The 117500-nt window shown below is 43.3% G+C and overlaps 1 protein-coding gene and 3 long non-coding RNA genes across 4 annotated transcripts in view; 2 read left to right on the top strand and 2 right to left on the bottom strand.

The window, feature by feature from the left end:
- Positions 1-11308: 11308 nt before the first annotated feature.
- LOC119817400 (cytidine monophosphate-N-acetylneuraminic acid hydroxylase) lies at positions 11309-76266 on the bottom strand. The gene is made up of 17 exons (XM_038334622.1): positions 76100-76266; positions 75593-75725; positions 66662-66741; positions 66262-66462; positions 60547-60638; positions 57276-57385; positions 55764-55954; positions 51170-51317; positions 50753-50834; positions 49699-49836; positions 45949-46084; positions 28852-28992; positions 25308-25482; positions 23653-23769; positions 18222-18337; positions 14654-14750; positions 11309-12097 (listed from the first exon to the last, which is right to left on the bottom strand). Exons 2-16 carry the CDS (start codon positions 75677-75679, stop codon positions 14675-14677), a joined length of 1890 nt encoding a protein of 629 aa, XP_038190550.1. The 5' UTR covers positions 75680-75725; positions 76100-76266; the 3' UTR covers positions 11309-12097; positions 14654-14674.
- LOC119817402 lies at positions 21132-34699 on the top strand. Its single transcript, XR_005285896.1, has 3 exons — positions 21132-22226; positions 27308-27498; positions 34611-34699. It is a non-coding gene; the product is annotated as an uncharacterized LOC119817402 (long non-coding RNA).
- Positions 76267-91206: 14940 nt separating the features above from the next.
- LOC119817401 overlaps positions 91207-117500 on the top strand; it is a 37224-nt gene continuing 10930 nt past the window's right edge. The window contains exon 1 of the long non-coding RNA XR_005285895.1: positions 91207-91497. This is a non-coding gene — a long non-coding RNA (uncharacterized LOC119817401). The remainder of the gene's footprint in view (positions 91498-117500) is intronic.
- On the bottom strand, positions 91843-92246 carry LOC119817403. The gene is made up of 2 exons (XR_005285897.1): positions 92039-92246; positions 91843-91961 (listed from the first exon to the last, which is right to left on the bottom strand). It is a non-coding gene; the product is annotated as an uncharacterized LOC119817403 (long non-coding RNA).

The raw sequence follows: 117500 nt of genomic DNA, 5'->3' as shown, positions 1-117500 counted from the left end.
CGTGTTGTGTGCAATGCAGAATACCTGGTACGCAATAGGACTCTGTCCATCTTAGCTGTTGCTAATAAGTAGCTCTGGGAAGTGTGGCTGGATCAGGCAGTGTGACAACAGGATACAACACGCTGTCCCTGACCTCCGGAGCCAACGGTCAAGACCAACTCACTTTCCTTGGGTTATTGAGCAGGTTCTCGGGGGCCTGGTGCCCTGGGTTCAGAAGAGGAGAGATGGGTGTAGAAGGTACAGGGTTGAGAGGTCGGGGAAGCTTGGGGTACAAAGGAAGAAAGGAGCACTGGGTACTAGGTGGGGCTGGAGGGGGAGCAGTTGGGAAGAAGGTGCACAGCAAACAGAGGGACAAGAGGTCTCCCTTTCGTTTAACCCACAAAGACAGAGCCATGCCTCTGCTGAGGCAGGTCCCTGAAGAGTCGGAGTCACCTGTTTTCTTCCACCACAGGTGCTTCAGGTCCCAATGCTGTGAAAACCGTGTCTGGAAAGAGACTCAGGAGCTGACCTGGCTTCATGAACACTTTGTGTACTGTATGCAAGGCTAACATAATGATAGCAATTCCTGCCAGTCACATCAGACTCCACCATAAGTGCCAGGGAGACGTGCCAGGGACCTGATGTGTTACAGAGCCATGAATACACTGGCAGTTAGGAATTCATTTCTAAGGACATGAAACAAACCCAAGTTGAGTGTGGCACTTTGTGGCTGTTAGCTTAGTAGTCAAGGCAGAGAGCCAGGAGGATCACTGCAAGTTCAAGGCCAACCTGGGCCTACCTGATGATATCTGGGCCAATCAGGGGTACAGAGTAAGACCTTGTATCAAAACAAACAGAATAGAATTAACTAGTGGGATGTTAGAGCTTAGCCTGTCTCCCTAATGACTGCATTAGCCTGTAGCTGAGCAGACCGCTAGCACGAACCCCAACTTACACAGTGTTGACAATCGAAAAGTGTTACGAGAGGGACAGATAGAGTATGAGCATACCTTGCATCATGAAGCTCAAAAATTGCAAATCAAGTTGTTTAAAGTTGGGCTGTCTGTGTACTGCAAGCTCCAAATGTCGTCGTGCATGTGCGCCTACGGGAACTGCCCGTTTGTTCCAGTGTAAGCCAATGAGAACCTGCAGCGGAGAATGCGACCCATATGGACACCTGTGCTGAGATTAGGGTGTTTGCTTTTCTCTGGCGATCCAGTCCCATCCTCCTCTCTATAAAGTCATTCCTCTCCGGGGATTGAGGGGGAAATTTGTTTCCGCGCAGCGCTGTGATTTGGGTGTTTGCAGTTTGATTCCTACACAGTTTTTGCTTTGTCTAACAACCTCTGCAAAGCTACAGTCTAGTCTGAATTTTTGCCCTGGGAGAAATTTCTCCTTTTATTTTTTTCAGTTTTCCAGTGCAGCCTTTTTTTTCTTACTCTGAGCACTGTTTCTCTTAACTGCCTCTTTCCTGTCCTAAGTCACTCTTGAGAGTCATGACTGAAGTTTGGAACTCTGTTCTTTTGATGGGGAAAGGAAATTCTAAGTTCAGAATGGGTCTCTTCTGGAACAGGCTCACAGAAGCCACACTCTCTGAGTAACGGTATTGGAGCCGACCTGGCTTCATGAACACTTTGTGTACTGTATGCAAGGCTAACATAATGATAGCAATTCCTGCCAGACACGTCAGACTCCACTGTAAGTGCCATGGAGACGTGCCAGGCCTAGAGGGACTTGAATTGGTTGGGGAGGGCAGCTGGGACTTGCTGTTCTAATTGTGCCAAAGTCTTGGTCACTGTGGCTCGGAAGTCTAGTTGAACCTAATACTTAATAGCATCTGCTCACCCAGAGGGCAATGGGATGCTTGCTCTTGGCTTGTGAAATCACCAATACTTGAATTAATTTTTCCAGGAAAACACTGGCCTGTGGTCCCTAGAAACATTGCTTCACTGACTGGCCTTGCAAGAATGTGACCTATTTTAGGAAGGCAGCTCAGTGTGGCCCTAGGGTTCTTTCTTGCAAGAGAAATGAAGCTCTTCCCTTGTTGCCCGGGGCCTGGATACCCAAGTCAATTACAGCTCCCGAAATGAAGGCTCCATAGATGCTCTTTCTGTGAACCCAAAGTCTCCACAGATCCGTGCTGAGGAGGGCCTTCCTGAAATGAAAATATTCACTCCAGTAGGCTGCTGGGCAGGGGCCCTCCTTCTAAGTATCAGATGACCACCTATGGGCTGGGGCTGAGCACAAAGTAAGAATCCACCCTTACATCTAAACCTTTCAAGTAAGGCACAGTGGCTGTAAACCCAGGATTTGGTCACCTCAGTACCCAGGGAACTGAGCCAGAAGTCCTGGGGGTTCCAAGTCAGCCTGAGCTACCTAGTAAGATTTTTGTCTCCATGAGATCTTTTCTCAAAGGAAAGACAAAGAGAAAAGAAACAAGAGTTTCACCATTAGAGGAATGTTGCAAGAGGAGAGGGCCGGCTTGTTCTTCACCAGAGGAATGCCAAAGAGTTTCTATCCCCTTGAGAAAACACTCTGAAAAGTAACTTGGGGAGGAAAGGGTTTATTTCATTGCACACTCGCAGGCCACACTCTGCCATCGTCATCGGGGCAGAAACTCAAGGCAGGAACCTGGAAGCTCGATGTAGCATGGAAGAACATCGCTTACTGGTCTCCCCACCGTGGCTTGTTCAGTCTGCTTCCTTGTCCCTTCCAGGACCATTGTCCCCCTTCCCCCTGGGGGGGGCGAATCCTCTCACACCAATCATTAAGGGAGAAAATGCCCTAAAGATTAGGCTACAGTCAGTCTGACTGAGGCATTTTCTCTGTTGAGGTTACTCTTCCCAAATCATGTCTAGGTTGTGTCAAATTGTCAAAAACCAACTTGACAGGGAGGCTAGATTTCTTGTCTATTTCCTGGACAGAATGTCCACGGAGAGACATCTTAGTGGGACGTGGTTTGATCCCTAGTTTCTCAGATGCACAATTAGAAAAGCAGTTTCTCACAGTTTGCAGGGGAAATAAACACCTCCCAGCAAGGGGGGAGCTGAGAGCCTTAGGCTATCCTGGGCTACATAACAGCACCTTGATTCAGAAAACAAATATACAATCTGGTTTATTGTTTTGTTATTTTTAATTCTCCTGACAGTGAAATCCTCAATTTGGAAGGAGGAAGGAACAAAGATGTATGCTCTCACTGATGCCCCGCTGTGCAAAATGTAACAAGAATGCCTTAGGTGGCTTCCCACAAAAACAAGTGATCCCAGGATCTTGCTGGAAGTCTCCCTCTCCCGCCCCCACCCCAGGTGTACCTGGAGAGAAGGGCTTGCTTCTCTGTGAGTTGTAGCGAACCAACAGCCTAACAGCTTCAAAGAGCGCAAGCCTTGCCGTGTGGTGCTCTTCCGCCACCTACCGGCAACATCGGCTCTTTGCGGTTTCCCAAAGCCCTTAGCCCGCTCAAATTAAGGTGGGTCATTGAGCCCAAAGGAATTATCCCTAGAAGTCTGGACAGCTATTTTATTTTGCCATTTGTCTTTGCTCTTTTATTGCTAAAATGGTATATGGTGCTGGCGAGACGGCTCGTCAGGGACGGTACCTGCCACACGGCCTGTTCTGAATGGCAAGCTTGGTCACTGTCCCCAGTACACAAATCAGCCTGGAGAGATGGCTCAGTGGTTAGCTCTTGCTGCCCTTGCCGCCAGCCCGGGTTTGAGTCCCAGCACCCTTATCCAGTGGCTCACAAATGCCTTTAACTCCAGCTCTATGGAATCTGTTGCCATTTTCTGGCCTCTGCAGGCACAGTATCATGTGGTACACACAAGCACACAAACACATGCACATAAATAAAATACTATTTAAAATAAATTCATTTGATGAACAACTAAATAGCATATGGTCAAACAGGTAGAGTTTCTTATGTTTCACAACTTAATGCTTTATGATATTTAAAAGTACTGTATATATTTTAGGGCACTTATTTTTCATAAACACCTTAAAGGTATTTAGAAAATTGTGTGTGTGTGTGTGTGTGTGTGTGTGTGTGTGTGTGTGTGTGCGTGCTTGCTTGCTTGCACACTTACAGTGGTGGTGTTTCTGGGGATGGCCTGGGGCCTGAATGTGTTAGACCCTCAACCTCTGAAGAAATTTTAAGAGAAATAGTCTGGGGTGGTTGGTTCTAATTATCAACTTGACACACTCCAGAATCATTTGGAAAGACAGTAAGAGATTTGGTAAGTCTTGGTAAGAGACTGTCTAGATGGGATTGGCCTATGGGCATGTCTATGGGGATCATATAGATGGGGTGGGCCTATGGGCATGTCTGTAGGGTATCATATAGATTGGATTGGCCTATGGGCATGTCTGTAGGGGATCATATAGATGGGATAGGCCTATGGGCATGTCTGTGGGGATCATCCTGATTATGTTGACTGAGATGGGGAGATCTACCCTTTGTGTGTGTGCCACTGTTCCTAGGGTTTGGGGCCTGGAGTGCATTAATGTAGAGCTCAACCTTGGGAGCTGCTCCCCCAGGAGCTACCTTCATTGCTCTTTGAGATGGGGGTCTCATTGACCTGGGACTTGACATGTAGGCAAGGCTGACTGGGTCATAAGTTCCAGGATCCGGCTGTCTCCACCTTGCTCCTCTGGTAACCAGTGCATGCCATTCAGCCTGGCTTTTCTACATGGGTCCTGTTGCTGGTACACACAGATTCTCATGCTTGTTCAACAAGCACTTTACCAAATGAGCTATCTTCCCAGCCACCACCCAAGTTATTTTTTAATTAAATTTTAAAAACGTTATGTGCATGAGTAGTTTACCACATGCATTCCTGGTACCTGCAGAGGTCAGAAGAAGGCATCACATCCCATGGAACTGGAGGTACAGATGTTTTTAGCCACTGTGTGAGTTCTGGGAATTGAGCCCAGGTCCTCTGCAATAACAACAAGTACTCTTAAATACTAAGCCATGTCTGGCTTTCCCAGAATTATTTTAGCATGTAGTTAGTCACAAAAAAATGTGACTATGAAGAAATGCCTAAGCAGGTACAAATGAAATACCTTCGCCTAAGCAGGCAAAAATAGAAATGGAAAGAAGGTAATAGATATATTTCAGGTAAGTTAGTGGTGGCCTTGAGTCCACACTGGATGCACTAATGTTTTCGCTTCACCAGTTACAGAACTGACACAGGCATTCTGAGGCATTTGAGTAATGCAGATGGAATTATAATATATAACATCCATAATATAATGTAAGGTGGAGAGGAGCTCATTGCTTGTTTACAGACCACTGCACCATGAAACGTCTTCCACTGAGACACCACACATGCTTGTGTTCACAGAGACATGGACATGTGCACACACAAATACACACACAGAGAGAAGCATGTAAGCACACTTATGCACATAAACACAGAAACATGTGCGCATACACATAAACATATACACAGTAATAAATAGTCTCTTATTTTAACTTAAAAATTAGATCGTGGTCCCTGGCTGGCCTAAAACTCACAGACTTCCCTGCCTCTGCCTCCAGAGTGTTGAGATTAAGGGTGTGCGCCACCACATCCAGCCTAAAACTTAGATTTCTTATTGCATAATTTTTCAAAAGTAAGCATTATGCCTTTCTGTATCAGTAAATAAAGAACCACATTGCTTTTAATGGTAGAATTTATCATTTTATTTTCATCTTGTATATTTGCTATTACTTACATTGCATAATGCAGACGTTGCCAGTACTTATTTACACAACAGAAATAATTTTCAATTGAAATAATTACCAGTTGAAATCACGGCAGTTTTCAAAGCATAATATTTCAAAGATGATAAATACTAGCCTATTAGTTTGTCTGGAAGAAAAAATCAAAAGATTAGTTTAATTTTTTTCTAATATGTCAGAGCAGCATAGAAGGAAAAGAGGAGGAAGAAGAGAGAAGAAATGCCTCAGCTTGGGACAGGCATTATTTTCCTCTGGAGGGGGACTGTGGACTCACTAGTAGAAGCAGGGGCCAGAGAAGGTGTGAGACCTTAGAAAACCAGGTCATCAGTGGAATAACCTTTATTTACAACTCCTGTGTGTGTTGTGGTGTGTGTGTGTGTGTGTGTGTGGTGTGTGTGTGTGTGGTGTGTGTGTGTGTGTGGTGTGTAGTGTGTGTGTGGTGTGTGTATGTGTGTGTGTGTGTGGTGTGTGTGTGTGGTGTGTGTGTGTGGTGTGTGTGTGGTGTGTGTATGTGTGTACGTGTGGTGTGTGGTGTGTGGTGTGGTGTGTGTGTGTGTGTGTGGTGTGTGTGGTGTGTGTGGTGTGTGTGTGTGTGGTGTGTGGTGTGTGGTGTGTGTGTGTGGTGTGTGGTGTGTGTGGTGTGTGTGTGTGGTGTGTGGTGTGCGGTGTGTGTGTGGTGTGTGGTGTGTGTCGTGTGTGTGTGGTGTGTGTGTGTGTGGTGTGTGTGTGTGGTGTGTGTGGTGTGTGTGTGGTGTGTGTGGTGTGTGTGTGTGTGTTAGTGGTGTGTGTGTGTGTGTGTGTGTGGTGTGTGTGCCTGTGACTGTGTGTAGGAAGGTCAGAGTAACATTGGCCATCTTCCTTAATCACTTTCACCTTATCTTTTGAACCTGGTCCCTTACCCAATATGGAGCTCATCAGTACAGCTAGCTTGGCTTGCCAGTGAGCTCCAGGGCGCCCCCTGTCTCCGCAGTTGGGATTACAGGCACATATCATAACCCCAGGGTTTTATCTGGGTGGTTTACATAACATGCTCTTTAACAGCGAGCTGTCTCTTCACCACTAGAGGACATGAACTGTGTAGCCCCCACAAAGAGTTTATGGGAATGCCTCATATTATGGCTGGCTTTAGTGTTAACTTGCCACAAATTAGGAAAGAGCTCAGATTCAAAGGGGTATTTCAGAAGAAAGATCATGCCACCTTTTGTTTGCGTGACCCCTCTTGCTGCAGAGTAGCGTGTGTTATGTTGTTTCTGCTGTCTGTAGAACCAGCTGCCTGTAGAGCCAGTGTTCCCAAGCTTTCCTTGGGGAGTGGGCCAGTGCTCTCCCAGAGCCACTGGTTTCCAGAACCCAGATTGTGACCACTGAGATGCCCTGGCTGTAGACTGAGTGACTACTCCTTCAGGGAAAGACTTCTGTTCTGAGACTAACCCGACAGTTGAGGCCCAACCTAAAGGTTTGAGTCAAGGTTCTGAGCACCTCAGATGTGGTTTGGTCATATATATATATATATATATATGTGTGTGTGTGTGTGTGTGTGTGTGTGTGTGTGTGTGCATACATATATATGACACACATGTATGCATGTACAAATATATGTATGCATACATGAATATACGACACCCACATGTATGTGTGTGGTGTATATATGTATATATATGTATATGTATATGTATATATATATATATATATATTCATCCCTTGGTTCTGCTCCTCTAAAGAACCCTGACTAAAATACCATGTCCGTGGGTGCTCTTCTCCAGTGCCTTCTTTCCAGAAGTTCTTGCTTCCTCACTTCCTTTACTGTTACATCTGTCTTTTAAAATTTTTGACAAGGGGTGTGTGTGTATGTGTGTGTGTGCTTATGTGTGTGCTTATGCGTGTGTGTGTGTTATGCACTCTCGCATCAAGGTGCGCATGTGGAGGTCAGAGAACAATTTTCAGGAGTCGTTTCCTTCCCCCCACCATTTTGGTTCCAGGGATTAGAGTCAGGTAACCAGGGTTGGCAGCATGGCTTGGCTCACTTAGCCGTCCCACTGGCCCATGGTTTTCAAAGGTTAGTCATAGTAAGATAAACTCATCTTGAATTTCTAGAGAGATGTGCAATAACCTTGAAAAGGGGTGTGGCGGTCCATATGTGAATCCCTGTACATGAGGATGGGGCAGGAGGATCTGTAGCTAGAGGATAGCCTAGGCTACGTAGACAAACTCATAAATGAATGAACAAATGATAAACGACTGCCTGGGAAGTTTGGATAAAGGAGAACAACAAGGGAGACCATATTTTTTATTTTCAGACTGTATATTCACACTGTGATGCCAAGCGCACAGCAGACTTTTATGTGGGAACTGGTAGCTGTGCCAATAGGACGGAACGAGCCATTTCCCATCTCCATGGTGAGTGCTACTGTCTACAGCTTCTCTACTGGGAAGCCAGGACGTACTGTGCTACTGTACACCACACAATCACCAGGGGGGGCTTTCAGAGCTCAGATTTTTTCCTTTTGTAAAAATTACTACGTCCCAGAAATGCTCTCATTTTTTTTTTTCTGGAAGTGACACGTTCCATTCATATTCAAGAAAACACCTGCCGCTATCCAGGTTAGGAGGGAGTCCTAGCCACCCTTATCCTCCAAGTCACCCAGAGCTGTTTATTTAAACTGTGCTTTCTCCATGGCTCTGCAGCTCTCTGTCCTAAAGAAGGCACCTGTAGGTGACACATTGCTAGCAAAGGCTTATAATACAGCTCTGGGGAAGAGGCAAGAGGATAAAGAACTGCTTTGTCTCTCTCTCTATTTCTCATTTTGAACAATCCTTCCTATACATCATTATTTAAAAGGGGACTTTCCTTTGTTCTACAAATAGATAAAAAACTACTCACCAAATACCATTTGACTTTTACTGAGATAATCCTGCAACTTTTCTTATTTATTCCTAGGGCAGAACACACTCATTCATTTTCCTGTTGGACACATCTTGCATCCTGAGCACCTTGTAAAGAAAAGAGGTAAATTAAGCTCCTGGTTCTTGAGAAGCTTGCTTCTCAGCACCAGCATCTGCTTGGTACCTGGTAACGGCCTCCTGATTGGCCACGGCAAGGCAGAGCATCACCAGGGATACAGAGCACCAGCGAGAGCCGCAGCACGCCAAAGTCACTGCTGTGACAGCCCACCTACCCCAACCCCATTCACCCCCAAATGATCGTCTCTTAATTGTCCACCTCCTAGAACTTCCCAGGGAGGGTTAAAATGAACCGTGACTTTTGGTGGAGGCATTCACACCCTAAGAGCCTGAAATGTTCGCTTCCCCTAAGACATTTGTGCTCGCTGGTAACCTTTGCTTTCTGTTGGCTTCTTTTGCGCTGTTTTAAATTCATGTTGCTGTTCCTCTACTACCTTGATGATTCTCTTCCTATTCTTTTAGTCGTCACTTGAGCATAAAACATGCATTCTACTTATAAGCGAGGGCTCATCCTGATGGCCAGCTTTAGAGTTTGAATGCCTAGATCGGTGAAGTACGCCTTACACATAATTAGACTGAAGCGTCTGACCTAATAAGTGGTTTAATTCATCAATGGATTCAATGCAGCGCCTGCTGGCTTGAAACTCATTATGTAACCAAGCCTGGCCTCAAACTCATGACAATTCTCCTGCCTCAGCCCTCTGCATTCAACTTGGATTCAGATTTTGAATAGGCTGCTGGGAGGTGGTGGAACTCCCTGGTTGGTTGGATAGGACTTTGTCTTTGGCAGTTACGTCTTGTCCTGGCCTCTTCCTGTCTCGGCCCTCTTCAGATTTCTGGTGAGGTAGAAAGTTTCTCCAGGACCTGCTCCCACCATGATGCTCTGTCCGGTGCTTGGGGTTGTGGGACCATGGGCCAATGCCTCTGAAACCCTGAGCCAAAATAATTAACTCTTCCTGTTAGGCTGTTCAGGTGTTTTGTTGGCAGTGACACAGAAGAGACTGTCAAGTCCCTGTCAGTTATCACTGAGTGCTTCTCGGCCGCAGCCCACTCTGTGCTGGCTGCTGTGTGAAGAAATGAAATCAGTCCTCTGTCTGCTGGCACAAAGCTTAAGGTAAGCAGGGCAGAGTAGGCCACTGGGCTCTAGACAGAGGATTATCTCCTTGCATTCCAGAGGCACGGTTTCTTCAGAGCTAGGGTCTTACATGACCAGACGAACTGAGCACTTAGCAGCTGGCCTTCCTGAGCATAGCATGCCTTCACCCTAAGCTTGTGCAGCCCACGAGGTACCTCCCAGGAAGGCTGCCCAGCGGAGTGGCTTCCCATGAATTTCTCTGCATTTTGCTTCCTTCTCTAAAATGAGAACCAAGTCAGCACCATGAGGGCTGGATTTCCTTCCTCTCCAAATGTCTGTCAACAGCAGGGAAGGGCTCGGATCCAGATGTCCTTTAAAGGTGCAGATGACTGGGTCTTCCAGCAGAGTGGAGGTGAGGACAACAGGCAGAGGCAGCAGCTTCAGGGCATTCTCTGTAAAGCGGGGAAAGTGAGCTTTGAGATACTAGGCGAGGGGAGCGCAGGTGCTGCTGGGAATACACATGGATCGGTCAGGAAATGATGAGACAGGAGTAAGGGATGCTGGGTCAGTGAACCGGAGGGACTGGGCGGGCACTGTTCTCTAAGTCAAGCAGATAGCTGATGTTCCCTCCCAGGAGTGGGTGGGGCTGGACACTGGACTCTCACCTAGATTACAGCCACACAACCCAGATATTTGTATATAATTCTGCCCTAATTACATCCTGCCTTTGGATCTTGGAAGGTGCTAGCTATATAGAATTGGACAAAGGCTAGGGAAAGGGGAAGACACATGAGACCTTCACGCAACATCATCCGTGCTGGGTGGAGACTTTCTAGTGTGGCTGTTTTGGGGTCTCCTATGACCCTGTAAGAAGATTCTAACCTTGTTGATGTGGGATACCCCTTTGTATGCTGTGAATATATTTTATTACTATTGGTTAATAAAGAAGTTGCTTTGGTCTATGGCAGGGTACGTATAGTTAGGCAAGAAACCCAAGTAGAGGTAGAGGAAGACGATGGAGTTGAGGGAGACACAAGCAGCCACCAGAGAAGCAAGATGGGAAGTAACAAGCCACGAGCCTCATGGAAAAATATAGCATAATAGAAATAGGTTGCTTTAAGTTGTAAGAGCTGCTCAATAATAAGCCTGAGCTAATAGGCCAAACAGTTTGTAATTAATATAAAATTCTGTATAGTTACTCGGGACTAGGGCAGCCAGGAAACAAAAGTGCAGCCTCCAGTTACACCTTGATCCATAAGTAAAGTCAATTCCTTAGGTGAATATTAGTGGGATGCTACTTTGGGATTTGATTTGTCTTTGGGACGTTATGAAGGGATCACCATTGTTTGTCTCCAGAGGCCTTAGGAGTTATTCAGTCAGGATGTAAGGAAAAGAGCTAAAAGATGACTTTGAAAGTACCATTTCTAAGAGTTCAATAGAAAGTCAAGTTCTTTATTTATTCCAAGTTACAGGTCATAGTCTAGCGTGATGACTCCTGGGACCTCAGTCCTCAGCGGAAGACTGAAGCGGGATTGCTGCATTTGAGATCGGCCTGGGCTACAGAGTGAGAAGACAAATTTGTTTCAAAATAATCTTTTATTTGCCCACCATATACATTTGAACACCTGTTTTTGACAAACATTGCATTATTTTAGTAGTAACTGACAATTTGCTATACAGAATAAATCACAAAGTCCAATTTCTGACCTCCAAACATTTCTATCTTTCCTAGTGTGATATAAATAAGAATAATCTATCATTTGTGTTGTTGGTCCCTGTGAGAGGGAGACCGGCAGTCTTCCATTGATGAGTGTTAGGAAACAGTTTTGAGGTCACACTCAAGAGGTAGGTGATAGTCAGGAAGGGCACTTGATCATACCAATGCTAGGTGGAGGAATATTAGAAAATCAACATGCAAAGTAGAACCTTGGCTAATAATTACAGTTTCTTATAAACCAATTTATACATCTGAAATAATCATAAATTTTATAAAAATAGAAAAAACTACCAGGCAATTTAGTTGCCTATTTTAAACATTGAAATATTTTTAAGAGTCCTAAAAGGAGTTCTTTTGTGGGTCTTTGATGTTGTTATTTTGAAGACATAGATTCTTATTTTCTATTGATTTTTAAAGTACATTTTCTATAAGATTATTAACAAATGTTGTATCATCCCTCAGCCAAAGATCTATCTAACAATTAGAACTCCCAGGCTCCATTAATTGACAGATTTCATAACAGAATCAAAGTCATTCCAGTCCCGGTGAGATGAGTTTTAGGGCACCTCCCAGGCTTGTGTCTGGCAACCAGATGATGTCCACAACTCTCTCTGGCAACAGTCTTCACGCAGCTGTCTGTGGGATTAATCTATCAGAGAACAAATGGCTATTTTTCATATTCTTCTTAAATTCCAGCAGCCCTTCCTCCTGCCCATTTTCTTCTACTCTCCCATCCTTCCTCCAGGTCCTCCCAGCCCTCCCATCCCTTCTTTTGCTCCCTTCCTTTCTGCTGTTGGAGTCTTGTGGTTTTTCTCCTTCCTGCTCCTTCTGTGTTTGGATTCACATTTCCTTGTGTTTGGCTTTATTTTCCACACAGAACTCATTCTTACTGGTTTTTCCTGGTTCTTCTTGCACAGGAGTTGTAGATGGGATGAATTTGGGGTATACTGGGAACAGAACCCAGGGTCTCATGCACTCTAAGCACAAGCTGTACAACCAAACCCCATTTCCAGCCTCAATAAAATGGCTTTGAGTCAACCCATGCAGTGGTCCACAAAAGGCAGATTCGTGAACATCTCTCAAATGTAGTGTTCACTGTTAAGATAAACACGTCCTCTTTGGTGTAAACTGCTGTGCTCAAGAAGTAAGATCAACTCCTTAAATTTGGTGCATTGTTTGCCATTTCTGAATACATTCGTCTCTCTCTGCTTTCTGGCTGGGAAGGCAGTGTGACCAGCCAGCCACTGTCCCAACTGCCATGTCTTCCCTACCATGATTGCCTGGTCCCCCTGAAACCGTGAGCTAAACTCTTCCACCTTTCAGTTGCCTTTGTCAGTTGCTTTCTCCCAGCTATGAGAAAGGAAACTAACACAACATGCAGCGTGTGTCCCGTTCTAACAGCTTTCCATCTGCGCCTTGCATTGAGCTGCATTTTTAGTCTTCAGTTCAAGCTATGCAGCTGCTTTAAGGTAAGGTAGCTTCTAAGCCCGGACTGTGGACTGCAACGAAGCTGTTTCCAACTTCTTGTGACTTACCCCTGTGTTGTAAATGCTATTATTGTATCGCTTTGCAGATGAAACCCGGGGCCCAAGGAGAACCAGCAATTTGCCTCCGGTCATATGGCACACAGCAAGCATGAGGGGCCAACAACTATACTTTATTGCTTCCCTGATGCACTGGCTGTTTTTTTTTTTGTTTGTTTTGTTTTGTTTTTTTGTTTTTTGCCAACTTGACACAAACCTAGACATATCTTGGAAGAAGGAATCTCAATTGAGCAATTGCCTTCATCAAATTGTCCTGTGGACATGTCTGTAGGGCATTCTCTTGATCAGTGATTGGTGTGGAAGGTCTCGGCCCACTTTGGAAGGTGGCACACCTAGGTAGTGTTCCTGCGGTTTATGAAAGCAGGCTGAGCAAGCCATAGCCTGCCAGCCAGTAAGCAGTGTCTCTCCATGGCCTTCATTTCAATTCCTGCCTCCAGGTTCCTGCCACAACTTCCTTTCATGAAGGAGAGGACAGTAAGCTGTAAAATGATACAAACCCTTTCCTCCCAAGAGGCTTTTGGTGATGGAATTTATCACAGCAATGTAAAGCAAACTAGGATCCCTGATAAGTCAACCTTCAGTGCACTCAAAGGCTTGGCTCACACTGCCTGAGCCTTTGTTCCCAGGCATCCAGGCACTTACACGCCCACCCCTTGAACTTGTCTATCAAAACTGCTCCATCTCTCGGGCCTTGGTACTGTCTACTGGCCTTTCAAGCTGCCTGCTTTCACTGCTGTGGAGCTGTGTGCAGCCTTCGCTGAGCCTTCTTGGCCCTCATTGTCCCTTCCGCCACACAGAGGGGCCACACCATTGTTCACGCCCACTTTGTCTTCTTCCACTTTTTAACTTCACCCATCCTTTCTGACTAGAATATTCTTCCTGCCATCCTGCCCCTCTTTTAGGACCTATTCAAAACTTTGCTCAATATTCTAATTCCCCACAGTGCTGGAGATGAAACTCAGAGATCTGCCGTGACTGAGCTTCACCGCCAGCCCCTGGTTTTCTGACACAGTGTTACTTCTTACAGGCCCTCCTGCATTGGTCCTCCAAGTCTCCCAGCCTTTAGCCTGGTGCTCCCCAAGCCCATCTCAGAGCAATCTTTCTCTGCTCGGCATTCCCAGCGCTCATGGAGCTGTAGCGGTGGGATTTTCTGTGCCTCCCCGCTTAGACTCACAACTGAGAAGACCCAGCCGGTCGGTTGGTGCCCTGTGTGCAGCTGTCGGTTGGTGCCCTGTGTGCAGCTACGATATGAACCATAAAACACTTGACCCCTGAGGGGGATGTCAAAGATATTCTGATTTGATTCTTACTCTGCCTGGAGAAGATGCTGATACTTTTTTTTTTTTTTTAAGATTCATTACGTAGGCAGTGTTCCGCCTGCATGCCTGCCTGCACGCCAGAAGAGGGCATTGCGGACAGGATTTCTTTCTGAAACACTGTTTTCTGCAGCACTCTGAGTGGCACCTCCTACTTTCCAAAGAGTCTGTGGACTTGGAGGAGGGCTTCACTGGCTGCCCTACATACTTATTTTTACACCTCAGAGTTTTCATTTAATCTCTCTTTCGTGATGCCCTGGAAGCAGGTTTCCTGGGGTTTAGGTGAAAAAGCGAACACCATCGGATACATAGCTAGGATTTCTACCAGCCCCACAAGGTGCTTACCTGGGACATGCCAGGTCCTGCCTAATCACAGTGGATCAGGAATGACTTCCAGTTGGGTGGTGTCAGGGGGAGTTTTATCTGAAAATGATTCCAAAACCTGCAAGAAACAAAACAGGGAGACACAAGCTTCAAGCGTCGATACCTCTTGCTTGGCCAGGATTTCTTTGATGCCTGGTCTCAGCTCCTTCAAGAAAACAGTGTCATCCAGCTGCTTCCGTGGCTGCTGCATCTGAGAGTTCTCAGAGTCCCTTAAGACATGATGGCCATCTGTCTTTTTATAATAAGCTCCACTTTAACGAATTCTCCTTAGTGAAGGTTGCATTCACATAAGATACACAAAAGCTTCAGGGTAAGTGTAAGTGACCGTGTCCCCTTGGATGTAGGAGGTGACCCTGCCTCCTGAACAATGGCCTGGTTGACTGGGAAACTAGACTCACTGATGGCACACCCAAGAACTCACCCTAGGAAAGCGCAGAGACCATGCCAAGAAGCACACGCATGATCCATCTAACCACTACTTCAAATGGTGAAAAGTTAGAGAGGGTTCAATGGCTAAAGATTGTTAAATGAAGTCTGAACACTGGGGTATGGATTCAGGCAGGCAGCCATCAAAATGACCATGTGAGAAAATACATAGTGATGTGGGGAACGACAGACGACCACGTTGAGCAAGAATAAGGCCAGCATCGTCCACATTGGGAAAAAGTCACAGTGTGTTAGGAAATACAAAAAATAAAAAATAAAAAAATGATTAACTAGATACCAAACACAAATTGTTCCAAGCGAGTATTTCTCGTATTAATTCTTTTTATATTTTAAACTAATTTTTTCAAAACTTTGACCATAAATATGTATTATTTTTTATGAAAAACATATTTAACAGATCCACAGATCCTGTTTTAAGAGCAACTGTTAAATAGGCCTGTGGTTCCTTCTCAGAGCTCATCAGGGCATCCTTTTGTGCTTGTGACCTTTGTTCTCAAAACACAATATAAGCCAGATGTGGCAAAGGGTCACACTTGTAACCCTAGCCCTTGAAAGGTAGAAGCAGGAGAGTCACCAGTTCAAGCTCATTATCAGCCACACAGTGGATTGGAATCCAGCCTGGGCTATGTGAGATCCTGTATCAACTACAAAACAAAGCCAACAATGATAAAAACAGCTGAACGACACGTGAGAGCTTCAGCATCCGTATCTGAGATGACTTCAAGATGACATATTTTATACAGAAATGATATCTCCCAGAAACAGCCACATTCTCTCCTTTCCCCCCCAGAATAAGAAGTTGTTGAGGCTTAGGCACGGCAGGTGCACGGCAGCTGCTCTCTGCTCTCGCTATAAACCTCTTACTTGGGCCCACAAGGCGACTCAAGCAGGGGTGAGGCCGGCACCTCCTCCTTCACTCTGTGTTCATCTCCTTCACGGCATGGCTCCTGCTTGGCTCTGCACAGGCATGCTAATGACTAAGGGTGTCTGGCTATCTGACCTAGCTCACCCTGTTTCAGTGCTGGAGACCCAAAGATACTTCACTGTCTTAAACCATGGTCACCTTGGATTCCAGAAAGAACAAAGCCCCCCAGAACACACTTCTGTACCTCACCATGAGGACAACAGTCCATTTAGGGGGTGAGGCTGCACCTGAAACGGAAGTGACTATCTTGAAGGAACTGGCTCATTCCCTGAAGTGATGGCAGCAATAAGGACTTCTGCCCACTACCCCACAGTACAGAACCAGAGCTGAAGTAACGCCCAGCCAGACCACAGCGTGGCCAGGAGTACCTGACGATGCACAGGTTCACCCTACCAATTCTTCCCCTATTTAAACTCCTGACAGTATCCTGAAGATGATGTGAGCCACTGGTACCCTTCATTTGCTTTTCTTTATGCAGTCACACTGAGTGTTCTATGACCTCCACACGCATACCATGAGCGCATGTGCTCACAGAGGGACCATTGTGACTTTTTTTTCCCCATGTGTGTAATGAGACAGAGGTTTGGAGGTGGAAGAGGTGTGGGGTGTCCTGGGCTTTTGCTCTGTGGCACTAGTTACATGGGCTCTGTTGGAGAAAACTTAGATATCCCAACTCCAAGAGAAAGAAGACAGACAGAAAAACCACCTCGGGGTTGTAGCTGGGCTATTCTGGTGAAGCTGCGGAATGTCTAACTGCTGTGGCACTGAGATACTGTGGTAACACCCTCCCAACAGTCTGTGGCATGTTACTGAAGACAAAGATAGTCAACAGAAATGTGGGCATGCCCAGAGATAGGCCAGGAAGGTACAAGGCCTTTTATCAAGAGTCAACCAGAGAGTGTGGAGGGATGGGCAGGAAATGGGTTTCAGTAGGAGCTTGTGAAACCATAACGACTTTAACAGACATATACCTCTATATTCATTACATTTAAAAATATTTTTTTAAGACCTTAGTGGGGGATGGGCTGAATGAGGTGACTCAACATGTGGGAAGCTGAGCCAGGAGGATCATGGTAAGTCTGGGGACAGCTTAGGCTATGCAGTGAATATCAGGCTGATCTGGGCTATAGAGGGAGGGCCTGTCACAACCAACCAACTAAACAAAGAAAACCAAAGTTAAAATTTAAAAAAAAGTGACTATAATTGCAACCCACCAATTAAAAGATTTAACTTAGACGTTCTAATTTTTAAATTCTATTCTTATTTATCTTGTGTGTGCCTCCACCTGTGTGTGTGTGTGTGTGTGTGTGTGTGTGTGTGTGTGTGATGCATGCATGTGTGCATGGTGTGTGTATGGAGGTCAGAGAACAACTTCAGTCGTCTCTCCCCTTCCACCATACGGGTCTCCCTGGGAGTGAACTCAGGTCAGCAGGCTTAGTGACAGGAGCCTTTATCACTACTGAACCATCTCTGTGGCCCAGGCATTTTAAGGGATAGGAATTTTAAAAAGGAAATCTTTGCAGCTTTTCAGAGGCCCCGTGGTGATAACAGGACCACCTTCTCTTTGATCTTGTGCATGCAGAGGCAGGAAATTGTTCCTTCTGAGATTCTAAAGATGACCTTAAATAGATATGCCATTTATAAGTACAAGCACACACAATGAACACCATGGGCCATTCCTGTAAACCACCCAGTCCATAAAACACTGAGCTCAAGTTTCTTGTCAAAGTGCCAGGCATGATGGTACATTCCTGCAACCCCAGCCTGTAAGAGAGGGTGAAGTAGAGCTTGTCATGCGTTCAGCCCAGGCTACATCCTGTCTTAAAAACACAGAGAAAAAGGACTGGGCCTCTCCTATCTGCCCATCTGTGCTAGCGGGGACACAGCGGTTAACTCCACTTCTCTCTCTCTCCCTCCCTCTTCCTCACCCCGCCTGCCGCCATGCCCTCCCCTTACTCCCCACGCCCCTGTGCTTCCCCCACCACCACTGCCATGCCCCCGTGCTCCTCTACTGCTCACTATCATGCTCTCCATGCCTCTGTGCTCCCCCGCCGTGCCATGCCCCTGTGTTTCTCCCCTGCTCACTGTCATGCCCCCCATGTCCCTGTGCGCCCCCACCCCCATGGCCCCAGGGCATCAAAGCACTTGCAGGCTTACAGGTGATGGTATATATCAGGATCCCTCCGCAGCCGGGTCTGGAATCCAATGTACAGGTCATCCCACAGCAGGCCGTGCTTCACCACGTACCTGATGACATCCACACGGCTACGGATCTGAAATGACAGCACAGCAGCTGTCTGGGTGGCTCTGGTGGGTGAGAGTTCATTTCCACGTCCTTAGGGGCAGGAGCTGCCAGTGCTGGCAGAGAGGAGCGGAGGAAGGAGAGACACCTGGAGGACGATCACAGGCTGAAAACAGACAGAGCCAGCTGGGAGCATGGGAATGGAGTGGACGGAAGCAGAGCACATACAGATTAGAAGGTGGGCCAGCCGACCAGGTCAAAGGCTCAAATCCGGGTCCAGCTTTGCGGTTTAGAAACTATTGCCTCAGTTTCCTTATCTATAAAAGGAAGATTAAAGGTGACATTCCTCATAGGATTGTGGTGACAAACAAGAGAGCCTATAAACAGAAAACACTTAAAATGAGGCAGCGAGCGCTCAGAAAACGATACTACAACCATCACTCCCAAAGCAGCACACGCCAGCCTCTGCCTGAAACCCAGAGGCTGGCCAGAGCCTCACAGTTCATGGCAGCAAGTGTGTATCCAAGCGCCAGTGAGCAGAACTGCCTTCTATCAGGTGGTTAAAGTCCTTAAGGAATCCCTGCCGCAGATACTGGAGTTGGTGGGCAAAAGGACACGGGTTTAGGGACAAGCTGAAATGGCTTTGGTCTCAGTCCTGTGTTGACTGGCTCTGTGACCTGAAATCTGCTTGGCACCCTCACCCACTCTGCGTGTGTGTGTGTGTGTGTGCGTGTGTGCGTGTGTGTGTGCGCGTGTGTGTGTGTGCGTGTGTGTGTGCGTGTGTGTGTGTGTGTGTGTGTGTGTGTGTGTGTCCCTCCCTCACTTCCTTCCTCTCTTTTGTTGTTTGTTTACCAGGGCCTCATGCATAAGGATTTGAAGCCCAGGATTGCTTCAAATTCACCAGCCTCCTGCTTTAGTATGCCACCAGGTTTTTCCCTGTTACCCAGGATTAGTAATGGCGGCGGGGGACAGAAAAAGGGATTTATATAAACATGAAGTGCGTGAGATTGGGTACAGTTTCAAGCCATCTTCTTAAACTGTAACCGGAGATGGCAAAGCATAGCCCCCTCCACGTGCGGTTCTTGAGATGCAGGAAGCAACTCCCTCCAGGCAACCCAGTGGCAGCTCAATGAGGGTGTTACTTGAGGACCAAGGAGAGAACACCTACGTGGCCCTGAGAACCGCTTCAATGGCAGCTGCATACACCCTTGGCAATGTTACAGATGATTCTGGTTATAGCAATTCTACCAGTGTCCTCGTTTTTCATGTTCTTTTTCTCCTTCCACACCAGAGGCTTCTGAAACTATGGATGTGCTGTATGATAATAAGAGTCTGAGTCCTCCTGATCCGATAGAGCAGCAGGCATTAAAGCTGTAAAGCAGGTCATAGGAAAAAACCTGACTGATGAAAGACTTGGGGAAATCTAGGAAAAATGCAGAAATTGGGTTTTTTTTTTTTTGCCTGATTATAAAACTTGGCAAAAGAACTATACTAAAATAAAATAAACTTGACTATAATAAATAATGTTTCTAAAAAAACCTAGGGCTTTAGGGCTGACTGCCCATGTCCTTATAAAACAAAATTAAAATTGTAAAAAAAAAAGCAATAAAAAAGGTACGACAATGGAGTAAAACCCACTAAACTATGTTTCTATAAACAAGTAGTTAGCCTCTGAGGCAAAAGCCTCAAAAGTTGTTTTATGATTAACTAAGCTAAAAATTAAAAATGTAATGGCTATGGGACTTAAAAACTAAAAAATGTCATAATAAATAATATTCTAATTTCAAAAAAATCTTTATGCTTTTCATAAACTGCTTTGCCCAGTGTGTGTGATAATTAACCTGTGACAAAAATCATTTTCCTTATATAAAATTTACAATAATAGACTGAGATTTAAAACTCAGAACAAAAAAAAAAGACAGATTTAAAAAAAAGTCCTGCCCTGTGCTGATAGCCTGCCAGTTTGCACCAGAATCCTGCGTCCATGTACTTACTTCGCCTTCCAGACATCCCAGATTTGAGCCCCTCTTCTCTGCTGAGGTTGGTCCCGGACACTGTGAGCCATAGCACTCCTTCAGCAGGAGGGACTGTATAACTGGATGTAGGTGTTGTGGAAACACTTGGCAACGCTAAAATATTTCTGCGTGTGCAATGAACAAAACTTCCATAAAGCTCAAATGGAACGAATCTGAGGCACTTCTAGCTGCACTTGCCTGAGATCTGTTACAGACCCCACTGCAGCCTTAGTTCTGAACACATAGCATGTGAACCTTGCATGAAGCTTGCCACCACCACACAAAGCCCACAAGCGCTGCTGTTCAGATTGGATACTAAAGTGTATTTTGGCTTGGAAGCCTGGGCATTGCAACATAGAATGGGGCAAACAATGATGTCGACAATCTTTACGAAATGTTTGCCACAGTGCTCAGTACAAAACAGCTTACCGGACTCTGAAGCAGAGGACGGCTTGAGCTCAACATTTTAAGATAAGTATGGCTAAGTTGGGAATAAAGAAAGGGATGGTTACATGGGTGGTGTCACAAGTGAAAACTTCATTTTCTATATCCATAAATCAGATAGAGTAAGTTCTGCCGCAGTTATAACATAACATAAAATGAGACTCAGTGTATTAAAATATACCTCACTAAAAGCCAGGCATGTTAGCACATTAAAGATTTTAATCCCAGTACTGGGGAGGAAGAGGCAGGCAGATCTCTTTGAGTTGAGGTCATCCTGGTCTACACAGAGAGTTTCAGCCAAGCCAATAAGATATAGAGAGACCCTATGTCAAAAAGAAAGAGAGAGAGAGAGAGAGAGAGAGAGAGAGAGAGAGAGAGAGAGAGAGAGACATAGTTAGCTAGTTAGCTAGATAGACAGATAAAAACAGAGAGATAGGGCGAGAAAGACAGAGACAGAGACACAGAGATGGGGGACAGCACAGAGTGACATTGGTGTCACTAATGAGGCAGCCATCATGTCTAGGACATAGAAGTCTTGTTTCATCTCTCCAGTTAGGGACTTCCACATTTCAGTGACACCAGTAATAATCTCAGCGGCAGAAAGAAGGCCCTGGAACCACGGCGAACGCTGTGTAATCTGTGGAGAGATTGCTACAATGCGCACTTTTATGCATCCTCCCCCGTACCCAATCCAGCAGCGTGGTAGGATGGGAAGGAGAATCAAGGATCAGACAGGTCAAACAAGTTGCTTGAAGTTTCACGGTGAGCAGTTGTGTGTTCAACAGTGATGGACACCCGTTTCCATCTTGACCTGTCTCCAAGGCCAAGGATCCTTCCTGGACATCACATAGTCATGCCAAGGGATTCACTGGTAACTGGGGCCCAATAAAGCATGCCATGTCCACACTGACTCAACTCCCTTTCTGGAGACTCTCGCTGAGCGCCCTTAGAGACTGAGACCTCTGCTGTTGCAGACTACTGAAATTTCCTTGGGAATCTGACTCTGGGTGGAGGGAAAGACTGAAGCCCTGGTGTCCTGGAGGAATTTGCTTTGCACAAAAAGACTGTACAGTTTTGACAACTGGGGTGAACATGTGCACATTCCTGCTTGGTCTTTTGGTCTATATAAAACTGTAACACTGTGAAGAAAAGGCCAGGCTGGCCTAGTGGGAAACAAACCTCATTTTCCGTCAATTTGATTTCTAGTCCCTTTAAAGGTGCTAGGGGTTAAGTGAACCTAGGTCACTGGGCAACAACTTTGGAGAAGCCAACCAGGAGGCAAACTTGTAGCTCACTGACCCCTTGGCAAGAGGGAGGTAGATTCCCAGTGGGGAAGTTACCTCATTCTCTGGCCCTTGGGTGCCAGTTACCTGTGAATACATATTGATGAGCTGATAGAAGAAAAGGGGATTTGGATTCTGGCCTTGCTTGTGAAGAACACTCTATTTGTTGGATTTTATGGTATGTGGTGTTCCTGGAACATTCTCGGGGTTCTGAGGGCACTTTCAGGGTTCTGTCCTTGGTTTGTTTTATGTTCTTGTCATTGATTTATTTTTTAAAAAGGACATTTCAAAGAACTGTTATTTTGAAGGCTCCATTGAGCCATTTGCCTCGGTTCTATGCTTCTGGAGCAGGAAAGCTCCCGACTATTGGGCAGCGCTCACTCTGCTTTTCTGTGTAGCCTGGTTTGGCAGCTGCCTTTAGATTCTGACTGCTCCTTAGCTCCATACTTGAGGTATATAAACCATTTAGGCTCTTTGTTGCTTCGAACTCACAGAGATCCTCCTGCTTCTGCCTCCCGAGTGCTGGGATTAAAGACATGCGCCACCACGATGGGCCATTTAGGCTCATTTTGAGTCCCAGAGCTGTGCCACCCGCTGGGATAAATTATGTTCACCACCTAAGCCTCAAATAGCTGCTGGAGTACACCTTTGCTGTGGAATAAAGATCAAGAAAGGCAGCTGCTCTTGTTGGGACATAAGCACACTCTGCAGGGGATCTCTAGCGTAACCTGGGGAGGCCCGAGAAATGGCAATTCTTCGTTATTTTGGAGGCACCCTAGGGAGAATCCCTGCTGACAAGTCCTTTTGTGCTCTCACAGTGCACTGAGGATTAATAGAACTTTTAATGTATATATTAGCATGGTGGCATGCATGGTAGGGACACTGAAAATGGCATGGCTGTAGCAAAGGTCACATTATAGATGATCTATCTGAGGTTCTGCTGGACACAGAAGAGACCATGACGTACTCAGGAAAAAAAGCCACCCCAGTGTAAGAGTTGTGAGAGGCTAACTGGCTGATTAAAACTCCGTGATTATGGAGGGATGTAAGCCACAGTCAAAATGGTCTCAGGCTGTCTTCAGCTCCTTTAATAGCCACCCATTGCCTGCCTTTGTGCCTGAGACAACATTCTGTTGTCTATCAGACAACACTTTTGGAAGGCATTGACTTAGCAGAACATGAGTCTCCATCAATCCGAAAGCTAAGAACGTCATCAGATAGTCCCTGAAGTCTACAGCAGATCATTCTCCGCTTTGCGATGACTTGTCTGCCCTATGATCCCTTTGGGAAACTTCTTGAGTTAAGGCTTTACTTTACTCTGAAAGAAAAAGTGTCATAAGTCCTTTCCATATTGTAGTGTGTCATTTGGCACAATCTGTATTCATGTTCCCAGGCCACGGTCACTCATATTTGACTCTAGGATAAATCACGCCTTACTTGTTTTGAACTCTGTTTCTGAGTCAGCAGAAGAGGGGGTGGTGGGAGGGGAGAAGGGAAGAAGCAAGTGATAAAGACAGCAGAAGAAGGGAGGAAAAGGGGAAGGTGCTGAGAAAGAGGGAGAGGGAGAAGTAGGGGAAGGGATCCCCACCAGGGGAGCTGCTCACTTCTTCATAGGGATGCTCCCTGCTCGGTCTTTCTTTTGGAAAAGACAAATCTAGAAAGTCCACCAGATAGTCGTACCCTCCAGGCAAAGGGTTGAAGTCTTCATCTGTTTCGATCATCTGTGCAAACGACAAGGCGGCAAATGGAAGAACGTTCATCAGTGTGGCGGTCTTTAAGACATTCTAAGAGTGTGGAAAAGTTAAACACTCTAAAAGAATAGCAGTGATTTGAAATGCAACCCTCCCGTCTGCCTCCCTCCCTCTCTCCCTCCCTCCCTCCCTCCCTCCCTCCCTCCCTCCCTCCCTCCCTCCCTCTCTCCCTCCCTCCCTCCCTCTATACTCCCCCCTTCCTCCATTTCAATCTCTCTCTCTTGAACTGGCTGTGTTACACTCTTCACCTTCTACAGCTGCAAAACCACTGCCTCTCGCTGCTCTCACTTCAGTGGCGCACGGGAGGCTTTCAGATGCGGACCCTACAGTCAGATTACACCCCACACCACACAGCAGCTGAACAGAAGTACATTCACGGGGCCAGCAAGGCAGCACAGCAGGTGAAGGTGCTTGCCCCCACGGCTGACCACGTGAGTCCAATGCCTGGAACCCACATGGTGAAGGAGGGAACTGATCCCCACAAGCTGCCCCCTGACCTCCACACACTCGCTGTAGCACACTCATGCACACACACATAAATAAGCAAATGATAAATCAATGTCATTTTAAAATTTTAAATAATATATTCATTAAAAGTTTTAAAAAGCTTCCTTTTCAATCTTGATTTCCCAAGTGAAAACATCATTCAGTTTCCCATTGCTTTGGGTTTCAAAGGTGATTTCCTCAAAAAAAAAAAAAAAAAAAAAAAAAGCTGAGAGCTAGAGTGAGCACATTTTATAACAGTCAAATATGGTTTTAGACCTGTTATTCCTTTACATCATTAAAAGAGAATGCCTCAAATATAGAAATGACCTAATCTGGAAATAAGTCATCCTAAGAAGGGAGGGAGAGCCGCCGTCTTCCACCAACACACATGCTCATGCCATCTTTGGTGTTAAGCAAGAGACGTATTGCCATGGACGTGCACAGGAAAGCGGGTTCTGGAGAACCACAACTTTGGGGTACAGCAAGTGTGACTGGTACTTCAGGGGCTGGACAGTAAGCGGCGCGGGGCGGGGGTGTTCCTCTGCACAGTTGCCATTAGCTGCTTCTGTCTCTCACTGCTCCCTCTGAGCGGATTCCACCTTCCGGCCCCACAGTTAAGCATTCCTGATGCGCCAACAATGGAAACTACCGACAACCACGAGGGAAAGGGGCGGAGGGGGTAATAAAGCACACTCGAGGGGGAGCACCCGGGGCGGAAGGGTACAGAGGATGGGGTTCCAGGATTCCAGGAGAGGAAAGGCACCCAGCCAAATCAAAGTATAGATGAAAACGCTACAAGGACCCTTCTTATACGGTGATTTAAAAACTTTTAATGCATGGTGATAAGGGAGAAAAATACTGCAAAAGTCAAACTGAGCTGCGCCTAATGGCCCTGCAGCTTCAAAGGAGCGCTACAGCTCACGGAGTCCCACAAGCCTCTGCCCAGCCCTTTGGAGGGCTGATTAGAAATCAAGCCGGAAACCAGGGGCTTGCAAAGATCTCTGGAATACAAGAGCGCATACCCTGACCACCAGGTTGTAATTCTTGAATCCAGCCCAGGTGAAGTACTCTTTTATCCAGGACGAGTGAAGAAAGATTTCATCTTCTACAGCAGAATGCAAGGTCTCCAGGTACGGGTCGAAGTCCCAGGAATCCTTGTAAATTTTTGTCCCTTCTGGAGGCTCCACGATGCCCTTGCTTAAAAACGCAAAGAGGAGGAGGGTTAGAAAAGCAAGCAGCAAACAAGGAAGGCAAAACTAATGCTTTGAAGAAAACTCCACCCGAGGAGTTTCGAGATGTGGGCCTGCCTCCCGGGCCCACACCACATCCCATTCGCTAGTTAATGGGCAAGGTTCCCAAGTCAGGCTTCATTGACTAATCTTGTGCATGTCTGCAGATGCAAAGCTGCAAGGTCTCCGATTTGGACCCTTCTGCTCCAAATAGCTGAGTGATGGATGCGTTGAACATGATCAGCTTGTATGGACTTTGTGGATGTGGTACCCAGTTGCCCCTGCATCCCAATCACCACAGGCATTTGGTGAAAGCAGCACAAGGAATGGAAACATTTCTTGCTGGGAGTGGAGACTCCTAAGACTCAGAAAGCTAAGAAAACTCAAAGGCTAAACAGGACGCCTTCCCCAAGCTATACAAGCCATCCACAACAGTTGGGGAGAGGGCACACTCCTGCAGAGCTGCCTACAGGTTGGGCTAAGAGCTCCAGGGTTGAAGCTTCTATGAGTGGAACTGTAATGGGTTGGGATTTTATCTAATGAGCCAACGATGCTGGTATAAGAGACCCCAATGAATTCACTGGCTCACCAAGCTACACTTGGGTAGAACTGGCTTTCTCATCTATTAATGGCATCCTTCTGAGGTGAATAAGTGGTTGTTCATATCTTCAGGAAAAGGCTGGCTATGTGGTGCCCAGTAAATATTTGAGCATATAAATAAACTTTAGCCTATAGGATTTTGTGATATACTGTGCTCTGTCAATCAAACTCCTGTTTTCAGACAGATGTACAACTTTCTCTTTAAATCCAATTGTAGGATAGACAGTCTTAAAGTCCTATTCATCTGGGGGAGAAAGATGACTGTGTGGGACACAGACCCTTGAATCTTGAGAAAATAATAGGATGTAAACTGAATAAGGAGAACCTAAAGGGGCAAATGTATCTGTGTTTATCAATGTTTGGAGGCAATAGTAGATTCTTTTCAAAGAATCCCTTTGAGTCCCTCTTGTCTCTGAGGCTACAGAGGCACCAAAAGTGTATTAGCTCTGAAATACAGTCTTGTCTAGCTCCTTGCCCCAGGTCAGTCCGAAGTCTTACCCATCTTTTCCTGAGAAGTCATAGCTTTCCCCCTGGCCTCCTTGATTCCAGAGCTCTAGCTCTGGCTTCTGCACTAGAACATTCTCCTCTACACAGCTGAAGTAGGTTTCCGGAAGCACAATTCAACAGTGATCCTTCTTTGCTTTGTCGTTTGTATGGATGAAGGACATGTTCATCGCCCTAGTCTAGGAGGCCAAGCTGACCCTGGCCTCCACACGGCATCCCTGCGTCCTCCTTCCTTTGGGCTTTCACTTGCCAGTTCTGAACTCAGGGCTGTGGGGTCTCTATGAGGCCCAAGGTTTCTTCCTGGCCGTGTCCTCTGCACTTCCGGCTCCCAGTATTGGGACGTTTCAATGAATCCTGTGTGAATCGATGGCATACGTGCGCTCACTTTTCCTTCAGTCTCCAAATCCTTCTCCAGCTAGGCCTCTGCTTCTGACTAGAAAAGTTCAGTCGCTTTTTTCCTCTATTCCTTTTCCCTATCTTCTCTTTCACTTCCTTCTTTTTTCCTTCCTTTTCTGTATTTGTAACCATCTTCTCATCTGTAAGACGTGACAAAATGCTGGATATTTGGGACCGAGCTTTTGTGACTACAGTCACAGATTCCCTGTCCTTCCTTTCCAAGGCAATTTCAGCGTGGGGTCCTTACTATATGTTAGCACAGAGATGCAACCATTTTGACTCTTGTTTTCCAGAATGCTTTGGGGTGATCCTACCTCTCATCGACTGTATCTGAATATCCCTGAGGGGAGCCCTAGTCCGTGTTAATCAAGGGGGCTGGTGACTCTGACGTCTGTAAATGACAGCAAGCCACTTGTGCTAGGACACATTGAGAGGCCTGCACAAGGATGATTCTGGACACTTTAAGAAGATGCTGAAGAGGAAGGTAGGCTCTTGAAGAATAAGTGATAACTGAAATAATCAAGAAACATGTTCACTCTACAGCTGGACAGAAGCTCCTCTTTCATACCGGAGCACTAGGGAGCTCTCAGAGAATTTTTAAGTTTCACAATTTAGAAAGATTGGCTTGTCAGCAACAAAGAGGGATTTTCCACAGTTTCCCTGTAATTCCTGTAAGAACTGTTTTCTGTGGGGAGTGTGGTGGGGGAGCAAGGTCTCACTCTGTAACCCTGAAACAAACCAGGCTGGCCTTGAACTCTTGCCAATCCTCCTGCTTCCTCATGGGCTGGGATTACAGATGGGCACCAACACTCCCAGCAAAGAACTGTCTCCATCAGGCTGCAAAGTTAATCCATAAATAAAACCCTTACTACATGCAATATGCTTAGCTTTTATTCCTACTGATGAATTTTTTTTTTTTTTTTAGTGAAAATGTTGGTTATGGCCAATGACCTTGGTTGGATGTCCAACCAGTGCACTGTGACCTGCAAACTGAGAGGCACTAGCATGGAGGAAGGCTTGAGAGGGAGAGGCAAGGGACAGCCCCTGAGTGGGTGGTGGAGCTGAGGAAAGGGAAGCGAGACCGAGCTGTGTGAGGGACAATGGAAGTCTGTCAAGGAGAGCTGACCAGGCTCTAGTCGTATCTGGGAAGTCAGCAAAGGGCGGCACCAACTTGCTGCTCACTTCCTACAATATGAGCATTTCTACCTTTGGGTCAGAACTTTATGGCTATGCGGCTCAGGATGTGTACTTACAGAACTATAGGCCTCTGGAGTCCATGCTAATCTTTTGGAATTGGATTTTCCTGTCTGATATTTTGAAAGGTGCTGCTAATTTTATAGGTCAGACTTGCACTGGCATGGCAACGAGCTTTCCGAACCACCCTACACAGGTGCTGGCAGTTGAGCTCTGGGCCTCTGGGGTAGCAGCAAGTGCTCTTAATGACCGAGCCACCTCTCCAACCTCTTCCCTTTACTCTCTGGTAAGGCCCTGAGGTTGAAATGCTTGGGAAAATTGTCTGATTTGAAAGATATTTACCAGTCTATTTTATTAAACAGTGAGACGTATATTTACTTTTCTTGAGTCAGGGTCTCAACTAGGACAGTCTGGCCCACTCCTCCTGTGTTGACTTCCTAAGTGCAAAGACTGCAGGTGTGTGGCACCCTTCCTGGCTTTAGGATCCCCTGGCTCACTTTCTAAGGTGATATGGGGATCTTATCAGGTAAGCTTAGCACGTTAGTCAACAAAACTTAATGTCGCCACAGAATAGGGACCTGTTGAGAGTCGGGAGCCTTTTATCACATCAGAAACATTGTATAAGGTGTTTTATCCCCCAGACCTGTCTGTCGGGTCCTTCAGCATCCTGCCCAGGTCAAGGGTCGCTCCCGGCCGTGGCGTCCACGTCATCACATCACAGTTTTTCTTGATAAGATTGTTGAGTTGGTTCGGGTCATTTTTAGTGTTTGTTTTCTTAATGTACCTAGGAAACAGGAGCGTCGCCAGATAAGAGAGTTCATTCTCAGGGAGTGTGGAAGCAAGAGTGAACATTTGGTTTACCCGTTATTCTCACTTTCCAGTCCCCTTCCACACACAGCTAGGAAAAATAAAGACCATGTTTGGGCTAACGTCCCTAAACAGCCAAGGAACTTGTTCATATCTTTTGTTTTGTAAGTAGACTCCGGTGCTGGTTGGAATTAAGTTAGAGAGGCCATTAGTGACTATTACACATAGGCAGTAATTGCACATTTGTACTGAATACAGCCGAAATGAAGACGGATTGACAATTACTCGGCAGGCACTATACCAAGTGCTTGATATGAACTAGTTGACTTTGTCTTGCAAGGCCTCATGAGATTGCTGCTATCAGCACATTCATTTCCTAGAGAAGGAAGCAAAGGCTGCATATCGCATGACCTGCACAGGCTCAGACGGCAGACAGACCCCAGGGCCTCTCTCTAGCTTTCAGAACAAAATCTGGAAAGTCTCTGCACTCAAAACCATTAAAACCGTACCTCTTAGCCTCAGTGCTGGTTGAATAGCCCAGCAATGACAGATTCTGTTTCAAAAACACAGGCAGACAGCACCTGAAGAACGACACTCACGCTTGACCTCTGACACCCACAGTGATATGCAGCCACACACACCATCACACGTGTGTGTGTGCACCCACAACAAAAGAAGAGTGGGGTGTGGGGGGAGAAGGAGAGACAAGAACCTTTGAAAATTCACTCATTACAGAAGAGCACATATCCTTAATCATAATCCTTCCTGAGGCCTGGTTCCTCTTTTTTCTTCTCTTTTCTTGTGTAAGATAAGGACTTTACCACTGTACTAGAGCTATAGTTTAAGATCTAGAACTTAATTACACTATTAGTCAAAGCTTGGCCTCCCCCCAATCAAGCTCCACATCACCACCTTTCCCAAAAATACCTGTAACCTTGTCAATCTCCCCCATCACACTGACATTGGTGTTGGGACAGAAAATGGGAGATACAGAGAAAATGGATTTGTCATTGGATTCCCCTGACAGGGACTTACACAGACATTACTGCTAAAGAGACTTGGCCATCCTTTGCTTCAAGATGGTTCTCTAGATTTGACATTTAGTCAGATTGTTAACAAGAACATGAACCAACATCTGTGTTTCCTTCCTGAAAACACTGTCACTGCCCATGGCCTTGTCCTTGCTCCCAGCAGCTTTCTGATGCTTCAGTTCCTGTGTGGGTCTGTGCATATGTGCACTTGTGAATATGTGCATGTGTGTGCCTATGTCTGCATGTGTCCACCTGTAAGTGCATATGTGCACCTGTAAATATGTGCATAAGTGCATTTGTGAGCATGTACATCTGTGCACCTGTGAATATATGCACATGTGCACCTGTGAGTGTGTGCATATGTGCACCCGTGAGTATGTGCATGTGTGCACCCGTGAGTGTGTGCATGCATGCAATTGTGAGTGTGTGCATGTGTGCACCTGTGAGTATGTGCATATGTGAGTATGTGCATATGTGTACCTGTAAACATACGCATATGTGCACTTGTGAGCATATGCATGTGTGCACCTGTGAGTGTCTGCATGTGTACACTTATGAGAATGTGCATGTGTGTACCCATGAGTGTGTGTGCCTATGAGGATGTGCGTGTGTGCACCTGTGAGCATGTGCATGTGTGCTCCTGTGATGTATGTGTGTGTTTCTGTGAACATGTACATATATTCACCTGTGGAGATTGTGCATGTGTGCACCTGTAAGCATGTACGTGTATGCACCTGTGAGTGTGTGTGCCAATAAGCATATGTGTACATGCACCCATGAGCATGTGCATGTGTAAATGCATGAGTGTGTGTACTCATGAGTATGTTTATGTGTGCACCTATGAGTTCACAAACTTCCACAACTTCATAATATGTATTTGTCTCATGTACAATATTATTGGACAATATTGTAGATATTATTTATCTGTAATACTAATGAAATCCGTATCCCCACACCATCCTCTCACGTGTCATGGGCACTGAGGACACTTTCCGGCTGCTTACATATAGAACTGTGACTATTAGTTACTTTTACAGACAGCATTGTGTCGAGAGGTTGAGTACTCCCTAAGTAAACACACACTGTGGTGGGATCCTGTACACTGTGAACGTTGGTTGATAAATAAAGCTGCTTTGACCGGTGGCAAGGCAGGATAGATCCAGGAAGGAAATCCAAGCAGAGATATAGGTTTAGAAGGGTGGAGTCTGGGAGATGCCATCTAGCCGTCCAAGGAACAACATTCCAGACTACCACCAGTAAGCCACAGGCCATGTGGCAATACATAGATTAAAAAGAAGTGGGTTAATTTAAATGCAAGAGCTAGCCAGTAAGAAGCCTGAGCCATCAGCCAAACCTGTACAATTAATATTAAGCCTCAGTGGTTATTCGGAAACTGGCAGGCAGAAGAGAAAGTTCTGATTAAATCACACCACCTCCAGCTTTTCTGAGACCCCTGTTTTCAGCAACTTCATGTTCCATTCATCTGAATTCTCTTCTCTCTTTTCACTGCCGCTCACCATTCCTTCCTGGTTAACTGCAATCGTTTCAGATTTCTCTCCAAATCAATGTCCTTTCTGCCTTTCCCACCCTCTAGACACATGATCTGCCATCTAGTGATGTTCCTCTTCCTGGATAGACTCCTTCACTGGGTTCCCCAAACCCTCATAAGAGACCCCAAACCTTGAATTATGGCAGACACTGTGGGTCCAGTCTGGGTTCCCACCCTTTCCCCTACTTTCATTGTAATGCCCCCTGCTCCAAGCCTTGGACTGAGCTGCAGACTCTCTCCCTATAATTCTTCTTCCATAGCCTCTCCCAGTGCAGCGCAGGAGGGCCTGAAGCTTTCCACGTAGAACTGGCCCTGACCTTTCATCAATTTTCCTGCCTTTGCCTCCTAAGTGCTGGGGTTACAGGTGTGCGCTATCAAGTCCCATCATAAACTACAGTCCCGCAGCTCAGCACCTTCATATCTTTTCTGATAAGGTCCCAATTAATTTTTAAACAAAGCTTTCACTAGGCCAGAAGTCATCCTTTTATCACGGCCCTGATCTCCATTCCATGGTATTTGCTATCCTGTATTATAATGCTGTTTCTTCTTTCTACAAACTAGAACCGTAAGGATAGGCATTTTACTTCTTACTTCCCTTATCTCTAACACTGTGCTATTTTATAAATAATACATCACACACAAAAAAATGGAACCAGTACTGACCACAGGAATCTGTCTTTTAACTTTGAGTCATTCTTACTAAAAATATTTGAAAGAGTCAAGAAGCCTAGAGAGCATCAAGAAGGATATAGACAAGAAGAAAGTATCAGTCACAGGTTCCATTGGGTGGTTCCAAATGTAGGGCCACCTGGTGAAAGATAGGTATCAGCAAACTCTTAGCCATGAGACAAAGGAAATCGTAAGTGTGGGATAATTGGTTACAATAAATGGCAGTAGAACCAGAGCTTGAATCCCACACCACTGTCTCTTCTCCTGTGTGGCTGTCACCACTCAACAGAAAGTCAGGGGCCATCCTCACATGATTATTGTCATGAAAATTTATCTCAAAACTGCCTTCTTCATTACTTAGTGAAATCAGAAGAACACGGACACAACCAGGCCCATCTGAAGCTGACACAGCTTTGCTGTTTCAGGGTACGCAGTGTCTGTGTTCCCACCTACAAGCTCCAAAACGTTTGAGGCAACTGTGTCCTAAAATTGATCCTCATAGAGCAGAGGGCACTTGCTCATAAAGTCCTGGCTGGGGGTTTAGTCACGGTATGCGACAAACTGTCAACCACACTGTACATGCGGCAGAAACATTTTTGTAAGAGCAAAATTTCAACATCTGCAAAATTCTGTTTAGCCTTTAAAATGACAGGGTTAAGCCTGGCATGGTGGTAAATGGCTGCAATCTTGGCACTCAGGAGGTGGAAGCTGAGGGATCCCAGGTTTGAGGCCAAGGTGGCTTGCATAGCAAGATTCTATCACAAAAAAAGAGTAAATGAAAACTAAGTTAAAATGTAGCTACACATACTGTAAAATGGGTTTTTATTTCTTCAAGAGATTATGAGCTCTGTTAAGATGTGCATCGCAGCGCAATTTGCTTGTATCACAAATATGCTTTAAATACTCTATTTTGTCTTGGGAAACTTCTTCCGGATCATCGTGCTGTGAAATCGTAGATGCATGTGTGACACGGAAGTAGAAGTAGACTTGTCTAGGGCGACTAACAGGAGGGGAAGAAAGGGAAGGTCGGGGCATGGGAAGTATACGCAACGTGTGGTATATACTTATATGAAAACTGTTAAAAATAGATAAACCTTCAAAGAAAAAAGGTTGGTGAGACAGCCCAGCAGGTGAGAGCACTTGCCACCAAACCTGCCCACCTGAGTTTGACTCCTGGGACTTACATGGTAAAAGAGAACTGAGGGCCGCAGGTTGTCCTCAGACCCTCCCCCCACCCCCACACACTAAACAAGCAAATGTAACTTCACATAAAAGGATAATCATGTCTTCCTGAAGGCAGAAGGACGACTCTGAATGGCTGGCCATTGGAGGGCAATGGCGGCTGAATGTGAGCCAAACCAACAATCTGCACGAGTGAGAAGTCCGAAGGAAATCTACTGCTTCATGCACTAATTTAAAAAAAATTATCAAGTTCACCCTTTGTTCTTTAACGTTTCAAATATACTTAGACTCAGTTGCTTACATCTCTGTGGGATATAGTCCCATGGGCTTTAGCCATGTGCAGGTTTGTGTGAGTCCCAGTCAGAATAAAGCTCATCACTCCCAAGACTTCCTTGCCTTGCACTGTGCTTTCCCGTCTCCCAACCCCTCAGCTCTGACAAAAACTGGTCTGTGATTCATTCCCGTTGCTTTGTTTTTCTTTCCTCTAAATTGCCATATAAACTACTTAAGGCTTGTATACTTTTGAAGCTGCCGTCTGTCACCCCACAATGCCTTAGAGATTCATTCATGTCCTATGCAACAATAGCTCTTATTGTGGAACAGATGGCGTTACTCATACAGATATGCCTTCTGGAGGTTCAGTTATGACTGTGTGTGCTTTGGAGCACCTAAGCGGCACACTTAACTAACAGAGCTTTATAAAGGCAAGATTTAAACCTCTACAACATAGCAGTTAGCACTTAAAATGATAAAACTTTACTCGGCATGGTGACAGATGCCTGTGACTCCAACACTCATGAAGCTGAGAGTAGAGGATCACAAACTTCAAATTGTGGATTCACAGTTTGTTTATCCTTTTTCATGGCATGTGGGTTGACTTGGTATTCATGAACAAGGCTATTATTTATATTTGCATATAGTTTTGTGTAAATTAAGGCTTGAATTTTAACAGAACAAATGCCCAGGAGGGGAAATGCTAGACCACCTAGTAAGGTGAGCTTTAAAGCAGCCTCCAAACTTCCTCCAGAGTGGTTGAGCCATTTTACATCACTATCAGCCACATGGAAGGATGCTGCTCACCCTGAGGGCTATGCTGTTGTGCTGTGATCCTTCCTCTGCAGCTCCTGCAATTATCTATCTTATAATGACTTATTTGCTATCTAGATGCCTTCCTAGTACACCAAGAAAACAAATCGAAATGAAAAGAGGACTATGGAACCGAACAGAGAATTCTCAGAAGAAATATGAATAGGTAAGAAATATTTCTAAAAATTCTTAACCATCAGGGAAATGCAAATATTAAAACTACTTTGAGATTTCATCTAACTCCAGTCAGAATAGCTAAGAGTAAGATGATAGATGCTGGCAAAGACGTGGGGGAACACAGAACCCTCAACCACTGCTCGTGGGAGTGCAAATTGGTACAGCCACTATGGCAATCAATGTGGAGGTTCCTAAAAAAGCTAGAAAGAGATCTACCACATGATCCAGCTCCACTACGCTTTCATTATCCATTCGTCAGTTATGCCATGGGTTTCTAGGCTGTTCACACGTCCTAGCTATTATGCATAAAGAAACTGCAAAATGGATGAGGATCGGTGTCTATAGTAGAAAAAAGAGTCCTTTGGGAATGCACAATGTGAAGAGAGAAAGAGCTGATGTGGGATTCTGCTCTCTCTGCTGTGAATATGTTTTATTACCATTAGTTAAAAAAGAAGCTACTTTGGCCTATAGCAGGGCAGAATATAGCCAGACTGGAAGAGACATATAGAGAGAGTAGGTAAAGCCAGAGAGCTGCCATGTAGCTGCCAAAGGAGAAGGATACTAGAAACTTACAAGTAAGCCACAGCCTTGTGGCGATGCACAGATTAATAAAAGTTGGTTAATTTAAGAGAAAAGAGCTATCTAGAAATATGGTTGAGCTATTGGCCAAACAGTGTTTTCTAGGTGATTATTTGGGTCTTGGTAGCCAGGAAACTCTGTTTACAAATGGTGCCCAACATGGGGGCATAGATCCACATAAGACCTAAAAAAATATTTTAAAAAGCTTAAGAAAAAAAAAAGAGGGCTTCTAGACCCACAAAAACTGGAGCCAAGCACAACTTCTTGGTAGCCACATTTATTTTCAGATAGGCTGTGTTTGCTGGCAGTGAGCAGAGGCACAACTCCGTTAAGAGAAGGTTTCCTGACTCAGCATTAGCAACAAAAATTGCTTCTTTGAGAGATAGCTTTTTGGTTTATACTGGTTGGCAGGCACAGCTCTGGATCTTTTGAGAGGTTCTGATATGGAGCACTTAAATGGGATTTGTGAGCAGTATGGGGCAAATTGCTTTATGGTGACATAGACCCACTGTGTCCCTGGAGTTGGTGTGGTGAGCATGGCTCATAGAGGTGATAAACATACCACCACCATGTTAGACAGGGCAGAGCCAACAGGCAAAACTTCAGCATTAATCCTAGCTATGTTTGCTTAGCATTTCAAAAAAAATTGCTCCTGGTCAGAATAGGATTTTAGGATTCAGACATAAAAGACAGAAAAAGATTCAGACATAAAAGACTTCTAAATGAGACAGTGTTTAAAAATGTATGTAGGCTTGGGAGAGAGAGGAAAAAGAGTATAGACAGTTATAAGAAGTAAATAGTTTTTAAAAAATAAAGTCTTTAAAGAGACAGTAAAAATGATATAAAAAAGTCATGTAAAGATGGAAAATGCACAGAGAGTCTGGATTATGTATATCATTGTGTTTTCTTTGAATTTCTTGACAGCAGAGAGACATTTGATTCTGGGGGCTGCTAAGCTAAACCAACATATATATTTTAAAGGTATCTTGTCTTCAAATTTCAAGTCTAAGGATATATTACTTTGGAAAACAGTAATTTTATTTCCATAGAAGATGAGAACCTGTGAGTGGGTTCTTTTCAGGCTAATGTGGTTTGATGGAACAAGACCCTCTGAAAGGTCTCCATTAACCCTAAAAATACTTTGCCCAGTAAACAGCAGGAAAAAGTTTGGAGAAAACTATGGCCAAATTCCCAAAATAATTGTTTATAAATGTCTGTTTTTATTTAAAGGGCATTGATTATAAATAGTTAAATGCTCACAGTCAATCTCTCTCTAAATAAAAAGGAGGGGAGATATGATATAAAGATGAATACTTTGTATTGGTATAGATTTAAGTCTATTGATATAAATTTAAGGTCAATTTGTTACATTGTGTATATGTATCTGCTCTTGTTTAAGGTATTGTGTTTGTGCAGTTCATTTAAAAATATAATGTATAATTAAGAAATACAGATTAATATATAGTCATCTATAATAGTCAAACTATAATCATATTAGGTTTTCTAGATTACAAAAATATATTTCAGATGGACAGGTATTCTTTAAACCTTTCAAAGACTACAGAATATGGCATTTAAAAGGTTTAAAGAACTTAACTTTCGTCAACAGTGAGACATGTCTGCTCCTGGCAGCACCAATTGCTTCAGAGAAGTTGATGGGCATTGAATAAACTCATTATAGAATTTGCCTTTATTGTGACAAAGCTATCTATTTGAGCAAGAAACTGTTCTTGCCTGGACTACTTGATGATATACTGTATAAACTGGACATGCAAGAACCACAGAAAAATGACTGCTGAACTTGCCTTAAAAAGGTGAGATAGTTCTTTAGGGTTCCTGCTTCATGAAAGAGTCTGCCATTCTGCAGGACACAGAAGAAAGTGACTGACAAACTGCCAATGTAAATGAAATAGTCTTTCAAATTTCCTGTTTCATGGAAAAATCTACCAAATACTATAGGCCTACAGGCTGAAGATGGATGCCCCAATGTTACAGAAGAACTTTGGATGACTTTCCAGATAGTGAGATGTCTCTGTCAATTCTAGAGTTTTGAAAGTTGCTTACAATGTGCTTCCTGTTTACTTAGGTAATATTATATCCTTCTGGAGTCTTTTGTGGAGTTGAAGACAGGTATAGTTTTTCTTAGTTATGATAAAAGATCAATTAGATATGAAACTTTAGATTCATAAAGATAAAACAGATGATAGAATATTTTCTTTAATTTTGCCAGATAGAAATAGACTAAATATTGTAATTTTAATTCTTGCTTGGTAACTGTTTTGTTATATGTACTTTTACTATGTTAAAGCTAAAACCTTCCTTTTTATTTAGTCAGAAAAGGGGAGATGATGCGGGATTCCTCTCTGTATGCTATAAATATGTTTTATTACCATTGGTTAATAAAGGAACTGCTTTGGCCTTTAGCAGGGCAGAGTATAGCCAGTCTGGAAGAAACAGAGAGGGAAAGAGTAGTTGGAGTCAGAGAAACGCCATGTAGCTGCTGAAGGAGAAGGACGCTAGAAACTTACCGGTAAACCACAGCCTCATAGTGATACATAGATTAATAGAAATGGGTTAATTGAAGATAAAATTACTAGCTAGGAATATGCTTGGGCTATTGGCCAAACAGTATTGTAATTAATATAGTTTTGGTATGATTATTTGGGTCTGGGCAGCTGGAAAATGAACGAGCAGTCTCTGTTTACAAAGAGCATCAGGAAAGATGATGTTGGAGCCAAGTGCTAGGCTCAAGAGGATAAAAAGTTTAAAGAAAAGCCTGATGTTAAATGGAATGAAGGGAGTAGTAGTCACAGGGCAAGATCCTCCCCAGCTAAGCTTCTAACCTGTGTAAAGGAATTAATTAAATATAAAAAAATTAATTAAAGGAAAGCTTAAGCAGTGAAGAAAACTATCAAGAACAGAAAATCGATGCAAATGTAATTGAAGGAGGGGGCCAAATTCCAGTCAATCAAGGCATAGAACTTGGCAGCTTCAGCTATATAGTTCTGACTTTAGAGTCAAGGACACAATAAAAGAGTTATGAAGTCTCCCTTTGTGGCTAAGAAAAGCACCTGAGGCCAGGGTTGTATTAGGGTCTTTGCATCTCCAAAAAGTCCCAGAAAGGCTATTACATGAAGCTATAAAGATGAAGTCTGGATTGCCTTGGAGTCCCCAAGATGTTGGAGATGCCAGAGTTGTGGGGTACCTGCCAAGGAAAATGACAAACCAGTTGTGGAACCAGCCCAAGAGAGAGATGTACGCTGTAGTCAATACAACTGAAAAGAGTTGGAGATCTGGAAAGTGTTTTGGCATCAGACATGGAGATGCAGAGACTGGAGTTTGTCCTGCTGGTTTTAGGTCTTACTTTGATATGGCATTTTCTCACTTTGCTCCTTCCCTCCCTTTTTGAATGGTAATGTATATTCTGTGCCATTGTATGTTGGAAGTATGTGATTTGCTCTTTGATTTTCATTTTATAGTGGTTTATAGTTAAGCCATTGTCATGAGTCTCAGAAGAGACTTTGGACTTTTAAACAATGTTTGGACTATGAAAGAGTATGAGAATTTTTGAATTTGAACTAAATGAATTTTGTATTATGATATGGCTATAAACATGGGAGCCAGGGAGTGGAATGTGGAGGTTTGAATAAAAATGATGCTATAAACTCATATTTGCCAATGTTTAGTTACCAGGGAGTATCACTATTTGAGAACTGTACTCATGGCTTTGTTAGAGGAGGTGTGGCCTTGTTAGAGAAAGCATTTCACTGGGAAGTTTCAACCCATGCTAGTTACCCCTCTCTCTCTCTCTCTCTCTCTCTCTCTCTCTCTCTCTCTCTCTCTCTCTCTTTCTCTTTTTCCTGGAATGTAGTTCTCAGATGCCTCTCGCCTCTCTAGCATCATGAATGCCGCCATACTCCCTGTCATGATGATAATGGACTAACTTCTGAAACTGTAAGCAAACCCCAATTACAAGCTTTCTTTTATAAGAATTACCTTGGTCATGGTGTCTCTTCTCAGCAATAGAACAGTGACTAAAGCAGGTACCATCATGGAAGAGGGACAGAAAGGTTGTAATAACCAGAGGTTGGAGGGAACCAGAGCAAAAAGGTCTTTTAGAAAAGACAGGACCACTGCACCCATAAACATAGCTGCTGTAGATCCCTGCCTAAGCCAGCTGACATTTCAGCATGGAGTGGGAAGGGGCTCATGAGGAGTGGGGAGTTATTAACAGCTGGATGCTTTGAGGGGGAGGGAAAATCAGTTTCTTTAAAGGTGTGGCCCTTGATAGATCTACCATGACCCCATGCACGGTCCCACACTCATGAATATGTGGACAGCACAGATTGATATATTATTGAGCTATTAAACAAACCAAAAAAATATGAACTTGATTGGGGGTGATGGCGGGTGGTTCTTGGAGGAGTTTGTGGGAGAAACAGGAGTGAATATGATTAAAATATATTGTAGCACACACGAACTCCTCCGTGAATACTATTTTTAATATGATTTAAATGCATTGTTGCACACATGAGCTCTTCCATGAATACTATTTTTTAAATTAATCTTTTGCTTTGGCCAATGAGATGAGTCAATATCGTTATTTGCCATACAAACCTGGACTAAGTTTGATTCCTAAAGAATACATTTAAAAAAAAAGAAAGATGCAGTGATGCAGATTTGTGACCCTAACACTCCTATAGCCAGATGGAAAGCAGATACAAGAGAATCATCCGAACGCTGAAGGGCCAGGTAGCCTAGAATGCAGCATAGGAGAAAAGACCCTAACAATATGAAAGAGAGGACCAAGTCCCCAAAGTTTTTCTCTGACCTCTACTCCCAGGCCATGGCATGTATGTGTGTGTACACGCATGTGCACACATGCACACACACAATAATAATAGTTTTTTGATAATTTGTATTTTATTACTTTTTGATATTATTATCTCCCATAGCTGAGGATGACCTTATAAATACCCTGGGCCTGCCTCTTAAGTGCTAAGATTACATGCATGCACCTCCATGCTTGGCTAAGATGATTATTGAGAGGTTTTCCTGACTGCTGAGTTTCGAGAATTTATCACACACTGTGAACACTGACCGTTTCTCAAGTGTGTTTTTCAGTGTATGTTTCCAAACTGCATTTAATCTTTGCATTCTCTTACAACTTTCCTTGATAGAACAATATTTTATTTTTAAATTTTGGTAAAGTATAATTCTTTAATTAGTGACTTATGCAACTCAGGCTGGCTTTGAACTCATGGCTATCCTCTTCTCCGGGGAAGAAGTTTTAAATGTGAGCTCCTGGAGGATGCTTTCTTCTTCTGTTTTGCTGACACAGACCCTTTATCTCCATTCCTTCCTTCCCTTGTGAGCTTATTTCACCATCCCTTTAGAACTTTTTCAATTTTAGCCCTGGGGATTGAATACAGGCCTTGGGTGTGCTAGGTGTTCTAGCACTGAGTGACAGCCCCAGGCCCCGGAAGTTTCCTTTTACAGTAGATTACTTAGATGACTGAACCAAGACCCACATCCTTAGATTTTTTAAAAAGAAGTTTTGCATTGCTAGAGACTGAACCCAAGGCCTCATGTATACTATCTTCTTTCTTTTGTACTTTTCTCCCTTTTGAGACAACCTTACTATGTTGTCTGGGCGGGCCGTGGGTTCAAGTGCTTCTCCTGCCTCAGCCTCCCTGTTAGCTGAGGTGTGGGTACCTACCACTGTGCCCTGCTTTTTTCCACATACTGTGAAACTGCACTTGCCTTTGTTAGTCATTCAAAATGCTTACCAGCTTCCCTGAGACCTTCTCCTTGGCCCACAGAGCATTGAGAAGCCACTTAGTTTCCAGGCATTAGAGACAAACAGGGCAGTTCTTTTGACTTCCAGTGTAATTCTGTTAAGATCACAGAATGTGCTGAGTGTGACTTGTTTTAACTCAGTTAAGGTTTCTTGTGGGATCCAGGATATGGGCTTCTTTTATGGGTGCTTGATATGACGTTGAAAATCCTATGTTCGGCTACCCTGACCTGAGTTCTTCATAGATGTCAATCAGATCCACAGGGTTTACAGTGGTGCATCTTTCTAGGTCTTCCCTGATTCTCTGAATTCTTGTTCATCCAAAAACACAAGAAGGAAAATGCTGAAGTTTCCCGTCGCAACTATGTGTTTCGATTTCCCCCTTCGGTCCTAGCAGCGTGTTTAAATATCTGGTGTCTGGTGCATACATCTCTGACTATTCTGTCTCCTGAGTGAGCCGGCCTCAGGGAGCTGACTACGCTCAGTGTGAGCCCGCATACACGCTGTTCTGAAGCTTACATCCATCTGGCACCAGCCAGTCCAGCTTTCTTCTTCCGCACCAGCTTCTTGGAGCCATTTTATCTCATATTTGTGCTATTACATTTAAACCAGATTTTTGTTTTGTGGATAATCATAGTTTGATCTTTTTCTTTTATCTACTTTAATCTTTGTCATTAGTAGTTCAATTTTGTTATTTTTTTTTGAAAAACTGTGATTTTCTTCTATCTCCACTTTCTGTGGGCTATGAAATCATGGCAGCTTGTTAGGGGTGCTGACCAGGATTGTTCTGGGCAACTAAGTTTGTGGCAAGACTACTCCAGCAGATCCCAAGTGGTTTCATTTACATATCTATATCATTCATATTTAATATAATTATCCATATTTCTTTATTTACGTCTATCATTTTATTTGCATTTCTCTGTTCCCTCCCTTTTTGGTTTTTAGGTTATTTGCATGTCTTTTGGTATTCTATTTAGTCTGCCTGTTGATTTGTTTTTAACCACATCCTTTATAGACCTGCTCCTCGGGGGATGATAATAATATTCTATACTAGCTTCACACATCTACTTAGACTGCATCACTTCTGTTGAGTCTCTTTGACAGAACGGCTGTAATGAAGTACGACACTAATGATGCTTAAACAACAGAAGCTAAACAGAAAACTTTTTTTTTTCTTATCACTGGACATTCAAAAGTCACAGTGCAGAAGGGCCGGGTTCCTTGTGTGGGCTGAGCACAGACTGTGTCCCGTGGCCTCTCTAAGGCTAGCTTATGTTTTCTCACCATATTATCTTCCTTTCATGTGTCTCTAGGTCCACGCTGTGCCTTGTTATAAGGACACCCATCACTTGGATTAAGGTCTGACCTCATGAATTCATTTTAACTGGATTACCTTTGCACAGACCCTCTCTTCAAGCAAATTCTATTTTGAGGTCTTCAGGGCTCAGTCCTTTAACATGGGGATTTTGAAGAGACACCATTTAACCTGTAACATATCTATATACTGAAAATTATGTCAGTGTTATATTTTGGCTTTCAAATTAAAGAACCTAATGAAAGAAAGCAGTCCATTAAATATGTCAAGATATTTAGATTTTCGTTCTCCCCTCAGAATCACTTCTCTTTAATCTGAAGGAGTTCCCTTAGGCTTTTGTGAGGTAGATCTGCTGGCAGTGGCTGCCATAGCGGGTCTCTTCTACTCGCGGCCCTGTGATCTCTTCCCCAGATCTGGGTCCAATTCTTCAATTTTTTTTTTGTAAACACATTTTTAAAATTCACTGTCTTTCTGATTAAAAGTCCAACTGTTTGAATTGTTTTCTGCGATTGAAAAAACAAGGTAATTTAATATTGCTACATCTTTCTTTCTTGGTAGTTTGGTTTTGAAGTGTCCAGGCTTCTTTCAATGCAAGTTCCTACTGTTGGGGTACTTTACTGTGCTTCTGGCATCTAAGTTTGTGCCATTTATCAGATTTGGCTCTAGCCACTCACTTTTCATCTTGTTTGTATGCCCTTGTCCCATGGGTCTCCTGAGCTATTCTTGTTTGTCACAATCTCTTCTTTCTTCTTCTTAGGTTTGATGACTTCTCTTGCTCTATATTCAAGTTTGCTTCCTTTTGCCTTTCTCAGTCCCATCAGGCACTTGAAGTCCTCCCATGTGTTTGCTGCTATGGACTGTAGAGTTTACATGTAAATTTCCCATTTGACTCCTCTCTCCCTCCCTCCCTCTCTCTCCCTCTCTCTCTCTCTCTCTCTCTCTCTCTCTCTCTCTCTCTCTCTCTCTCTCTCTCTCTCTCTCTCTCTCTCTCTCTCTGTGTGTGTGTGTGTGTGTGTGTGTTTCTTTCTGTCTTTACAGTCAACAGTTTTGACCATTACTTGTTGAAACGTGACTTTTATAGATGTTTGAAATGTTTTTCTGATATTTCCAGCAACTGTGTCATTTGGGATTGGTTATCTACCACCTTACCTCCTGTCCTGATAAGGACATGTTTTCCTGTTTTTCCTGATATTAAGTCATTGTGGATCACATCCTGTTCCTTTGAAAACTATTCTTTGAACGTCTGGGTTTTTGTCTATATTTGTGGAAGCTTTTTCTTAAACAAGTAATCAGTCTGGTCATTGTCACACTATAAGTTCCAAAGCACCATCTTCAGGCTGTGTTTCAATTTCAGTTCTTTCAAAGCTTCCGTGGACCTTTCAGCTCTGTTCACCATGTGCCCGCATGAGGCCACATGTGTGCCAGCAAGCCACCAGCGTGGGGCCTGAGCAATGCTCCCTTCTGTACTTCAGTCCCAGAGGCTTGGTTTCCTGCTCAGGGTCACAAAGCACAGCCAGGGGCTGAGCTCTGGGGTTTACTCAGTCTTCTGGCTCATTTTCATGAGTGTTCTCCCCACAACGTCCCCAGTGCCTTCTGTCTCCCAAGAGTACTGATCTTTGTCAATGTCAAATGATACTCGAGTAGAAGATAACCTTCTACTGAAAAGCCAGGACTTTGGTTTCCCTGGCTGCATGATTACTTTCCGAGAACTGCATCTACTTTCTGGAGCCAAGTGTTAGCGAAAGAAAAACAGTAAGAGAGCAAAGTCGAGAGGCTCCTTCCCATAATCTGAGTTCCTGGGGAGCTAGGCAAGGATTACTGTAAACTCCCGGGCCATCTGGGATACGGCATCAGACCCTGTCTCCCAAAGCAAACAGGGAAAAGAGGTGAAGCCAGTAGAGGTGAGTGAAGAAGGGACAACAGGCTTCTCTCCTTGTTCCTGAAATGGAAATCACTATAACCCTAAAGAAGGCTTTGTTCCCCGGGGTTTCAGGGCTAGCTCAGTTTGCCTTTGTGAACACTGGACTTGTGTTTCCCTTTTGAGACGGAACAAATAACCCTTGAGAATATGATTTAACGCCTTCCATGTCTCCTTGTCCCTATACAAAGTAGCAGCAGGCACGTCTGCAATCCTCTGCTGAGCTGGGAAACGAAGGCATTTCCCTGATCTGAGGGTTAGTTTGTCCAGAAAAGTTGCTTTCGGTACTTTCCCTTAAACTATAGTAAAGAGTCAAGAAAGGAAAGGAAGACAGAAAAGAAAACAATATTTCCTGGGAACCTTCCATATTCCTGATATTATGTGAGGATTTCATGCCTATTAATTACCTAGACTTCCAAAAATAACTTTCAAAGCTAGGTGTGATAGTACAGGTTTATAACCACAATACTGGAGAGTTTGAGGCAGGGGGATGACAAGTTTAAAGCTAGCTTAAACTGCATAGGAAGTTCTTGTCTCAAGAAAATAACAAAAGCAGTAACACTTGTATATTCCTCAGATGGTGTCCTGTTTACAGACATTTGGGGTTCAGGTAATGCCAGCCATGGGTTCCCCTGTTATATTTCCTAACTGTAAGCAGTCCAAACTGCCAGCTCTCCCTGCTATGCTACACTGCCCACCCCCACAGTGACACTCTTCCTCCACCAAGGCCACACCTACTCCAACAAAGCCACACCTCGTAATACTGCCACTCCCTATGGGGGCCATTTTCTTTCCGACCACCACAAAGCCTAACTCTCTGAAACCGTAAGGTCAGTGAAACGCTTCCCTCTTCCACTCGTTCCTTTCCCTACTCTGAGATGCAGTGGAGAAAGAGCTTAGAGCCAGGCAAACATCAGCTCCTCCTCTCACAGGGCAGCTCTTGGTCTTTCGCCCTCTCCAGCAAATGTACAAAACCTTCCTCACTTTCTCTCAGGGGGAATTGTTTCAATGAGTTAGTTAAAGGCCCCACTTGACTTCCAGCCACATGTTTAATAACTGTTGGCTGCCTCCTTCCTTCCAGAGAGATCTTTCAGTGTCTTTCTGCACTAACTCCAGTGGCTCTGACTCATCTGTTTGTTGGGAACTGGTTAGAAAGTTGTGGACTATTGGGGTGGAGAAATGGGGGAGTAAAGAGCTGGCCTTGCAAATGTGAGGAACCCAGAACTCGTGAAAAAAGTCAGACTCAGTGGCAGGCACTTGTCATCCCAGTGCTGGGGCCACAGAGACGTCACTGGCCAGCTAGCCTAGTCTTCTTTGAAGTTCCAGGCTAGTGAGAGGCCTTGTCTCAGAAAAAGGTGGATGTCACAGAGGACCAAGGTTGTTCCCAGGCCTTAACCTCCTCACACATACACATACACACTCCGACCCACAAACACTAACATACACACAGAGACACAGACACACACAGAGACACATACACAACACATGCCCATGTACCCACACACCCACACACAGATGTTTTGAATTACCACAGTCTTTTTCTCATTACACAGTGCACACATAGCAAAATCATTCATCCTGACAGACACTAACTTAAGTGTAAAATACTGAATGAAGCTCAGAGTCCTACTTGTCAGATGGGTGAGATTCCACAAAATACCCAGCAAAGGGACAGTAGATCCGAGGCTGCAGGTCCTTCACCAGCTGGGCTTTGTAATTCAGAAGCTTTCTTCTTTCTGCCTTAATGAACTGGGCTTTCCATTCCTCTGAAAAGACATGTTTGAGGTTAGCGTTCTCCGTTCATCAGTCTTTGAAAGTGAATGCCCTAGTTCCCAGCTTCTTACAGTGGGTTATAACCCAACACAGGATGTATAACTAAATGTGGCAGTCACAAGAAAATCAACATCTGTAAGGTTTCTGAGAATTCAACAAAACTCAATTTTAAAAAACATACACATAATGGTATTGCTCACCTGTGCTGTGCCACGTGACATCACTGCTCACCATGTGATGTCACTGAAGCCTTGGTTCTGAGCACACACCAGGTATGCTTTGCACTGGGCAAGTCACCACACAACACAACACAATAAATTGTGTGTGCCCTTGGCTCACATTCAAAACCACCGCATGCTATGAACTGTGTGTTTTTACTGCACACGCCACCTTTCATGCTCTCATAGAAACAGAGTGGTTTTTGTAGAAACAAAGACTTCATATTTTCTTAGCATCCTTTCAAAGAATGTATGGAGTTAGTGTTTCTCTGGATTCTATCATGTTAGGGTGTTTGATATTTAAGATTGCTGTTTGAGTAGTCAACTTGAGCTTCACAGAATTTAATAGTTCAAAGAATTTTGACTTGAGATCAGGATAGAATTTCCAAAAACTTATGAAATAGACCTAATCATAGTTCTGCTGTATGGTAATACACATTTATGTGAATGGATTTCTCAGAACTGATCATAAAATCAAAATATCAATCAACTTTGAAAACTGCTGGAGACACCTCACATCTACTGTATCAAATATTCAGCAGCCAAGATTAAATTCTTTATGTAAATAAGTAAGTGCATCCATTCCAAAGCATAAACATTTACTTCGTCTTTAATAAATCCTAAATTATATGTGTAGCAAAGAATCATTTTAAAATAAATTTGTTTATAATTTATTATCAGCAAATACTTGACTTGCATCCTGATTTTAGATATTTATATGCTTAAGGCTGCATAAAGATTTCTCTGGTGCCAAGGGTTCACAAATGGAAACATTTACTAAATCTTGCTCTACCGGACAGGGACTTGCTGTGAAAATATGGAGGGACAAGTAAGACAGAAGGAAAATTATAATGGAGATGTATCCTCAGTTTGATTTAGCAAATTATGGTTATTTACCAGGAGACCAACCACGGGTCCCAAGCTTGTTTGTTATATTTTTATATTTTTCTTGTTTGTTATATTTTTGGAGACTAGTTTAATACAGGGAAGCCCATTCTGTGTACACTGTAACTCCTATAGTTTATTTTAATACAGGCAAGCCCATCTTATATACAGTGTAACTTCTATAGTCATTAACATTTTAATAGTGTTACGTGACTGGTACATTATTATAAAACTGAACTCTATATTCTTGTAACCTGACAACTCACGGTGACTAAAATCACCAGTTTGGTTGTTAGTCATACTTAGAATCAAAGCCCAGCCCAGTACTTACAGAATTGAGTAAGTGAGCTACCTTCTGTCTACAGACACCTCACAGTCTCCCGCTCTCTCCTCCTCTCCCTCCCTCCCAGTGTTTATTACACACCATCTACGCTCCAGAGGAGCTCTGGGGGTACTAAGCATATAGTACTGAATAAGATGGTAAATCTGATGAGCAAGAAATGGAACGTGATCCCAAGGAATCTTTTTCCTAGTGAAAGAAACCAGTTTCCAAAGGGGAAATAAAGCAATTCTATAAAGTGAAATAAAACAATTATATAAAGTGACGTGGATAGTATAGCAGGGCCGTATGATGGGGCGTGTCTGCACTGAGCTGGGGTGGCATGGTCATCTTAGACAAGGCAGGCAGGGAGTGTCTGTGTTGAGGTGGGGTGGGGACCCACAGATGTGAGTTCTCTCTCACCTTGACTAAAGGTCAGAGAGTTTGAGCTTATTTTTACTCTTTCAAAGTTGTTGGCAACAGGTGCAGCCACAAACAAGAAACGCCAACCTAGGGTGTGGTTACTTGGTGTTTCGGACATTAAGATGGCTTATAGAGGTGGATCCACTCCACCCTGACCAAAGGTAGGAGAATTCAAGCGTATTCCTGCTTCCTCATTTTAAAACAGGTTTGACACAGGGAGTGGTTGCCTACAGGACAGTTGGTTTAGGGTATATTCACTGCGTATCCTGCCCAAACATCAGAATGCTTAACTCAGGAAATAGTGACTTGATGTCTCAAGCATTGAAGCAAGTGACTGTTCTGGTGGTCCTTTGTGCCATGTTAAAGCAGTCTTTGCCCCCCCCCCCCGCCCTTTTGTACTGGGGTATAAAAGCATATGAAAATAAATGTGGGCAGATTCAGTATTCACTGAGTTGTCCTCCTGGTACTCTCTTATATCTCTGTGTTTCTTTCATATCTCTGTCTATTCTGCCTCACATTTCTAATCCATACACTCCTACCCTGGAACATACGAACCTGTCTAGGCTGAATCCCGACAGGGTGGCATGGTCACCTTTAGACAGGGCAGTCAGGGAACAGACAGACGGTAGTTGAATTGTGACACATGGGAGATTGCTGGTCATGTGGAGTTTAACAGCAGGAGGGCCCCAAGGAATGAAAATAGTCAATATGACAAGCTGGGCCAGGGGTAGACCAGGAGTGTTAGCCTGAGGACACTAGCAGGTGGCAAAGGGGCCAACTGAGCACACTGGGAGGCAACTGGTCAGGGAAGTCTAGGCTTAAACAGGACCTAGAGTTGCAGCACACAGGGTGTGGTTCTATAACTCTTGAAATTGAAGTCTGGTAGATAAGATAAGGACACAGAAAAAATAAAAATTACACCCAACTTGACATAATCACTATAAACATCTTTTATATACCAGACCTTTGTACACATGTATTTGTATTACATACACACACACACACGGAATTATGCCAGTCAACTTTCCATAACTATATTTTTGCCTCTCCTGTATTTGCCTTTAACTATATTTTAACTCTTTCGGGCAAAATGTTCCCTCTTTGACTCCACACACCCTGGGAGGCAGCAGATACAAATGCCTAGGAGGAAGAAGTAAACCAGCCGAGGCGCTAGCTTCATTTGGGTCACATTGCACCACAAGGCTCACTTACCCAGCATCGTAAGCTATTAGTACTTTGGGGGCTTGTATCAAGGATCAAAACTAAGCTCTCTCACACATAGTCTTCCCTCATACAAATCCCAGCACTACCCTTGGGTCCAGAATAGAAAGCTCCAGGGTGGGGAATCCACACTGCAGAATTTCTTTCTCTGGCTGTGCCACCCTTGAACACTCCATAGAACCGTTGGGAAGTACCCACACTGAATCCCACACACTACATTCTTGACCTCATCCAGAGTTACCCATGCCATCCTTTCCTGATCCCTCCCTGGGCTCCACACTGTGATACTTGGTGACTGTCTTTCTTAGCTCCTCATAGATTCCCCCTCCCCCAAGCCCTCGCTCGGCTCCTTCACACCAGCATCCCCTTGCACACTCAACCATTGCATTCTAATGCAAACCTCAGTGTCTGTGGTTCATAGATCTGGCTTTGTAACAGAGCGCATGCCCCTTTGAGCAGGAACTGTACGCCAGTTTTTTCTCATGGCATCCGTCCAAGCACCATGCCCGATAATCAGTATCACTAGGATATAAATTATTACCAGTAAATTTTCCGCCACTGAAGGTCATTGGAAAGCCTGATGCTCCTCCAGCAAAATCACTCATCATTAGAGCAACTTTCTCAGGCAGCCTTCCCCCATTGGGTCTGGTGCAGTCCACGGTGTTGAGTATTTTATGACCTATGCAGAAACAACATGAAATCTGAAACAGTCCGGTTTGGATGGCCAAGCCAACATGGTTATCCAGTGCAGTCTATATAATCTGATTCAGTTGATTATAAAAAGAATTGTTATGTTCCCCCCCAAACCAGAACAAATTAAACAAACAGACAGAAAGCTCAAAACACAAAGAAGAAGCTGTCAGAGTCTAGAGTTTTACAGTGTTCTAATATCCAAGTGAAGCAGTTTATCCCTCGGGCTGGATGGGTTCTGGGTGCCTTATGGATCATCAGCCTGATTCCTCTGTGGATTACAGGGTACTCCCCTAATTGTCTCCAGATGCTGAAGCTATAAATCCCTGTCAATGCAGATGCCCCTATTTCTGGCAAATTCTATGTACAATTATGTTCCAAATGATGGCTGCATAACTAAGGCCAAGCCTTGCTCATGATGAAGTTTTCTAGTGACAGGATTTTGAATCCTGTCATTTTGTTTTGCTCCGCTCTGCTTTGCTCTTTGAGGTCGGGTCTTATAGAGGCCAGGCTGGCCTGGACTGTTTATCATAGGATGACCCTGAATTCCTGGTCTTCCTGCTTCTAAGTGCTGGGATCACGGGTGTGTACCATCACACCCGGCAATATGATGAAAGGGATTCATAACATTTATTCAACAACAAATTAATGATAGCATTGAAACAATGTAAATATTTGTTCCCTTGTGCCAAAAGCTATGTACTTGTCATGACAGACTCCTAAATACTGACAAGTTTTCATCTGGGAAAAGAAAAGATCTAAAGGGTTTATTTTTCTAAGACAAGAGCAGAGTATATTGTGTTCTCTTAGATGGCAAGGGCAGACGATGAGAACAGATTTCAGATAGCAGCCATCCTACCCACGGCATGCCTCATTTTCCATTGCTTGCAAGGATGGGAAGGCACCTTTGTACTCCACGATGATGCACGTGTCCATCTCAGGATGAACGCCATCCATCAAGATCATGAACCGAAGATTGCTGTCTACCTGCAATCCGACAAAAAATAAAACCAATTCTGTCAGGCAGCTCCACCTTGATTTAATATTGAGAAGGCTGGCCTTTTGAGAAGGATTGGTAAATCAGATCAAAATTGAAAGGAAGAAAAAAAAACCGTACTTTATCCAGAACTGGATTTATTAGCCTGTTTTATAAAGTCATACATTTGCTAAATAGGAAGGAAATCTTTAAGCAAATGCAGTTATGTCCAAAATTGAAGCTTGACTACAGGTTTTATTTACCATGCTCCATGTACAGACAATATGGGCCACTATCTATACATTTAAGCATCACCTCAGAAAGCACAAGAAAACAGATCTCTAACCTGTTGCCATAGTCCAAACGGTATCACGTTGATGTTAGTTAACCGGACACCACTCTGGTCAAGATTCCAAAACACAGGCCTTTCTGTGTCACCAACATAAATGGGAATGTCTGGTCGTCTCTGGGAAAGCAGCTTCAGAGTGGGATAACTAGGCCAGAGGGGTGGAAACAGCAAAATGTTAATAAAAAAGGGGGGGGGGGGATTCACCAGGAAGAAAACAACATGTTGACAGAAAAGGAAGCAGTTATAAGTTAGCCTTCCATGAGAGCTCAGAGACGGGTTCCTTCTCACAGCCACGGCAACATCTCAGGAGACACCACCTCCCAGCTAGCACATACATCATGGAATGGACATCAGCCAAGTGTGTGAGTCCAGCATTCCACAGCAACCTTGCTCCGAATGGTGAGGCCGGATGGGGTGAGGAATGGCGGGAGCCATAGAGAGAATCATGCAGACGTTGCTGCAAGGTGAACATCTTCATAGTTTTCCTAAGTAGCAGCTCTCGGTAAAACATAGGACACGGCACAGGACAGGAGGAGCCTGTGGGTCACCGCCATGTTTTCCAAAGGCAGAAAGCTACACTGACTTTGTTTATCCTTTGCAGGACCCAGAGAGGCCGTACAGTAAAATTTAATGGAGATGGTAAACGTTCAGCGTTCTACTAGTTTCAACTCTGTAACTAAGTGATCCGGGTCTTTTGAACTGCTTACATACATGAAGGCAATTAGCATTTTTCTTGAGCATCTATAACATAGAAGATTTTTATGTAGCACTGTCGGGTATGGTAGAAGGATGAACAAATGGCCAGGTGCCCATTCTATCACCGGTGTTCCCACATGTTTGAATTCTTTTTCTGTTGTGGATTTTGTTGTTGTTGTTTGTTTTGGGGGGGCATTTTGCTTGTTTTGGTTCAGACAGAGTTTCATTGTGCAGCCCAAGCTGACCCAGAGTTCCTAAAAATCCTCCTGACTCGGCCTCTTGAGTACTAGGATTATGGGCATGAGTCACCATGCCCAGTGGTCATTTGATTCTTATTGTACTCTCTCAGGATTTTGTTTTTTATAGATGTAAAAAACATAGTCATAAATGTACACATAATACAAACAATAAACTGGTGTTGAAACTTATTTTTCTGGCCAAACCTAGCACTGCTTCCATTAGAAGATAGTTTCTGTTTTAGAATCAGACTAGCATCTGGGCATGGTACCACATGTCTACAATCTCCTACAGACAAATACATAAAAGAATCAGACTGTCATATAAAATGAAATATAATGCCGTAAGCACAAACAAAATATGTATGCCAGTATGCATTCTCTGTACTAAGATAATATTCCTATGAGTCGGGGAGGAGAAATGGGGAGAAAGCAGGTTTTCTTCTCTAAGCAAAAGATTTAAAAATTCCAGGATTCTTTTGACTTGCCTTTAATCTCTGAGTTCAGAAAACAGATTTTTGCATCATAAAGATGAGGGAAAAAATGACCCCAGGAGGCTTATTTACCGCCCTGTAGCTGTGGTGGCATGAAGGAACATGTCCCCAGAGTCTTGACCATGTGAATACTTGGTCCCTGGTAGACAGCAGTTGGGGTAGACTTAGGAGGTGTGGCCTCAGAGGAAGTATGTCACCAGGGCATTCTCTCTACTTCCTGCTCCAGGTTTAATATATTGCTGCTCTAACCATGGCAACAGTCAACTCCTCATGCCACCAGGGTGAACTCTAATGCTCTGGAACTATACGCTCAAATAAACTGTTCCTTCTTTAAGCTGCCTTGGTCCCAATGTTTTATGGAAAGCAGTAGAAAAGTAACCAATAGCACGGAGGTTTCCTAACTGAGGATAATGCTCACTATTATGAAATCACCTTCCTTTGAGCGCTATTTGCACAGCACACTCTTTCCTCCTTCATTTTTATATTCCAGGGAAGTCTCATTCAAAAAGTAGAGGTCAGACAGTAGGATTGGGGGAAATGACCTCAGAGGTTTTTTTTTTTGTTTTTGGTTTTTTCGAGACAGGGTTTCCCTGTAGTTTCTAGAGCCTGTCCTGGAACTAGCTCTAGTAGACTAGGCTGGCCTCGAACTCAGAGATCCGCCTGCCTCTGCCTCCCGAGTGCTGGGATTAAAGGCGTGCGCCACCACCGCCCGGCTGACCTCAGAGGTTATTAATTGACCAGGAAAGATTCCAAGGGAAAAGGGTTTGGTTATGGAGACGGAGCGAAAAGGGAAAAGTCACCCGCGTCGGCAGTTTCCAGGGGCAAGCACCAAGCTAATCAGTACACAGTGGGTGTTCAGGACCCTGTCCTTAGCGTTTAACAGCTTCGCCCCAGGAGGCCCTGACATTGGCCCTCAACTGGCTCTTCAGGCCCACTGCTAGAGAGTAACTTGACCAAATGACATTTAAAGTTCTTATTCCTTCCCTACATCCTAATTCGGGGCTGTCCAACAGAAGGTGTCTCTCTAAGACCTGGGCAACAGTAAATGAAGTGTAAGGCAATCACATATCTCCATAACACCGCCAGTCTCATTTAATATAGCAAGCTATATAAAATCATCAACACATACGGTGGTTATTACGAAATGCCTTATTACGAAAAACCCAGGGCTGCCACAAGCTTCAGGAGAGACAACGGCTCTTCCACCAACTGGTTAAGGGTAAAAGTATTGCAACAAACGAGCAAAGCTTGGTTTGTCGTATTGCGGCCACTCAAGGGACTAGACAGTTAAAGAAGTGAGTTATAAGCGATTTATTATTGTTTCAATTCATTCAAAATTTAAACCATTTCCCTTTAAGCAATCTATGTGAGCATAGTCATTTCTTCCAGCTCCATATTATTTAGAGGTCAGCCATCCAACAACCAATATTTTATCCGTTGCATGGACTTTCTAGCAAAGTACAGTTGACAAACACTTTATCATACAGGGTCACAGAAGAAGAAACTGTAAGTTCTTGAGAACATCGTGGGCATTGCTACGTTCAATATTAGTGACTGAGAAAAAGGGATCAAAAACTTCTACACAGCTTAAAAATTAACACAACCCATAATTAAACACAGAGAGTGGGATAACTTGTTCCGATAATTTGTTCATTAAAAAAGAAGAGAGGTTTGCTGCTGTTGTTGTTTAGTGTGACTTCTGAATTAAAGGTTCTGCTTTCATCCTCCCTTTCGGTTGCCTGGATTTTGGAAGTGACTTTTGGGTCACTAGCACCAGGACTCACAGGAGTGCTGGCTGAGCAGACTTGGGATTAGCATTGGAGAACACTGAAGATGTTCTAAAGCCGGACACAGCAGTGAAAGACGGTGATTCTAGCACATGGGGGCTGAGACACAAAGACCCAGACAGCCTGGGTACACAGCAAGGCCAGGACTTGGCAAAGCAGTGCATAAGCCAGGAGTCTTCCTGCTTCTGTACACAGCCTTACAGGATAATGTAAGATAAAGACAATAATATTTTATTACACATGGAGATTGTATCTGCCACTAAAGTTTTATTGGGACTTGGTTCTTACGCTCATTTGTGACTCCCTGTGGCTCTCCTGTTTCAATAGCAATGCTGAGTGACATTCAATATATGTTGTATGACTTACAAAACTGAAAATATTCAGTTGGCCCTTTATTAAAAACAGTACCTGTTTGTCATGTTTGATACAGTGTTGCTACGTAGCCCACACGGGCATTGAGTTCCTGATAGTCCTGCCTCAGCTTTTCAAATGCTAAGAACACTGGCACTTTACTAAAAGAAAATTATATATATATATATATATATATATATATATATATATATATATATATATGTACGCATACATATATACATACCTATATGTGTGATATAAATTTTGAACTAAAAAGTTGCTCTGATAGGCTTTATGCCTGTTCATCTTCCAACTAGGACAAAATGGAAGTCTGTAAGGGGTTATCAACTACCCTGCTTTTCATAATGACTCCTACTGCATTCCTGTCGGTATAAACTGTGGAGCGCTTTTAAAATTAGAATCGTGGTACATGTACAAAAATGTACTTTTATTTCTCCTCTTCTTCATAGTTGTAATGGGGCAAGTCAAAGTGTGTGGGCAGTGATTGCTGAAGACTCTAAAAAACTTTGATAAGCAGGGCACAGTGGAACATGTCTATAATCCCAGCATTTGGAAGGAGAAGTACAAAGATCAGGAGTTCAAGGGCATCCTCAGCTACATAGTGAGTTCAAGGGCATCCTCAGCTACATAGTGAGTTCAAGGGCATCCTCAGCTACATAGTGAGTTCAAGGCCAGTCTGAACTTCGTAAAGAACCTGTCTAAGAAACAAAGCCGCAACCCTAAAGATCCCCCTGATGCCTGTAGTTCAGTCATTGTGGTATCTTTTGTTTGGTTGGTTGTTTTTTGGCTTTTTGTTTCTTTGCTTTTTGTTTTTTTGAGACAGGGTTTCTTTGTATAGCTTTGGAGCCTGTCCTGGAACAAGCTCTTGTAGACCAGGCTGGTCTCGAACTCACAGAGATCTGCCTGCCTCTGCCTCCTGAGTGCTGGGATTAAAGGTGTGCATGTGCCACCACCGCCCAGCTTAGCCACTGTGGTATTTTAGGAGTTGGGTGCTTGGCTTTATTACCTCAGGTGGTCTGAGTGCATGTGACTGATGTAAATGAGGTCTGCTTTGCATAGCCTCTCCAGCCAGTCAGATGGAGGCTCGTGTAGCAACCACCATCCTCGAGCAAAAGCAGGGCCAGTTAACCAAGGGTCAAACACCATCCGCTTGTCTCCCAACTTGAGGTCCATGCAGGCATGAGTGAGATATGTTACCTGTTGGAAGAGAGTGACATTCCTGCTATGATCCAGTTACTGGTTAGCCGCAGTGGAGTGCAAGGCTCAGGAGGCTTCTTTGACAAGGTCATGCCAACTCCGGCTCAGAGACAGCTGCAGGCACACCCTGACAGAACGCCACTCCTTCCACAGCCTGTCAGGATGGAGCCTCTAGTGCCTGGTGTCAAATCAATGGATGCACCCAATTTTTCTCTCTTTAAACCAGATCCTACATGTTTAGCTATTGTCTGATCACTCCAAACACAGTTTTCAGGGTAAGCAGTTAGAGATTTTAGAGCAAGCATTGAGGGATTTACCATGAAGGCAGTTAGAGATGTTAGGACAAGCATCGAGGAACTTAACACGCCAGTGTGGCTTCAAGGGGTGTTGGTTGATTCCTGATTAGTTTTCTGGGTTATCACAGCTGAACAGACTGGACTGGAATCTGACTTAATGGGCTGTATGGTTTTCTGTTCTACATTGCCTTCCTACCACCCCTGCAGGCACCAAGGTCCTCTGAGAATGGGGAAATTGTCTTCCCCAAACTTCTGAAGTATTTCTTTAGAGGAACATGATCTGAAGATAGAAGATGCACAAAAGACTTGCAGAAGATCTCAGGTCGAGGTGCAAAAATAAACAGCTTGTTATCTGTCACAGGGGAAAGGCAGTTTATTCCCCAAAGGTTCATGTGCTTGAAACTTGGTACTCAGGGTGGGGATGTTGAGAATGCATGGGATCTTTAAAAGGTGGAGTCTGGTGTAAAATAATTAATTAGGGGCAGAGATTTTAGAAGAGATCAATGCAGTTCTTGCAGGATCACAGGATCTCAGGATTGGCCAATTCCCTCAAGAACTGGTTTTCATGAAGGGACTGGCACCTCCCTCCAGTCTTTGTTCTGCATGTATGACATGCCACTCCTGCATTATTGTGGGTCCATCCACCATGAAGCACTTGCCAGAGCTGGGCACATGAGAACACCATGCTTTTGAAGCTCTCAAACTATGGTTTAGAATATTTCCTTTATAAAGTGCTTAGCTTCAATTATTTTATCATTAAATCATTGACTAATATACCATCTTATCCAAAAACGTTCAGACATTAAGGGTAGCTTCCGAACTTCTTCCAGCAGTTTTACATGGCTCTTCCTTTGAAACATCATTTTTGTTCTCTCTCTCTCTCTCTCTCTCTATATATATATATATATATATATATATATATTCGTATATATGAATATAGTTGTGAAGATGTGCAAATATATGTATTAATGAGATCTTAGTTTTATTTTGTTGTTAAGAATATTTTAATTTTAATATTTCCTTACCTGCACTTCCCCAAAGGCCAACTCTTCAGGAGACCTGGGATCAGAGTCCCAAGGATTAGGAGGATTCAGTTCTACAAGGAGAAGTCCATTGTTTTCATCCATTTCGACAACTAGAACCAAAGAGAAATAAATCTGAGCAAGTGATAAAGTGACATTTTTGAAAGCATCACTGAAATAGAAACATACAGTTCAAGTATAGAGGACCAAAGTTATACTCACGACAGAAGAGAATACTGACTGCTTTCTTATTCATGCTGCACTTGAGCAACTCAAGAGATCTCAGGCATGTGTGACATATCCACACAACTGCAGTGTCATGAAACCAGGGAAAGGGAGAAGGTCAAGGCGCTGAGAGAGTGTACAGGAAGGAATTTCCAACCTGATGACATAAGCCAAGAGAAGTGAAACTAGGAAGGAGTTTCAAGTCACTCAAGTTCAACTTGAGAGATGAGATGACTGACAGGCACAAGAAGTACGCCACAGACAGGCAGTGTGATGAGGGACGTCATGCAAAAGGATGTCACAAACATGATGAATGACGTCATGTAGAGGGATGCCACAGACAGGAAGCATGGTGAATGACGTCATTTAGAGGGATGCCACAGACAGGCGACATGATGAGAGACATCATGCAGAAGGATTCCAGCATTGGAAAGCTTAGAATTCACGAAGATCTGTCACATGCCTATTCCAACCATGAGCCAAAAGAAATCATTCCTCTTGAGTCTGTAGTTGTCACCCATATACAGAGGATGCAAGATGAGAATGCTCACTGATAAAAGGTACCAAGCCATGTGCCTAACACAGACAAGAATTAAGGGTTAATTTATATGAGTTAAAAAGACATCTGAGATAATAGGTCAACCAGTTTGTAGTTAATGTAGGCCTCTGTGTGTTTCTTTGGGACTGGATGGCTGGAGGACTAGGCTGGACAGAAGCCTCTATCTACAAACGGTACCCAACATGGGGCTGTTTCATCCACATAAAACCTGAGAGATACAAAAGAACAGAGTTAAGCATGGCTTCTTGGTAGTAACATTTTCTTGGGTGGGCTCTGTTTGCTAGAGGCAAGCATGTCTCATGTAAGAGAGGCTTCCTGACTCAGCTTTAGTTGCAAAAACCTTGCGGCTCTTTTTAGAGGCCCTGTCATCAAACACTTAAATGGTTTTTACGAATAGCTGATCTGATAACATGCTTCTTGGTGGTGGCAGGGACCTTGAAACTCCACAGAGTTGTGGCAATAAACATGGCTTCCGCCAGTACCTCTGCCATGAAGCTAGACTCTCAGAAAGCTAAGGATAGAGTGGATCCAGCTGTCAAACCCACAGCTTTAATCCTAACCATATTGCTTATCAAATCAAAGACTCATGTGGTCAGAAAAAAAGAGATATGCACTAAAGATAGATTCAGATGGGAAAAGAAAACCTCTAAATGGTTTGCAGTGTGTTTAAGAAACCTCTCTTCTTTTAAATTGCTCCTTGCCAGGACTTTGGTCACAACAATAAGAAAAGCAATTAAATAATTCCCAACAACAGCTTTAGTTTTCTTTTTTTTTTTTGTACTGTGTTTGTCTGGTTTTGGTATCAAGGTATTACTACTGACCTAGTTGGTCTGAAACAGAATCACACATGACCAAGTGAGTTCTATGCCAGACTGATTCAATATTTGAAAAATGTAATGATGATGACAGACAGAAGGGGAGAAATATATGAGCATCTCAGTGAATACAGAAATGATATTTGACAAAAAAAACACCCTTTTATGAGTTAGATGATACTGTTAGGAGATCTGATAAAGGACAGCTGAGAAACATGCAGCTGCTTTTACTGCGAGAGCAGAGACAGAACCAGGAGTTTTTCTCTTACCACTTTTGCCTAGAGGTTTTAGATAAAGCAACTATACAAGAAAATGAAGAAAAGGCATACAGATTAGAAAGAAGTTAAGCTACCTACATCCACAGAGGACATGGGTCTTAAATATAAAACATTTAATATACCTAACAAGGAACTATAGGAATAATAAGTGAGTTCAAGAAGGCTGTAGATACATGATCAATAACAAAGTCAATATTTCTATATGTATCAATGAACAATCTTAAAATTATGTAAATAGAATGATCAAAAAGAATAAAATGCTTACAAATGAATTTAATGAAAGTAGTACCAATTTTCCACAAAGCCATGATAAGAAAAACCAGGATGATACAAAAACAAACACACAGCTCTATAGATCAGAGTAAAGAACTCAAATAAACCCACTTGGCTAGAGGCATTTTATTTTTTGACAAAGATGCCAAAAAAATCAGCAAATGGTGCTGGTAAAACTGGATACCCACATGTACAAGAATGAAAACAGACCACTGTCTCTTATCCTAATGAAAATTAAACCAAAAGGATCAAATATCTTAACAGAGGATCTGAAACAGTGAGTCTGCCAGAGGAAAAGTGGGGAAACAGTCCAAAACATAGATGGGCAATGGGTAAGTTTCTGAACAGGGCTCTAGTCTGTCAGGAACCAGCACCAATTGACAAATGGGACTTCATGACATTAGCAAACTTCTGTCCAGCAACTAGAGCAATTTGGTGAAGAAATCCCACAGACTAGGAGAATGCATTTGTTCACTATGGATCTGGAAGAGGAGTCATACCTAGAACATACAAAGAACCAAAAAAAAAAAAAAAAGCTAAACAATGAGAAATCAAGTACCTAATCAATAAATGAGCTAGTGAAGCAAGAATCCAAATCAAGCCAAATCACAACAAGCCAAGTTAAAGAATATACAGGTTTAATGGGATTCCTGAGCTCTCAGGTAGCCCCGAGGAGAACTTGGAAGCTGGGGGGGGGAGCGACACAGGGAGGGGGACAGGATGGGACAGGACACACACACACACACACACACACACGACAGGACACAATCACCCAGGGACTTTTCGGGGAGCCTTTAAATAGACTGTGGGAGTGGTCAAGGTTTTGGTGGGCTGCCTTTCCCTTCCTGGGGGAAGGGTCAAGGTTTGGTGTGCACAGGGACAGGGCCTCCAAAGATGGAGGCCAGAGACTAGGACTTACAGAGAGGAGCTGGAAATTCTCCAAGATGAAATGCAAGGGATTAATAAATGAGAAAGCAAGGCCTTGTCTCAAACAAGCTATAAATCAATCATATAGGTCTAACAGTTTAAAATCAGACCAGATGCAAAACTTGGAGATTGGAAGCCATCACGACAAAGCTGCCCTCCCCCACCCACCCTGGCAGGAAGTATGGGTGAGTGTTTACCCAGCTCGTCCTGACAGAAGCTCCCTGGAGGGTTGGTGTACTTCATGGTGCTCACATCTAACTTCCAGTTGTGCTTTGTGCATTTAACGGTCCTGGAGGGTGGGGGAGATGATAGTCAACTATAGGACACAGTGGGAGGAGTCAGTGCTGATGAAGTGGGAAGGCGACTCATGACAGGGAAGCCAAAGCAATTGATGGAATGCAAAATACATGAAAGAAAATCTATAAACAGATAATACTGTGGGAGCCAAGGAAATGCTGGCTAATCATCAAGCAATATTCTTAAATGCGAAGATGATGTCTAGTTCACACAGTGATGTGTGTTAGAGACAACAGAATGGTCTTCAGGATAAGTGACCCCCTCCTGGCCAGGGTGCAGAGGGACAGCCTGGAGTGACAGTCATCATACACAGGCTCTAGGGAAAGAAGGAAAGGCTGGTCAGTGGTGAAGCAATGGCTGTGCCCAGATAAGCAAGGTGATGAGAGGAGCTCATGCTCCTGCAGACAGCCCTTGGCCACAAACTGCTCAAGAGACCATTCTCATAACAGTGAAGTGAGGTTCAGAGAGAACATGGTCTTACATATGTCTGACTTATCTATCAGCAACTCTTCACTTTTAGTGTCCAACTAGTTTAAAATCCCCAAAAGGTTTTCCTAGAGATTAAGGTTTGAGAGTTGATTACTGGATCAGATACAATATACTCAGATAAATATGAATTTCAGACAAAGTGTGATGTGGGATTCCCTTCTGCATGCTGTAAATATGTTTTATTGCCATTGGTTAATAAAGAAGTCGCTTTGGGCCTATGGCAGGGCAGAATATAGTCAAGTGGGAAATCTGAACAGAGATATATAGAGTAGGCAGAGTCAAAGATATGCCATGCAGTTGTGAAAGGAGACAGACACTCCAGAACCTTACCAGAAAACCATGAACCTTGTGGTAAAATGCAAAATAATAGGAATGGGTTAATTTAAGATGTAAGAGTTGGTTAATAAGAAGCCTGAGCTAATAGGCTGAAAAGTGTTGTAATTAATGTAGTTTCTGTGTAATTATTTAGGCCTGAGCAGTCGGGAAATGAACGAGCAGTCTCTGCCTACAAAAGTGAGTATATTTTCTTTTCTTTTTTTCTTTTGTTTGATTTTTTTCAAGACAGTTTCTCTGTATAACTCTGGCTGTCCTGGAACTCTTTTTGTAGACTAGGTTGGCCTCAAACTCACAGAGATCCACCTGCCCCTGTCTCCCAAGTGCTGGGATTAAAGGTGTGGGCTACCATACACATTAAAAGTGAGTGTGTTTTCAAATGCATGTCTCCCATTATATTTACAACATATACTAAAATTTGTTTTTTATCAACAATTATTTGGGTACGTGTTCTACATTTCTGTTTCCTAATTTAATTCCATTTCAGAATAAGACTCAGATTATAGCAAGCTGGAGACCTTTTAGAGGAAGTGCTATGACATTTTTACTGTTTGGTTGAACTAACTTCCTTCTTTCCTTCCTTATTTCTTTCTCCCATCAACTTTTTTGAGACAGGATGTCATGGAGACCAGGCTAGCCATGACCTATTTTACTATGTAGCTGAGGGTGACCATGAACTCTTATTCTCTCCACCTCCTCCTAAGTGTTCCACCATGTGAAGCTCACTATACTTGGCTCAGTTTTATTTTGTTTTTGTTTTTGGTCTTGTTTTTCAGTCATATTTTATTCCATAGCCCAAACCGGTGCCAAACAAATAGAAATTCACCATCTCAGTCTCCCAAATACCGGAATCACAAGCATGAGCTACCATATCCAGAAAATAAAGCTGAGCAGACCTGGGGATGCTCAGTCAGAAGTAGGGTACAAAACGTTGCTTTCCTTATTCATAAATTTCTACTCAAATTCAAGAAGCAAAGAATTTTTTAACCAAAAAATGTCTCCTACCAGAAACATCATTCTTTGAAAAAATCAAAAGCATCTATTTTAACTTGTTCTTTATTTTGGTAAACATTTATTTATTTTATGTATGAGTGCTCTATTTTCATGTATGCCTTTACACCAAAAGAGGGCATCAGATACTGGTAGAGAGGGTTGTGAGCCACCATGTGGATGCTGGGAATTGAACTCAGGACCTCTGGAAGAGAAACCAGTGCTTTTAATCTCTGAGCCATCTCTCCAGTCCCTTATTCTAACTTGTAAGCATATCATGCCTACATTTCCAAGCTTGATTATATCCAGAACTTTGTGGCCCTTCCTTTCTTAGGCACGCGTGGATAACAACCTCTAAAAATTAGGTTGAGACATCCCAGATGGGACTGAAGGACCCGAGAGGGAAAGTTGGCAGATCTAAGTGTAGTTGGGTTTCAGCCTGATTGGGGTGGGCAGGAGTGGGACAAGAAAAGATGTGGGGGAGGATATAGGAGGGAGCGGGAAAGGGTTAGAAGGGGCAAGAGAGAGATAGAAGGGGGCCGGAGTGGGCATGAAGAGGAGTCCACTACACACAGAGAAGCTATGAAAGCATGTTAGACTTAAGGTCATGAAATGTATAGCACCTAAGACTGCTGATTTTAGTTATGTGTCAGGAAGAAAACTGACTGAACGGCAGGTAGGAATGGACTATGCTTGACTGTACCATGGAAAAGATGCTTTTCTAGGATCGGTAACTGCACAGAGGGCTCAAGCGGAAGAATGGAAAGTAGAGACAAATAGGGACCATCACCGGCATGCAGTTTAACTACTGAGCAATGAGCTCCACAGAGGATAAAGAGAAGAGTGCCCAGCTTCCCTGTAAAGGCTGCACAGAAAACAGGTGTGTGGGCTAGGGAATGGCTCAGTGGGTGAAGGGCTTGTCACACAAGCAAGAGAACTCGAGTCTAAACCCTATACTCCTGTAAAAAGCTAAGGGTGACAGCGTGCACCTATAGCCAGCACTGAGCGGAGACAGGAGGACCCCTAGGGCTTCCTAGCCTGATATAACCTTATTGGTGAGGTCCAGGTTCAGTGATAGACCCTCAAAAGATCACATGGAATGTGATTTAGGAAGAAACCTTCTGTCAACATCTGCCCTCCTAAGATCAACCACCTTACGGTTTTGCATGAGGCAAGAACGGATGATTTGTGGTGAGGAGCTCACTATATTTAGGTGCGCAAACTGATTGCAAAAACAACAGTTTTTCTCAATAATAATCTGTGTACACAGAAGACCACGGGAATACTAACAGTGGTGAACATTTATTGGCTGTTTATCATATACTCCAGGTGATGGTCTTTTAAACCCTTTCTGTAGAGTTTGAGTGGGTGATTCTGTGTGTGCGAGTGTATACGTGCATGTGTACAAGTCAAAAGCCACTACCAGAAGTCTTTCTCAATTTCTTTTCCACTTACTTTTTCCCTTTTATGAAATTAATTTTAATAAGCCTTTATTTAAAAAATATTGCAAATAAGTAAAAATGTCACACACCAAAATTATCTATGCCCAAAGTCTATACAACTTAATGAACATATATATATATATAATATATATTATATATATATAGTTAGGTTAGTTAGTTAGTTAGAGTTGACATTCAGAATAAATGTGAAGCTTTAGTTTTACACTTTTAGTATTGAATATATTCATGCATTTATCCACTACCCAAACCAAACCATCCATAACAGGATTGGAACTAGCACCAATCTGCTTAATATCCTCTTTCATAACACGTGTCTGCCATGTGCAACAGCTCCTTCTTCATTATTTCCACTTACTCTTTTGGAGATAGGGTCTCTCACTGATCCTCATTAATTAAACTAGACTGGCTGGCTAGGAAGCCCCAGGGATCCTCCTGTTTCTGCCTCCCCAGAGGTTGGGATTGCAGGCACACGCCACAATGCCTGGCCTTCTACACAAAAATGCTACGGATTTGAACATAGGTCCCCAGGCTTCAACAGCAAGCATTTTACCGTCTCTGAGACCTGACAACGTAGGTGGTGTTTTCATTTTCCAAATGAACAGACTGAGGCTGAGGAAGGTTATGAACCTGTTCAAGCTGATTCCAGAGCTGCTGAGCGGTGAGGCAGGCAGGGAGGAGAGCTCACACTATAGCACCTAGCTTTAGCACCCCTCTATGTGGTTAGCTACATGTAAGAAGACAGGAAACTCAGAGCCTCCCAATGACGATCAGGAAGAGAAAAACAAAACCTTTATCCACCCTGAGTTCTGCACAAAAGTACCAGAGATGAAGGAGATGAGAGTCCCTCAGAAGAAAGCCAACAAATAGCCCATCTGGAATATTACCTGCACTTTCTGACTCCAGGTGCCACAGAGATTAGCACTGGAAAGTCTAGTAACATGTACATGTAATAACATGGACTGTGAAAACTATGTGTGTAATCATACAACTCTATGGGTAGACGTGGAAACATTCTAGATTTGGAAATTGCCCTCTGCACAATGATGGGGGACATTCTTGGACAACTCCTCAGCTCCTTCTGGCATGGGAGGTCCTCCTGTCAATGTGTTGCTTTCATTGGTTAATGAAAAAAGAAACTGCCTTGGCCTGTTGATAGGACAGAACTTAGGTAGGGCGGGGAAAACTAAATGGCCTGCCGAGAGAAAGGAAGCAAGGAAGTCAGGGAGAAGCCATAAATCCTTGCCTGAGACAGATGCCAGTAAGAATCTTTGCCAGTAAGCTACTGTCACGTGGTGATATACAGATTAATAGAAAAGGGTTGAATTAATATAAGAGTTAGCCAATAAGAAGCTAGAGCTAATGGGCCAAGCAGTGATTTAATTAATACAGCTTCTGTGTGATTATTTCGGGTGCAATCTAGCTGGGTGGCCGGGATGAACAAATGGGCCCTCTTCCTGCAATATCCCTCTAGTACCGAACTATCCACACATGAGCATCAATGACACAAAGGGGAAAGGCCCAACACCCAGGGACTCAGCCCACACAGCCCAGGATAGACTGCAGAAGACTCAGAGCAGTGGTTCTCAGCCTTCCTAACGCTGTAACACTTAAATACAGTTCCTCAGGCTGTGCTGACCCCCACCTATAAAATCTTTTTCTTACTACTTCATAACTGTAATTTTGCTACTGTTATGAATTGTAATGTAAACATTTGTGTTTTCTGATAGTCTCAGGCAACCCTTACGAAAGGGTTGTTTGATCCCAAGGGGTCGTGATCCACAGGTTGAGAACCACTGTTCGAAAGGATTTGGTATCTGTAAAGCAACTGACGAAACAGATGCCCAGGAATTTCTCTCTCTATTTCTCTCTCTCTCTCTCTCTCTCTCTCTCTCTCTCTCTCTCTCTCTCTCTCTCTCTCTCTCTCTCCTCCTTCCCTCCCTCCGTCCCTCTCTCTCTCCCTCTCTCCCTCCCTCCCTCTCTCCCTCCCCCCCTCCCTCTCTCCCTCTCTCTCTCTCTCTCTCTCTCTCTCTCTCTCTCTCTCTCTCTCTCGCGTGTGTGTGTGTGTGTGTGTGTGCGCACGCTCACACCTGCAACCCAAACATTCCCGTACAAGTACATATACTCTAGAAGTAGGCTACCATGACTAGGATTGTCAAGCTAATTTAGAGTTCTTAGAGAAAAGAGAAAGTAAATATAAGCAAAACATAAAATTTTGAAGTCTGGAAACTGTCCCAATGAAACAAGAAGAAAGCTTACTAGAAGCTATTTGCTGATTATGTCGTTTAAAATATCTAGATGAGCAAACAGGGCCCCTGGCAAGAGAGCAAAGGACCCGTGTACCTTGCATCTAAATCCTCGATGTCTTTAATGAACAGCCCTCCCTGATGTTTGCAGAGGTTCTTGCATGCCTTGAGGTGACCCTTCTTCTTGTAAATGATATACTCTTTGCCAGTAGTCTTATTCCTAAAAAAGTTGATTCCTTCATTGAGGTTGGCAGTTTCAGCGGGCGACAGAGACAGCAGGGTCTCAGATGTCTGTTTCCTGTGAGGGAGAGCCGACATTATGAGAAGCATTAATGGTGCTGAGTTTGAAAGATAAACACTCTGAACCGATAGCTTAAAAGTCGGTCTTCCTCAGCTCAGGCTCAGTGCCCTCCCCCCCCTGCCAATAGTGCCCTTTCTCCACTCTTTAAACGCGTGCGCATGTGCTTTCCTACAGAGCGGAGTCCTCTCTCACTTGCCTGTCCATCGCCTGCCAGCTCCTGGGTATTCCAAAGCAATTGCCGGAGGTTCCTTCTTCTTCTGCGGCTTTTCTTTTCTCCTGCCAGGAAGATGAAAAAGGCGGTAAACTGCCTGGAGAGAGAATGCTTACTCAAAGTCACTTTTCCGTTAATGGTGTTTCCTCTCTCCACCCCCACCTTTTTTAAAAGCCTGGGTCTCCGGCTCAGCCTTCCCTTTCATTTTTACAACTGAACATCCCTCAGCCTCAGATGGCGTTTAGGTCCTCCAGGATGGCCATCTGCCTGTAGGTTCAGCTGGAACTTGCCCCTCCTTGGCCAAGCCTCCTGGATCCATCACTGACTACTCCAGGCAACCCCACCCGGCAGAGTACCACCTGGTACCCTGCCTGCTCTCTGTATATGTGTCCTCTTTGAAAGTCCTGTCTTGAGTTTTTCTTTTCCGCCACTTAGCTCACCATGCTGTCTTCATCGGTTAGCTATTTAACAAATTAACCCTCTCAGGCATTAAGTTTGAATGATTTACAGAAAACTTTAGCAGCTGATGAGGTATTGAAACACCAGGTTTGACTGCAGCCCAGTTTCTGAACAGGCTCTCTCCACTGGGGACTTTGAATCCTAACAAAGGTGAAGTTCTGTGAGGGAGGTTTTTTTCAAAATGCACCTTTTCCCCTTATCTGTGGTGCCAAGAAATGTGGGTGTATGTGGTTTACTTGTATCTTTTACTCCAAACTTAAACTACCTCATAATTTCTCTCCTCCCCTCATGTTGCCTTTAAAAATGAGCTCAAGTGTATGTGGGGATGGTTTCATTTTCAGTCCATAAATGTCTGAAACCAGAAGGCAAAAAAAAAAAAAAAAAAAAAAATAGGGGGTGGGGGATGGGTGGGGAACGTGGCAGGATGAAGAGCTCAAGCCATTCCCAGTTTTCTACAGAGGGTGGCACAGCTCTGGGGCAGATACCCATCTTACGGCACAGCCACTGCCACCTCTGTCCCCTGCGCCTCCCAATTCTGTTTACAGCACATGTTGGCTTATTCCCGGGAAACGTTTTAAGCGAATATGGTAGGAAGGAATCCATTACAAAACTTGTGAATCACTTTACAGTGTAAACAGCTAACACCCACTTAAAAGCAAGCACAGGCGCCACGCTTCTGGTGGGGAAAGGCACGCAGAGAAGCCATCTTCAGATGCTGTGATCTTTGGATTGCTTGGCTGAATGGATCCCAAGACCACTGTGTTAGGGTGCCAGCTGTGTCACCCACTGAAGAAAGCAGGTGCAATGAACTTCAGCTCTTTCTAGCATCACATGCAACCACAATGGAGAAAACACAAAGCAGAAAAATATTGGAGCGCCAACATACAAGCCTGTTTTTGAGACAGGGTCTCCTGGAACCCATTTTGATCTCAAACTCATTATGTCGGCAATGACTGAATCTCCTGCCTCTACCTCCCAAGTTCTGGGTTTACAGGTGTTCCTACTACGTGCACCAACACCTACAGCTACATGGTCTAAAGTATGTTTTTCAGCATTTAGTTTTACCCTAAGTATTTTAAAAGAAGCCTTTAGGGGGCAGTAGCTGTCGAGGACGGTGGATGAAGGCTCATAGGATCCCAGCCCTGGGCTCTGCTGCAAGCCTGCATAGGAACCATGGCTCCGTGTATACACCACATCGGATGGTAGAGATTGCTCTGTGAGGGTACCACCATGTCTGACCCAGCCTGAAGCCTCCTGACTGCTGCCACTCTCCCTGCAGGGAGAGCTCAGACGAGGTGGAGCAGACGTCCACGGTCGAGAAAGCACCACACACCCTGGTTCCTGATAAGCAAGACCCTGAGGAGAAGCTGCAACCACAGCTCTACCCATCCAGCCACACCCTGACTGAGAGGAGTCAAGTGACAGCGGCAGGGGTTGTAGGTCTCAGCTGAAGCCTTCCGGTCACCTTAGAACAGGACCTGGACAGCAGAGGGGTCACCTCAGATGCCGTGTATAAGGATATCGACAAGGGGAAGCTGAGCCCGGAGGTATTAGCACAAACCTCGGGATCTGTCCATGTGAGAGGCCCTCAAACTCCACTCCAAGAGGAGATTGAAAAGTGCCTAGCGCAGATGGCTCAAGTTTAAAAGAGACCTTTGCTTGTGTGGAAAAGGATAAGGATGGATGACGTTCCTGCCTCTGAGCCTGATGGGAGACTCACCATGGAATGTTGACAGTTATTTGAAGCATGAACCCCTCTGAATTCTTGTCATCTCTCCGAAGAATCACAAGACCAAGGAGCCCTAAGTGCCCTATTTGCCTATGAGTGGAGTCAGGCTAAAAATGAAAACATCCCTAATACAGCACAAGAGGCACAGCATGTCAGGATGCTGGGGAAGGAGGTTAGGAGGCAGGCACAGGGGGATTGCTGCACATTCACGACCACCCTGGGCTACAAAGCAAGACCCTGTCTCAGAAACAAACAAAAAAGCTGGATGCATTGGCTGTATTAATTAGTGATTAATACACATTGACCACTGCCCCCCTCTTTTTTTAATCAGGATTTCTGTGTATAAGGAATAAAGTAAATCATGCAAATATTTTGAAAAAAAATTACCACAAAGTAAAGTGCTTATTTCAACAAAGACAATGTTACTGATCTACTACTTCCAAGATCTGTAGCAAGTTAGATGTGGTGGGTTCACATCTGTTATCCCAGTACTGGGAAGGCTGAGGCAGGAAGATTGTGAGTTCAAGGCCTGCCTCAGCTTTGGGAAATTACTTTGAAACTCAAAATCTAGAGCCATGCTGAGTATGGTGGCGCACACCTATAGTCTCAACAGTTAGGAGGCCAAAGCAGAGTAATCAGGAGTTCAAAGCCAGTCACATACATATCAAGTTCCAGGATAGCCTGGGCTACAGAGTGAGATACAGCCTCCAAAACTAATAACAATGTAGACCTCCCAATAATATAAACAGGAGGAGAGTTCTCTGGGGTATGATTTCACTCATGCTGTGATGCTGTCACCATCATGAGAATCACTAGAGCAATGGTTCTCAGCCTACGGATTACAACTCCTTTGGGGCCAAACGACCCTTTCGCCAGGGTTGCCTAAGACCATCGGAAAGAAAAGCAGTAGATGCATTGCAATTCATAACAGTAACAAAATTACAGTATGAAATAGCAATGGAAATAAATTTATGCTGGGGGCAGTGACCACAACATGAAGAACTGTATTAAAGAGTTGCAGCATAAGGAAGGGTTGAGAACCCTGCTCTAGAGGACAATGGTCATGGCTTCTAGCTCAAGGCTGAAGGTTAAGGGAGAAATAGGGATAAGAATATCAGTGAAGCTGTGCCCAGCAGAACAGGAGGCCGTATTGAAGGCACTTCTCATAAACCAAGAAATCCTCCAGGGCTGTATTTAGAAAAGGGAATGGAAGGGAGAGGATTGTCCGTTTTATAGGTCCATGTTGCTATTCACGATTTCTTTCTAAATTTATTCATGCATAATTTTATAATGTGTGTGATCACAGCCCCCACTTCCATTATCCTCTCTCATCCATTACCCTACCACCACCAAACCTCTCCTTCTCCCCAAGTCCCTCTCCTACCCTTGTATCTTTTTCTTTTTTTGTGGACAGTTCTATTGTGAACTTGTATAGAGGGCTATTTACTTGAGCAAAGGCTATGCCACTGAGAAATATGACTTCTCATTCCCCAGAAAGCATTGACTGCCTATTGTCAGATCCAAAGGAAACTCCCCCACAATTTGGCACCCATGCCCCTCTAACAAAGGAGCCATTTCCTTATCATTGTCAGAAGAGGCAAACGGCTGTCTATGGTGCCTATTTTCATACCAAACCCATGCTGGCCTCACTCAGTATCCTAAGTACCAGCTGCTCCTCTTCAGCTCTTTTCACCCAGCCCTCTCCCCTAGTTCTTGTTACCAGGACACTTACCCTTCTCTCTCCCACCCTTTCGTCCCTTGTTCTCAGCTCCCTTCTGGAGCTTTCTCACCTCCACCTAGGAGCTGCTCGGGACTATGTTCTTGCTATCTGCCCTCTGCCGCTGGAGCCTTCTGTTCAAGTCCTGCTGTTTCCTTATGCCTTCCTGGGACTCTATAATATTGGGTTCCTCCCATGTGTAGATTCCGTTTGTGACCTTCCCCCCTTATCTTACCTTATTCTATTCTTTTTTTCCTTCTCTGACTCAGAGATTGCGTCAAAGCTTTGCTGTCTTTCTACAAGGGACTTGGCTTTACTACAGCTCAACAGGTAAAATGTGGCATACTCGATTTTCAGTTCTTGCAAATTGTAACAACTTCCACCACTGCACAAACAAATATTCCTCAAATCTCTTCTGTCTAAACTTTCTTGGCTCTACACTCTCAAAAGTCTCTTATTTAAAGCTTTTTCTTTTATACTTCTTTCTTCTATAGTTCTTGAAAATCCCTGATTTATTTGCTCTTTGCTCTCAAAAAAGTATCTTAAGAATATGCTGAAAACTCTATCTCAGGATTTGTAAGTCCATTAGGTGTGGTTGAAAATCTATAATATCTGGGATTAAGAGCACTGGCTGGTCTTCCAGAAGTCCTGAGTTCAATTCCCAGCAACCACATGGTGACTCACAATGGTCTATAATGAGATCTGGTGCCCTTTTCTGGCATGGAGGCAAACATGCAGACAGAACACTGTATTATAATAAGTAAATAAATCTTTGAAAAATCTATATTTGTAACAAAAAACTTAAAAAGCTTAAATCTTGTAATGAAAGGCTAATGATTAAAAAAAATCTGCACATAGGTAATCTTAATTTGCTACAGCACACTATATAAGTGACCCACATTTTGTTTAGTAAAATAGATGTTTTTTTTTTTTTTTTTTTTTTTGGTTTTCGAGACAGGGTTTCTCTGCAGCTTTTTTTTAGAGCCTATCCTGGAGCTAGCTCTTGTAGACCAGGCTGGCCTCGAACTCACAGAGATCCGCCTGCCTCTGCCTCCCGAGTGCTGGGATTAAAGGCGTGCGCCACCGCCGCCCGGCTCAAAATAGATGTTTTTAAATAGCAAAAATGCAGCTTGTCTCTGTTGGGAGCAGTGAGACCCCAGATCCTGAATTTCTTGTAATCCCCTGATCTGAGTGCCTACAGCTGCTCTGAGCACGAGACCTTCAGGAGTTCCTGATGGCAGGAGAGTGGTTTCTGGTGGGTTTGGCTGGGGCGTGGCTATATCTATATAATCTGCCCCGAACACAATAAAGGGGGCATTCTTGAGGAATTCAAGGATGACCCGTGTTGCTGTCTCTCTGTGTTTGTGTATTTTAACCTCCTGCCCCTTGCCCGAAACTCTCATCAAACGCAGACAAGGGGTCATGGTGCGTGGCAACTGGAGGTCTCCACCGAGATATCGGCAGTCTCTATCTTGGCTAATGACCTCACCAGGATGAAAGCAACCATGTGGCTGGCAGCCATCTTTATTAAGGCTAAAGAAAGTGCGTGCCAGGTAACTTCACCACTGTCTTGATTAAGATGACCACATGATGTAAACAAACACTCATAAAACCTCATAGTCCTAATGAGCCCTCTGTTTATTGTTTAATATGATTAAAGGAGACTTCCTGAAACTTGCCAGGTGATATATATCAACAAAGGTTACTGCTGCTCTTCCCTGGAATTGATCATTATCTCAAATATTCTCAGGAACCCTAAAGATACTTCATCCACAGACTGCAGGAAGCAGTTTGGAAAACATGATACCTACGATTCCTTAGAGGGATGTGGGAGGCTGTTGGCTATTTGGTGGGCTATAGATGTTTGTTATATTTAGGGGAATATGGAAATATAAGAATGATATGATAAAAGGGTAGATTATTGAATATATTTTTAAAACAATTATTAATCTCAAGTATTTTGTATTGGTATTGACTTTTACATATTGATACAAATTTAGGGTCATTTTTGTTAACACACACTGTATATATGTTTCTATTCTTGCTTAAGGTATTGTACCTATACAGGTCCTTTGAAAATGTAAGGTAAATTTCTAGCTTTTGAAAGCTATTATTATAAACTATTTAGGATAATCAAGAAACATAGGTTAGCAATTAGTCATTTATAACAGCCAAACTTGAAGATATGTAAAGCATGTTTTCTAGATCATACTGAGATATATTTTAGGTAGATAAATGATCTTCAAACACGTCAAAGATCTATAGAATATGGCATTTAAAATATTTTGTTAATTCAGAACTTTTCATGACAATGAGATACATCTGCCCCTGGCAGCACCAATTTACTTCATAAAAGAATCATGGGCATTGAAGAAACTCCATAGGAGTTTGCTTTCATTGTGACAAGGCTAGCCATTTGGGCAAGAAACTGTTTCGCCTTGACTGTTGACAGTGTGCTGTGCAGACTGGACATGTCACAGAAAAGTGACTGCTGAACTTTGCCAAAGCAAGGTGGGATAATCCTTCAGAGTTCCTGCTTCATGAAAGAGTCTTCCAGACATTCTACAAGACACAGAGGAAAGTGACCGATGGTGTTGTTAATACAAGGCAGGACCGTTCTTTATATTTCCTGCTTCACCAAAAAGACTGCCAGACACTCTAGGCCTGTAGGTTTAAGATGGATGCCCCAATGTTGCAGAGGAACTTCGGATGATTGTTCAGGCAGCCAGATGTCTCTGTCTAGAGTCTTGGAAGTTGCTTGTAATGCACTTCCTATTTACTTAGGTAATATTACTTCCCTCTGGGTCTTTGATGGAGTTGAAGACTAGATAGTTATAGTTGGAGCTTTCCTTAGTTATGATATAAAGTAAATTAGGTGTAAAACTTTGGGTTCACTAAGGTAGGATAGGCAAAACATTATTTTCTGTGAATATGCTAACTACAAATGGACGGACTATCATAAATATAATTCTTACTTGATAATTGCTTTTGTTGTATATACCTTTACTATGTTAAAGTTAAAACCGTTCTTTTTATTTAGACAAAAAGTGGGAAATGTTGTGGAATATTATTTTAAGGTGTGTTACATTTGTTTATACTGTGGAACATTTGTTTTAATAATGCAAAGATGTGTTGCAAAAACAAAACAAAACAAAAAAGCCGAGCCATGGTGGCGCACGCCTTTAATCCCAGCACTCAGGAGGCAGAGGCAGAGGCAGGTGGATCTCTGTGAGTTTGAGGCCAGCCTAGTCTACAAAAGTTCCAGGACAGGCTCCAAAAGCTACAGAGAGACCCTGTCTCGAAACAACAACAACAACAACAACAACAACAAAAAGCAAAGATGTGTTGCATTATTTTATGTTGCATTTGTTTAACTCTGTGAAGCTGTGATTCTTTGCCTGTCTAAAACACCTGATGGTCTAATAAAGAGCTGAACAGCCAAAGCAAGGCAAGAAAAAGGATAGGCAGGGGTGACTGACAGAGAGAATAAAATGGAGGAGAAATCTTGGAAGAGGAGAAAAGAGCAAGAGAGAACTAGGAGAGGAGGATACTAGGAGCCAGCTACCCAGCCATGAAGTAAGAGGAAAAGTAAGATATACAGAAGAAAAGAAAAAAGCCCAGAGGCTAAAGGTAGTCTGATTAATTTAAGTTAAGAAAAGCTGGATAGAGCATTATTTGTAATAGCTAGAACCTGGAAAGAACCTCAATGCTCCTCGACTGAAGGATGGATAAAGAAAATGTGATACATTTACATATTGAAGTACTACTCACTGGTAAAAAGTAATAACATCTTGAAATTTGCGGGCAAATGGATGAAACTAGAAAAAAAAAACATTCTTAGTGGGGTAATCCAGTCCCAGAAAGATGAACATGGTATCTACTCACTCATAGGTGGAATACTAGCTGTAAAGCAAAGGATAACAAGCCTATAGTCCACAATCCTAGAAAAGCTAAGTAACAAGGTGAGCCCTAAGAGAAACTTATATAGATCCCTGGGGAAGGGAAAATAGACAAGATTTCCTGACAAAATTTGGAGCACTGAAAGATAAAAAAAATGTGATAAGGTGCCGACCCATCATAATCTTAAACTGACCCAAGGACCATTTGAACCAATATCAGAAATAAAAAGGACAACACTACAGACCCCTGTGATTATCAGAGGAACAATAAAAGGATGCTATGAAAAGCCCTGCTTAAAGATTAGCTAAGCTATATGAGACAGACTACAACACACACACACACACACACACACCAACATAAAAATAGCAACAATAAAAAACTACTCCAAAAGAAAACTATCAAATTATCAATATTTAATTATATGATGATAAAATATTCATTCCAAAACACCATAAGAGAGTAAAAAGATAAAAAGTAAAGATGACCAATTTATTTGTGTAAATGACAAAAGAATTCTCTGCAGAGCTTCTAAGAATTTCTAAAAATTCATGATTACAGGAAAAATAAGTCAAAAATGTTTGGATGGGCATTTCACACAAGAAAATGTTCAAATTGTCAATAAATGTTTAGCGGGAGCCAAGCATCTCTCATAGTTGTGGAAATGAAAACTAAAGTCATGCCAAGATATGGCTGTGCCCACCAGATGAACTAAGATCAAACACCTGAAAATACCAAGCATTGGTCTGGGGGTGCTGGCACTGGAAAATCTGATAAGTTACTATGGGTAAGAATATGATTCAGTCACACTGAAAAACTGTGGCTTTGGCTGTTAAAACAGAAAATACACATGGGCCCCGTCTCCCACTACCATTCTAGTCTCAACACTAGACAGGGATATGCATATGTTCTTCGAGACACATGTACAAGAATGTGCATTATTTACATTAGCACTGAACTAGAAAGCTCAAAGGGTCAATAATGAACTAATAAATTATAGCTGTATAGGTTTTATAGGTAAATTGCACAGTATCATATTAAGGTAGCATGACAGAATTCAGCAGGAAACATAAATAATTTAAACAACTTGCAAAGACATGTAACAATAACTCACCCATGACACTGGGGAGAAGAAACCACGTAGAGAAATGTATGCCATGATTTCATTCAGATGAAGTTCCTCAATGGGCAAAGTCAACATTCATTGTTTAATAATATGAGCAAAATGTTGCATCTTCAGTGGGAGACTTATAAATAGAAAAGAACGAGCTATGATGAATCAACTAAATAATGATATAGAAGCAGGTTTGTAGCTAAGTTTATGCAGCCATACTAGAAATGAAGAAAACTACAACCAACCATCTCTGCCTTCCATGCTCCAGACAGAAAAAGTAGAGCAGACCAAATCCAGGGTGGGCAGAAGGAAAAATTCAACAGAGTGGACGTTAGTAAGGAAGAACAGAACACAGCAGGAAAATCAACCAAATGAGTGGTTTCAAAAACAAATTTGAAGGATCCTCTGGGAAAATTACAAATTTCAGAAATAAAAGAGGGTGTTAATTCCCACCGTCTCTATAGAGGCAAAATAGGTAAATAGCTAGAGAAACACAAACTGTCAAACCTGTCTCATAAGGAAATAAATATTTGCCGTAAGTCCATTCTAGGTGAACAGATTGCATTAATAGAAACGAATCCCCTTTCCTCAGCCGCTGACAGTGTTCTTGACCCTTCCCAGGGTGTTAAGGTAGCCTTGAGGTGAGGCCCTCATAGCATCTGAGGGCTAGCACGGCACCCGAAGTACTCACCAAATCGTAGGTCTGAACCAAATCAGCTGCCTCTGCTTGACCCTTGCCCTCTACCACAAGGTGTCCAGTCACAGAGGATCAGATCAATGCCTTCATTAAAGAAACCAGTATGAATGTTGATCTTTTCTGGCCTGGCTTATGTGCAAAGGCCTTGGCTACGGTCAACATTGTGAGTCTCATCAGCAAGGCAGGGCCTGGTTGTCCTGCTCCAGTGCTGAAGTGGCACCAGCCAGCGGTCCTGCCTCCTCCACTGCTGCTGCCCCAGCTGAGGAAAAGGAAGTGGAAGCAAAGATGGGAGAATCTGAGGAGTCTGAGGATAATACGGGCTTTGGTCTTTTTGACTACACCTCTTTTGTTGATGTGTTCAGTAAAAAGCTGAATGTAAAAAACAAAAGGAATCTCAGCAGCTCTATAGCTGAGGGTATAGCTCAGCTGCAGAGCGTGTATAGAGAGCACGCTAGGCCCAGAACCAAACAAAACTTCATTCCAGAAGTGAAGCACAAGCCCACACAGCTTCACTGATGAACTAAGCAAACATTTACAGAAGTATTAACAACAATCTTCAGCACACCCTTCCAGACCAAATGGGATTTCTCCCCCGTCCCCCAAAACAAGCTTTCTTTAATATCTGAAAATCAATTTATGGACCAGCAAAATTGTTTGGTGGGTAAAGGTGTTTGCCTCCAAGTCTGAAGACCTGAGTTTGATCCCTGGGGCTCACCTGGTGGATGGAGAGAACCAACTCACACAAGTTGTTCCCTGACCTCCATGTGTATGCCAAAATCATATTCACAAAATATGAGATTCACAAAATCAAATGGAGCAATTTCTTAAGATGAATTCATACAGCATATTCACATCATAAAAGATAATCACAAAAGCTGCGGAAAGACGAAGAAAAAAACCCTCTTGTCCTTAAAAAAACTGTTACAAATCTACAGCTGGAAGAAATTCCTACAATCCGACTATAGTAATCTAAGAAAGCCCCACTTGTAACGTTAATATCAAAAGAGGAAATGCTTCATCCCCCAACATAGGAGGAAAAATTAATGATGTCTGTTCTTCCCACATCAGTTTATCATTGTAGCAGAGGTTCTAACCAGAAAAGTTAGGCTAAAAAAAGTTAAAGTATCCAGATCAGAAAGGATCTGTAAAACTCTTTGCAGACAACATGACCATATGCAGAAAAGCCTGAGGTCACCAAAAACAACCTCTTAAAGCTAACAGACAATTCCAGTCGGAATGTAATCTTAAAAAAAAAAAAATAATGGGCTGGAAAAATGGCTCAGTGGTTAAAAGCACGTGTTTCTCTTGCAAAGGCTGGGAGTTTGATTCCCAGCACCCATGTTGGACAGCTTAAAATCCACCTGCAACTCCAGCTTTAGGGGATCCAACACCTGGTATCTGTGGGCACCCACACACATGTGGCATATACACACAGGCACAAAAATAAATCTAAAAAATTTAAAAAGGCATCTAGCTCATGAGAAGACATCTATAAAGCACTGTTTAAAAGAAGTAATGACCTAAGAAAGAGAGAAAGATGTCCTCTATTCAGAAAGACTCAAAGTCATCTGGCCTCTCCACGTTCATCTACAGAGTTGGTGGAGTTCTCATGCAAATCCTGGACATTGGCAAAGGGGACTCAAAGGGTCTCAGCAATAATCTGGAAGAAAAACAGCAGTGCTGTGAGAATCATGGCTAGATTTCAACCCCACAAAACCACACAGTCAGCAATGGAGGCAAACGTATGCATGGATGCGATGGACGTGAGCATCCAGAAATAGAGGTGTGAGTACTTAGTCCTTTCCAGCCCCTGGCGCAGGGATAACAAAAAAGACACAAGCAAAAGACGAACTGCACTCCTACCGCAAATGACACACAGAAATTAACTCAATACTCATCACGGAGGAAAATGTAACAGCTAAACTATAGAACTGCTCAAAGTAAATGATGACGAGCTTGCTTCGAGAGTTTCTGGACTGAGAAAATGTCACGACCATTCAAGGACTCTAAAGTGGCTGAGTTCATGAGGTTCCTGCTTTCAACAGGCCTGAGAGGGACAACGGAGCAAGCCCTTCCCATCCCACACTATCCAGAGGCTCTGTGGCGCCACCTTTTGGTTGGTGATGTGGAATCAGCCCAAATGTCCATTGGTGGATGCGTGGATTAAGAAAATGTGGTATATTTTGGTTGGTGAACCTAGCCTTTAACAGATGAGCCATAGGACTCCCGGCAATGGGAGGTATGAAGCCTGAACTAACCATCTCCTGCAACCAGGCAAGACTTCTGGTGGAAGGATTGGGACCCCAACCGAACCATAAAACCTTCGACCTACAATTTGCCCTGCCAACAAGATGTGCTGGGGTAAACAGGGGGTGCAGACATTGTGAGAGTGACAAGCCAATGACTGGCCTAGCTTGAGAACCATGCTACAAGAGGGAGCCCACTCCTGATACTGCCTGCAGGGCCCGGATTCAGAGGCTAGGTAGCGCAGGGATGAGGATAGGGATTCCTAATGATACTCTGCTATACTCCTTAGGTGAAGCTTGGGGAGTCCTATAGAAGAGGAGAAGGAAGGATTGTAGAATCCAGAGGGGTCAAGGACACCACATGAAAATCCACACACCAACTAACCTGGGCTCATAGGGGTCCACAGAGACTGGGCGGACAATGAGGGAACCTGCATGAGACTGACCTAGGTCCTCTGCTTGTATTTTAGAGTTGTGTAGCCTGTGGGACTCCTAACAGTAGGAGCAGGGGGCTGTCTCTAACTCTTTTGCCTGCTTTTGGCACCGTTTCCCTCCTACTGGGTTGTCTTATCCAGAGGGGAGTGCCTAGTCTTACCGCAACTTGATATGCCATGTTTGGTTGATATCCATAGCAGGCCTGTCCTTTTCTGGAGAGAAACAGATTAAGAGTGGAGGGTGGGAGGGGGCAAAAGGGAGGTAGGGACAGAGCAGAGAGGAGGGAGGACAAACTACTGTTGGGATGTAAAAAAAAAAAAAAAAAAAGAAAAGAAAAAGAAAATATGGCACATATACACACATAGTGGAATGTTAGTACCATAAAAAATGAAGTTGTGTCATTAGCCCAATGAGCTTGGAAGTCATTATGTTAAGTGAAACGAGCTTGCGCAGAAGTGCAGACATTACCTCGCCTGTGCGGAGAAGCTGAAAGTGCTGGCATCACTGACCTACAGAGCAGAATAATGGCTGGCAGTGTGCCTCGCTCACAATAACACGTACGCTTTGAAGTCGTTAGAAGGTTTGAGTGCAGCACCACAAAGATACAGTAAATACTGATGGGTAAAATGACTACCCCAATTGGTCACGTTCCGTATGTGTATAGAAATGCCCCCCCCCGTATCCCATAACCGTGTACCATTATTGTGTATGAAATGATTAAAAATACAATAACTAAAAAGTGAAAGAATTCGACTTCAGAGGAGAGTCAGAAAGAAATTCTCCCAGAAGATGATCAGATAAAAAAGCAGCCCATACCAAGGGATGTGGGTAACCCAAAGCTGAAGAAGACCAGGAAATGACTCTGCTGATGAGCTCCTGAAGATTAGAAGTTGGTGTTGTCACATATAGACCCACCCGGAAAACGGAAACAGACAAGATTGTCAGACAAAATTTGGGAGCATGGGGGCAGGGGGTAGAAGGAAGGGTAGAAGGGGAGGATTGGGGAGAGCTTGAGGGAATGGGATAGTTGAGATGGAGGAAGGACAGAGATGAGAGCAAGGAAAGAGATATCCTGACTGAGGGAGCCATTATGGGGCTAGCAAGAAACCTGACTCTAGAAAAAAATACCCAGAAATCCACAAAAGATGACCCCAGCTAAGACCCTAAGCAATAGAGGAAAGGGTGTCTGAACTGGCCTTGCCCTGTAGTCAGATTGATGATTATCTTAAATATCACCATAGAACCTTTGTCCAACAACAGATGGAAACAGAGGCAGAGACCCACTCGGAGCACTGGACTGAGCTCCCAAGCTCCAGTTGAAGAGTAGAAGGAGGAAGAGTAGAGCAAGGAAGTCAAGACCTGGAGGGGTCATCCACTGAGACAGTTTGCCTGAGCTAATGGGAGCTCACCAACTCCAACTGGACTGGGAGTGAAGGAGCATGGGAACAAACAAGTCCCTCTGAAGGGGGTTGACAGCTGGGGCAGACTGAGGGGCCACTGATAGTGACACTGGGATTTGTCTCTACTGTATTACTGACTTCGTGGGATCCTATTTTCTTTGGATGTATACTTTGCTCAACCTAGATGTAGTAGGGAGGGCCTTGGACTTTCCACAGGGTGGGGTGCATTGCCCTCTCTTAGGATTGGAGCAGGTAGGGTGGGAGGATGTGTGAAGGGAGTGGGAGGGGACTGGGAGGAGGAGAGGGAGTGAGAATTTGGATTGGTATTTTTTTAAAGTAATAAAATAAAAAGGAGAAGTCAGTGTTGTCCTAAAGAGTGGGTAAGAGGAAAGAAATAGACAAATAAAAGTAGGTGAGAAGGAGGGAGGGAAGGACAGAAGGAGGGAGGCAGCAGGCAGACAGTCAATCAGACAGACAGGGAGGGAGGCAGCAGGCAATGAAATGACCCAGCAGATAAAGCACTTGCTACACAAGCCTGAGAACCTGAGTTCTATCCACAGAACCCACCTAGCACCAGGAGAGAATCTAGTTCACTAAGTTGTCCTCTGACCTTCACAAGTGCACTGTGACACATACTCCTCCAGCACACACACACACACACACACACACACACACACACACACACACACATTGAATGAAAGGAGTTACTCCTTCATTACTTTTGTGCATAGATAACTTATGTAAAAATGATATGCAGTTCAAAAGACATTGCCCCACTACTAGCATCCCATTCAGTCATTAATAATAAGCTCACTGTATCATTATACTGCAAGAATATGTCTCCAAGATGAGAATACTAAGGTTTTCATGTTCTCGTTCAGTTTGTTGGGCTCCTAGAGCAAACGTGGTCATGATCCACAATTCTACCCTTCTGGGATCCTGACAGAACTGTACTAAGATATAACACTATTCTCTTCCTCTGAGTCTCTCTCGAGTTCTTTATAGAATGTTGGATTTCCTCTCCTGCATACATAACCCAGCTATTCCTTCCTTTACCTTAGCTCCGGTTCTTCCCTCTCTTCATTTATGCCGAGACTTTGCCTTCTTTGGGAGGACATTGGGTTTGCTAGTTTACTTAGTTCTGCTTCCTCCATCCACGCCCATTTCTATGGTGTGAAGATGCACAGGTGCAGAAACCAATGGACTATTTTTACTACCAGGCAGTACACGTACATTCACACTTCACTCTAGCATTGCCGGATGGGACAGTGGCATCATCAGCCACTTAAGAATTCTGACATAAAGTTTAAAAATATAGTTACAGAACCATCCCTACAGACAACAGGACAGTCCTATGTCCACTGTGTCGGGTGTGGAAGGAAGGTTGAGATGATGAGCAGAAGGAAGGGAGGAGAGGGGAAGAAGAGGAAGAAAGAGGAGGATGGAGAGGAAAGAAAAATCTGTTGCTTGTCACATATGCTCTCTATCCCAGACCCTTATTCCCAGGTTTTTGCTGAGTATTTGTACACTGTGTGAAGATATGTTGCTGTCATTAGTGTAATAAAAAGCTGATTGGCCAATAGATAGGCAGGAGAGGATAGACAGAATTTTTTTTTTTTTTTTGGTTTTTCAAGACAGGATTTCCCTGTAGTTTCTAGAGCCTGTCCTGGAACTAGCTCTTGTAGACCAGGCTGGCCTCGAACTCAGAGATCCACCTGCCTCTGCCTCCCGAGTGCTGGGATTAAAGGCGTGCGCCACCACCGCCCAGCTGATAGACGGAATTTTTGAGAAGAGAGGGGAGGAGGAGAAGGAATCTATGGGCCTAGGAAGTCACCAGTCAGACTCAGAGGAAGCAATGTGGGCAGTATGGAGATGAGCTAATGAGCCATGCAACAGAATGTAGATGTAAAACAATGGGTTAATTTAAGTTATAAGAACTAGTTAGGAACAAGTCTAAACTAAGGCTGAACTCTCAGAACTAATGATAAGTCTCTATGTCGTTATTTGTGAGAGGGCGCCCCCCCCCCAAAAAAAATAGCCACCCCAGGTCTGCCAGAGGACAAACAATCATCCAGCAGAAATACCCGGTCAGTCCCTCCTATGCCATCCCTTACCTTTGTCCATTTTATGCAGTCAAATCTTTTTTTTCTGCATTCCACATTTAAAATTTTTTTTACCATTTCTCTTATTAAAACCTTATTTAAATTTATTTTACATACTGACCACAGTTTCCCCTCTCTCCTCTCCTCCCATTCCTTCCGCTACCTCCCTTTTACCCCTCCCCCACCCACTCTTCCTCTATCTCCATTCAGAAATGGGCAGGCCTCCCATGGGAGTCACCAAAGCATGGCACATCAAGTTGAGGCAGAACCAAGCTCCATTCCCTGCATCAAAGATGGGAGAGGGGATCCACCATGGGGAATGGGTTCCCAACAGCTAGCTCAAGCACCAAGGACAGGTCCTGATCACACTGCTAGGAGCCTCACAAGCAGACCAAACTGCCCAACTGTCATACACATACAGAGCTGAGCTGCACACTCTTGTCCATATGTCTCTGCCTCCTGACTGTGGACACAATTTGACCAACCTCCGCACGCTGCTTCATCCACAACTTCCCTGCCATGATAGATGGTAACCTTACAAACCACAAGATGTAACTTAAGCATCAGATTTTCCTACCCTTCGTTCTTCAGCAAACAATCAGCCACCAAGCTGGTTTGGCCCAACTTCTCAACCACAAGACCACGTCTCAACGGGGTGCTGCCCATTGACTCGGAATCTGTGAGCCACAAACCTGGAAACTCTCAAGGAACCAGTTCAATGCTTTTAATAGGGCCCTGGCCGAATGTCAGTAGAAATAAGTAGTGTCTCAAACAGCTTCAGAGACAGTCACTAGGGAAAAAAAAAAGTGTGCTTGTTTGCATCTCTCACAAAAATAATCTTGTACAAACCATTCAGGCTTTCTGATCTGAAGTGGCAGTGACCACCACTGGGAGGTCGTCAAAGTGTCTGGGCATCCCCAGATAGGATGTTCTGCGTATAAACTATGTGCCTCTGCTACCCAGCTCCAGATGGAAACAGAATCTGTCCAGGAGCCCTATGCAGTGCCGAAAACCCATCCCAAGGGGGAAAATCCTTCCTGGGGCCTGCCACTGGGTTTCTATTCCAAGACTTCTACTCAGAAATCTCTCCTAAACTGATGGGCAATGCTGGACCTTGGGTGATCAAACAGTGTTGATGACAGAGCACCCAAGGACTGGGTGGATTAGAACAGCATGCAATGGTGTTCTAGCTACAGAGCTAAAATTGGAACTTGACCTCAAGATCTTGGGACTTGAAAGCTAGCCTCCTCACAGGATCCAGATAGGTGTGTTGTAAGTGGGCCTTTGTGAGGCTATCTATGAACTGGGATGGTTTTCATGCCTTTCTTAGATGACCACTTGGACTTTTTCATGATTTACTGCCTTAAGGGCAGTCTCGCAGATACTGACCAGGAGGCAACTTGAAAATTGATTCCTAGCTAGGATGCCCCTGGTGTACTGTAATTCTCTTTAGGGTCCTCGGTTAAGAACTGCCTCAGCCCTGACTGGGTGGGCAGCCTGTAGCTTGAGGGGGAAGAAAGGGAAACCAGAGAGGCTGGAGAGGAAGAGAAGACTGCATGTTGAGGTCGATAAGGGAGAGAGAGGCTTGTTAGTGTTATCAACAATAATGAGGACCCTAAGAGAGACATACATGGATCTAATCTACGTGGGAAGTAGAAAAAGACAAGATTTCCTGAGTGGATTGGGAGCATGGGGACCTTGGGAAAAGGTAGAAGGAGATGGGAAATGAAGGGAGAAGAGCAGAGAAAAATGTATAGCTCAATAAAATCAATAAAAAATAAAGAAAAAATAATGGAGGAATTGTAGGCAGAGACTGCTTGTTTGTAAATGTGTTTTGTTACCATTGGTTAATAAAGAAGCTATTGGGCCTATGGCAGGGCAGAATAGAGCAAGGTGGTAATTCTAAGCAGAGATAGAGGAGAAAAGAAGGCAGAGTTGTGGAGACACCATGTAGCTACTGAAAGAAACAGATGCCCTGGAACCTTACCAGTAAACCACAAGCTTCATGGTAAAATACAAAATAATAGAAATGGGTTAATTTAAGATGCAAGAGTTAGTTAATAAAAAGCCTGAGCTAATAGGCCAAGCAGTATTTTAGTTAATATAGTTTTTGTGTGATTACTTCGGGTCTGGGCAGCTGGGAACAAACAAGCAGTCTCCATCTACAGAGAAGTTATCTGACTTGGGCTTCATAGCTAGGAGCTGCTTCCTTCTTAGTTAGTTTATCCCAAAATGATGTCACACCATACAGTTCCTTTAAGATCATCTATGTATAAATTTTTAACTATCAACCCCAGTGTTACAGATTTTTCAGATTTTTAACCTTATCTGATGTGCTTACAAATCTAGAAGTAAGAGTTATACCTTAGCAAAAGTCTTAGAAAGTTAGAATAAAATCAAAAGGATATGACATATATAGCAATAGTCCCCACTGGAAATAGTCTCTTTTTTTTTTTTTTTTTTTTTTTTTTGTTTTGCTCTCATTTCTCTGTCACATTGCAGGTCACATTGCCTGATACAGGACAAAGATTTTGAAGGAAACCTTTTAAAGAAACATGCTTGGTTCTAGAGAAAGGAGGAGCCATACCTTAATTCCAAAGGCAGCTTTGCATTGAAGTGGGAGAGCATAAAATACCAGTCTAATGTCACTCCTACCTAAGAGACACCAAAATCCTTGTAAAACTTAATCTAGTAGGCTGAGAACAAAGAAGGCTTAGAGGTAAGAAAATTTTGAGCCGTAGGCATAGGCAGAAGATGCTGTAGGAAGGAGCTGGGCAATGCACCAGCCAGGAAAGAGTATGTACCAGGTGTGTGTATGCTACAGGGTGGGCTACTCCTTTGCTTTCTGCCCCTCATACTAGGTCTGGTTTCCACTTTGCAACAAATTTACAGATCCATCAACAGTAACTTAAAAGACAGGACATTTATACAGTAAATGTGTGGGGAAACAAGACAAAAACAAATAGGGCCTGGAGTGGAGAAAAGAGAAAGCTTGAGTGTAGGGAATGGGGAATCACTTTTCATTTCCCTGATCTCTCACAGTAATTGTAAAGGTCCTGAACAATATTGGGATCTAGGGTACCCTGACACAGTCATTTGGACTGATTATCTAAGGGTTATTGAGGCCAAATTTCACTGTAAGTTTAGGGCCCTTCAGGTAGGGTGCTAGGTATAGAGGCTGGGGGCTTTCTAAGAGGCAAACCAAGAGGAAGTGAGAGGATATGGGAGGTACCATCTGTACGGATGAGAGAAGGAAACTGGCCAGTAGTCATGGGCATCTCCAGGACTTAGGGAGGACCAAACTATTAAGTGGGCCATCACCACATTCAACAAGGATCAGAGGCTTAGTCTCGCTAAGCCAGAGAGACTTGGAGCCTAGTGCCAGGGCTTTTATAGAGTCCAGAAGGCAAGGATAAAAATTGAGCTCGGGGGGGGGGGGGGTTCATCCATGGGGAAGAGTCAAGAATGGAGTCACAAAAGCCACAAGGGTCTAGAGGAGTTGTGGCAACTGCCCTTACCGCTACTGCTGACAGTATGCTGTCTAAAGTGGACAAGCAGGACACAAAGGAAGTGGAATGTTGAACTTTGCCAAGACAAGGTAGCTCGGTCCTTCAAAATTCCAGCTTTACAGAAAAGTCTGAAAGATAATATAGGCCTATTGACTGAAGATGGATACCCCAACATTGCAGAGAAAATTGGGTGACTGTCCAGGCAGTCAGAGGTCTCTATCATTTCTCCAATTTTGGGAGATGCTTGCTCTGCACTTCCTGTTTACTCAGATAAATTTTTATCCTTCTCTGGTGTCTGATGGGGTTGAAGACTAAATATTTATAGTTTTATAATTTTCCGTCTTACCAAACTCCAAAAAGAAACTTATAAAAGAGATGTAAAGTTTATAAAGTTTGAGAGACATAAAAGCTTAAGTTGTTTATCTAGGAGCATGTTTTAGGTCTAAAAAGATGTTTTTAGGTTGATAATACAAAGTTATCATAAAATGTGGTTTAGGTACAGAACTTTGGATTCACCAAGATAGGATAGATAATAGAGTACTTTCTCCAAATTTGCCAAATACAAATAGAGTGGACATTGTGAACGCAATTCTTACCTGATAATTTTTGTATATAGTTTATTGATGTTAAAGAGTCTTTTATTGGACTAAAAGGGGTAGATGTTAGGATAATCATTTTGTACACTGTGTGAAGATGTCTGTTTTTCCTCACCTGCCTAAAACACCTTCTGATTGGTTTGATAAAAAGCTGAACGGCCAATAGCTAGGTAGGAGCGAATAGTTGGGACTTCTGGGCAGAGATAAGAACTCTGAAAAAGAATCTGAGGCGGGAAATTGGGCAGCCAGATGCAGAGGAAGCTAGACAAACAGTACTGAAGAAAGCCCGATTATACTCTGTCCTGTCCGTTTTCATCATTCTACCTTAGGACAAACTCTTACTCTGTCACTAGTTTGCTTTCTGGTGCTGTGATAAACACAGTGACCAAGAGCAAACTGGAGGTAAAGGAGTTTATTTCAGCTTACAACTGTAGTTCATCATTCAGGGGAGTCAGCTGAACTCAAAGTAGGAACCTGGGGATACTAACCAAAGCAGAGGCCATGGAGGGGTGCTGCTTACTGGCTTGCTCCTCATGGCTTGCTGGCTTGGCTTGTTTTCTTATAGAACCCAGGACCACCTGCTCAGAAGTGGCATCATCCACAGTAGGGTGGGTACAATCAAGAAAATGACCCACAGCCCTGCACACAGGCCAGTCTGATGGAGGTATTTTCTCAATTTATATTCTTTCTTTCCAAATAATCTTGACTTATATCAAGTTCCAAAAAAAAAAATTAACCAACACATTTGTTTTCTAAAAGGCCTGGCAGCACACATCCATAATCCTAGCGTTCAGGGGGCAGAAATAGGAGGTTTGTGAGTTCAAGGCCAGCCTGAGACACTGAACACAGTTTTAATAATAATAAGCCAGTTAATGATAGAGAAAGCATTTTTGCTAAGAAAAATGAAATAGAGGAATTAAAACTTTTTGTAGAACTAGATGTTGAACTGAGGGCATTGTGCATGCTTGGCAAGTACTCTGCAACTTTTTTTTTAACTTTTAGTGCAGAGACAGGATCTCAGGAAGTTGTCCAGGCTCTCCTGGAAGTAGTGGTTCCCTTTGTGCAGCTGCCTGAACAGCTGGGATTAAAGGATTCCAACACCATACCCAGTTAGAGAAAGAAAAGACTTTCATGATGTCCATATGATAGAACAAGAGTTTATCCTCAGGTAAGATTACTAATTTGGATGGGACAGAACTATAAGAATGAGCAACTTAAAGGAGGACCATAACGGATGCTAATTAGATGGTCCCTGAGAAGCTGCTTTGTGTTTCAGAGTGCTCCTGGTATCTACAGAAGACTGCCAAATGCTGCTCTGGATTCTGATACCAACCTTTCTTGACTGGTTTACAGAAGGGTAGTTGAAGAAGGTAAAAAATAAAATGGGACAGCAAACATTCTTGCTAAATGTCACCCTGTAGTCCCCTGCAGGGAATTTAGTAGGAAGAAGTCACTCCAAGCATGACTTTCTGAATTTGTCATACCATATAAAGAGGACACAAAGCTCAAAAGACATTCTCTCTCTCTTCTCCCACCCCCATTCCACTAAAGTCGAAAGGGGATCATGAGAGGGAAAGAAGAGATCTCAAGGGAGGGGGAGAGAGAGGCATAAGTTCAACTTCGCTCTTAACTTCCTAGACTCTATAAAAAGAACAACATATATTTGGGATTGCTAATAAACACATGATTTGAAAGCAGAAGAGGGACTCTAGGGAGAAGAAGGGTAACCATCTGGAGGAAGAAGTGGGCCCCAGGGTGGGGGTGATGTGTCAAGAAAGCAAAAGAGAACCAACTATTTGTATGAAAATGCCAGAAGGAAACCCAATGCTTTGCATCCCAAAATTTGTTGTTGAGTTTTTTAAATAGACGCAAGTGAATCTAAGAACACCTAGCCCTATAAACAGGGACCAAAACCCACATAAAAACAAGAGCAAGAGAATACATAGCGCCAAGCAGCCTGTAGGTCTGTTTACATGGTTTTAACCTTCTGGCTGATTCTGTTCTTTGTAGTTAGAGCCTACAATCACATTTGTATCAGATTATATCAGAAGACACAAAAATAAATTCCCCTTTGGCTTTCTTCTCTCAGTTGGCCTGTTTGCCTATGTTGGAACACAGTCAAAAGAATGATGCATGGTGAACAATGCCTTGGAGACGGATGACAGACACTTCAAGAAAAAAGTCAGAAGACCTTACAGCTCAGGTGCATTTTGTCCCCGACATTGTTCTTAGACGTGGTTGCATGCTTCCCACAGCTAATACCTACATTCAGTTTAGAAGACATGTCTTTCTGGTTGGGTGTCAAAACATAACTATAGAACCCAATCTGGTCAGGGTACCCTGAATCTGGATCTGGCCTTCTGCCTTGCTTTTGTGTTTCCCCAGAAAGAATTTATAGTAAGTGCCAGGCAATTGATCTGTCCTGAGAAAGTTCTGGGAAAGGGCTGCTCTGTTAATATTTAGTGTGTGTTTATTGGCGTTTGTTAGCATGTTTTTCTGATAATGTCTTTGAGCTCAAACACTTTCTTGGATCACCTCTTTCTTTGTTACATCCGTGTATAAAAAAATGCATTGGAACTGAAGTAAGGGTGTCTACAGCATTAGAATGTAGTCTGCCCTATTCTTTCAGGTCCTCAGATCCCAGGCCCAGCAGACAAGATCTGTACAGGTTGACAAAAGTCGACAGCCTAACTATGTTTTGAATTGAATTTCCCAGGACATTAAGTATATATTTTCTGAGTTGTTTAAAACAGGAATTTGATGAGCTTTAAACTACCGTGCTAAAACAATTACAAAAGGGACTCAGACTATGGAATCAATTGTAATATTAAGATTTATCTCACTTTGGCAGCAGGGGAATATTAGTCTAAGAAGAACAACAAAGTGTCCATCCACTCAGAAGGAGTCTAGGAAGATTAATCTCCGTCCCTTTTACCTCTTAAGAATGAGAAGTAGGGGATGGAGAAATGGCTTAGTGGTTAAGCAGAGCTTACTGCACAATCCTACGAAATGGAGTTCAGATCCCAGAATCTATTTAACAAAACAGCCTTCTGCATATGCCAGTTAACCTCAGCTCTGAGTGTGGCAGAGACAGAATGGTTGCTGGGACTTGCTGACTTCCAGTCATGCCAAGAAGACAGAAGCCCTGGATTCAAGGAGAGACCCTGCCTCAAAGGAATAGCCTGAGAACATAGAAAAAGATACCTGATGCTCTCTTCTGGCCTTTGAGAGTATACATACCTGCACACCTTATAAACAAACACATAGGATAGAATAGAATAGAATAGAATAGAATAGAATAGAATAATGATGATGAAGATAGACCCTAAGACTTATATTTCACAACAGATGCTGTGCTGAAGTCAGGAGAAAGAAATGTGTACAAACAGACCAATACAGGGCAGATAGGTTTGTTGGGTTTTCCCACTCAGTTTATTATCTAATTAGATAATAATTATATCTAATTATAGCTAGTAATAAAAATATCAAATTAGATAAACTTTTTGGCTTAGACACATTGAACAATTGTCCATACTTTAGTTGCACAAATACCATGATATCTCCATGAAAATTCTGATCACTTCCTCCATCTGATTTGATTTGATTTGATTTCTCATTGTATTGTTTACATGCATGTTATTTGCAAACACACGTGGAATTGCCATGACACACATGTGGAAGTCAGAGGACAACTTTCAACAGTCAGGTCTCTCATCTACCATGTGGCTCAAACTCAAGTCACCAAGAGACAGCAAAGCACCTTCACCTGCTGACCTGCAATACCTGTCCCAGCAGTTCACTTTAATCTATAGTCTTGCTCCTAATGACATCTAGTCTCCATTCATTTCCTCAAAGCACAACCCTGTGCCTGGAATATTCTCTGAGCCCTTTGCACATATTTAGCTCCTTAACCTCCTAGTTCCAAGTCTATGATCAGCAAGAAAGATTACCCAGAGAAGATGAGATCCACTACAGGTATGACCGTCTCCCAACACCATGGCCTTTTCCTCGGGGAGACGTAGCAGAAGTCATCATTTCACTGTTTAGCTATGTTTGTTAATTTCTCCATTCCCTAGAAAACTGACAGCCATATGTATACATGAGTCTGCATGATACCTCCCCAACTTGACACACAAAAGAATTTTAATAAACATTATTTGAAAGAATTGGTGACCATTCCACCTAATAGTCCACAGAGGTGATTCCCACACAATCTTCCCAGGAACCTTCAATTTAAAACTAATGCCATTCCTCGGGGCATCTTCACAACAGTTGCATGCTTATTTGAAAAACTAAAACTCAACAAAATGTTACATTTGACTTTCTAGAATTCAAAGGTTTAACAGAAGGTACCCAAATGCTGGCTAAGGAGTAGTCTAAAGGATCATTTGTATGGCGTTTGATATTCCCCAACAGAAATAGAAGGCAAGTGGCACATTGTTCTGACAAATCTTATCCTGTTAAATCTTATTCAACATTTTATCGACAGTGTTTTAAGACTGATTGCACTCTGTTGTTCGTTTGTTTAGAGAACAGGAGTCCCAAACAGTAGCTAAAGCTGGCCAAGAACCCTCAGTCCTCCTATCCTCTTTGAATCCATGAATTCAATTTACCTCCTAGACCAGAACACCCTCAGGTCCAGACCCTGAGTTCTCTAAGTCCTGGAACCCTTGTAGGTCAGTATCTCTCTTGGCTGTGACACTCACTGCACTCCCGAGCAGAGCACAAAATATTTACACAGCCGCAGAAGGAGCTGTCTGGAGCCAGGAAGATCAGGCAGCGGCTGACTGAAAGTGATAGATGTGCCGGAGAGTGGCTGCTGACAGTGGACTGTGGAGAGCATGTGGATTGCAGAGAGCGGGCTCTGGAAGGCAGAGTGGCAAGAGCAAGCAAGGTGGAGATGTGAGGCAAGCTCTTCGAGTAAGTACCTCCGTTAGTTGCCTGCCTGCTGTTCCTGAGGTAGACGCTGCTGTATCTTTAAAGATAATTTTCGAATCATCAACTCTGCCACCAAGAGCACTCAGTTCTTCTCCCTAGTCACAGACAAACTACTAAAACTGTAAACCCTTAAACTTGCTGTGGTAATGTGTACCTGTAATTCCAGAACTCGGGAAATGGCGGCAGGGGGATCAGGAGTTCAAGGTAATCCTTTGGCTACATAGGGGGTTTGAGGCCAGTTTAGGCTACATGACAACCCATCTCAATAAGCAACTGCCTAATAGATATAGATATCCTTAACTGAATAGTATAAAAACATAAAGCATACCTTTACTCCCTTCTGAGTAGAAAAGGGTCACAGCATCTGAGCATCTGGTCAGGGAATGTCAAAAGGCCCAGGTTCAGATATTCTTTTAAATAATGTTTACAGCCAGCAGCGAGGCAGCCTGGAAATTTTAATTTGCTTGATTAGAAATTTGATTTGATTTTCTTGTGGCCGGGAAATCTTTCTAAAAACAATTACCAGAGTACAAGAGGGAAGTCGTAAGTTCCTCCGGAGACATGGAGGCTGAGCAAGCTGCTGTGACTTTTGTTCATCATTGTGTCTCTGCCAACTACAGTGCCCCCCTCTCTCTCTCTCAGCTCCACCAATTAGATGCAAGCAAAGGGTTTAGGAAGTTTAGATAAACTGAATTCTCTGCCAGAGCAGCACAAGGGTGTGTGGATGCATACATGCGTGTATGTGTGTGTGTGTATTGTAGATACAAAAATGTGGTCTAACAGAAAACCCTAAGGAGAACTTTACCTTCCTCCTGAATGTTGTACTTCTCTGGAAGTGAATCAGTCTACTGTAAACACTTCCAATTGTATCAGGAAATACGTCAATATTCCTTTATACAAAGCAAGTATCTGGACATAAATTTAGTTCTAGGCTCAGTGCCTTCTGATCCGCTTGAAGCTCTGTTGGTATACTTCTATCTTGCTAGTACCAAGGGCTTAGAGCCCAAGCCGAGATCTTATGAGACACCTCTATTTCTCACCAGTCTACTTCCCCCATTTGACAAATATCCTTGTTTCAGTTCTTGAAAAAGGTGTTCGTTTTATGGTCATTTCAACAAATGTAATAGTGCCAAGAAATATCTGGTTATCGTGTCTCCCATTTTAGTTTTAAAGATCCAGCTCAGGTGCTCTCGTTGAAATCAACTGGCCCAGCATGGTGGCTCGCGTGTATATTTCCAGTGCTTTGGAGGCTGAGGTATGGCAATTACCATGCACTTGAAGCCAGCTGGGCTACAGTGAGTTCTAGGCTATCCTGGACCACTTGAAGCCAGCTGGCTATCCTGGACTATGGAGTAAAACATTGTCTCAATAAATAAATAAGTAAATAAACGCCAAAACCCGAACAAGAGGCCATAGTAAAACCTTGTCTCGATAAGCAAATTAGCTAATTAATTAATAAATACCAAAACAGAACAATGGCCAGGGAGCAGGGAGATGGGTCATTGAGTAAAAGCACTTGCTCCGCAAGCATGGTAAACTGAGTCCAGATCCTAGGACCCATATCAAAAGCTTCATCCCATAGTCCATTGCTCCTGTGAGCTGGAAGGTGGAGATAGGAAAGTGTCCCTGAATCTCTTGGGCTACCTTAGTCTAGACCAGGAGGTGAAACACCAGAAACAATGAGCGATCCTCTCTTGACAAGGCGGATGGCGAGAATCAGCTCCCCAAAGTTGCCCTCTGACCTTACATGTGCTCCATGGCATGGCGTCCTCCATACCCACAGTGCCCCATGTCGGTCATTCTAGCACTCAGGAGGCTGATGCAAGAGGATAACCAGGTAACTTAGACTACAAAATGAGATCCTGTCTCAGGACAACAGCAACAAAGAAATAACTAATACTCCATTACTAAGTAGTCTTTCTCCTAACTCCTGGGAGCCTCCAAACTTTCATTAAAAAAAAGACTAATATTGAGTCTCTGAATATTTTATTAATGTGCATCATGCCTCTCTAATGACTTTATACATTTCTGATTGAACTGTAAGTTTATGGTTAGAGATGAGTCTTTCTCTCTAATTAGATTGCCCCGTAATTAGATTGGTGGCCCCGGAAACACAGCTTTGCTCCTGCATTTACCACAGTGCTTAAAATGATGCATAGCAAACAACCTGACAGCAAGCCTCCAGCAAAAATAAAAGGGTAGTTTTAATGGCATCTCCAGCTACAGAAATATCCATCAGGATGAAAAGCAGATGCAACTTTAACCTTAGAATTCTTCCAGGCAGTGTCTGGCCCTAAAATTTCCATTTCTTCTCTCAATCAAGGTTTTTTTAAATTCTTGCTTCCCCTTTTCTAGTCAGTGTCATGTGACTATTTTTATATTTTTATATCTATTTCAGTTTCTTGAGTCAGCATCTCACTCTGTAATCCAGAGTGGCCTCAAACTCCAACACTGCTCCAGCTTCAGACTCCCCAGTACTGAGAGAACAAATAGAAGGTCCCATGGGGCATTTTAAAATAACCATTTAAATGCCATATAAAAAGCTTCTCTAATCTCATGTGTGTGCTTTTCTGCTTTTGTTTTGTTTTGGTTTTTGTTTTTATAGAGGTGCACTCCAAAAGATGAAGCAGGTCTGGAGAAAGGGCCCAGCAGTTTAGAGTTCTTGCAGCTCCTGCAAAAGACCTGAGTTTGGATTCCAGCCCCTAGGTCAGGTGGCTCACAGCCATCTGTAACTCCAGCTGCAGTGACTCCAACGCCTTCTGCTGGCCTCCAGTGTCACTTGCCCACCTGTGACTTATACACACCGAGACATGTATAATACACATATACAATAAATTTTAAAAATAAATATTTTTTTTAGGCTACAGAGAATTTCTAGAAGTCAATACGTCCCTCCTAGTCAGCTCCCATCCAGAGAAGGACCCCTCAGAGCCTGGCACTACAGGCAATGATGCCTGCTCTTGAATTACACAACTCTCATCGCTCAGTTGCACACCCTCCTCTTTGGTCTTCTCTCCCCGCACTGTGACGACGGTGCTCGACAACACTGCCGTGCAGAGCAATGGTTTGTTCTCTTCGTTGTTGGGTAGCACTATGGTTTAGAAATAGCATGTTGTTTCTCTGTTCATCTGCTGTTAGATATTTAGGGTTATTCCTTGCTTTTGACCATTATTATTAGCTACTACCCTCTTTACACACAATGTTTGGTGGACAGAAGTACCATTTATATTGGGAATGTATCCAAGGGTAGAATCCCTGACCAAACAGCAGATGTACAATAAGCTTTCACAGGTGTTGTCAACCCATTTCCCACCTCTAGCAACAAAACCAAACAAGATTACCGCTGCAGTACCCCCTGGCTTTCAGCACCTGGCATTGGTAGCTACCTGGATGTTAAGGAACAGCTGATTCCATTTTTCCTTTAGTCAAATTTTGATTTATTTCTCTATCGTTCCCTATGGTGTCTGCTTCTAATCATTGTCCCAGGGTGAAAGTTAAACTACAGGTCTGCTTGTTTTTGAAACTTTTTCTTCCTCTATAATCTTGTGACCTGTACACTATAAATTGTTTCCATTATGACTGACTATAATCCCACAACATGTGTTTTTCTCATAGTCTTAAAAATAACTGTGCATGCCTTCAACTCCAGCGCTCAGGAGGCAGAGACTGGTGGATCTCTGTGAGTTCAAGTCCAGTGTGGTCTACAGAGCTAGTTTCAGGACAGACAAGGCCACATAAAGAAATCCTGTCTCTAAAAAGCAAAACAAACAAGCAAAAACCTGCTAACTACAAAATCCACTTTTATAGTCTTCTTGCTATAAAAGACCCCCTTCCCTTTGGTCAAGCCCACTTCATTGTCCTAATCTCAAGGAGATTGTAAATTTGACCCAGCTACAAATTTACAAATTTACAAATTTAGCTACAAACACTAAATTTTTGTTTTTCAGCATTTCAGTGTTAACTTCTGGTTTTTGACAACATAACACTGGACACTGGCCAACTGCAGACTGGCTGAATTCGGGGATTGGTTTATCAGCACTAAGGCAATAACAAGGACACTCCCAGTGAACTACCACCTAGAGGAATGAGGGACGGAGTACAAGGAATGAAGGTGAGGGCTAAGAGATGGGGGAGGATTGATAAGGTATGAAAAGTGAAGGATCAAATGTGAGGAATGAGACATGAGAGCTGAGGATTGAGAGATGTAGAAAGGAGGGATGAGAAGCCAATGCTTCACAAAAGTGGATCCAGATCAGCGGGGCGAAGGCAAGAGTGGGAGCTAAGCCTGTTACACAATCCTGGCTCGGGCATTTGAGAGTCTGAGAGAAGCGCTAGGACTCTGTGATAGAGTAGTACACAGGAGTACACTCAGGAGTCCATATTTTATTGCTGGAAGTTTCATATTCATTATATATATACACATATATGTATATTTGTGTGTATATATATGTATATATATATGTATATATATATGTGTATATATATACATGTATATGTGTATATATATATACATGTATATGTATATATATATATACATATTATATATCTGTTTGAGACAGGGTCTCTCTATGTGTATCCCTGGCTGGTCTAGAACTTTCTATGTATAGCGGGTTGGACTAGAAACTCTCAACAGACTAGCCTTGACTCTACGTACACCAGGCTGGACTAGAACTCTCTGAGAACACCAGGCTGGCCTTGAAATTATGATGATCCTGTTGCCTCTGCACACAAAGAGAGACTAAGTTCCTGTCAAGGGCTGGGATTCCAGGTGTGCAACACCACACCCAACTGGAGTCTCACTTTTACAGAGAAACCTGGAGCTGGACGGGTTAACACGTCTGTAAGGCCTGTTCTTGAGAGGCTGGGGTAGGGGATCCTGCGATTCAGGCCAACCCGAACTACCAAACAAGACTTTATCTCAAAAACAGAAAAGAAGAAGGAGGAGGAGGAAGAGGAAGAATAAATAAAAAGGAAGCAGGAAGCCATTGCAGGAACCAAGTCCTGCCCTGCAGGACTGTGGGCGGTCTGTCCTTAGCAAAAACAAACTGCAGCTGCTTAGGGTCAAGAGCAATCAGTCAGCACGGCACCAGGGACACGGAATCCCAGCACTGGGAGAGGTGGGGGCAGAAAGGTCTGGACAAGGTTATCCTTGGCTACGCATCAAGTTCCAGGCCATCCTGAGCTACATGATATTGTGGCTCAAATAAACCAACCAGAGGCAAAAACGCAAAGGAAAAAGAAAGAGCAGCTTAGTTTCTCCTGAGGAAGGCTAGGCAGGTAGGGATAATTAGCAGCCAGAAATAATAAATCGGGTCCCCCATTATACAACTGTTCCCTAGCAGTTTAATGAAGGAAACTGGAAAAACTTAAGAAGCCTATTTTCCACTGCTAAGAATACTGCTTTTTAGAGGCAGAAGCCGTCTGAATCCTCTGAAACTGGAGGACAGGCTTGCACACTATTTTTCACTTAGCTTATCCACCAAAACAACAAAGAAGACCTGAAAATTGAGGAAAGGGTGTTCAGACAGTCGAGATGGGGGTGAAGGCGGAGGCCTGCTGGGAACAAGCTGATTCTGTCTAGAGGTCTAGGAAGTCTCACCTTCCCCAGCCTCAGCAAAGTGTGCTAACAAACGTGGATGGGACCAGTGCCTTTTGGGCAGCACAGAAGAAAGAGCAGCATTCCATGCCTGGGTGAGGATGGGGTGCAAAAAGGGGGTGGGATGAGATCACCAGCTAGAGAAAACTGGAGCCAGAGCAACACCAGAAAAAAAAAAGAAAAAAAAACCTCCCAAAATTGAAAGAAAACAAAAGTTAGGGAGCATGATGGTGTATAACTGAACTTACAGCATTTTACAGGTAGAGGCAGGGTTACATAATGACTTTTGAGGTAAGCCTGGGCTGCAAAGACCCTATCGTAATGGTACAAATAAAAGGCTGCGGGATCCCTAAGTAGATGTATCGGCAGAAAGCTGCAGGTCTCTGAGCAGTGACAGTCAGTGGGCCATGTGGGGGCAGGCAGGGAGCAGCAGTCCCGTGAGCAGCCAGTCCCAGGGAGGGACAGTGCACGAGACCATGCCGCAGGTCTCCAAAGGCGGTGGAGAGACAGAGACATGGGTAGGAGGCATGCCATGCAGAATGAGGTTGGATATTTATTTAGTGGGTTATGGAAGTATGGAAGGGAAGGGGAAGTAGGAGAAGAGCAAAGAAAGAGAGAGGAGAGAGAGAGAGAAAAGGGAGAGACAGACACTGCCTCTTTGAGAGGGAGACAGAAAAGAGACCCAGGCTGCAAGCAGGAAAGATCTGCCTGCCTTGGGGGCGTGGCTTGTCTCTTAAAGAGACAGAACAGATCATTATACCATAAATAAATAAACATGAAAAATAAATAAATATAAAAAGCATTAAATTACTACCTCAGATGAAATTTAGAATTAAGCATTTTCCTGAAATCTTCAAGGAAAGGGTGTAATGGGAATTTAATCACATTGTGACACTCCAAGACTGTTAAATAAAGCTTGCCTTGAATCAGGGGTGAAGCTAGTGACTTACTGACCGGAATTGGCCAGAGAAGATGCAAGGAAGGAAGGGGTGGGGACTTGAGTTGGGTCTTTTGTTTTGTCAGAAGTGAAGAGACACCTCTCTGCCTCCAGCCAAAATGCAAGGTCGGCTGCTTGCTTCTTGGCTTCTCTCATCTAGCAGGTTTTCACCCCCACATCTGACTTCTGAGTTTTTGTTGGTAAATAGGATGATAGAGACTTAGTTTAAACCTGCATATTGCAGCTGCTGTAGAATCGGCTGGCTCCAGAAGGCCCTCCAAGGCCAGCAAGGAGTAGACTGTGGGCCGTGGGGCACCAGATGATAATTAAAAATCAGTAGATTCATGTGTGACTGCTAGGTCAGCCGAAAAACATCAAAGGAGATTTTCATAAATGAAGCAGGTACAGTGAGAAAGGGAAGCAGAGGACAAAACAAATTTTTAAATAAAATCATGAGAGTCAAAGCAAATCCAGAGGTCAGCAGAGGTTTGAGTAGCACAAGACGCCAAAATCGGGCCTAGAAACAGGAAGAATCACCCGATTCATGGCTTGCAATGGGGTATCCAGAGAACAGAAGAACAAATGATCAGGATATCATAGAAGAGCATTTCTTATCCTGATGAAAACCTCAAGTTTCTATTTAGTGGACCTAATGATTGTTTTGAAAGGACATACAGAAAAGCTATATTATAAGCTGAAAACTGACAAAAACATTTTTAAAGTGCCAAGAAATCCTACAAGTTGGGCATAATAGCACATGACTATAATCCCAGTACTCGGGAAACTGAGGTAGGATTCGGAGTTTGAGGGCCAGCCTGGTCTACAAATTGAAGTCAAAGTCACTCTAGGCTACGTGGTGAGTTCCAGGGTAGCCAGAGTACATAGAAATACTTAGCCAAAAAAAAAAAAAAAAAAAAAAAAAAAAAAAAAAAAAAAAAAAAAGTCAAGAAGAAAGAGGAGAGAGGAGGAGGAGGGAGAGAAAGATGGGGGAAGGAGAAGGGAAGCCCTAAGTTTCCCTCTGTCCCTTCCACCCACCTCTGACAAATTAACACAAAGAAACTGCCTTGAGCAGTTTGAGTAATTTGTCTAGTTTGCAAGCCTAGAGTGCTGCTCAGGGGATTCCCAGGGAGAACGTCCCGCCCCCACTGTGGGTCAGATTGGTAAAATGAAAATAGGTTAAAGGAGTTTTTAGTCCAGAACACACAGGGTTTCAGCTGTGCTCAGAAGGGGAGAGTCACAGCCTCCTCCTTCTCCTCTCAGTCCTAATGGCTGAATCAGTCCTTCCAGCTGTCTCCATGGAGACTCTGAGCAGCTCACCTCCCCAGAGTGCTCCTCCTTAAATTTCTAACATGTCCAGAAACTCCCCGCTCCCCGCCCAGCTACTCTTCTCTTGCTCCTTCCTCTCCCTTCCTTCTTCTCTCTCCCTTTTGCCAAATATCTTCAGTACCCTTCACCCTCCTCCCCTCACTGACTTCATGCCCCTCACCGTGGCGGTCTAACTACCTCATGGTTCATTTGGACTTCTGACCCAGAGGCCGATGATGCTCTCTCAGTGGGAACCCCAGAGCCCGTTACCTCCCTGGACTTCTTGTACACACTCAGGACTTCGGCTCCTCCTGGTGAGCCGCTCCTCCCTCGGGGCTCCAGATGTCTTTTTCCCTTAGTGTTCCCATGGCTCTCATTATTTGTTTTCCTTCCGTGTTGTCCGTAAGTCCGTGGATATCACAGTTTGCGGGCGTTCCTCCCTTGGTGCTCTATCTGAGAGCGAGCCTGCTTGCATATTTGTCCTCTTTGTTTATAGAGATTGAAACCCTCACAAGTAAAGGGAGGGGGGGCTGTGTATAGAAATTGCTGGGAAGATCTAGGGATATTTCTGAAAACTCCAAAATTGGAACTTCAGCCCAGAAGGGCTGGTGCAGGAATCGACGGTCCTGATTAGTCTTAAGAGAGCATTTGTTCCCCTTTGTGCTAAGTTTCCACACTGGGAACAAAAGAATAATGGCACTAACCACTGGCACCCCCACTGTTCTGTCCACATCTTCTACCTGCCTGGGTCAGTAAAGAGAGCAGTTCTGGAGCTCTTGTTTGCTTGTTGGTGACAAAGTCTTGCTATGTAGTCCAGGCTGGATGAGAATTCAGTATTTAGTCTAGACCAGCCTCTAATTTGTGGCGATCCTTTAGCCTCGGCCTTCTGTATAACTAAGACTACAGAATGAGTTACCACATTGGAAAAGTTCCAGACCCTGCTGGAGTCATGTTCTCTAACCTGCTTTTAGCCAGGAGCTAAGGTGGGATTTACAGGTGTTGCAGCAATTAATGAAGATTATTATTTCTACCCATTTGTGAGGCAGAGGTATAGAAGCATGTTCAGGTACATGAATGGGTACATGCGAATGTTTGCTCATCTGTGTAGAAGCCAGAGGAAGTCCTCAGGCACCATCTACCCCATTTTTTGAGACAGGGTCTTTCTCCACTCTTGGAACTCACCAAGTAGGTGAGGCTCTCTGGCCTGTCTCCTCCACGGTCCTGGAATTTCAATCATAAGCTTCCACACTTGGCAGGTTCACATGGTTTCTAGGGCTTAAACGCATGTTCTTGTGCCTGTGGTTAGGTAAGCGCTTTATTGACTGAGCTGTCTCCCTAGCCTGCACTCATTTTCTGCTGGATCTTAACCTGTTTACAGGCCCCCAAACTTGCTAGCACCTAGAGGACTCCCTCAGCAGGGTTCTGGAAGGAACCTCATGGTAGGACTGTGCTCAGTTGTGAGTCTGGAAGCCTGAACTCTCTTCTTTTTTTCACTTGTATCTAGTGAAAGCCTTGACCAGTAGATCGAAACATTGCTTTAATAGATGGTGAACAGCCCCATCTTGGCAGCATGGGAAAGCTGACCCTGGTGGTGTGGATTCCAGAGAGCTGGCTCCACCTCTTGCTGAATGCCACAGGCAGGATAAGCCCTCCCCACCCCCATCTGGGCAAAGCGGGAGAGCTGGTCCTAGTGGCATGGGTGCAGAAGAGCAGACTGCTAACCAGCGCAGCTACCACCCAGGCTCAGATCCAGGGCATTGAGTTGACTCACCCCAACATCCACCCCATCTAAGAACTGCTGGAGAGTGTGAAGGGGCCGGTCCTGCAGAGCAAAGCTGCACGATCTCCACGGCACAGGGCAACAACAGGATATCCCAGTGAGGATTCAGTACTGAGAGTGTAGCAGAAGTCAGAGACCTTAAACCAGACTAATGACTCATTGCAATGAATATTGGCAAGTAAAACTGTTTGGACAAAAAGATATACTGTGTGACACACTGTGACAAATCACAGCTTCCCCTGAAAGTTTTTTTAATTAATTTTTTTTGTTGTTGTTTTCTTTTGGGTGGGAAGTTGCAAGGGTGAAGGGAGGATATGGAGGGGCAGGGAAATGAGTGGGATTGGGGTGCATGATGTGAAATTCACAGAAAAACAATAAAAAGTTTTAAAAACTTTTTAAAAAAATAGTGAACAAACAGATGGATAGCCATTTTCTTTTCTTTCTTTTTTTTTTTTGAAACGGTCTTACTATGTAGCTTTAGCTAGTCTAGAATTCACTCTGTTGTTGTAGAATATTAGTTGGAGATGCATTACATTTGTTTATGCTGTGGAATATTTGTTTAACAATGCAAAGATATATTGCATTCTTTTTTTGCCTCTCACAATAAAGTTTATTATGAAAACAGGCTGTTGTGGGGACAGAGGAAAAGACAGATACATCTGGGTTAGGTGGCTCAGGTGAAGTAGTGTGGCTTCTTCACATTGATGCCATATTCACTGAGGGCAGGGGTCAAGTCCTCCCTAGTTAGGGTGTACTTGCGGTCCTTGCTCTTGCTCCGGGAGCTGCTAGGGGCTATGCCCTTCATTTTTTAGTGCTGTAGGGCATTGTTAGCAATATCTGAGGTGAATTTTTTTTTATTTTCAAGATAGGATTTCTCTGTAGTTTTTGGTGCCTGCCCTGGAACTAGCTCTTGTAGACCAGGCTGGCCTCAAACTCCCAGAGATCCACCTACCTCTGCCTCCCGAGTGCTGGGATTAAAGGTGTGCGCCACCACCGCCTGTGTATTGCATTCTTTTATGTTACATTTGTTTAATTTCATGAAGCTATCTTACTTTGCATGTTAAAACACCTGATTGGTCTAATAAAGAACTGAACAGCCAGTAGCAAGGCAGGAGAAACGATAGCTGGGGCTGGCAGGCAGAAAGAATAAATAGGAGAAATCTGGGAGAAGATCTAGGAGAGAGGGAAGAAGAAGACCAGGGGCCAGCCCCAGCTACACAGTTAGTCACAGAGCAAGAAGTAAAGAAGGTATATAGGATAAAGATAACACCCAGAGGCAAAAGGTAGACCGGATAATTTAAGAAAAGCTGGGTAGATACAAACCAAGCTAAGACAGGGCATTTATAAGAATAACCCTCCGTGTATTTATTTGGGAGCTGGGTGACTGGCCCCCAAAAGAATCAAAGAGTTACAAACAACCAATTACACTCTGTAGACTAGGCAGGCTGGCCTCAAACTCGTAGAGATCCACCTGTCCCTGCCTCCCAAGTGCTGGAATTAAAGATGTATGCCACCTGGGACATACTTTTCTTAGAAGTATTAACTAGTTTGTTTCCATAGCCAAGGAATAATTCCTTTGCCCAGGTAGATGAAACTTTCTAATAGGATGTAAATGTTTTGGTAAATTAGTCAGTTCCCACAAGATAGAGGTAGGAGGATCAGAAGTTAAAGGACATCCTCAGCTACATTGTGAGTTCAGAAGATAGCCTGGACTATATGACACCCCATCTCAAAAATATATAAGAAACAAAGCACCAACTCAAGAAGCCCCTGTTGAGGTGCGTCTTTGAGGCATGGATGGATAACCCAGCTTTCCTGCTCATAGGCCTGTCTTCCACGGTTCTAGTCAATTGCAGTCTGGAAGGAGCATGAGTGGAAAATTTCAAAAGTAAACAATTTATATATTTTAAAATATTATTCCAAGGAATAGATTGAAACTGGTACCCCAACACAACTGCCTGGGGTGCCACTTGTTCCTTTGTCTGGCATTGCCACTCCCCACACTGTGACAGTTGAGTAACTGGGCGAGAGGCTGGGGAAGACACTTACATGACTATTTGTCTTTTTCTTTCCTTTTTTGAAACAGGATCTCTTTGTGTTGTCTTAGCCAGGTTGGACTTGAACTTACAGAGATCCAGCTGCCTCTACCTCCCGAGTGGATAGAACCTCTCACTAATGCCCTTAATAACTTATTGATTCCCCAAGTCGGTTTGTTGTTGATGCTCTGTTTCTCTGTATCTCTCCATGGAATGAATGAGCTTTTCTCTCTCTCTCTTTCTCCCTTCCTCCCTCCCTCAGTGCCTCCCCAATCCATCCTAATAACAGTATCTTCAGCATCTTGTCAAGCATATAACAACCTGCTTCTCCCATATCTCGCTCAAGCCCCTGTAGCAGTACTGTCAATGCCTCATCTTCAGAGTCTTCTCCCTTTGAGCCTTGTGGAACTACTGTCTGCTGTGGGAACTCCTTTAGCCAATAGCCTTTAAGATACCGGCCCAATTTGGGCGTGGTCAAATGTACTATATATACAGATGTAAAAAAAAACGTGCTCGGCTCTTTGGCTGCTGGATTCAGTCCCTGTTCCCCACTCATTCAGAGGACTTTTAATCTGTGAATCTACCCCTAAATAAAGAAACCTTTATTATACTTCATTCTGTGCCAGTATGGGATTGTTTTGTTATAAATTACAACAGTTTGGAATCCAATGGGGTGGAGCAGGGCCAAGCATGAACCCAGGACTGGCTCAAAAAGTCTGCAGCCCCAGCCCTCATGGCTTGAAACCTCCCCTCAGCTGAACAACATCTTTGGCATGCAGCTGAAAATATTTTGGCTGGCATAGCAATTTGGTAATTTCCCACAGACTGCCTGCCCACACAGCTTTCCCTGCCTACAAATTGGATTTTTGGTTTGTGTTTATGGCTCACCAGCTCTGGGTTCCTTGATATTCTGGCCACCAAAAAACCCTCTCCCTGTACAGAATTAATTTAATTGCTCTTAATTTGTTTAGCATATTTGTCAGTATTAGTGGGACTGTTTGTGCTGCCTCTGGTCAATAAGATACTATACCTTCAACAATTTACCCAAAACTCATAACAGAGTTAAATCATTTGATAATAAATAAATAATAAATTTGAAAGCTATATATGGCAGACAATATCACCGCCTAGGAATTTAATAACCTTTTCTGTTTGTACTATGCATGGTATTCTGTAAGGGTTGTGTGGTGTTCCTAGTACATCTATGTTTGTGATCATGGGACTTAGCCTTGTTCTTCATATCATATCCTTAAAGAAATGGCTTTATAAGAGAGTCAAGAATGAGACACTTTTAGAAATGATACAGTCTTTACAGACTAATAATGAATAGCTAGCTGACAGGATTTATACCATTGAAAATCAAAAGTTAACTGAAAAAGTTAATACCGTTGAAAAGAATAACATTAATTTGACAGACAAAATTCAATCCATGCTAATGGGTTATGAAACCTTACAAAAGAGTACTGAGAAATTATCTGAAAGAATTCATACTGTTGAAATTGACAATCAAAATCTGTTAAAAAGTTATGATAAGTTAGCAGATAGAGTATCTTTGTAGGAAGGCAATCTACATACCGTCCAAATAATATTCTAGGATGACAAGTTATCATTAATGAAAAAATTTAGTACCTTGGAATCATATGTGAAAATGAGGACCAGAAGTTATTTAATTCAATAAAATTATTAGAAATATTCACAGTTCAAGAGATTCAGGCTTTACAAAAGATAGTGGAAAAAGATTTGAATCAATTGAGGAAAGTATCAGAACTAATAAGCAAGGAGAAGAGATACCAGTAAAGGATTTAGCATCTCTAGTACTTGTCAGAGTCAGAGATGACTTACCAAGAGTGTTAGCTACTTATTCGTTATTATCTCTGACAAGCCAGCAAACACTCAATACCCAAACAAATACAAAGAATAAAAGGCTTCCTCATTAGTATAGTGGTAAAAAAAAATACAAAGAATGTAAATGGAAACCTATAGGTATGAAAGATCTAAAAGAAATTAAGCAAGCAGTAGTATCTTACGGCTTGCATTCATCATTTGTTAGGGAGATGGTAAAAACATGGGCTTCAAGCAATAAGGATAATCCACATGATTGGCTCATCAGTCCTTGAAGATAGACTGCAAATGTTATAGGAGAGAGGATGTCAAAGTCTTAGAACAACAAGGAAGGTCCAAAGGATTTGAGACTTCCCAAGATCAAATTCTTGGTGAGGGTTGTTATGCTGATCCACAGGATCAAGCCCTTTATAATAAACACACCTTGTCCCTATGCCATAAAGCAGCCTTAAATGCTTGAGACAGGATTCAACAACCAGAAAGAAGAACCGAATCATATATTAGGGTTAAACAAGCCCCAAAAGAACCCTTAAGTGACTTTTTACAAAGATTAACTAAAGCTGTACAAATAGGAGTAACAGGCCCAGAAGCTAGACGAGTATTTATTGAATCTCTGACTTTTGAAAATGCCAACTTAGAATGCAAAAATATACTTGGGCCTTTAAAGGTTAGATCAGTACCAATGGATGAATGGATCCTGCATACAGTAATCATTGAGGCATTTGACTAGAATACTGAGGCTTGGGGAGAGAAGCAATTTCCAAAGGTATGAAGAGACATCAAAATGTCAAAAGTTTTAATTGTGATACAATAGGACGTATGAGAAGGGAATATAGACAATGAATTCCTAGAACTAATGTCTTCTCTAGAAATGACAAAAATACAAATCTCAATCTTCTGGATTATGTAGAAGATGTGGCAAAGGCCAACACTGGACCAATGAATGTAAATCAATGAGAGACAAACAAGACAACCCGTTACCATTGGGAAACTCCTTGGGAGGGACTCTCGTAGGTCCCCAGATCAAATATGGTCCAGTTATTTCTAGTCACTGTAGAGGACATGTCTTCCCAGGAAATTTAAAAAAAAACAAAACAGTGTTGTTGTAAGAAAATATTGTTCTTGATGATGGAATAAACATGGAGGATGAATCAAAAAATTCAATAGAAAATAGAAACATATTTTGGCAGACCTCTATAAATGATCAAAGACCAAAGCTGAGAGTACTGATAAATAGCATTGTAATTGAGGGATTACTTGACATAGATGCAGATGTGACTATTATTGCTCCAGAATCTTGGCATTCAAATTGGCCTCTTCAAGAGGCAGATGTTCAATTCCTAGGAATTGGAACCCTACCTCAAGTAAAATAAAGCACAAGATTAGTTGAATGCATAGGGACAGAAGGACAGAGATAAAGACTGAAGCCATATGTGGCTAATGTAGCAGTATATCTGTAGAGTCATGATCTGCTGCAGCAATGGAATACCCACATTAACATTCCTGCAGTCACAGAAATGGGACACAAACCAACTCATGTTTCTGGGAAGGCTATTATAAGGTATTATAAAAAACAGTCACCAACCATTCGGGCTGAACAGAAACACAAAACAAGTAGCAAACATTCAAAGGTACCAATGGCCCTACCTTTACAATGGTTAACTCAGAAACCAATGTGGATTTAAAAATGGCCTTTAACAGAAGAGAAACTGCAGGCTTTAGAACAGCTGGTACAGGAGCACCTAGATGCTCACCATATTGCTTGATACCTGTTTTGTTACATGTAATTTTACTATGTTCAAATTAAAACCTTCCTTTTGATTTGAACAGAAGAGGGGAAATGGTGTGGGAAATCCTTCTGTCTATGTGTTGCTTTTATTGGTTAATGAATAAAGCTGTTTCAGCCAGTGGCTAAGCATAATAAGGCAAGGCAGGAATTCCAAGCAGATAGAGGAGGAGAGAATAGGCAGAGTCAAGGAGAAGCCATGTAGCCACTGCAAGAGGCAGACACCAGATGCCAGATGAAACTTTACCTGTAGGCCACAACCAAATGGCAATACACAGATTAATATAAAAGGGGTCAATTGAAGATATAAGAGCTAGCTAGCAATATGCTTAAGGGATTGGCCAAGCAGTGATTTAAATAATATAGTTTCTTAGTGATTACTGCTGAATCTCACACAATTTCTACAGCGCATATATAAATATACATATTCTTTACCTTTAATTGACATGTAACATGGGCTGCAGTGAGACATTTCAAATGCCTACTTATATTAGGTAAAGTGATCTTAGGATGATTGGCAATTCTATCACTTCAGATACATTATCATTTCTTTGTGCAGAGAACATTCTGCTCCAGTAACTATTATTCAGTGTTGTATTGTTGTCAACTATTGTGACCCTCCTCCTGTGCTATCAAGCATTAGAGGTCATTCCTTCTATCTAACATGACACATGACTTTCAATAAGTGAATGAAAGAATGCATGTTCGGAAAAAAACATTTAAAAGGGCTGTTTATGCCTGCCAGAGAAGGGAAGGGAGCCTGAGCAATCTCTAAATACAGTCCTCAACTGGAACTTTAGTCCAAGCTTGAGGAGGATGTATGTGGTAGCTCAGACCTATAATCCCAGCACAGAGGCAGGAGGATTGTGAAGTGAACTTCAACCTGAGCTACATGGCAAGACACTGTCTAAGGAAAGAAAAGGGGAAAAAAAGGACATACAAAGGAAGGAGGGGAAAGGAAAGAGAAGGGGAAAAGGGAACAGTGGGGAAAAGGAAGGAAACAAGGAAAAGGAAAGAGGGAGAAGGGAAAGAAGGAAGAAAGGAGAAAAGCAAAGAAAAAGGTAAGAAGGGAAAAAGAAAACAACAAAAGGAGGAAAAGAGAAAAAAAGATGGGGGAAAAGAAGAGGACAAGAAAGGAAGGAGAGGACAGGGGTGAGGATATGATGGGAAGGGAGGGAGAAAAGAATTGATGGGGAGCAGGGAGAGGAAAAGAAAAGGAAACAGGATCAGAACAGTGTTTTTTTAAAAGTAGACATATTTACAGAAATAGCTACCCATTTGAAAAAGCATTGTCTGAAAGAACCATTGTAGCCTTTTTTGTTTTGTTTTTTATTTTGTTTTTTTGAGACAGGGTTTCTCTGTCATTTTGGAACCTGTTCTGGAACTAGAACTTGTAGACCAGGCTGGCCTCAAACTCACAGAGATCCGCCTTCCTCTGCCGCCTGAGTTCTGGGATTAAAGGCATGCGCCACCACCATCCGGTAAGAACCATTGTGTTCTTAGTGCTATAGAACCAACAGGATCCAGGATGTGCCCACATTCAACAACTGCTCTCAGTGCAGTATGCAGTCCCTATGGAGGACTGTTGTGGAATATTTGCTTAGCTATGCAAAGATGCGTTGCATTTATTTGACTAAAGATGTTTTGCTGCTATACGTTTCCTGCCTAAGTCACCTGATTAGTCTAATAAAAAGCTGAATAGCCAATAGCGAGGAAGGAGGTATAGGTGGAACTTCTGGGAAGGAAGAGAAGTATGAGGAGAAATTTGGGCTTGGGGGAGAAAAGAAGGAAGAGACAACAGCTCTTTTGTGCTCTGTCTGAGCAGACAGACAGACAGGGAAGAAGAAACAGGAAAGTAGGACATACAGAATGGAAGAAAACAAGAAGCCCTGAGGAAAATGTAAATGAAACAGAAAACAGTTTAAGTTGGGTTAAAAGACCTAGTGGGACAAGCTTAAGACACGGCCAAGCATCATAATTAACCATAAGTCATCATGTCTTTATTTGGGAGTTGGTTGGTGACCAAAGAAAATTTCAACTCAGAGGACACATTTTCTATAGTAGATTAAATGCATTCTGCATAGTTTTAGTTTAAAAAAAAGAGTATTTTGAGTAGGGTTGGTGACTTAGAGGATGAGACATTTAGGGTTAGCCTATTCACCTAACTAGCACAGGACACAGGACAGACTTCTAAAGCAATCAAGGTTTTACATAAATAAAAAATATACCTTTTAGGGATTTATTTTTTATTTTTATGTGCATCTGTGTGTATGTACACCACATATATGCTGTATTTTTGAAGGCAAGAAGAGGCGTGAATACCTCTTCTTGAATACCCTAGGCTGGAGCTACACTTGGTTATGAGCCAAGCAGTGTATATGCTGAGAAGTAAATTTGGGTCTTCTGCAAGATTAGCAAACACTCTTACTGGATACATTATCTCTCATCCCCTGAAACTTAAAATGAAACAAAACCAACAACAACAAAAAATCACTGGGCATCATGGGCTCAATCTGTAATTCCAGTACTTGAGAGTCTGCGACAAGGAGATCATTGTGAGTTTGGGATCAGCCTAGGCTATCTAGTGAGTCCTGAGACCGTTCTGAACCACAGGAGATGCTGTCTCATGAAAACCACTTCACAAAGTATTTTTGAGCTGCAGCGACTGCTAGACGCAGCATATTAATCATGCTTACTGGACCACACATCCTGTGCCCTCTCCTTCCGGCTTTATACAATACAGAAAGCTGAGGCCAAGAAAATTGAGTCATTTTTTTTACTAGGTAGAATTGTAACAAATACCTTTTACAAAACAAATTTTTAACTGAAAAAAATCACAGCAGACAGAAAAGGAAAAGGCTATTATTCGGTAAAACCCAGGGAACTTTTACCATAGCACATTTACGCATTCGGGGGTTTAGATCTTTGCCTGCCTCCCGTTTCTTAGTTGTTCCTTACAAACTTGACACATTATGAAAATAGATTTGATCTCAAACCCAGTCGTGGGTTCCAATTTTTATCTTGATATTACAGTTTTGAATTTTTTCAAAAAGTTGTTGTATAATAAAATGCCCCCAAAAATGGGGAATGAGGATGACAAAATAAAAAACAAGCAGCAATCTATAATAGTGTTTAATAGTTGTTACCCCTCAGACAGGAGATGTGCTCAAGCGTGCTCTCTAGGAGGGGCTTACTCTGGGGGTTTCCCCAATAATTAAGCTGACCTAGATTAGCTCTACCAGAAATAAGACTAGCGTATAAAGGGAACACATTTACAATTTTGCTATTTGTAAAGGCAGTAAACCATAAGAAAATAATTTCAAATAGAACACGCACACCTTAGATAACATCCATGGGATTGCCAACGGCCTCTATGTAGTGTGCCACTTTCCCTTAACTGTAACTACTACCTGCCCTCAAAGGAAGGATGAGATGAAAGGCAATAAATGGTACTGAGCTAAATTGTCTCAAGCCAGTGCCCCACCTATGGGGAAAGAGCACTTGGTTCATCAACAATGCAGCACATCGTGAAGATGCTGTGTGTAGACACAGATACTCCAGAGGAGAAGGACTCTTTACAGCTTCTCCAGTGACAAATCTAGTCACAGAAATCAGGTCTCTCTGTAAACAAATTTGAATTCTTTACAATTTCTAGTCCATAAATTCCAATGAAACGTCACAACACCACAGCCTAGAAAAGGATTCCTGGAAATCCTTTGCTTCCTTTTGTCTCTGAGCTTGACTTCCACATAGATTGCCCTATGCAGAGAAAAGACTGTAGGTGCCGATGGTCCCAATACCACCACCCTTACACCCACCCACAGGGAGGCTTAAGAGGTGAAGATAGATATAACATGAGGGTCCAAGGAGGTCTGCAGTGGTGTTCTAATTCAATCATTGTGTAACCTTTGCCCCTCCTGTCTGCTCAGACTTCTGGGAAAATCGGTCTCTTACTGAGAAAAGTTCTTGTGCTTTAAACATTTGATAAAGATGAACCAGAATTTCCAATCCTAGATAGATCAATAGATAGATGATAGGTTATAATGATAGATTGTGGGTATAATGATAATAGATACATTAGAAGAAGTGATAGATACATAACTTATAGAATAAATTATAGAGAAATCCATGATAGATTACAATAATAGGTTGATGCTGACATATATAATAGGGTGAACTATAGATAGAACATAGATAAATGTCAGAGAGAAGATTAATAGGTAAGTAAATGATAGATACATAGATAATATCCAAAAGGACTCAAGAAAGACTCAAATGGAGATTTGCACATCTGTGTTCACAATCTCATAATAGCCAAAAGGTAGAAAGTCCAATTTTTCCATCAATAACAAATGGATGATCACCACTGGTTTGTACATATTTATAAAAAAAGAAGAGGGAAGAACAAAATTCTGTCATTACTTTCCAACAGAGGAGAAAACTGAAGAAAGTGTGCTCGGTGGAATAAGCCCAACACAAAAGGCCACATTGATGTTTCTTCCTCTGTGAGTAAGCAGTTACAACAAGCAAACTCCCAGGGACGAATGCAGAGGAGAGATTATAGCCTGGGAGAGGCAATCATGTGGGGTATTGCTTGCTGTAGGCCTCATTTCTATTTGAAATGACAAAGAATTTCCAGGAGAGATATCGAGAGTGGTTAAATAGTCTTGCAAATACACTTATACACTTGGAATGTATGATGGATAGGTGATAAGTTTTATTGGCTATGTATATTTTGTCACAATAAAAGGATAATACTCCACCATTTTCTGCTCCTGCCAAGGTGGAATGCTCTAGTACACCAAGTTCCTGTTGCAACAACTAAGTCAAACAGAGATAGCAAAGGAAGAATGATTCCTAAGGATGTTCAAGTCACCAACAGCAAGGTACAGAAGGAGAAGCTGAGGGACAAGAAACAGCCAGGAAACAAAATGCAAAGTAGAATGGTAAATATGGCACAGGAATGGTTACCTTGCAGGGTGAGGTGGCACATGCCTGTAGTCCCAGGGGCTGAGACCGAGGCAACAGGATTGCAAACAAGTGTGAGGCCAATCTGAGCCAGCCTATGCTACATTGTGAGGTCCTGTCTCAAGCAAACAAACACCTTAAAAATAAATGATCTGAGTCCCAGGACTCAGAGGCAGAGGCAGGCAAATCTATGACTTCAAGGTCAGCCTGCTCCAGCAGAGTGAAATTCAGGACATTGTAGGGCCACACAGAGAAACCCTGTCTGGAAAAACCAACACCAAACCAAAACAAAAATGTCAGACTACATCAGTCAAAAGACAGAATTTGGAGGAGGCGATTTAAAGACAGTTTGATAGTCTGCGGTCATACCAACCTCAACTAACAAGATGTCATCTCAAGGTGACCCATCCATGTTCTGTCTGCAGAAATTCAAGAAAAACACAGGAAGGCTGGAAGAAACAGAATAGAGAAAAGAAACTCTACTCACATCGGCCGAGAAAGAGCAGGTGAGCTGCCTTGCCTCTGTCCATTCACCAGCAGTCAGCTGTTGGGCTCCTTACATCCTGAGACCTACTAATGGTTCTTTCTTTCGGTTTGCTTTTTAAGCGCTATACGTTCTCCATAGAGGCTGTACTAAGTGGTATTCTCCCCATCAATAAGAAAGAGCCCTCCTCCCTTTCTCTGAAAGCCCCCAGCACCTGTTACTTTCCTGTGTTTTGATAAGAGCCCTGTTACCTAGAGATAACATCCCCTGGAGTTTTTGATTTGCATTTCCCTCTGGATTAGTGGGATTGTGGTCAGGGACTTTCACACAGGTTTTAGCGTTTGCATAGCCTTTCTGAGAACTTACAAGCCAGATCATTTGCTCTTAGCTGGATGATCTGGTGTTCTCCAGTGAGTAGCTAGACTTCTCTTACCCTGAGCTTCAACCACTCATTGGATAAGTGGCCTGCAAGTGCTTCCTTCCATTCTGCTTAGCTGTTTTCCCCTTCGCTGTACAGAAGCTTCATCATCTAACTTAATCCTGGTTGTCACTTTGAACTTCTGTTGCCTCACATTTGGGGTCACATTCGCAAAATCTTTGCTCAGGCTACATCTTGCTTTCATTGAGCAAGTCTGGTCACTCCGCAGTTGCAGATCTTGTACTTCAATCCTGACTCCCTTTAAATGAATCTTTGTTGATTAGTATGATGAGAGGCGGGTGTCTGTTTCTACCAAGCTGGTAAGTGTGCTCTACACACATGTACTGAAGTGCATGTTAATACTCAGGCATCTGTACTGGCCTGCCCTTGGGGTCCTGACAGGCTACTTCCTCAGCTGCAGCCACTAAAAGCACTTCCTGTGCACATTCACTAAGTTTCCTTATAAAAGAAGGGCAGACTTTGCCCACCTTCTGTGTGTGTATGTGTGTGTGTGTCTGTCTGTCTCTCTGTGTGTGTGTGTCTGTCTGTGTGTCTCCCTCTCTTTCCCTCTCTCTCCCTTCCTCTCCCTCTCTCTCCCCCACCACTCTTGTCCCCAGGGACAGGTCTCCACCACCCTCTCTGCTCCCTTCTCTGCCCTTTCTCTCCCCTCTTCCAATAAATCCCCATGTGAGCCCTGTTGTATGGCATGACTTCTCCTCATGCTGATTTTAAATAATTTATGACGGTGCATTCTCTGAAACAGAATAAGGTAGAAAAGGCCAATTATTAGATAGTGGTTTGTTGATTTATTTCATGATCTACTTAAAGCAGCGCCTGCATTGCTTACTTGGCAAGCATAGCTTCATTTGCTTCCTGGAACTAAATGACTTAGAAAAGAAGCCCAAACAATGGGTTGGTGCTCTTAACAGCCTGCTTCCTGCCACGTAGGCTTTTATAGAATCTCTTTTGCTTGCCCACGCCACCTTGTGGTTTTGGAGTATAAAATGAGAAATCAAACTGAACCTGAACCAAGGTCTTTCAGGAACTGTCCTGGTCCACCAGTGGCATCTTTCTTCCACTCACATTGGAGTCAGAGCACTTATTCCAAAAAGACTCCCACAACGTTTCCTGAGGGCCCCAAGCCAGACGTCCTTCACCACAACTTTAACGGGTCTGCAGAGGCTGCAGCTTGGACTCTCTCAGCCCAGGAAGCCAGGCCCCAGTGGGATTCTGAGGTCCCCTTCCAGCGGGCAAGGGATAGGTAAGACCGAGGACCAGAGTCTCTAAGTGGAAGAAGATGAGACAGAGCAGGAAGAGCTAAGCACAGGCTTGACCACCCTGCAGGACATTGTATTGGAAGCCTCACTGGGATCCAGAGGTGACACGAGTTTCCAGGGAAATGCCTCAAAGGGATACTGAGGCACTGGTATTGGACTCCAGAGAAATACACAGCCTAGGAATTGAAAATAAGAACGTGTAACTCCAAGGGGAAGGGGAACGACTGTGTGAGTGCTGTAATGACCGCCACCCTGTGGATACAGGTTTGATTAGGCCCAACCTGTGTTTGCACTGAGGTCTTTTCTCTGAAGCAGCTCTCGCCTTTCCTAATAGGAGGTTACCGAGCATGGGGTTATATGTGTGGTCCTAAGGTAAGGGCTCTTAAATTGGAGACAGGCAGAGGTCAAGTGGGTGCCTGTTTGAGGGAGAAGTTGGACCTCTCCAGTCCACCTTACAAATCACACAGGATTGGGTCTAAACATACACCCCTCTCAACTCCTGCTTAGAAACTCTTCTGGCCATGGGGCCTGAACAGTCCAATGTGAGACCTATATAGTCCACCAAAGACTGTTAAGCATGAAGCCATCAAGAAAGCCCCAATTAGCCTCCCCAGAGCATGAAATTTTGCCATGATGGCACCTCGTACTGGCTCCAATTGTCAGGGTCACAAGGCTCGAAGGCAGGAGCAGGCCACCAGATCAGGTCTCTCCAGTGGCATCTACCTACCACTGAGAGAAATGCCAGGTCCTTTCTTATCCAAGCTGTGTTATCTGGCATCATACTTAACCACTCTGCAGACCAGTGGTGGTGAAGGAGGTCTGTCTGGGGAACCTCAGGAAATACTGGGGAGTCATTCTGGAATAAGTGCTCTGATACAGATGAGGGCAGAAGAGATATCACTGGTGGACCCACGCCAGGACAGCTCCTGAAAAACCTTGGCTCGGGTGGAGTTTGCATTCTCACTTTATACTCCAAAACCACAAGGTGGCAGGTGGCGTGGACAAGCAAATGAGATTCTACCGAAGCCTACGTGGCAGGGAGCAGGTCGTTAAGAGCACCACACATGGTTTAGGTTTTCTTTCCATGTCATTCTGTTTCGGGAAGCAAGTGAAGCTATGCTTGCCAAGTAGGTATACAACAATGCTTTAAGTAGAACGTGAAATAGATTAGCAAACCACCATCTAATAATTGGCCTTTTTCCTACCTTATTCTGCCTCAGAGCATGCGCTTCAGGACACATGTGCAGAGCACACTCATCAGCTCAGTATATATTTATTTAAACTGAGTCAGGAGTGAAGCACAAGACCTGCAACTGCAGAGTGACCAGACTTGCTCAATGAAAGCAAGATGCAGCCTGAGCAAAGATTTTGCGAATGTGACCCCAAATGTGAGGCAGCAGAAGTCAAAATTGACAACCAGGATTAAGTCAGATGATGAAGCTCTGTTCAGCAAAGGGGAAAACAGCTAAGAGACAGTCTGCAGAATACAAGGAAGCACTTGCAGGCCACTTATCCAATGAGTGGTTGAAGCTCAGGGTAAGAGAAGTCTAGCTACTCACTGGAGAACACCAGATCATCCAGCTAAGAGCAAATGATCTGGCTTGTAAATTCTCAGAAAGGCTATGCAAACGCTAAAACCTGTGTTGAAGTCCCTGACCACAATCCCCACTAATCCAGAGGGAAATGCAAACCAAAAAACTCCAGGGGATGTTATCTCTAGGTAACAGGGGCTCTTATCAAAAACACAGGAAAGTAACAGGTGCTGGGGGCTTGCAGAGAAAGGGAGAAGGGGCTCTTTCTTATGATTGGGAGAATACCACTTAGTACAGCCTCTATGGAGAACGTATAGCGCTTGAAAAGCAACCGAAAGAAAGAACCATTAGTAGGTCTCAGGATGTAAGGAGCCCAACAGCTGACTGCTGGTGAGTGGACAGAGGCAGGCAGCTCAACCTGCTCTTTCTCGGGGCCGATGTGAGTAGAGTTTCTTTGTCTCTATTCTGTTTCTTCCAGCCTTCCTGTGTTTTTTCATGAATTTCTGCAGACAGAACATGGATGGGTCACCTTGAGATGACATCTTGTTAGTAGAGGTTGGTATGACCGCAGACTATCAAACTGTCTTTAAATCGCCTCCTCCAAATTCTGTCTTTTGACTGATGTAGTCACACATTTTTGTTTTGGTTTGTTTTGTTTTTTCAAGACAGGGTTTCTCTGTGTGGCCCTACAGTGTCCCTAATCTCCCTCTGTAGAACAGGCTGACCTTGAAGTCATAGATTTGCCTGCCTCTGCCTCTGCCTCTGAGTCCTGGGATTAAAGACAGGCACCAGCACCACCTGACTTCAGATCATCTATTTTTAAGGTGTTTGTTGCTTGAGACAGGACCTCACAATGTAGCACAGGCTGGCTTAGAACTCACTATGTAGTTCAGATTGGCTTCACACTTGTTTGCAATCCTGTTGCCTCAGACTCAGCCCCTGGGACTACAGGCATGTGCCACCTCACCCTGCAAGGTAACCATTCCTGTGCCATATTTACCATTCTACTTTGCATTTTGTTTCCTGGCTGTTTCTTGTCCCTCAGCTTCTCCTTCTGTACCTTGCTGTTGGTGACTTGAACATCCTTAGGAATCATTCTTCCTTCTTTGCTATCTCCTGTTTGACTTAGTTGTTGCAACAGGAACTTGGTGTACTAGGAGCATTCCACCTTGGCAGGAGCAGAAAATGGTGGAGTATTATCCTTTTATTGTGATAAAATATGCATAGCATAAAACCTACCACCTAATCATCATATAGTCCTAGTGTATAAGTGTATTTGCAAGACTCGTTAACCACTCAGGTGGATCCAGAGGTGACACGAGTTTCCAGGGAAATGCCTCAAAGGGATACTGAGGCACTGGTATTGAACTCCAGAGAAATACACATCCTAGGAACGGAAAATAAGAACATGTAACTCCAAGGGGAAGGGGAACGACTGTGTGCGTGCTGTAATGACTGCCACCCTGTGGATACAGGTTTGATTAGGCCCAACCTGTGTTTGCACTGGGGTCTTTTCTCTGAAGCAGCTCTCGCCTTTTCTAATAGGAGGTTACCGAGCATGGGATTATATGTGTGGTCCTAAGGTAAGCGTCCCTAAGTTGGAGAGAGATGGTGGCTAAGTGGGCGCCTGTTTGAGGGAGAAGCTGGGCTTCTCCAGCATACCCTACAAATCACACAGGATTAGGTCTGAACATATACCCCTCTCAACTCCTGCTTAGGAACTCTTCTGGCCATGGGGCCTGAACAGTCCGATGTGAGACCTATATAGTCCTGTGGAGACTGTTATGCGTGAAGATACAGAATTTAGATATAGAAACTTTTACTGATGGAGCTGAAGCCTACAATGGGGGAATAGCCTCTCATGTCAAGAGATTCAAAGGGACAGTACACGGAGAAAGAAGGGGACTTGCTTACCTCAGAAGCAAAGATATTGAAGCAGAGATCAAACCCTACACCTCGTAGAAGCTGCCTGGGCACCTTTTGTGGTAGTGGTGAGTGCCAGGCTCACACAGAGCCAAGGTCCA

The sequence above is a fragment of the Arvicola amphibius genome, chromosome 6, assembly GCF_903992535.2.
Source record: "Arvicola amphibius chromosome 6, mArvAmp1.2, whole genome shotgun sequence".
Classification (NCBI taxonomy): Eukaryota; Metazoa; Chordata; class Mammalia; order Rodentia; family Cricetidae; genus Arvicola; species Arvicola amphibius.
This window is presented reverse-complemented; position numbering and strand designations above follow the sequence as displayed.

Bases quoted from the DNA above. Each gene is read 5' to 3' on its own strand.
- LOC119817400 (XM_038334622.1), bottom strand. From the start codon at position 75,679: ATGTTGACTTTGCCCATTGAGGAACTTCATCTGAATGAAATCATGGCA. The intron at 66,742-75,592 runs GTGAGTTATTGT...TCTTCCTGGCAG, and splicing joins TCTTCTCCCCAGTGTCATGG to GAGAAAAGAAAAGCCGCAGA. The intron at 66,463-66,661 runs GCAAGTGAGAGA...TCTCCCTCACAG, and splicing joins AGCTGGCAGGCGATGGACAG to GAAACAGACATCTGAGACCC.